The sequence below is a fragment of the Emys orbicularis genome, chromosome 3, assembly GCF_028017835.1.
Source record: "Emys orbicularis isolate rEmyOrb1 chromosome 3, rEmyOrb1.hap1, whole genome shotgun sequence".
NCBI classification, from domain to species: domain Eukaryota; kingdom Metazoa; phylum Chordata; order Testudines; family Emydidae; genus Emys; species Emys orbicularis.
In genome coordinates this window covers 163817352-163961530 of record NC_088685.1, presented here as the reverse complement: position 1 = coordinate 163961530, position 144179 = coordinate 163817352, and the positions used below count along the sequence as shown (strand labels likewise).

General features: G+C 44.4%; 3 protein-coding genes across 3 annotated transcripts in view; 1 reads left to right on the top strand and 2 right to left on the bottom strand.

The window, feature by feature from the left end:
• Window positions 1-47514, bottom strand: part of LOC135876118 (calpain-8-like) — a 50287-nt gene extending 2773 nt beyond the window's left edge. The window contains exons 1-20 of the mRNA XM_065401299.1: window positions 47498-47514; window positions 40325-40571; window positions 32898-32967; window positions 23387-23505; window positions 21895-22028; window positions 21405-21573; window positions 19850-19933; window positions 18986-19071; window positions 17494-17568; window positions 16522-16682; window positions 15251-15408; window positions 13253-13264; window positions 10811-11022; window positions 9153-9189; window positions 8396-8461; window positions 7417-7474; window positions 6416-6480; window positions 4738-4806; window positions 877-955; window positions 31-147 (exon numbers count right to left, since the gene is read on the bottom strand). Coding sequence (XP_065257371.1) covers window positions 31-147; window positions 877-955; window positions 4738-4806; window positions 6416-6480; window positions 7417-7474; window positions 8396-8461; window positions 9153-9189; window positions 10811-11022; window positions 13253-13264; window positions 15251-15408; window positions 16522-16682; window positions 17494-17568; window positions 18986-19071; window positions 19850-19933; window positions 21405-21573; window positions 21895-22028; window positions 23387-23505; window positions 32898-32967; window positions 40325-40571; window positions 47498-47514 — 2035 coding nt within the window. The remainder of the gene's footprint in view (window positions 1-30; window positions 148-876; window positions 956-4737; window positions 4807-6415; window positions 6481-7416; window positions 7475-8395; window positions 8462-9152; window positions 9190-10810; window positions 11023-13252; window positions 13265-15250; window positions 15409-16521; window positions 16683-17493; window positions 17569-18985; window positions 19072-19849; window positions 19934-21404; window positions 21574-21894; window positions 22029-23386; window positions 23506-32897; window positions 32968-40324; window positions 40572-47497) is intronic.
• An 11504-nt stretch (window positions 47515-59018) lies between these two features.
• Window positions 59019-108826, top strand: CAPN2 (calpain 2). Its single transcript, XM_065401351.1, has 21 exons — window positions 59019-59270; window positions 62762-62831; window positions 79011-79129; window positions 80631-80764; window positions 81658-81826; window positions 83952-84035; window positions 86888-86973; window positions 87903-87977; window positions 88403-88563; window positions 89303-89472; window positions 90996-91007; window positions 91881-92092; window positions 94444-94480; window positions 95776-95841; window positions 98015-98072; window positions 100350-100414; window positions 101678-101746; window positions 103226-103304; window positions 104900-105016; window positions 106521-106579; window positions 108803-108826. Exons 1-21 carry the CDS (start codon window positions 59034-59036, stop codon window positions 108824-108826), a joined length of 2103 nt encoding a protein of 700 aa, XP_065257423.1. The 5' UTR covers window positions 59019-59033.
• Window positions 108827-111741: 2915 nt separating this feature from the next.
• Window positions 111742-143102, bottom strand: TP53BP2 (tumor protein p53 binding protein 2). Its single transcript, XM_065400573.1, has 16 exons — window positions 143017-143102; window positions 140060-140139; window positions 138660-138761; window positions 135465-135639; window positions 133558-133739; window positions 133010-133174; window positions 132398-132635; window positions 129664-129792; window positions 129070-129218; window positions 127762-128251; window positions 126579-127351; window positions 124440-124577; window positions 123410-123543; window positions 122270-122436; window positions 117149-117348; window positions 111742-112610 (listed from the first exon to the last, which is right to left on the bottom strand). Exons 3-16 carry the CDS (start codon window positions 138744-138746, stop codon window positions 112569-112571), a joined length of 3069 nt encoding a protein of 1022 aa, XP_065256645.1. The 5' UTR covers window positions 138747-138761; window positions 140060-140139; window positions 143017-143102; the 3' UTR covers window positions 111742-112568.
• Between the last annotated feature and the right edge of the window lie 1077 nt (window positions 143103-144179).

Sequence of the window (144179 nt, the reverse complement as noted above, 5' to 3'; positions counted from 1 at the left end):
TGCTCAGGGGCTGCGAAAGAAGGAACTTACTGAAGAGGGTCTCTAGGCGGATCATGCAGGCCACAAAGCCGTCAAAGTCAATGGTCATCTTGCTGCAGGCATAGCGGTGAGCAATGATGTTTTGCACCTTATTGTTGAGAGTGAAACCTGAAAGCACAGAAATCACTCAAGCAGCAGTTACATACACTCTTTAACGCAGGTTGCACATGGAATTTTGCAGCTGCAGAAAGACGTGGCTGAAGGATTATGGGCTATTCCCCCTAGAAGGGTTGTTGGTCTCCATTATCTCTACTGTGTATTCTCCTTTCTATAGCCCATTATGCTATGGTGGAGACAGGCGTAATTCTCCTTCCCAAAGCCTTGACAAATTGCATATGTTCCACTTGTTCTGCAGAGTTCCTTAGCCCTATATTCCTGCGATAAGCACCTAATTAATAAGACTTACTGCACTCCTGGGGCCCCAGCCAAACAGCAGCAATTGCAGCAGAGTCCATTACCTACATAACACGCTGGCGTTGAGTTTTAGGGCTTGATTTAGGCTCATGTTAATGAGACGTCTGCTGGCCTAATCCAGAGCGCAGGGACCCAACCACAGAAAGTCCACCAAGAAAGAGTTTGCAGAGATACAAATCATCCACAGAAAAACTGCTCCTGCAGGGGTCCAGAGCTGGCCAGCACCACCCCAGAAGTGGCCAGTGTGGCCAGGGGATATATATATATGGGGATCAGGAGGAGAGAGGCGAGTCAATGATGTCACCATGATTATGAGGCTAGGAGGCAGGAGGGATAGTGGACTAGTCAGAATACCTTAATATTTTCATTTTTTAAAAATACGGAATAGCACATTAGGGCATCCTTTCTACACAGGATATTTACCTGCTTCCTTGAGGGCATTTCGCATCTCATGAGCATCTATGGTACCAGAATAGTCAGTATCCACTTTCTTATAGATCTCCTGCAGCAGAAGAAAGAGGAAGTATGGAGTCTGCCTTTAGCCTGGTAGGAGCCCTATCTGACTGACTGGGAGATGCATTGCTACTGCCAGCCAATGCATCTTTTCTCTGAAAGTGTTAATGACTGAAGGAAAAATTTCAATTAGCTAATGGCAAACTGTGCCCTGGGAAACCATTCCCAGTGGTCTGGCAGCTTGCCTGTCCATATGTTGTGCTGTGGCAAATAGGCCCTTGAGGAATATCCCTCTCATTTAGCAAACACTGTAATATGCAACTTCCATTTGGGTTAGCACTTCAAAAGAAACAACAGGCCGTTCTCACAGCCAATTGATCCGCTAGCCGGCTCTCGCTGAGTAATTAGAAACTATTCTGGCCTGCAGCTCAGAGGGGAAACTGCGCTTGGGGCATGTTTTCATTTACACAGGCCATCTAATCATTGCATGCCAGTGATCAGCATGTATCCAACCTGTGAGGATCTGAGCACCTCCTCCTTGGCTTCAGTGGGAAAGGAGGGAGCTGTGCCCTTCACAGGAGCAGGCCTGTAATGGGACCATCCCAAAAGCTTATCTTCAAGGGGCATTGTCAAGTAGATTAGGTTCAAACTTTGGCCTTCTTTAAATGAACTCTGCAGAAAATCCTCCGGATATTAAATTCTCTATAAGAAAAAAAAATGCACTTTCATGGAGACTGTGACACTGCACCCCATATTCGTCATAGTAATATTATTATGATATAATTATGATGCATTTTGTACAAGATAAGTCATGTGAGGTGTGATTGGAAAAGTTATGATTTGCTGAATAATATTATCCTATATGTATGCATGTATCATTTTTGTATCTGAAGTTATGAATACAGTAACTCCTCACTTAAAGTCGGCTTGGTTAACAAAGTTTCGTTGTTATGTTGCTGATCAATTACAGAACATGCTCGTTTAAAGATGCGCAATGCTCCCTTATAACGTCGTTTGGCAGCAGCCTGCTTTGTCCACTGCTTGCAGAAAGAGCAACCCATTGGAGCTAGCTGGTGGGGGCTTGGAACCAGGGTGGACCGGCAGCCCCCCCCCCATCAGCTCCCCGCTCCCCTAAGTTCCCTGTGCAGTAACTGCCTAGCAGGCTATCAATTGCCGGGCAGTTCAGCTGTCCCTCCGCCCACTGCCATGTGCTGCTCCTGCCCTCTGCCTTGGAGCTGTTCCCAGAGACTCCTGCTTGCTGTGCGGGGGGGGGGGGGGGAAAGAGGGGTGCTAATGTCAGGGTGTCCCCCTCCCCCCGCTCCTGCCTCCCCCAGCTCTACCTCATCTCCACAAAGCAGGGGGGACACACGACAGGGCTCAGGAGGGAGGGAGCTTGCTGGCAGCAGCTGCTGTTTCAACTTGCTGATCTACTTTAAAAGGCAGTGTACTTAGGCCTGGTCCACACTAACCCCCCACTTCGAACTAAGGTACGCAAACTCAGCTACGTTAATAACGTAGCTGAATTCGAAGTACCTTAGTTCGAACTTACCGCGGGTCCAGACGCGGCAGGCAGGCTCCCCCGTCGATGCCGCGTACTCCTCTCGCCGAGCTGGAGTACCGGCGTCGACGGCGAGCACTTCCGGGATCGATCCGGGATCGATTTATCACGTCTAGACAAGACGCGATAAATCGATCCCAGAAGATCGATTGCTTACCGCCGGACCCAGAGGTAAGTGTAGACCTACCCTTAGAGTGGGTCAGCATACTTAAAGGGGCAATGCGCGTCTCTCTCTCTCACACACAGGGTGTGTGTCTCTGTCTCTCTCTTCCATGCTGTCTCCCCTCCCTCCATTCATGCTGCCTTGTAGAGTGTTAGGCTACCTTAACAACGTGTTAACCCTTGAGGGCTCAACCAAGTGCTAGCTCATCATTTAGCAATAAGGCATTCCCTGGAAAATATCCCACCCTCTGTCTTCACCACCTCAACCAAGCTTCACAATCATCATTGCTATGTACAGTATTAAATTGTCTGTTTAAAACTTATACTGTGTATATGTGTGTGTGTGTGTGTGTGTATATATATAAAATATAGTCTTTTGTCTGGAGAAAATTTTTTCTCTGGAACCTAACCTAATTCTTATGGGGAAATTGGATTTGCTTAACATCGTTTCGCTTAAAATAGCATTTTTCAGGAACATAACTACAACGTTAAGCGAGGAGTTACTGTATTGACTATGTATCTGTATTTCAAATGTAGTTACACCAGGGTGACACCCAATAGGCAAGATGCTTTCAGTCTAGATAGTGGGTGGGGAAGGGCCTATTCAGGTAATGGGCCATTAGGAAAAAACAATAAGCCTTAGGAAAAGCTTATCCATTACCTGGTGAGCCTCCCTGAGAACGCTCCAGACAGCCTGTAAGTAATGGTTGCTATGACTCAGCAAGGTATGCAAGGGCCTGTGACCAGGCCATGTGACTCTGGACTCCAGCTTGGAATGTCCGTGTTTTTCCACAAACTGGTCTGGGAACCAAGCTTTGAAACAAAGGGTTCCCGCCATATGCTAAAGCTATATAAGGCAGGGAGTGACATCATCATTGTTCTTCACTCCCCACACAAGAGGACTCCTGGAAACACCTGGGGAACAAAGACTGAACTGGGGGAAGTGCTGGATCCAGGCTAAAGGGATTTCTAGCCTGTGTATGGAAACCTGAGAAACCCAAGCTGCAAAGCAAATGCAGCTTGTACCTTGAGAATCTGCCAGACTGCTGGTATCATCAGTCAGGGTGAGAAACTGCTAATTCATAGTCAATCTAACTAGTGTGTTAAACTTAGTTTGCTTTTTTGTTTATTTGCTAGGTAATCCGCTTTGATCTGTTTGCTATCCCTTATAACCACTTAAAATCCATCTTTTGTAGTTAATACATTTATTTTATGTTTTAATCTAAACCAGTGAGTTTGGCGTGAAGTGCGTGGGAATCTTTGCTCAGAGGGGCTGTTGCATTTCCTCTCCACATTGAGGGGGAGGCAAACAGGAAAATACATTCATACTGGTTGGGGTTTGGACCAGGGCAGGATGGTACAGCTCTGGTCTCCTAGGCTGGGAAGCTGGTGGATATTTTGGCTGTAGCCTCTCTATTGTTGGTTCATGCAGTGGCTGGTCAGAGAGCCTGCCTGTAACTGCAGCTGGGTGTGTCCATACCTGTGAATATGCTGGTGGAAGTGTAAGACCGGGAACATGTCTGCAGCTTGTCACAGCAGCACAGTGTGAGAGGGAGCCCAGGCTGGTGGGTCAGAGGGCTCAGTGGTACCCCAGATCCAGGGTGAACCCTTCACAGAGACATTTACAAAAAAACCCAAACAATACCTATTTTGGTCAGCCCTGCAAAAATAGAAGTGCCTTGTATTCTGCTGCAGCAGTTAACTAACAAACTCTATTCCAAAGAAGGTATTAGAGACCTTGGTGCACAAGTAATTATGTTACATAGCAAAACAACAGAGCCATGTTAATTTCAGCTGTATTAAAATATAAGAGGTGGGGATAAATCCATGTTTGCCTAGCAGGTAGGAATGAAATCACCAAGCAAAGGGAGTTGTTCAAGCTTCTGAGAAAGTGTTATAAAATATAGAGTGGTGGGCTGAGTTGGAAGAGGAATTGACTGTCTCTTTCTTTAAATCAGAAATGCATCTGAACTAGAGCCCTGATCAAAACTCCAAACATAAGGGGAAATTGGGACCTGTTTCTGACCTTGGTGGCTTGGACCCATCTCTGTTTAAATCTGTATTTCACAGAGCTAGCTGGGGGCAGGGAAACAATGAAATATGTTAGTTACCAAATATTTTTGAATCTTCAGCCAAAGTATCTTGAATTCTACAAGTCCCAAGGTGCCAGTCCCGTCGGTCTGGGTATGTTAAGGCCCGGTTCAAATTCAGAATGGATCAGTTTCTACTCATATCAAAGAGGAAGAGTAACCAGCACTGATACAAATAAATGACCCATTGCAATGTAGTGTACTATTCATAGTAGTTTTCATTTGTAATCCACCCATTGGAGAGACACTTGCAGTTTTAAGTTTGCTTAGCTAAGGGTGTGCCAAGAATTCCTGGGCTATCTGCAGTACTGTATTGGATTGTTAAAAGGTACTACACCTATTAGATTACACTCCCATTTCATACACAGAGGAGCAACCCAATACTTAAAGCTCTTTTTTAATAGACAAAGTGATTGACCTTACATTGGACACTCAGAGGCTGCCCTGGTCTATGCTGATTACACCTGTGCTGAGCCAAGGTCATGATGGGTTCAGCTAACATGAACACCCAGTATGATGCTATGGCCAAAAGAGCTTACAAGATTGTGGGTTGCATAAACAGGGGACTTTCCAGTTGGAGTAAAGAGGTTATTTTACCTCTGTATTTGGCACTGGTATGACCCCTGCTGGAATATTTTGTCCAGTTCTGGCCCCCATAATTCAAGAAGGATGTTGGTAAATTGGAGAGGATTCAGAGAAGAGCCATGAGAATGATTAAAGGATTAGAAAACCTGCTTTCTAGCAATAGACTCAAGTTGCTCAATCTGTTTATCTTAACAAAGTGAAGGTTAAAGGGTAACTTGATTACAGTCTACTTGGCTCTTCAATCTAGCAGAGAAAGGTATAACACAATCCAATGGCTGGAAGTTGAAGCCAGACAAATTCAGACTGGAAATAAGTCATACATTTTTAACAGTGACAGTAATTAACCATTGGAACAATTTACCAAGTGTTGTGGTGGATTCTCCATCACTGAACATTTTTAAATCAATTTTTTAAATCTTGCAGCTCCCATTGGCCGGGAATGGCGAACCGCGGCCACTGGGAGCTGCGGGTGGCCGTGCCTGCGAACGGGTCAATGTAAACAAACCGTCTCGCGGCCCGCCAGCAGATTACCCTGACGGGCCGCGTGTGGGCCGCAGGTTGCCCACCACTGTCCTAACCCTAGTCCTCTGGCCATGTGAGGTTCATCTCCCACAGGAGGCATGCAATGGGACATGGGTATACAAAGCCTTTCCCCATCGCATAGTTCCTCTGATCTTTCTCTGCACCTTTAGGGCTACACTGTGTAAAGGGAGAAGATGATATGGCCCTGCGGAAGGAAGTTCCCATTGTGTATAACAACCATCGCACAGCTACCAAGCACACTGGGTGTGTCTACCCTGAGCTCCCATTGCTGCACTAGGTGTATTCAGGCAGAATGCCCTTGCTGTGCTGCAGAGCAGACAAGCTATGTCTAAAGAAAACATTAACAGATGAGAGCCGCAAAGCAGGGGTGGTGAAGGTCTGGCCACGTAAGGGTTAACGTCTGTGCCACACTGTGCTGACAGAGCTACTTTTCTGAGTTTTATGCCTACAGCAAGAGAAGACAGATGCACTGGGAAAATGGGAAGTGTAAATCTAGCCTTATCTAGTCAAAATTCTTCGCCAGGGAGATCTAGGAACTTCAGAGAACAGTGAAGTGACATTTAAAGGATACATCTAAGAGACTGATCATCTCTCTGCAGGTGTTTATGTTGAATCCATCACTTTTAATGTCTGCCCCTGAACAAAAAACAGTCAAATACTTTAGACAAATATTTTCTGCAGCCCACAGAAATACAGTCCACCCACAGTCAGCATCTGCTATTAGGGCAAATACACTTTCATTGCTACTAACATTTCTCCCAACTTATTTAAAAAACAAAGTGAATATTTAGTACAGGCAAAAGGGTTTGGATTAAAAATACCGGAGAGGAAAGGCCCGTTTATCCACAGAACATATACAGTATGGGCAGTTGCAGTACAAGCTTTTCCCAGACTGCCCTGCCAAGGATCTATGCTGCATCCATTTAAAGAAAGAGAGAGCTTCTGTGTTTGCACTGAACAAAACCGATCCTTTTGTAATCAATGTAGATTACACAGAATACACTATAGTGAACTGGGTAGGGTGTATGTGCAGATGCCCTCTCCTGGTAGAATTGGAGTTGCACATTCTGTCATAAATTCTGTACTGCTAATAGAGATTCTCCTTAGCTCATGTGGTAGAGGATTGTGCTTTTGGAGCAGGAGGAGCTGAGTTACATCTTTGTTGTCAATACAGGGTTCCAGGAGGCCATGCTGTGCCACACAGCAACACCTCTGGAGTGCTCCTTAGGCATGGATTTCAGACAAGTACCTGTACAGTTTGTTAGGCTGGATCCAAATGTAGAAACACACAGTGAGTGAGACCCAGTCACTTCTCCCAGGGTGAGCCCTGACCTCTCTATTCGAACTCCACATTCCAGTCCCATTATTTTGAAGTGACAGTTATCTTACAGAAACATTCATTACCCCGAACTGATCCCAGCAGTTTTCCTTTAACATTATTACTTGTTCACGTGCTATCAGAAATGGCCATGGCACAGAAATTCATTGTGAACCAAAGAGAGATCCTGTATGTCTTACTTGCAGCATCTGCCTACCAGCCTTGCTCAGTGTGAAACTTCTAACATCACTTACTCTTTGTTAACACCCTATTCAGAACAGTTTGAAGTTCATTTGCAGTCATTTCACAGTCCTGGAAACAGAAAACAAACGTATTTCAGGTGATAACATGATAAACGTTTGGAACAAACCAACTGTGCATTCATTCACTGCAATACCCCTACAGACAACTCCACTTCTAATCCTTATCTTAAGGCATGGGACTCTAATGCTTGGTCTACACTACAGACCTTACAGCAACACAGCTGTACCGCTGTAGCTGCGCCACTATAAGGTATCTCAGGTACCACAGTGTGAGAACCCACTAAATGCGACGTGTCTACCAGCAACCACGGTCTCAGTTCCTCAACTAAAGAGATTCAGAAATGCATCCAGACTTATGGAAACTGAAAGGGAAGCAGCTGAAATTCACCCATCACAACTCAAACAAGCTTCTGTGGCTAAAAATGATGCTTTTGCACTTCAAATTGGCCCCAGGTATTTGCTCCTTAAGAGCAAATCCAATGTGACAGCTACAAGCTAGTTTATGCAGCAGAATCCTGCAGAGGCTAAGGTCTCCTATGCAGTAATTAGGAGAGAGTGCAATACTACCCTCCAGCTAACAGATTCCTGAGTCCAGCAACTTCTAACCAACAAGGAATATAGTGCTAATAGCCATTAGTACAACACTCCAAATTATGCACCAGCACCAAGTAGCTGACTCCCCAGATAATTTATATCACCACATAGTAACATCACTCACTTCCACCATTCTTAAAGGGATGCTACACCTTGAGAGAATCACATTCTGCACCAATAAGAGGAATAACGTAGTACAGCTGTTCTGTTGTAAGGTACATTAAATTGGACCAAAATGGTAGCTGTGAGTTAATAAAAGGGGAAATCCATTCTATTCTTCGGAAGACTAGATAAACAAGAGAATTGGTACTCAAGATAGTTTTCTAACTCTGTACTAAGATTTCACTGTCTTTTTCTCTCTCTTTAAACCACTCACCTCTCCAGAAAGCTTCTGAAACAGGCTCTTGAACTCCTTATCTATGCCCTTGTCATCAACATGAGGCTAAAGGGAAGAGATAACCAATAATGTGGTTTATTATACTAGACACAGGTGCCAGGAAATAGGTGGGTGTGTTTGAAATTGCCAAACAAAATAATTTCCTAAATAAATGGTTTAATTCCATTTGGAAGACGAGGAGGGTTCCAGAGCTCGGGTTCAAGCCCAAGCCTGAATGTCTACACAGCAATTTTATAGCCCCACAGCCTGACCTAAGTCAGCTGACTTGAGCCAGCTGCAGATGTTTAACTGCTGTGTAGTAAGACTCTGATTGGAAAGGACTCTTGTGTTATCAAATTAAGATCACAAAATAGATGTGGAGAAAATTGTGTTGAGACTGTCTATAGCAATTATACAGTTCCTTGGAGGTCTGCTTTTGAGATGTATTTTGAGATTATTCTTCTTTATGGAAAGGATCACACTATACCATGGTATTATATTGTCCTTGCATATATGTATTCTGAACTGATACACTATGGCTCAGTTACAGAATTGCATGGGCAAACTTTTGCACCAAAAATGCACATGGAACCTGTAAGCCAGATTGATAGGAAAAGGAGGTTTTCAATTACAGGGCTTCTTTACACGAGTATGGTTAAATACTCTGATATCAGCTCAAGCCAACAGCAACAAAATCCCAAATCAAATGTCTGCTTGCCCAAGAACCTGTTCATTTAGACCTAACTATGGCATTTACCTCATATGGTTTTGCAGCCACTACATCACCAATTTCCCTGAGGAAAAAAAATAAAGAAATGACCAGTCTAGCATTGGCCTATAAAATACTTTACAAAGCAATGGATTCTTGTATAGCACTGCGGTCTCTAACATGATAACTTGAGCTTTTCTGTCTGCAATAATCCTACCTCAGCACACATAACACGACTACATTTTTAAATCCAGCACTGCTTCCATGTACACCAGATGACCTGTTCTCTTGCCGTGTATTCAGCCTCTCCAGCCTTTTCCTTCTATTGGCCACTTTGTATGATATTTACGCTTGAAGACCATCTCCTCCCCCACACTTCTGATCCTTTCTCTGAAAACATCTGCTCAATGTGCAATGGCAGTCAAAAAAGCTAACAGAATATTAGGAACCATTAAGAAAGGGATAGATAATAAAACAGAAAATATCATAATGCCACTATCTAAATCCATGGTATCCCCACACCTTGAATACTGTGTGTAGTTCTTATCACCGCATCTCAAAAAAGATATATTGGAATTGGAACAGGTGGAGAAGGGCAACAAAAATAATTAAGGGTATGGAACAGCTTCTGTATAAAGAAAGATTAAAAAGACTGGGACTTTTCAGCTTGGAAAAGAGACAACTAATCGGGGATATGATAGAGGTCTATAAAATTGTTATTTACTTTCTCCACACCACTCATGAAGTGTTATTTACTCCTTCACATAACACAAAAACCAGGGTTACCCAATGAAATTAATAGGCAGCAGGTTTAAAACAAACAAAAGGAAGTACTTCTTCACACAACACACACTCAACCTGTGGAACTCCTTGCCACAGGATGTTGTGAAGGTCAAGACTATAATAGGGCTCAAAAAAGAATAAGTTCATGGAGGATAGGTCCATCAATGGCTATTAGCCAAGATGGTCAGGGATGCAACTCCATGCTCTGAGTGTCCCTAACCTCTGATTGCCAGAAGCTGGGAGTAGACGACAGGGGCTGGATCACTCGATAATTGCCTACTCTGTTCATTCCCTCTGGGGCACCTGGCATTGGCCACTGTCGGAAGACAGGATACTGCAGTAGATGGACCTTTGATCTGACACAATATAGCTGTTCTTATGTTTCCCAGGGCACTTTTTGACAAAGAACTTTTACTCTGTAGACCGCAGGTGGTGTTCAGATACTACAGTAGTGGGTGCACTAGAACATAGTTGATAACCCATTGCTCTATAAATGTGGGCTGGAGCACCCACAGAAAAAAAATAGTGGGTGCTCAGCACCCACTGGTGGGCCCTGCCAATCAGCTCCTTCCCCTCCCCCCCCCCAACACCTCCTACCCACTGCGGATCAGCTGTTCAGCGGCAGGCAGGAGGCGCTGGGGGAGGGGGTGGAACAGGGTGGGAAGAAGCAGGGTGGGGTGGGACCTTGGGGGAGGGGGTGCAGTGGGGGTCAGGCCTGGGGCAGAGTGGGAGTCGAGCATCCCCAGAGAAATGAGAAAGTCGGCGCCTGTGTGTGGATGTATTGACTTTGTGACACAAGTAGCCCTTGAGTTGGGGGCCTTCATGGTTCAACTCTCAAGACTTCCATGTAGTGTGGAACATTCCACCTTGTTCCTTGCATGCCTCACCTTGAGCAGAGAGAGAATTATGAAGAAGATACATACTGAGCTTTAGCCGGTTTCTCAGAGAAAACTCGAAGGCAGAACTCTCCATCTTTGAAAGGCTCGAATGTGGATGGCACAATGAGGTACTCTCCTTGGGGCAGTTTGAGACGGCCGGAGACTTCGCGCAGGTTAACGTAGGTGTCAGACCGGGCTACTGGTCGCTGGGTTGTGAAGAAATCTCGACTCAGATGGATATCTGTGTGATTTTGCAGCTGGCAACAATAATATTCTATTAAAAATCAACTGGATAAAGTCACCAGAAAGCCTAATTTCCCTGGTTCTATTTCATTGTTTAAAAGCCATCCCCAGAACTTTATGCTAGCTGGAAGCAATATAACCTCTGAGTGTGGGTGAGGGAGACAAGCACAAACATTCTGCCATATCAATATAATAAACAAACCCAGCACAACAGGCTGAACAACAGAAAAGGGACGGTGCTTAACTCTAGCAGGATCAAACTTTTTATATGCCTCTATAAGGTCTGTGAGACAATAGCAAATAGTACCATGTTAATGTGGACTCAGAGCTGGACAAATTATTTATTGTGAATAAGTTGTTCCATTAATTTAGCACTTTTTCTTTTCATGAATTGTTCGTGAAACTACTTTGATTTTTACAAATTTATTCAGCCTATGGGGTGTTTGCGAACTGTTCACTTTGACTATTCATGACATGTGATTGGTCACCTAAGTCATATAGGGCTGGAGACAAAACCCCAGCCATGAGAGTGTTCATGTATAGCAACAAGGGACACAAATATGAACAAACCAAATGGCCATTCAGAATTCACACAGATGTTTGTTAGCATTGCAGCTCTAGCAGCCATGTAGCGTGGCTAACTCTCCGATTTCTTCAGTCACCTGTTTCACCAGCCTCACAGCCCTATCGTCTATTCCTTGCTTCTGACAGTATCCATAATCCAAAACTGTGAATGGATGCAGGCTGTCCTTCAGCAACACTACAAACAGAATATTCTTTTTATTGGCTATGTTATGTGAGCTATGAGCTGCTGCAATGGAAACTTCAAGCACCTTCTAACTCTAACGGTAGGCATAAGGATAACATGGCTTGAGGTTTTCAAAGCCAATGAGGGGATTTAGCCACACAACTCCCATTAATTTCAATGGGAAATGTGTGGCTAATCCCCTAGTTGTTTTGAAAATCCCACTCAACATTTCCATGACTGATAATCTGGTTACACTTTACATAGTTTATTAAGCAAATTAGCCACTCATACCTGAACATCAGAATTAAAATAAGATCCCAGTGCTAAATACACCTTTAGAAAAGCCATTCAACTTACCTTTACTCCACAAACTTTTCCTTCAAAATGTGTGACTCATCAAGGCAATGATACAAGAAAGGTGGAGAATGTTTGACAGGGGGTGTGCAGAATGCTTTACTGATAGTGTTTCTGGCTTGATTATAAAGCCAGGTCACAGAGTAAATGTGCTGTACTCATTTGGAAGGGTGATCAGTTGTAACTTCTTATATAAAAAATACTATATTTAACAAAAATAACCCTAAACACTACAGTATCTCTGTTGAAAACTGTAGAATAATGTGGTGCCTTTTCTCTTTTTTAAAGTAAGGATTGGATTTTGGTATAATCAACAATTCAAACAACTAGATCATTTCTCCCTACCCAGTCTGAAGCTAAGCTACACTGCAATGAAAAATTAAGAAATCAGATTCAGCATTTTTTCAATGTACATGTTCCATTTCCCTTTGTGTCTGAAGCTGTAAACAGAGAGCAGATAATTGGTACATAGCTGCACTTTATGTTATTGGGCAAGAACAAAGGGGATGAAAAACACAGCAAAATTGGCAGCACAGAATGATACAGTCTAGTAACGAATATGACTCTGTCTAGCTCCAAACACCCCTTTGTGGTCCTAATTTTAGAAATGGAAAGTCTCTTTATCTTAACATTGACACTTGATAGAGGACTGGGGAGGTAGAGTTGGATAAATTGATGACATTGTGCCCTTGCCCAGCAAAGAGAGAGGGACCCACAGAGTTTGTTATTTCTTTAAATAATGTAAGCTGGGTTTTCCTCTAAGCAGGAAAGGAAAATACAGTATGGACCCTGTTCTGCCATAATCTTTACTAGACACATAGATCCAATTCTGATCTTAGTTATCCTAAGATCAGTGGAAGTCAATGGAGTCACTCCATATTTAGACTAGTGTAAATGAGATCAAAATCTGACTGGGATGAAACCTCATCCTACAATTCCTTTAAAATGGCTATTCAGAAGGTGCAGTGTTTGTCTTCAAATATCAATTTAGTGATTAAAAAAAACACCCCAGTCACAGGTCTCCTGAAGGTTTGTGGTCAGTTTAGAAGGCACCATGCTTTAAGCAGCAGTTGTATTAAATTCTCAACCCTAACAGGTGGTGGTCATCTGGAGGATGGAAGTCTCCAATAGAATGTACATACCTCTTTAGGGACCTGCAAAAGAGATAAGTTAATGAAAGGAGGCTGCTTAGTATCTTCTGTAGTCAGTTGGATGAAATGTTAACTAATGCCACATTTTATAGACTCAGATAGTTTGTCTTTCATTCCTATTTACAACCATTTAATGCAATTCTAGTCCATGCACAAAGTTCCTACTTGTGCTAGAACTGTTCCAAAGGAAAATTAGCCAAATCCTGAAATTCTTACTCAGAGTCAAAGAGAGCTTAGCTCAAAATTGTTTTGAAAATTTATGAGAACAGGCATAAAATCCATTTGCCCGCCATTACCATGATACTGATGAAAAATGTAATCATACTTTAATTACAAGTCAAAACAGATATTTTCCAGAAGGCAAATAGAGTTTTGCAAAGCAGTTTTAATCTGTGTAATTTAGCCCTTGATGAGTTAATAAAATAGGTACAAAGCACTGCTGTAATTTGCACTTATGAATATAGGACATGATTTTCAAAAGCACCCAAGTGATTTGAGAGCACAGATTTCAATGGGACTTGTGCTCCCAAGTCACTTAAGTGCTTTGGAAAAATTCACACATAGCCTCTTATAGAATGTCTTTTATGTATAGTTTAGATAGGAGTGCACTGGTTGGAGACTCATACCATATAAGAGTATACGCCTGTGCACTCAGTTGTAGGAGTTATTACTACTGTAATTGTCTTTCAGTTAGCTTCAGTGACATGACTTATATAAGATTTTACCAGGCAGGTAAGCTTCAGTATGCACATTCTCTTTTCTTGTTATACACATATCCGCTCAGTGTTTTCCTGACTAGAGTAGGTCTTCCTTGGCCATAGTCTCAGCTGGAATAATATCCATCCATAGGCGAAAGAGCCAATGGCAGCTTGTATCATGGATGAGTGTCAAGGTTAGAGGATTTAGCAGCCCTTCCTTTCAAGATATAGAGTTCATTTGTTAAGAGTTACTAAATCTACCCTAACAAGTCAAAGATTATGAAGTGGGCAGGTGAGTGAGATATCTCCCAAGATAGGAATACACTAAGGCAGAAAGATTGTGTTTTGGTCTGACTGTGCTGATAGATAAGTATAGACAGCCATTCTTTAAATTCGCAAATTCTAGAATGCAAATGGATTGGGTTGCCTGGCATCAAACAGATGGCATGGCAAACACTGAGAGCTAGCTGTGTGCACAGACACTTTGGCACCAGGGAAAACCCTTGCTAGTTTTGTACCATTGCCACATTTTCAGCCCTGAAGAAAAACTATCCCACACATGCAGGAGATAAGGGAAGCAAAACGCAGAAGCTACATTAGCAAAAGTTAGTCATTCCCATTAATGACCTTTGCCCATGGGAGTCTACACTACACTTCATGACATCATATCTGCAGAAAAGCAATGAATGATGGTATCAGTTGGAATTTCAGATTTTTTGTTTTGTTTCCATGGCATCACAGAAGTTATAGATGGAAAAGTCCTAGTCCCATCTCCTGCCTCTGCAGGATTGTTCCCTACAGTATATTATCCAACTGTTTACACAGACAGTGGTGACACAAGTGTTATATAAAACCAGAAACTGACAGAACAATACTATGGTAGGTAGTGAAGCTAACACAATTTGCATATTCAAGGAAAAATAATTCAAGCGAACAGCATGAACTAGTGATGGGCCTAAAACGGAACCATTTATCTGGAATCGCCTTCCATTATGAACAAGCACTGTTTAGGCTTTGCAAGAGAAAAGACCTGAATGAGATTTTTGCTAAATTAGCCACCTCCACTTTTGCAATGCTCTCTGTTAGAAATGGAATGGTACAAACCGTGAACCATTTTTCTGAACACTCCCATGCTATGGGGGTCAGATCGAATGAGAGAAGGATTTGAACCATTTCACAAAACCAAAACCTGAATGAGGTGATGCTGAAAAGTCAAAAGCCTCCGTGAGCATTGCCCATCTCTTGAGGAGAGCACAGCATTGAGTAACCCCTTAAAAGGAACTTACTTTACCTGATAGAGAGAATAGCCAATACTGAGTAGAGCTTCCCCCATCTTCCTTTCTCTCCTGCGATTCTTCTGCATCAGGCCCACCAGCACAGTGCTTCCTTCATCATCATCATCTGGCTCATCCAGCTTGATTTTAAACTGAGGATTGGTCCAGTACGTCACTAAAAAAATCCCAAAGGAAAATGAAAGGAAAGAGTGTTTGCTTTCACTGCAGCTGAGGTCATTCTAATGAGAGGTACAGAAATAGCACTTTGGAGAGACCTTCTTTGGGGTTCAGTCAAACCTTTCCATTATATTATATGGTTCCATGTTTTCCCAGCTGTGCTGTATATTTATTTATGCAATAACAAATTACAAAGACATCTCCTGGGGAGTAATGACCAGCTGGGAGGAGCCGATGCCGTTAACACCAACCCGTCATTTAGGCCCAGAAAATGTCCTCTGCTGATACTGTTGTTGTTATAGGGCCAAATCCCAGAGGGCTTCTCTTCAGGTTTGACTTGAAAATGCATACCAAATTACAATACTCTTTGTCTCTGCAGTGTTGAATAGTGACTGTATTGTGGTTTCCACAATCCACTGGAGATTAGTCCAGTCAGAAGCATGAGTAGTACAGGCAGGGAAGGTGCATAAAGAAAAGAGACTGTGCAGTGACTTAACTGCTCAAGTGAGGAAAGAAACCCTGATGAGAAAATGAGTCTGAATCAGGTTTTGATTTAGACCACATAGGTTTGGGTTAATATCAACATGTGTAGAAAATAGGTAAAAAAAAAAAAAACCTAGAGAAGGAACTTCAGATCCAAACCCTTCTGGCTCTTAACTCATTTCTAAGCTTCTGTTTCCAAATTAGAGAGAAAAGGAGACGTGACCTATTTTCTGAATCAGACACTGATGCAGCCCAAGATGGCAGAAATCTCATGAAAATGACTGATCTCACAAGATTCCCAACCAGTCCTGATAATGGAAATCTCTTAATACCAGCTGATCTCATGAGATTTCTGCCATTTTTGGCTGAAATCTCATGAGAGCACTTGCAAGATTTCAACTTCATCAAACCCAAACAGACAGCCCTGATTCAGCCTTGAGCCTAGACCCTGGACTAAACCAATCCAGATCTTTGCTTCACCTCTTTGATCCAACTATAAAAACAGCAGAACAACACCCCATGAAACAACCCACATTGATGCTGCAACAGTGATACAACATGGAACCTGTGTTGGAAGAAATTGTATCTATTTCTTCACCACGCATACAAGTTTCACCTGGGTCTTTACCTGGATAGTTCTGGCAGCCACCAGCGGTAGAACCCCGTCTCCACTGACCACTGAATAAGGTCAGACCCCATTTATGGACCTTGTCACTCGTCAGGGTATCAGGAGTCAAGTTGCAGATCTCAAGCCGTGTAAACTGTCTTTGAAAATCTGAGAATGCCATCCTGACATCAAAGAACGCAAAGAGTCCACGGTGAATTCATGAACTTGGAACACGGCCAGACCCACTGTGAATTGACCCCTTTTCTAATGAGGCAGCAAATGGCAGAACCACAGGAGAATTACCTGAAATTCAGTCTAATTGAACTTTGAAACTAAAGTTGGCTTCTAGGAACCCCAACCACCCCTTTAAGGCAACAGTTCTCAATGACTAATATTCATTAAGGGCTCAATTGTGCCACCTTTGCTCATGCTGAGTCATACCTTAGTACCCAAATAATTTCACTGAAATCAGCTATGTGCAGCTATGTGGGGAATGAGATACTACTCAGTGTAAGGGTAACACAATAGGGCCCTGTGAAAGAGCCATACATCCAAATAGTCCCAGAGATTTTTTTAAAAATTGGCTATTGGATGGTGGTTGAGAAAATACCACTATCCAAAGGGTTACTAACACAGCTGTGATGTGTGAGAGTTATTATCCCGTCTCCTAGAACTGGAAGGGACCTCTGCAGGATTTTTCCCTACAGCATATTATCCAACTGTTTACACAGACAGTGGTGACACAAGTGTTATATAAAACCAGATCTGGGGCAAAATCAGTACTTGGTCCTGCTAGTGAAGGCAGGAGGCTGGACTCGATGACCTTTCAAGGTCCCTTCCAGTTCTAGGAGACGGGATAATAACTCACACATCATGGCGGTGTTAGTAACCCTTTGGATAGTGGTATTTTCTCAACCACCATCCAAAGCAATGCTTACCAGGACATCTCCAAGTACAGTTTCCAAAGGATTAATCCCACTAAATGATTCTTACCAAAACTCTCCATCATCTGCTTGCTTATCCAGAGCCTGTTTTTGTTTGGGATCAATATAATTCCATTCTGGAGCACTGCAGGCAAAACACAAAAGGCAATAAGTATAGTAGTTACATTTTACTTTATAACAACTTCAGGGAGTTGGAATCTTTCTATAGTTACAGCTGATAAAAGTACATATTTCCTTCAATGACTGGATCCTTTACTCATCCCAAGGGCTGTGCAAAATGCAAATTGACTCTATATACAGTTGGAAATTATTTAGACAAGCTGGTCAAAGAATCAGGCTTTACATTTAACTGTATTTGCAGCAAATGAACCTTAAATTTAATCATAACTACAAGATGCAAGAATGCACAGATATGACTAGGACTAACTGGATGAAATTAAGAAAAGACTATCAGGAAATGTTTCTCAGTGTGAGATCTATTCTAATGTCTAATAGTCTCCCAAGCAGAGTGGTGAAACCTCCATTATTTGGGACATTTTAAAACAAGAATGGAGAAAGAGAGACTAGAAAATATACTGCAGGGAACAATCCTGCACTGCTCACATGGAAGGACTAGGTATCCAATGCTTCTATTCAATCTCTATCATACTATTGTATAGTGGGCCAGATTCTGATCTGATCCCAAAAAAATCTGGAGTAATTCCATTGATTTCAGTGGAGATGATCCACATTAAAACAGGTATAACTGCGATCAGAATATGGCCCTGTAAATTTATATGAAGCATACTACTTTTTGGGTGAGCAAACCAGATCCAATGAAAACAAGATTCACCCAAAAGCTTTGCTCAAGTTGCACACAAACTCAATGCTATAATTTCAGCCCGCCGGGATAAGAAGCAGATATATCAAAATACTGCGTGAGAAATTATTTTCATGGTATTTCCAAACTGACCAAACCCAAGAAAATCTTAGAAACGTTGTGACCATAGTTCTCATGAGATTCCAAGCCCAGCTTCCAGCCCAGAGCGGTTCAGATGGGTATTCAAACGTGTGGGTGCTTAGTTGAACCCAATCATAGCCTTTCAAGCTTCTCCAGCAGCAGTCAAACATTGCCCTTTCTTAGGCCTTGTAGTCCCATCAATGTCGATGGAGTTGCACAGCAATTTGGCTGTATTAGGTTTTCTAGCCATGGAAATTGATGGTATCTCACCAGCATCAGTAGGATACAGGCATGAGGAGAGTCACCTTGCGGAATGACATGGGTCTGACTTCCTTGGCCCTGTTCACAGCAAGAACTACAGACTACTCTCTACAAATAGAGAGCCCTGCCTGGGGTGAGGAGGTAAATCCCATGATGAGAACAGATCAATAGCCAGCACTGCTAATTTATTAATAATGCTTTATTTCTGACTAGTATCAATTGATTTAACACTTTTTCCAAATGTGCTGTGTGGCTTATTAACGGCAGATATTACCAATTTAATTTTAAAAGATTTTGGAACACAGTTATGAGAGGGATGCCACAGTATATAACAACCTACTTATCACTCCAGGCTCCGGTCCACTCCACTTCACCCCAGGGATTTCTAATCCTGACTAGCTTCTCTGGGCGCCCACGGTAGTTTACCTGTAGGATCCACAACAAGCAGAGTCTGAGCATTTTGTTAATTTACTCATTATCCTGTAGTATTTGCTTTTACATCTAGAGAAAAACAATTTGCACTCTTGTGGGATGGTCAGAGATAAAAAAACCACTAAATGTCTCCCACTCCCACCATCATTTTATTCTCCCCTTCACCACCAACCCAGCGCTACAAAAATACCATTAGGCCTGTAAGTAATGCTGAGTCATACAATAGATGGGTAACATGCAAGGATGAGCATCAGCTACAACACAGCACAAGAGCTGCATTCTCCACAGCATGTGGCATTTCAGAAGATAGTGCAGCAGCATAAATGGTACAAAGTTATTTAGCAGAATCATCTCTATAATCACAATAGCTTGTGATATGTAGGGAAAGCTTGTGAAATGTAAGGTTCAAGTGAGTTTATAATATAGTCTGTTAGTACAATGTAGGTTGCAGGCTATGTTAATTCGCTGAGGAAAACTGGTTGGAATAAAGTCTCTGAGAGGTTATCACCAAGGGGAGAGATATCAAGCTAAAGAACTTTTACAGTCAATCTCTGTCTCTGTGGCTGTGAAGATGTTAGCAATATTTTCATATGGGTCACACATGGAGAGTCATCAGCAAGTTGTCAAAGACAGTGTAGTATCGCAAACCCAAAATTATGTTGTGTGTTACACTGGTAAATCATTCTGTGTGATGGTAAGTTTCATCAACACTGTATAGGGCAGGTTTACCCATAGGAAACCTAATAGGTTTAGCCATTATGTATGAGCTTACCTCTTCTGCTCCAGTGAGAGAGTAAGCATGTCCCTTTACCAATTTCTTACTTGTGATAGCCTCAGTTTCAGCTGCACTCGTGATCTAGGACAATAAAAATGCTGTTATATATTGCACGCGCACATAGTTTTAAAGACCAAATTAATACAGTTGCAGATATCTAAATGGTATCATAAAGTATAAAAAATTCAACAATACAAACTGTGTTAAACAGAAATGGACCCAAACCCTGGAGCTCAACTTTGTATCTCCAGAACACCCCAGTTCCAAACACATCTGTGACTTGGGGTGAGGGAGGGGCTGAAATCTGAATCCAAATCCAAACTTTCCCAACTTCAAATATTCAGGTCCAGTCCATTATAGAGAGAAGTTTCAGTTACTAACTTTTATGTGAACTCAGATCCAGAGCTCAGATCTGTTGTTTTGGTCAGAATCCAATAAGTCAATAATAAACTCAGCCTCTGGTGAATATAAAGGGCTCAGTATGCCAAGATTCAGATATACAACACTGACCTTTTTTACCGTGCAACTTACAAAAAAAAAAAAAAAAAGTTGAGGGGCAAGAGGAAGAAACGAATTTGAAAGATGTGGGCTTCTTTTAACCTATCTAATGTTTTCTATAACTGCTGAGACTGCCTATTACAGATGTCAGTGATTTATAGGATTGAGAAATGGAGCCAACTCCAGGTTGTGTCTGGGGAAAAGGGCGAGTGTGGGTCTCAAATGACTGACCTAGAGTACCTCATAATAAAGCATACTTGAAAGGCACCACAGAGTGAATGTAAGACATTCTCAAAGAGTTTGTGTCTGTCTCCTTCTCCCTATTTGGGTGTCTGGGGCTGTAGGCAGGCAGCATTTGAATCCTAACAGTAGTTAGAATTGCATTTTAGAAGCTGGATGACCCAGGCAAATTACTCGTTTCTTTTCCAGTGTCAAAGGAATGTGGTCAGAGAGGAAATATTGTGGAGGAGTCTGAGCTGACACGCAGTCACTAGGTAAATCAGACTTGGGGCAGACTGCCACAACTCTATGAGGGACTCATGCCATCACCAGTACATGAGAGACCGTGTCAGACATCAGGGCTAAATAGATAGTCAAGGAGTCAACATTAACCTAATATTTTTCAAGAAGTTTGTACTGATAATAGCACTTTATACATCTCTAGCTCTTTTAATCCAAGGATCTCAATAGCCCCAAATTAATAAAACCTCACACAATTCCTGTGAGATAGGTTAGCACTGCTATGCCTATTTTACAGATGAGTAAAATGAAGTGGCAATCAGAGGCAAAGTCAGGAATAGAACCCGGCAATATGATTCCTAGTTCCCAGCTCTAATTATTAGGCTCTTTCCTGAGAAGGGAGACACGGTGGGTGGTTGCCCATATAGGACCTGAACCAAAGCCCACTGAAATCAGTAGAAAGTTTCCACTGACTTCAGTGGGTGTTGAAACAGGCCCTTCCATAGTAACAATGCCTGCTGCTGACCTGAGCTTTCCCCTACTACACAGATCAGAGCTCTGATGGTGAAAGAGTAAAATACTGGCAGTATCTCACATCAATGGAGCAGCCAAGCAATGACCCAGCTTGCAGGGCCTTCTGGATGATCTGATATAGGTTTGGTGGGGCCTTCCTCAGATCGTAAGACTCAGAGATGCCACCCGTGAAATCCTCAAACCCTTCTGTAGTGGAGCCTCCTGTGAGAGCCTCATATGAGCCATTCAATCTATGGGGAAGAAAATAAGATAACAGACATGCAATAAGGAATATCCGGCCAGTTTCCACACATACGTCACAGTTGCATTACAGAAATAACAGTTTCACAGGTGTTACTTGTGAAACTAGCAGATAAAACATTTTGAGGCAGAAGTTTGGCAGTGCTCCCTGAAGTGTTTGTGGGAAACAAGAAATGGTGTGGAGAGAGGAAGGAAGAGGAATAAGACACTGACACTAGGGCAGAATGTGTTTGGGCCTGGCACTGGCATGGGTTGAGACAGTCACATTCCTCGCACTTATTATGGCCTCCCTCAGAATTAGCCCCACTTACTTAGCGTAGGCCTTCTCCAGCAGAGCGCTCCAGAACTCATTGCCTTCCTCTGAGTGAAGGAAGAGCAGCTGCCCGTTTTTGGTGGGCAGCCTGTCATCAACAACAACATCCACCCACTCCCCAAACTGCCAGAACTAAGGAAAGAAAGAAAGGGTGGTTAGAGCTGTGTGCTACAGTTACCTCCCTGCTAAAAATCCTCCTGCCACTCTCTGCTTCTCACTGCCCCTTGTGCTATGGAACAGTCTCCCACTTCTTGTTGGCCATTCATCTTCTCTTCTCCATCTTCACATCCCTCATGAAAACCCACTTTGAGGAATCCTAACTACACTGGACTCCTCCCCATTGATTTCTCCTCAGTCTCCCATATGTGAACTGTTGTCTGCATTTTGTCCCATCCATATTACGCTGCACATCATTTGAGACAGAGACCAATGTTTTTTCTGTTCTCTGCTTTACTATATTCTGTAAGGCTTTGGTACATTTACAAGCACTATGTGAAGATTTATTAATAAATAATATTAATGCTGCCTTGGATGGAACATCTAGAACATTCTCATAGTGTGGTCCATGGAGTACTTTTGGTGTCCACAAAGAGCTGGCTGGCAGCTGGGATGCATTAAGACCTAAATTTTCAAAAGTACTTTAGGGTGCCCAACTTGAGGCACCCTGAAAAGGCTTCATTTTCAGAAAGTGCTGTGCACCCACCCACAGAAAAAATAAGGCCCCCTTAAAAAGTACTTCAAGTTAGGGCACCCAAAAACACTAGTCACTTTTGGAAATGTAAGCCTGTGTACTTAGCTAATATTAATTCTCTGAGTAAGCAACTGCTGGAGTTGCCACCAGGATGTTATGTGGTCACAAATGAGAGGGGAGATGGACAACCTGACAAAGATTGGGAGGCAGGCAAATCCACAGGACAGTCTCCCTGCTGAGATGAAATGTGGCCTACACTGTGAAAAAGTTGGAACCTGATCTAGAACATTCTGCTCTACATCACAGTGGTATTAATCTGGCTATTAATGGCTATTAGCCACGATGGGTAAGGAATGGTGTCCCTAGACTCTGTTTGTCAGAGGGTGGAGATGGATGGCAGGAGCGAGATCACTTGATCATTACTCTGTTAGGTTCACTCCCTCTGGGGTACCTGGCATTGGCCACTGTTGGTAGACAGGATACGGGGCTTAGATGGACCTTTGGTCTGACCCAGTACGGCCATTCTTATGTTCTTATGAGTGACTTTCTTGCCACCATTGGCGCAGCACTGGGTTTACACAGGTGTAAGAGAGCAGAATTCTAGCCCACTGAGTATGTATAATTGCATTTTGTTATAGTCTCCTCTATTCTCCCCCTCCCTGTCTATCTCACTTGCACACCTTAATTGCTGAATATCTAACTTGTCATCAGCAATGAGACAAGCTACATTTACTTAAATATTGGATCTTTCTTTTGTTCCTCACATCTTGATCCTGTTTGATAGATTAGCAAGAGTTACCTGGAAATGAAAGATCCCAGCGTAGTTCTTCTGGAAGCTCTGATCTTTGGGAACAATTCGATTCAGGATTTCTTGATCCAAGGTAAGAGATGCAATGGCTGCTAGGAGCCAGCAGTCACCTGGGAACATGCAAGTTTCAAGATAGAAATGTGCATCAATAAAATAGGGCCTTGCAGTTTCCTCATTTCGCCCTACACCACTACTTGAAATACCCTTTGAATAAAATGCCAAAGTACAGTGTCCCGTGAGATCCTATTGGAAGTCTAGTTGCTGGGTTGTTTTGTTTGTTTGTTTTTAAATATATCTGTTCTGCTTATTTTTCCGGGGGGGGGGGGGGGGGAGGGGGCAGATTCTGGCTTTTGTATTTTTAATACAATTACACCCAAATCTTGATTCAAATTCTGCCAAAGTTTCCAGGGCTGATGACAGTGGTGGATTTGGTGTTCCATTTCAAGTTTTATTTGTGTTTAGACCATATTTTTACGTGCTTTTTAATGCCTTCAGGGAGCAATTTATGTGGCTGAAGCAATGCAAGATCTGGGCTTCCCACAACATTTTAATTTCTGGATGATGGAAATACCATGGGGGGGGGGGGGAACAGACTTCATGTTCTTTCATGGCCCCAAATGGCTCCCTGAGGCATTAGAAAAAGATCAGGTTAACAAATACTACTTCTGAGATATTTGGGTTTAACCCAGCCTTTGTTTCTTCATGTGGACACACATAGCAATATCATCAGTTGGTGTAAATCAGCAGTTGAGGATCTGGCCCAAATAGTCTAAACTGGCGTGTGCTTTAACATCGGAGGGCAGCAGTTAACTTCTTAAAAATTAGATAAGTGTATTCACTGTAGCAGAAGATCCAACCCAGTCCTGTGAGATGCTGGGAGCTGCATGCCCTCAACTGTCACTAGCTTGAGGTTAACCTGGAATGGGAATGAAGGTGCCCAGCACCTCATAGTATCAGAAGCCTAATTAGGAAACTGCTGATGGTTAAACTGCCCCCCAGAAAATTCTGAGACCTGTTTGTATCAGTTCCCATAGAAGTGCCCATCGTTTAGCGAAGTGTAACTCTCAAACTAAAACATGCATAGCTCTCCCAGCATTGTAGTTCGTGTTTTAAGGCCTGGCTCTTTAAAAAAAAAAAAAAAAAAAGCTGACATGAGAGGAGATGAGAAAGATAGTCCCCCTCCCCCCCACACACAATGCTGGTCCAAAGGGTAAGGAAATGCCATACTGGTGTCACCATGTTTCCAGGATACCAGCACGCAGCATGAGCGTATTTCAGTACCGCTTTGCATACATGCAGGGTCCATACATGTTGCTAGCACTGAGCTCTAGTATCACACATGTTTTGCCCCACATGAGCACTGTTGAAGAAGCAGAATTAATCATAGTCCTTATGGTAGCAGGGGGATGTGGTAGAGGAGGGGCTTCTGATGTGGAGAGGAAAACAACAGCTTTTGAAGTGGGGATTTAAATCCTCATCTTTCTATGTATCCCTGCTACTGGCTCCCCTGCCTCCCAGTTCGTCAGCTGCTGCCGGCCTGCTCCGAAGTACACAGTGCTATCTTTGAGGAGATGGTGGAGCAGCTCTTCTGGTATTCCTGCTATAACAGCATCCAGCAGAGAACAGACACAGCCAATTGGTAAGGAGGAGGTAGAGTTCTCCCCATATGTGATATCTGGAAATGCCTCCTCTGTGTTACAGCCCAGGCTGTTGTAACGATTGAAATAGAGCCTGCCCCATTAACTACTGAGTGTCAGCAGCTGGGATTTGCTTAACCTCAAGGATGGCCACCTTGGGAATGTTTAGTCAGCACAAAACTATATAGACTCTTCAATTAAATGAGAAGCCTTCCCTGTGTTAATTCTGAGTCTTACTATAGTAATGTAAGGTCCTGTTCTCCTAGGACAGTGCGCGTGCCCACAAAGTGAAGTCCTTCACAAGAATTCCCCATGGGAAATTTCTCTCTGTCCTAGCATTTAGGCAAATGCCAGCAAATTCCATCACTCAATCATTTCTACTTCCTTCAAAAGAGGCTGGATCAGAAAAATATGGGATCTTGCATGTTGTTCCAGTTAGGAGGAAAATTTGATGATGGAGTCAGGGACCTTTTAATGCATCTTGTTTATTTACAAGGAGTGTTCGAAGTCCTGTTTCTCTGAACAGAGGAGGAACCAAACAATAGTTTCCTTGCTCACAGCACTAACCCTCTTTTAGCCAGTGCCAGACCCATAACCCCTCTTTCTAGGCTTCTCTCAGGGCCACACATCATTCTTGTCCAGATTGTGTATGGAGCTTCATTCTCTGTTTGTATGTGTGCTTTTCTGCTTCTCACAACAATATCAGCAAAGCCCTCTGCCCACATAGTACAAATTCCTGAGTAGCCTTTGGTGAGCCTTTTGTTTTAAGCAGTGCCATGTGCCTGTGCTTTGATTTAGAGACCACTATTCCTTTATAACAAAATTTAACGTAACTGTTTCTACTACCTTAAATGAAGGGCAGCAGTTACACCCACCAGCATGCGTCATGAGCTTTAATCCAAACTATAACTATATTTTAGATAGACATTAAGGGCTGGCATATCCACCCACAACTCCCACCAAAAGAACTACATTGCTTTTAAGTGGTACCATTTCTTATTTTGGCGCAAGTCTATATGTGGATATTCTTATTTCAGAATAGAACTGTCCTATTTAAAATGAAACTGTATGATAGCCATGCACAGCCTGGCACTGAAATAACAAAAATGTGAATAAATCCCATTTCGTTATTTTGGCGCAAGTTTGTGGATAGATCAGCCCTCAGTCAGGTATTCTCAAATAAGGAATCATGGTTCAACACTGACCTCAATGCTGCACGTCAGACCCTTCTCACCGCGCAGGACCCTGTAGACTTGAATGTGGCTCAATGAGGGTGCTGGAATTAGCGATGTCAAATCATTTTCAGGATTGGGCCTAAGTTACTTAGATCAAAGAGCTAGGCTTACTTACAAGGTAAGCTTTGGGGGCAGGGACCATCTCTGTTTGTACAGTGCCTACACAATAGAGCCCTGGTCCTGACTGGGGCTGTTACGCATCACTGCAATAACAATAACAATAACAATACATGGATAGTTATCAAAATCTCACTAATTAAAATGTGAGTGTTCTGTTTTTAGAGAGGCTGACAAAGCCATTTTTCTAATCCTACTCGATGGCAATTTTCACAGCTTTCTGTTGCTCCTACCAGTGTGTGCCTATGGTATAGTTCAGAGCTCAGACACCTCTCTTTGAAACCTAAACAAATACCTATGCAGCACCACCAAAGCCTGCCAAGGCAAGGTGTACAAGGATAGTGTTGCTGATTAGAAATCAGCTTTCAAATACTGAGGGAAATTTGGCTTCAGTTTCCTAGAAAGTGAATTTAGTAAATCCAAAGAGAAAAAAGGACTCATCGAGAACACATACTTAACTGAAATACATTTGAAGTGCAGTCGTAGTCAGAAAAGTGCCTGTGTTAAAATTATCTGTATAAAGCCTATCTGCTCACCATGTGCCTTCAGGTCATATCTGTTTAGTTTACAGATGCAAGAAAGTTTTCACTACTGTGAGCCTCACAGAGCTAACCCAGCTATGGCAGCATGAGCTGGATTCTCTCTGTCTCATACATCCCAAACATGCCCTTGTGGCCTGAGGTCACTCTGCAAGCACCCTGCCTCAGTTTCCCCTACACTCAGGCTTCTCAATAACTCCACAAAGGCCAATAACAATGCCCCTTCGTGGGGTCTGGTTTATTAACATAAAATAAACTCAAAATAAAATCTCTTCCCCCACCCAGTCTCACACTGGGCACTGCCCCTCCTCCCTGAGGTTTGTCTATCTTTAAGTTTGTAAGTTGGAGCTTTTTGACCCACCCCAGTATCTGCTCAGTCTCTCCCCTCAGCCTACTCTGGGATCCTTTAAACACTCCCTGCTCTTTGCTGAGCCTTCCTACCTGGAGTCTTCTCACAGCAGCTCTTCCCAGGCTTCTCTTCTGGTTTGGGCTCTCAGCCCTTCCTAGCTTGACCTTCTTCCTGGTCAAGGGTCTCCTGCAGGACCCTCCTGCTCACTGCTGTTCTGCTCTAGCCTCTGCCCATACTTCCTCTTCCCTTCTGGCTCTTTACAGAGACCAGTTGCCCTCTATCCACAAGGACAAGTGCCAGTACAGGACCTTTACTACTGGCGATAAATGCGCCCGAAAGATTTCAGCTTGACTCTCAGATCCTAGGTTGAGTTTGTGATGCAGGCAATATGCAATTTTTTTTTACTTGTGAAGTGAGCAAATTGATCTGGAGTTTGTGAGAAGAAATAAACATGAAATCCCACAATGTCACTTTTAGAATTACTTTATTGACTATCCCCTACATTTAAATCAAATTGTTCCTTCTTCACAACTGTACCGTGCTAACTGATGTTCTCTTAGAGCAAAGCTGTCAGCTTCCTGATTTGATAAAATAATCTCATTGAATGCTACACCTGTGGTAATCTTGGAACTCTGACTCAGAGTCCTGTATAATTATATGATATTTGCTGTACTGCACTCATGGTGACTATAAAATAAAATCCACACAGAGGCTTCTTTCACTAATGCTAAAAGTGTCTAAACTGGTAAGAATTTAATTCTCTAGTCAATGATCTAGTCAAGCAGAGATGGACCCAAACTGAAAGCCCAGACTGGGGGGGGGATTGAGAGAGAGAGAGAAAAGAAACTCCCCACATTTAGAGTTTTTGAAACCCAGATCTGAATTTTGCGGCTCAGAGGCATCTCTGTATTAAACATTTCCTGCTATTTCAGCAAGCCCTTAAGCTCAGAATAGATCCCAGGCAAAATGCTCTCACTCTCTTAGTTCCCAGCCTGTGATCCTTTCCTTCAACATCTGCCCTCTACCCAGACTTGACTCTCAGTTCTACCCTTCACTGCCAGCACTTGCCACAGAGCTCACAGCCCACAGACTAGACTACCCGACTTCTGCAGTGCAGTGGATTACAATACATTAGGTCAACAAGTTTACTACTTTTAAAGGAGGCCTGTTGAAGTTTTGTACTAAAATGAGTTAAACTCTACAATTGTGCATTAAATGCTGCAAACAGAAGCGGTGCAAAGGGACATTCAACAAAGAAATAAGCTTTTACGTTCCTCAAAGACTATCTAGTTGGCCTCAGATCCCCTGATCCCCAGAATGCATCAGTCTGTGATATAGCAGCTATCAGAAACCCCACAGCCTATGGAGATGGGCTTTATGAGGGTAAACATATTATACAATGAAACCTGTCACAGAAACCACTAGTATTAAACATACTCCTGTGTTAAGAGGCCAAAAAGAATCCCCAAATATCTGAGTACAGTTCAGATCCACCTTTACTAGAAGACATCTCTCACAGCTAGGTTTTTGCCTGAATGGGCACTTTAGCTATGCATATATAATTGTCACACAGAGAGAGAGTGTGTATGGGACAGATCTTCAACTGGTGTAAACAGGCATAGCTCTATTGGCTTCGATGAGACTACACCCGTGTACACTGGCAGAGGATCTGGCCCTCTGTTTCTAAAGTGTGTACAGCGCTTCAGGAGCCTTCAAGATGAACAGCACTTTATAAATGCAAATGGCATGGATCTGGAAAGCTACTTTAAGTGTATTTTTATCCCAGTGGATGTAAAATAATATTTATTTTTAAAAAATAAATCTCTGCCACTTGCTATTTGAGGCCTTCACCAAATAATTTTGGGGTTAACTTATTTGGATTGCTGTAAGGAAACTTCACAGGTCACCTTTAAATAATAGAGTGTGTGTGACTCTGCATTTTAAGTTGTAACGAGGCCATCAAAAAGCAATGGTTCAAAGAGTGCATTTAAAATATTTCCAGTCTTTCAAGTTCCCATCAAACTCGCCACGCTGATATTCATCTAACTTACGCTGTTGTCAAAGAAATAAAGTTTAATGGAGTGAGACTGTAACTCTGGATTTCCTGCTTTTGTTCCTACAAGCCCAGACTTGTAGTGTTCTTTTTAAAAGCAAAACATGTCACAAAGAAGTATAAAAAAATTGGGTTTATTCCCCTAAGGGACTAGTCAGTGGGTCACACAGTTGACTTATGTAAATATGTAACCAGGGTTTGTTTCAATAAAAGCGTTTTACATACAGGGCTTACTAATCAGCACTTTGATATTCAAGCTATTAGATTAAATAATAAAGAGGCCCACTGTAGCCTCAGCAGTGTTAAGCAACTACCACCTGAACATTAAAAGATATGCTCCCTGGTTATGCTCCGAACTCAAGTCGATTTTATTTACAGTAACTCCTCACTTAACGGTGTAGTTATGTTCCTGAAAAATGCAACTTTAAGTGAAACGATGTTAAGCGAATCCAATTTCCCCATAAGAATTAATGTAAATAGGGGGGGTTAGGTTCCAGGGAAAATTTTTTTTGCCTGACAAAAAGCATTATATACATTTTAAATAATTTTAAACAAGCAATTTCATACAGGTATAAGTTTTAAACAATGTTAAAGAAACAATTTAATTCTACAATTATCACTGCTGAGTATGAAGCTTGGGGTGGTGGAGTCAGAGTGGAAGAGGTTGGATTGTCCGGCTGCTCCTCTTGCTGTTCTTGCAAGCACAGGCACTGACTTTGCCGGGGGCAGGGGGCTCAACCCTCGGCCCATCCACTCTACTCCTTCCCCCAAGCCCCCACCCTTGACCCGCCTCTTCTCCTCCACCCCCTCCTCCCCCTTTACTTCTCACGCTGCGTCCTCGCTCCTCCCCCCTCCCTTCTGAACGCCGCAAGCCAGCTGATTGCCGCGGGCAGGAGGCAGGGGAGGGAAGCGGGAGGCGCGCCGAGTCCTCGCTCCTCCCTTCTCCCTGCTGCCTGGGGCAATCAGCTGGCTTGCAGCATTTAGGAGGCAGGAGGGAGGGGGAGGAGTGAGGACTTGACACGCAGGCTCTCCCCCTTCCCCTCCCCCGCCTCCTGCCTGGGGCAATCAGCTGGTTTGCGGTGTTCAGGAGGCAGAGGAGGGTGGGGGAGCCTGCGCGCCATGTCCTCGCTCCTCCCCCCTCCCTCCTGAACACCGCAAGCCAGCTGATTGCCGCGGGCAGGAGGGGGGAGGGAAGACGCTGATCTGCGGGGTCTGCCAGTGGGCGGGGGGCGCTGTGGGGGGGCACAGCGTAGGGAGGCTGCCAGCTGTGGAGAAAGCAGGCAGCCAAACAACGTAAGAGTGGAGCATTGCACAACTTTAAATGAGCATGTTCCCTAATTGATCAGCAACGTAACAACGTTAACTGGGACGACTTTAAGTGAGGAGTTACTGTATGTATGTATGTATGTATTTTTACAAAGGGACAGAGTACTGTGGAGCTGATAGAAGCGATTCTATACAGAGATGCAAGCCGGCCATCATTATATTATCAGCCTGATTTTCTACTCTTCCCACAAGCCAAAAAGGATTGTTTTGAGAGATGGGCTCAAGCCAGACAATTTTGATTCCGATTTCAAGAACCTCCCCAAAAGTTATGGAGTGATCAGCTCCACGGCTTTGGGGTTCTGCCCACAGGACTCTGTTAGGAAATCTCAGAAACATGCCCCACTCCCTAGTTCAGAGGAGGGGGATTAGTTTTGGCCCATCTTTATTATTCCTGCTATATGATTTACTTTGGCATTAGTCCACGGTGAAAGTCTCTGTTTGCAAAATGCCACAAGGCTGTCAGACTTCCACGCGGGGGCGGAAATGAAGAAGGTAAAGAAGGAGCTGGAACAACTGGCCCTGAGGGAGCCTGATTCATCATTAACTAAAACGATGTTTGTATGTCAGACCAGACAAGGCTGGAAGTATGCTCCAGTCCCTTAGCTTGTAAGCTGCCATGGAAAAGAGGTTTGTATTCTGGGCATGTAAAAAAATCCACATCCATTACAGAAACTTCATAGACTGTGATGCTGACAAGAAATGGAGCCTTTACTATTCTTACTGAACAACCCTCTGAAAATGCAGTAAGTGATCTCCTATGCCCTGATCCAGCGTTAACTGAGTAAATATTCTGGCGCAAGTATATGATTGTGCCTCTTATTTTTAGCAATTGGAACACACACACTGAGGGATTTTCTAGCAATTGCTTTAATGAAGCTGTGTTTACTGGGGCAGCACTTGTGTCATTTACTGTCAATGACTTGCAGAAATGGCATGAATCTTATTTGCACAATTGATGAGACTGAGGTATGGTTAGAACTACTGCAGTAAGCACCTTGGAGGGGAGGGAGCTCAGACGCAATGTAACTAATCTATCAAGTTCTTATTACAGGGCTTTCAGAATTTTAGGCTGTGTGTGTTGGCAGGAAAGCTTGTAATGCTGCTGCTGCTGTTTTGCAATGATGGATCTTACCAGTTGGGTAGCAAAGAAAGAAGGCATGTGTTGGGTTAGAATAAGGCCTTAAAAAGGAATAAAAAAAAAAAACAGTTAAAGCCCCTATTAAAGTTCTATGTAAAGCAGCATTCGAAAAGCAGGTAAGGAAGCGTCAGCTTTGCTATGATGGATGATAAAACGTCTTCCAAACATTAATCAATGTTGCTCTGCAATTCAAGGAGAAATGTTTGGTGCCACCTTGCCCTGCTATATTTAAACTGTGCGCCTGGTGTATGGTCTCCCCTTTCTTTCTCCATTATTTGCTCACTGTTCTGCACCAAATGCTGTAGAAATAGAATGTTCAACATGAAATTGGAACAAATTACTTGTTAAGGAGGACCCTGCTGAGCTGATGTGCTCTGTTAATTTCTGAACGATGTGGTCAGCATTCCTAACTCATGGCCACGACCAGATGGATTGTCCTGCCCGTATGTTGATATGGCAGATAATGGCACTGACCACTGTTGTTGAGGTTGTAAAACAATTTCCATTTTAACCCCTTGTTCTCATACACTCAGACTTTCGGAAATATTGAGCTTCTGAGATGAAATTGTCCATGCTCATTACCTGCTCTAAGGTGAAATTATTTGGAAAGTCTGAATAAAATCCCCCAATTATTTTAAAGATATGACAGGGTTTTTAAAAAAACCCAAACACATTTTTATTGTAAAGTTATGACGGGGTTAAAAAAATCCCACAAGCACATATTTTTCCCTAGTATAAAAATTTCTTACTTTTTAAAGTGATAACTCAAAAATAACTGAACTTCAAACTTGGTATGTAAATAGGAATGAATGAGCATTATGTGTGCTGTTATGTGCATATATGTGTGAGTTTGGGAGGAAATGATATAAAAACCCCTTCTGTGGATCATCAGCAGGGTTTGAACCTGTGACCTTCAGCACAGATTTCAATTATTTGATCTAAAAGAGTAATTCCATTAGCTGGTAGAAGTAGTAGGTTCTTGCCTTTTTGCTTCTGTGTAGTGCAGAATGGAATAAACTTAGGTAGTGTGTTACATGGCTTTTCAAATAACAAAAGGTATTTTCCTGTCTCTAAAACAAGCAAAATTCTGCTCAATTACTCTACTCACCCAAGATCCCTTGGCGAATGTCTGTCCGAGTGGCTCCTCCAACTATAAACTGAGGATTGGTACATAACTCCTGAAAATAATGTTGTTAAATTCATGTTATTCTTGGCGGTCTGACAAAAGCTGCAGTTTGTTTCTGACCCATATTATTTCAATTCAAAATCCAGAAAAAGAAAAATATGTAAACATTTCCAATATATTTAAAAGATCAAGATTAAAAAAAACAAAACATTGGAAAAGTGTTCTTTGCCTGTGTTATTAGCAACATCTCAGGTTATGAAAACTCAGCTGAACTTTAAATTCTAATGTACTTTACACCCTTTGAGCCAAATCAATGCCCTTACTCAGTCATTTCTGCCATTGACATCAATGAGAGTTTTGCCTGAATAGGGAGTGAGTAAAAACTGAGAAGGAACTTCAGGGTTTGGTCATTTTTGTTTACTTTGCAGTTCATTGAGCTCAATCAATTGAAGTAGGTTGGTCAGTTTCACTTTCTGGTACTCAGGCACTAACATCCTGCTGTTATTTGGGCTACTGTTTGAACTTCCCACACCTATTTTCAATGCAGTGAAAGAATACATATGCAAACATTTCTATTGCTATTAGCTTTTGTAATTCTCCCACTTTTTCAGAATCTTCTTTTGGGGCCATCCAGGGATTTTAAGTTAGAATGTCTTTTCTCTCCACTGCAAGTCTGAATAGCCCTCAAGTTACAATTAGGAATGAAATTGTCCATACCCACTACTTGCTCAAAGGTGCAATTGTTTGAAAAGTCTGAATAAAATCCTCCAATTATTTTAAAGCTAGGACATGGTTTAAAGTCTCCCCATTCTCTCCAAGGACAAAAGTCTTCACTTGCTCTGAGCACTTCACGTGAGTTTCTAAATGAAGGTGATAAGCAGGGCCGGCTCTGGCTTTTTGGCCGCCCCAAGCAACAACAACAAAACAAAACAAAAACGGGGCGGCCAGAACGGCAAAGCAAAAAAAAACAAAAACAAAACCTGCGGTGCAGCCGGAGCGCGGGTGCAGGGGGACCGGCTCGGGGGGGGCGGGGAGGGAGGGAGCGGGCGGGAGAGAGAGAGAAGGGGGGGGCCAGGGCTACAGCAGGGGCGCTGCCACGCGGCCCCTCCCGCTGCGCCGCCTCCTGCCGCCTGCCGCGAGGGCTCCGCTCCGGTCGGCGGGGAGGGAAGGAAGAGGACTGCCCTGCAGGGCGCTCTGGTTCTCCGTGCCGCCGCCCCCTACAGGGCGGCCAGAGCGGAACAACAACAAAAAAAAAGCGGCCGTGCCGCCCTAGGATTGGGCAGAATGCCGCCTCGAACAATCTGCCGCCCCAAGCACCAGCTTGCTCAACTGGTGCCTGGAGCCGGCCCTGGTGATAAGCAGGGCTGGCCTTACCAGGAGGCGAACTGAGGCGGCCGCCTCAGGTGCCAGACTGTGGTGGTGGGGCGCCACTAGGACCTAGAGTGTAGAAAATTGTGTCGTTGCTGGTGCATATGTATTCTCTCTGCTCTAGATGCACAGAGATGGTGGAGTGCTGTGCTGGAGGAAGGAGGGCACAAGAGACATAACAGGCAGGCAGGAGAAACGGTGAGAGGGAATAACAGAAAGCAGCAGGAGCTGCAGGGAGAGAGGAGGAGGAGGAGCCTCTTATGTACCTCTCTAGCATCCCCAGGAGCCTGGACTGATTAACACCAGCTTCTCAGGGAGCTTCCTGTTTCCTGCTGCCTCCCTGAACCCACTTGAGGAGAGCAGGCAGTCAACTGAAGTAGTAGGAGCCAGTTAGGCCCATAAAATGCTGATATCTTCCCTCACTCAGGCCCTGCTACCAGCCTGCTTATTTGTCCCCTTCAATTGAGTGTTGAGAGCCACTCTAGCTGGCACAGAACAGCAGTCATGAGTGAAAGAAGAAAACGCCCCTCTGGGGCAGCATTCAGAAAAAGAAAGAAAGGAAAGGAAGCTTTTCTATCTAAGCAGGAAGGAGCTCTCATGAGATACATAGACACAAATGTTCACGGTGAGCCTTCCGGCCCCAGTGAGGATGTGAGTGGTGAGGAGATGCCTGATCTTCCAATTAGTCAGAGTGCAGGTGACCTGGTAGCTACTGCAGCATCCATATCTCCATCTCAAATGGATGTAACCATGCACATTCCTGAAGAAAAATGTAGATCAGAGACGAGCATGGTGGAAGCGCAAGAAACAGCTGCTGCTGAGTTTAGTTCCTTAAGTCTAGATGATCCAGGACTGTGGACCCACTTGAGCAATAGCCTGAGGGACTTCCTTGTACTGCATGGGCCACAGCAAGTAAAAAACGTCATGTTCCCCAAAAACAATGAAAATAGAAGTTTCCATCCAACACATTACTGGCATGAAATCCCCAATGGTGACAAAGTGGAGAGGCTATGGCTTATGTACTCAAAAACCCAGAATGCTGCATACTGTTTTTGTTGCAAACTCTTCTAGTCTAATGTTCCAGCCACATTGGGTTCTACAGGAACAAAGGACTGGAAAAATCTGGCTAGAAATCTGGCATACCATGAGAAGGCAGCAAATCACCAGAGAGCATTCCATAGGTGGAAAGAGCTTGAGATGAGACTAAGGTTAAAGGCCACCATAGATGATCAGCATCAAGAGAAGATTCCATCAGAGTCTCTTTACTGGCAAAATGTTTTGAAAAGGCTCACTGCCATTGTGAGAATGCTTGCTACCCAAAACCTAGCACTGCGTAGCACTTCAGATCAGCTGTATGTGCCAAACAATGGAAACTTCCTTAAAATTGTGAAGCTGATGGCTGAGTTTGATGCTGTACTCCAGGAGCATCTAAGAAGAGTCACCACCCAAGAAATGTACACACACCACTACCTTGGAAAAACAATTCAAAATGAGATCACACAGTTACTGGCAACAAAAGTCAAACAGAAGATTGTGGCAGATCGAAGTCAGCAAGATATTACTCTGTTATTCTGGACTGCACACCTGACATCAGCCATACAGAACAAACGACTTTAATGGTGTGTTTTGTAACAACAACAGAACCTAGTGAAAATGTCCCTGCAATGGTGACTGTCAGAGAGCATTTTCTAGAATTTATTGACATTGTTGATACTACAGGAGCTGGTGTGACAAATGTGCTTCTTAAAAAGCTGGAAGATAAGGGAATTGCGATAGCTGACATGAGAGGTCAGGGCTTATGATAATGTTGCCAACATGAGAGGAAAGAACAGAGGAGTGCAGACATGGATCCGAGAGTTAAACCCTCGAGCTTTTTTTGTCCCATGCAGTTCTCATTCATTGAACTTGGTGGTCAGTGATGTGGCATCAGCTTCTAGTGAGGCTGCTGAATTTTTTAATGTAATTCAAAGCATCTATGTATTTTTCTCTGCATCAACTCATCGATGGCAAATTTTGAAGCAACATCTGGGAACATCCTCTTTGACACTGAAACCACTGAGTGCCACACGATGGGAAAGTCGAGTGGAGGCGACTATCAAAGCCTATCAAACACCAAATTGGGAAGATAGATGATGCCATAGTTGCCATTATGGAGGATAATGCTATGACAGGAACTATCTGTGGGAGAACAGTGGCAGAGGGAAATTGACTCACCAGAAACATACATAACTTCAAATTTCTGTGTGGCTTAGTGTTGTGGCATGACATACTGTTTGAAATAAATGTTGTAAGCAAGAGACTCCAAGGTGTTGACCTTGATATATCTGGAACAATGGAACAACTGGACAAAGCAAAGTCATACCTACAGTCTTACCTGTCAGATGAGGGATTTCAAAACGTTCTGAAGAGTGCACAGAAGTTGGCAGAGGAACTTCACACTGAAGCTATTTTCCCACCCATTCAAGAATACAAGAGTCACCGAAGAAGATGACATTTTGATTCTGAGGCACGGGATAATCCCATAAGAGACCCCAAACAACAATTCAAAGTTGAATTCTTTAACCAGGTGCTAGATTGTGCAATACAGTCAGTTGAAGAACGTTTCATGCAGCTCAAGGAACACAGCAGTATATTTGGGATGTTGTATGATATTCCAAAACACCTCACTATCCCTGAAGAAGACCTACACCAGCAAAGCAGGGCACTAGAGACAGTGTTGACACACGATGACATGCGCGATATTGATGCGAGTGATTTAGGTGATGAACTGAAAGCCCTTTCAAGATACATTTCAGCAGGATCAACTCCAAAGGCTGTTCTGGACTATATGTGCACAAATAAGATGACCACCCTCTTTCTAAATGCTTTTTTTGCTCTGCGCATAATTCTAACACTTCCTGTAACAACTGCCAGTGGACAATGCAGCTTCTCCAAGCTGAAGTTAATAAAAACACATCTACACTCCACAATGACACAGGAGAGGCTGGTTGGCCTTGCAACCATCTCAATAGAGTATGAGCTGGCCCCGACTATGGACCTTCAGGAAGCAGTTCAAATCTTTGCAACCAAGAAGGCACCGAAAGCACCACTTTGATTATTCAAACGGATAATAATGCCAGTGTTTACTATGCAGACAAGAAAAGTTACATTTGCTGTTCAGGCGTTTTAAAGTTAAGTGTTACTTAAAATTTTTGAACAAGGCATTTCAAGTTGTTAGTTCTCCTTTATTGGAGTAGGTAGCAGAGCAGTACCATGAGAGGAGTGGAACAGGAAGAAGGCAGAATTGAGACCTTTCAAAGTTTTGGCCCAAGCGAGAAGGCATGGGGACGTCATTTGAGCTCCCTGCCTCAGGTGCCAAAATGTTGTGGGCCGGCCCTGGTGATAAGCAGCATACAGAAGAGTTATTGGGATGTAGGTGTTAAGAGAGAAGCTGAGATTCTTTCCCAGTGGGAGCTGGGCCCTGTTGCCAGACAGCTTGCTTCAGAATACACATCTTTGGATGGTGGGGGAGCCAGGGTGGGCCTTATGATTTATGCTGCCCTAACAAGAGAGGTTCCCGCAAGGCCTGAGAGGAGAACTAGTCCATGAGCTGGCTCTCCCTTTAATCCCGCTGCTGGAGAGGAAGGTGGGTCAGCTTGTGAGTCTAAGCTTGCATGAGATAAAGCTCTCTGAGGTGCTGCCCGCTTTGCTTATGCCTGCTTTTGGCCCATTGTCGAGCAACCTTCCCCGCCCTCCCCCCCCACAGTATCCTGTTCTCTGGGTGGGTAGGGTGTAGGAAGGGGGCTGGGGCACTGAGCAGCCCCCTCCCAACAGCCCATGTACTGCAGATCTCTGCTGCAGCAGCACCTGGTGGCAAAAGAGCCCAGCGTGACTCATTTACAGTTAGGGTACGTCTACACTGCAATTAAAAACCCACGGAGGCCGGTGCCAGCTGACTTGGGCTCGCAGGGCTCAGCTAAGGGGCTGTTTAATTGCGGTGAGGATGTTCAGGCTTGGGCTGGAGCCTGGGCTCTGCAAGGGGGGCAGGCCACAGGGCTCAGCCTCCAGCCTGAGCATCTACCCTACACCACAATTAAACAGCCCCTTAGCTGAGCCCTGCGAGCCCGTCAGCTGGCACCAGCCTCAGCGGGTTTTTAATTGCAGTGTAGACATACGCTGCAATACCTGTCATTTCTGAATCTATGCCAAGTGATTAGACGGTAAATGTCTTCCTAGGCATTGTCTACTTTCCTCCAATCAGTTTTATACAAACCTAGTGACAAAGCACAGAAAAAAGGCCTGTGATGGAAGGATATCTGTCCATAAAACGGAGATGCACTATGCACCGGGAGCAGGGGTGCATTTAGCACTGAGTGTTTGTTTCATGACTGGCCATTTTCCCAGCAGGAACTTACAGACTCTGAGTCACCACCACCCAGTTCAGACAAAATCAGGTGAAGGGTAATTCCATTCCCCCAGAATCCAGGGCAGAGCTTACAGCAAAAAAAGCCCCCTGCAGAATGGAGAATCCAGGGGGGGAATGAGCAGGACCTTTAAGCATGTTACTTCTCACGGAAGATTTCCATTCCTTTCAAAAGTCAGAGTCAGATCCTGGTCCCTTCTCAGGGGAACGAATAAATGGAGGGTTAGGATCCTTCGCCACAACTTGGGGCGGGGCACAGAGCACTCAAGCTGCCCTTGTGGTTGCTATAGCATCCTTGAGGCTGCAGTAGTGTTCTACACAGCATCTCTGCACAGGGCATAGTCCAGCAGAGCTTTGTAGATCGTCTATGACTCTGTCCCTCCCCCAGGTTCCCTTCCACCACTTTGCTGCAACGTGCAGGGGATACAGAGTTCCTGCCCCTGCCCCGGCTGGCTTTGCACCATTCAGGGCTGGAGGATTTAGCCCTTCTATTAATCTTCAGTGTTAACCCTAAGGTAGTCCATGACCAGCTAACATGTTGGTCATCGTGACTCTGTCTACGCTAGGCAGTGAGTGGTGTTTAACAACATGTTAATTCAAACATGTGAGTTAAAATGTTTTCTCATCCAATGCCAAATGTGGACATATACAAGATGTGTTTCCCTAGCACCCACGCACAAAGTATTCAAGTGCCAAATTAGGAGGCTGTCAAAAAATAAGGGGGGTAGGGTGGAGAATTGTAATAAAAAAATGTTATTTTAATGCAGTAAGTTTCAATTTTTCATTCATTTGAAAATTTTTGAAACACTTTTTATTTTGAAATTTTTCTTTTTGAATTTTTTCATCTTGGAGGAGGTGTGTGTTCAGTTTTACAGTTTCACCACCCCCCCTCCACACATACACATTCTTTTTTCCTTTTTACCAATTTTTCCTTTTATCACTGAAGGAAAAAAGGAGAGGGAAAGGGAGAGAAACAAGGGAAAAAAGGAAACCCAATAAACAAAAAACAAACAAAAAAAGCCCAAACCCCTACATTTTTCATTTTCATCGACAACACTAATTTTTTCATGAAAAAGCCCATTTTTTAAAATTAAAATAAATTTCATTCAGAACATTTCAACCAGCTCTTCAAATTATGGTATTTTGAGGGTTGGAATTTTTAAAACTTTTATTTTAGTACAAGCCTAATTTTCCTGGAGTAATACTGGGAAACACATGACGCCAGTAATAAGCTTTAACTGGTGACAAGTAATTCCCAGGAGGTTTGAAGGTTCCATTTGGATAAGCATCAAAAGTTCAGATGCTTTTCTCAATCGTACTGAAACCTCTCATATCTGCAGAGTGGTGCTGGAAATCTTATGAGAACAAGCTCTCCCTCAACATTTCTGGGGCTTCTCACATCCCAAAGGGCTTGAAGTTGGACAGCAGCCTTTTTTATGATACTCCATTACTTTCGCTTCTGGTTAGAACCGGGAGATGAGGAAAGGTGGCAAAGAATGAAAGGAAAGGATAATCTATGCCTTTTCTAGACTTCAAGAAAGTTCCAGCTCAGATTCAGTTTGGATTTTGGAGTGAAAGTTCAGGTTGAATCTTATTTGATCTGAATCTAGTAAAATATGTAATGATGAAGCTGTCTTACCGTGGGTCGCTTCCAGACAATACCCTGTGTTTTAGGGGAATACGGCCCCAAGTCCCTATAGCCCAGGGCAGAAGGACCAGCTGGGAATTCTTCATCCTTAAACAGAGTGCCAGACTGCAAGCACTGCTGCCTCAGAGCCTCATAATCCTGATTTAAATACTTCACTGCCTTCCCATTGGAGCCAAGCCCTTCTAATACAGCTCTCTCTTTGGACAACTTAGCTGCGACTCCTGCCATCACCGTTTGCCTCCAGCGGGTTGTTGTGTCAGGACAGGACAGCTCCTACCTTGTGAACAAGAGGGGATGAATATAAGTGAGTGACCAGGTGGGGTGGAGCGAGTGAACACATTACACAGTCCAGCACCTTTGGAGGGAGGAGGCACAATGCAAGTGCAAATATGTACTCAAGACAAAAGGAAGGAGAAGCTGGGAGGAGACAAAGAACCTGGTTTCATGACTCACTGTAGATTCTGGCTCTCATCTTCTCTATTTGTATAACAGCCTGGGAGTTCCCTCTCTCTATATATTTTAGCAGAGGGCAGGGAATAAGGGGGAAAGTGTTTTAATACTAAAGATGGCTCCGAGCCATATAATTCAGATCAGTTCTGAGCCTTCATGGGTGCTTGGATCCAGGGGTTTTGTTCAGCCTGTTATAGAGGACAGACCAGGATCACAGTTAGGATTCTGATACCCTGCTCCTCCTCCAAGGTCAGGGATGTTCAGCTCAGGGGAACATTATTAGAGAGATGGGGGCTAACCACAAAATCCAAGTCTGGATTTCCACCATCACCAAAGGATTGGGGTGCTCAGACCCAGGGTCTCACTGAGGATTACAGTGTTTTACATTCAGAGAAATCTGCCTTAAGTGACATTTCAGGTTAGTTTGACCCAAGTTGAAACATTGTGGCTTGTTGAACTGAACCAAAAGATTTTATTTCGAGTCAGTTCAACTGCATCCCTCTAGATACTGCAGTGCTCCACGGCCCAATTCTCTGCTCTGGGGTGGGTTCCTTAGCCAAACTACATCTGCCATGATGCACTGTAGTCAGCTCTCTGACCAAGACATCTGATGCACCATGGGAATCCATGACTGCAGGTGCATCATGGGAAATGCAGTCTGGCTGGGGAGTCCAGACTGTAGGACAGAATGAGGGCAAGAGCTATCCAAACTACAACTCCATTAAGGCACCACAGCACCAGGTGCAGGTGCAGTTTAATGTCAAAATGATTCCAAGTGAATTGCTTTGATTTGGCTCAACAGATTGAAATGAAATATTTCAGTTCAGAAATGTTGAAACATTTTGCTTTGAATGAAAATTCAATCAACATATTTTGGAACTTTCCATTCTGTGAGGAATGTCAATATTTCTTTTTTCATCCTGAATCGGGGCAAAAACAGATGCTGAAATATCAGAAATTCTGATTTTCACTCAGCGCTAACTCTAAGGGTAGGTCTACACTTACCCGGTAGTTCGGCGGCTGGCGATCGAACTTCTGGGTTCGACTTATCGCGTCTTGTCTGGACGCGATAAGTCGAACCCGGAAGTGCTCACCGTCGACTGCGGTACTCCTGCTTGGCGAGAGGACTACTGCGGAGTCGACGGGGGAGCCTGCCTGCCGCGTGTGGACCGAGGTAAGTTCGAACTAAGGTACTTCAGTTGCGTACCTTAGTTCGAATTGGGGGGTTAGTGTAGACCTGGCCTAAGAGAGCTCACTGTTAAATACTCTTCCTGATAATCAACATCAGATTTCCTTTGTTGCTTTCATCCCATTTCTCCTAATTGTGCCGTTCCAAATCATTCTGCTCCCTCCTTTGTGTTTACACCCACCAAATATTTGTAGACAAACAACCTGACTAGCTTTTAACAGGTTCCCTTATCTCAAAAAAGGTTTCCTCCCCTAGGAAAAATTCTTTGCCTTTTCAACCCTGCTGCCTAAACTTACTCATCTCTTCTGTAAACAGAGCCATTATTTACACAGGCCTGGACTGGTTACAAAGCAAACGGTGCTTGGGAAAGCCTGATCAATCAAAGAGAAGGCAGGAGGGTGAAGTTATATCCAGTGAGGACTAGCCTCCAAAAAGTTGCAGACATTGTACAGAGAGGAAGCTGTGCATAGGTCAGCTCCAATTGTACTGGAGGAACCAGAGCTGCTACTTTCAAGCTCCAATCTCTGATTTAAAGGGAGACTGCCAAGCCAGGGATATTTGTTCATAAAGGCACTAATATTTTGCATGTATAAAGCGTCTTATTTCCAAGGATCTCCAAAGCATCATACAAATGTTGGTTGACTACACTTCACAACAACCCTGTCAGATAAGTAAATGCTGTTATCCCTGGTTTACAGGTGGGGAAACTGAGGCACATAGCACTTAAGTGATTTTCCCAGGTCACACAGTGAGTCAGTGGCAGAGCAGGGACAGAACCCTGGAGTACTCATTACTGGTCTGTCTTAGATTTGACCAGTAAGCACAAGACGCTGCCTCCCAAGACTCTCATTAATCTGTAGCTTGCTGTTTGTAACATGTAGGTAAGCGTATTTTACTGTGCCATACCTCCCAATATTTCCAATGGCTAAAGCATGCTGCAGCACCACTCAGGTTTGGCCTGTCGTCCCTCTGTCTGGAGGAGTAGAGGGGCCAAACCTGAAGTGTCGTTGCAACCCTGTGTAGCAGGTCATAATGCCACTCGGTTTGGGGGCCCTCTCAAATAGGGGGCCCAGGGCAAACTGCACTTCAACCAGGACAGGAGGCTTTGGAGGGTCAAAGTGGGACAGTTCCATAAAACCTGGGACTGCTGGGAGGTCTGCTGTGCTGGGTATATCACTGCCCTGACTGGACAGAATGTCAAAGGACATTAGTCTCCACACTTTCAGGGCACACCTTCTATTGGCACTAAATTAATTCACAAATGTGTTTCTAAAAAAAAAATAAAAAAATCACTGAATCTCATTAGAGCAACCCCGCTAAAAGCCGGAGACTGTGTTATCATAATTAGAGATGGGCGCAAATTAAATAGCAGTTCCCCATGCCCTTAAGCTCTGGGGGAAGGAGGGGCTGGGGTCTGATTCTCAGTTTGCAGGTGGCCTTTCTCTGTGTAATGGATCACATCAAAACCCTGGCTCAGACACTTCAAAACGTGAAGGTGTTGAGAGTCCCAGCTCTGGTCACAGTGCATGTCTTTCCTTCCCCTTTCCTTGGTATGCTGTGGGTATGTCTACACAGGACTCGTGCTGTGGTGCTAAAAACAACTGTGTAGGTGTTCCAGGTCAGGCTCTGAAGACTAGGGTGGGGGTAGGCTGCAGAGCCCAAGCTACAGCCCGAGCTGCAACACCTACACAGCAGTTTTTAGTGCTGTAGTGCAAGCCTGAGGCTGTTGACCCGGGGTCTGAGACTCGCTGTTGTGGGCTGTGTGGACATAGCCTATGGTTCCCAAGCTGAGAACTTCCTCATACCCATTGTCTAAAGGCTATATAGATTCTCGTCTTACGTTCAGTTTTTGGGGGGTATTGGCAGCTCCTTGGTAGCTCCAGGCTACAAATCTCAACTGCACTGTTCATTAAAATGCAGTGTTCTCTGGGATGTGTGAATCATCATTTAGGTTGAGAGACTGTCACTTCCTATATGTTCTTTGGCGAGCAGGCAGCTCCACATATATTAACGTATGTCACTTATATTACGCCCTGTCTACATTGTAACTCCTACCAAGGTGGGGCACTCAGTTGTAAAGCCACAGCATGATTAAAAGATAGTTTGTTCCCACCTGCACTGCATGACTGAACTGTATTTTCCCCATCTCAGTGCATTACCATGTTGCAGTAGGTCCACCAATATCATTGTTTTTACCAGGTAGACAGGACCTTAAAGATGATCAGTTGCATGTTGCAAGCTCAAAAAGCAGAGCATTTTCCTCTGCTCCCTCCTCTGATCGAAGTGCTTGTTGTGATGTTATCTGCTCTTAAAGGGAAACACAGAATCCTGAACCCAGGAGCAGCAGGGCAGGTACATTTTCCAATTTTGTTTTTAAAAAGTATTGTAACAAACCCCTGGGATTTCCTGGTTGTGTGACCATACTGCACACGAATGATCCCTTAGAACTTCATGGAGGCAGCAGGGATAGAACGCAGATCGTCCTACAGCCAAAAGCCCTCCCCCTACTGCTTCAACAAAAGGAGAATCTCTACAATCAATTATTAGTAGGGGTCTATGATACAGTTGAGCAGTTTGCATTCTGTTCAGTGGAGGAAAGTGATGCACATGCCCTCTAGCCAGTTCATTATGGTAAATATCCTAGAGTAATACCAGACTATACATGTAGATTTATAATTATAATTCAAAAAATAATCTACAGTATAAATCATTGAAACTTTTAATAGGAGAAAGAGCAACCTGACCATAGAGACACGATTTCCTATACCCAGTGCAGTGCTTTATGCAATTCTGACCGTACCATGAGCATGCTAAGAGATGCTTTGGGCATGAACTGTTAGATTTCCTCACCTTTGCAGCAAATTATGAAGTTCATGATCTTACGCTCGCTGAAAAAATTCCTCATTGTGACACATTAACTGTATGTGAAATACAAACCACCACACTGAATTCTCATTGCCGGTCTAGGTTTAATGGACAGAAGATGGGAAATGTAAAGCTGAGACTGATGTTACACCTTGCCTCATGGCACTGCAGCAAGAAAGGGAACTGTAGTGTGACCTAAGCAGGGTGAGTTATTAACCATACATTTTCTCGTTGGTATCCCTTTGGTGTCCCTTTATTGCTTGGAATGATCAATTACTTTGTCCCAGACACAAACTTCCTGCACTTTCCACAATAACTGATTAGCAGAGAAACTGGTCAGGGGCTGGTTAAATGTGCCTGTCTCAACAAGCCAAATGGAAACACATTTGCAGGGGCCACTTGCCATCCTCTGAGGATTGCAGGATCAGGATTCCTCTGTTGCCTGCCCTCTTAGCCTTCAGGTCAGGGTCAGGCCAAAGGCTAAGTTCCATTGCCTGTTTCCCCTTTAACTCCCACTGCAGATCCCCCTGCAGACCCTGGTGATCTAAGGGGGATTGGGTCAGTGGGAATCAGGGGCTTCCCAAACCAGGACACCTCTCTAACTATTGTGCCCAAGGTCTGAGCACTTCTGCCATTGGGCACCTTCCGATTCAGTAAAGATGGGTCAGCTGATGTGGGCTATGTGGGGAAGAGGAATTGGTTATGGTTGTACCCGGAGTCACAGGATGAAATTAAGCAATAGTTAACTGAGCTGTATTTCAGGAAAACTTCCCACAGAGGAGATCTATAAGATAAGAATATAGTTTCCCAGGGAAGTGGTAAAAGCCTCACACCTATCTACCGTATGGAATAATCCTTCATTGGCAGGGACCTAACTGACATGGGCGACCTAACTGTTTTGTTTCCTCAGGCTTCTGATTCTAGTAATAAATCCTAAATTTTGCACTTCTCCCTTTGCTGGATTGATCAGTGTCCGCACTGTCTACTGCCAGAGTAACATATGGAAAATGAAACACAAGCACCACCTAGAGGCAACAAAGAGGATTAAAAAGAGATGATTACTTATTCCCATTCAGCAATGAACAAATCAAGTCAGTTACATCTCAGAGGGGACGGGGTTTTCAGTGACCATCAGCATGCATAGAGCTGTCATAGGAACGGATTCCAGTGCGAGTTGCTGACTACCCTGGAGAAGAAGAGGCTGGCAGCTCAACCATTGTGTCCTCTGTTTAAATGGAAATTAATAGGTGTTCAGTCCCATTGTCAGAAACCCAGACACCTGGCAACCCTGAAATGATAGGGGGCAGTGATAGGCACTCTCTGGAGGCAGTGATTACACGGGAGCTGTTTTCACAATCTTGTGGGGCTCTGAGGGCTCATGGCCTCATGCCAGCCCTGTACATTCAGTGGTTGCTAGTGAGCTAATTCTTTACTCTTTGGGGATGTGTTTTGCTGGTTTTCACATGTGGCCAGATTAATCCCTGGGGTAACCCCGGTGACTCTCCCCCACAAAAACCTACTAGATAAGAGTGCTACAAAGTCAAAAGAAACTGAAGATGGATTGCAAGACTCATCATTAAACCCTGAGGGGGAAATTTTCAGAAGCCCCAAAGACATTTAGGAGCACAAAACACATTGACTTTCAATTGGACTTAGGCACCTAAATACCTTCTGTGCTTTCAAAAGCCCCCCCCCCCCCCCCCATCCCCAGCCTTGTGGGAAAACTAGTCTTACAAAATACTTAATCGCTGGTCTCCAGATATCATCACATGGAAAAATGACATACAGATTGAGAGCAATAGTAATATCAATTTAATAATGGATATATCTAGAGCTGGTCAAAACATTTTCACTAAAAATGGCTTTTAAGATGTGGGGGGAAATGCAATGATTTTTGCGTAATCGTTTTATATCACTCAAAATTGTGCAGTTTTTCATCAAAGTAAAAAAAAATTGCTTTGAATCAGTTTTGTAGGGATTTTTTTCTTTTTTGTCCCTCCTCTTTTTCGGGGGGTGGGTGGGTGGGGGGGAAGGGAGAGAAAGGAGGGAATAAACTATACCAGGAAACAAAAATAATGGTTTCAGCCAACATTTTAAAAACTCTATGAGCCATTTAGAATGAAATTAAAATTGTTTAATTTTCTTTGTAATTTTTTTTAATTAATTGCCATTTTTCAACCAGTTCTAGATACATCCTTTACATGGGAGATTTAATTGCAGCAAAATTGCTAGTGTGTAACACTGCTCTCTACTGGAGGAAATCAGAGCAGCTTAGCTGTGGTGTTGGCCCTATAGTGAAAAGAAATTCTTTTATTTTGACCAGTAGGGACCAGGAAAACATGAGATCTATCTCACTATTACTGCAGAGTTCTGAGTGGCCCATACTAAGCAGCACAGGAAGAACCATGAAGTTCCTAAATAGTCCCGGGTATGGCTCTGAAAGTTTTTCCCCATTGCAATCTATGATGATCCAATATATTTTCCATAGCGAGGTATGAGGGAGTGTACCTGAAGATGCCATTGAACCAGTGAGGTTTTATTCCATGGAAATCCAAAAAAATGGTGTCCATTTCTTAGACCTGGCTGGGGAGGAAGATGGCTCACTTGCACCAGTAGCACTCATCTCCTGGTTGCAATTATGTGACAGGCTGAAGTTCCACACCACATCTTGGCTCATACCCAATACTGACAGTACAATGGCATTACAATGCAGTAGTGAAGTGCGAAGAAGGGCTGCACTTTTAAAGATGACATACCTAATGCTGCCAACTCTTGCAATTTTGTTGCTAGTCTTGCAGTTTTGGCCAATATCTGCATCCGCGCATATGTGTTTGAGAGACTGAGGGGCTGACTGCCTTGTAGTGATCAAAACACTTTCTCCCCCAGTAAAACTGATCCTAACGTCGAGAGGTGTTTGTAAACTGAGTACAAAATGGCTGCCATGTGCCCCAATACTGCTGTCTAAAGGGCTTTAGGGGGCTGTAGAAGATGGTTGAACAGGCTGTATGTAGAATTCTATGTGCCACAGCTGCCGAATGGAATCAGAAAGGTCTACACAAAACTCAGTTCCATTTCATCGTTGCCTTTTTGCTGAAAATCACACAGTGCTGATTTGTGGCAGCTATACACAGCTTTACCACTAAGCGGAGCCACACAAATATTTTTAAAAGCAGTCATAACAATTACATCCTACGTTGCAGATGAGCCACGTTACAGCGTAGTTAAATTCTAGGCTAGCAGGAGGTCATCTCATCTTACCGTCCTCATTAAGCAGATGAACTTCTTGCCCCAGTGATTGATTATTTAAATAGGCCTAGTCTTTCACAAGCTAGTTGTTCAAATAGTTCAGTGCTGCCTAGTGAACAAGTTTGTGGACCTAAACGTGCCTTTAATACTGTGCCATGTACCTGTGATGTCTCACTGGACCGAGTGTGTACTTATGCAGCTGTCAACATGGAATTGAATATTGTCATTTAAGAACACGGCAGCATATGGCTGGCCCTATGTTTTGTGAGACCTTATGCAAATTAACATTAGCAGATCCTCTTCCAGTACCCCCATCATGTCTGTCTCGTTTCTCCCACACCTCAGCATCCTGTTTAAAATACAGTGACCCTCCTAATTGTGAGGCTCTGTGGCTTCTAGTCACCTCCTGGGAAACCAGGAGAGAAAGCTGAACCTTTTGAAGCTAAGTCGGGAAGGAGAGTTAAGAAATTCAGTAAGTGGCCTGACAGAGTCAGCTGAGATCACAGAAAAGAAATCAGGAGGCTGACCAGCTGGATACAAGCTCAGGACCCTGAGAGAGAAGGTCTCTTGTGTGGCCACATAGGTCATAAAGACCTACAGTTGCTTCTGCTGCAGTGGCATGTGACTTCAAGGAATTTGAATTTGCTGTTTGATAGAATATGTTCAGATGCAAAGAAGGTTTGTTCCTTCATCGGGTCAATTTTTCTACAGCATTTAACTGTGCTTGCCACAAAACAACAGCAAATGCCACTGGAGAACCCAGCAGTGAGCCTCTTTAGGATTTTGGCTCAGGTGCTGTCCTCATATTTGACTGAATACACACACATACTTTGAGTCAAAGGCAAGCCAGCCACATTCTGGTGTCTGACTTATAACAAAGGTTCTGAAGGCTTCCTCTGATATAAAGTGTTTAATGAATGCATAATGTATGCCACATTTTCCCATTTGGTAGTAGTTACGGCTTACATTGTCTTAAGTGAAGGATAAATGTATATGGAGTATACTTCTTAGTATAGTAGAGACATTTGAATTCTAGAAGATACAAAGCATCACCAGATGCACAGAGTGATGCCCTAGGGCCACAATATTAAAAATAAACTTTTTCTCATATTTTTCAAGAAAACCACCCTGCAATATTTCATTAGTAGTATAAATGAGGTATTTTATGATCCTTTGCATCATTACTGCTTGAAAATATTTTTTATCTGATCAGATAGTTCTGAATAGGTCCTTAGTAGATACATGTCTTGCGATGCTAAGTTTTAAAGAAAGCCCATCTCTTCAAATATAAGCCAGATGATCACTGAACACAGAACATGGATGCAACACAGAATGTTAAAGTGCGTTCAGTGCACAAAATATTAATACTCTTCACTGGAAAGTGAACTGTGATTGGCTTCAAATAATCCCTGACTCAGACAGAAAAATATGTAACAAATGGTTTTAATTTCCCCTCAAGACAAAACAATATTACATTGGCAGCAATTGGCATATTAGCATGCAGCTCAAATGAAGAAACTGCCTAAATATGTGTCAACTACTTATGCTAAACAATCTGTTCCATCTTGTATTTAGCTGTGACACTGAGTAAGTTTCCCAGACCTGAAGAAGAGCTCTGTGTAGCTCGAAAGCTTGTCTTTGTCACCAACAGAAGTTGGTCCAATAAAAGATATTACCTTACCCACCTTCTCTTGCTAGTACAGGTACAGTCATAGCATGTGTTTGGCAGGGAATTAGCAGCATGCAGGTTAGAAGCACAAAGGAGAATGGATAGATAGATTAATAAAAACAATCACAGTGGTAGATCTTGTTCAGCCACCAAGAGCAACTTCAGCCATGAGAGTAATTTATAGCTGTAGCCATACTAGAAAAGGCCAAAGGGGAGGGAGGGTGGTGCCTGCAGGCGAGAGTCACGTGAAGTCGCTTGCGCGCCTCTGCCTAGGAGCCAGACCTGCTGCTGGCCGCTTCCGGGGTGCAGCGCAGTCTGCGGTGCCAGGACACGTGGGAAGCCTGCCTCTGCACCCCGGCTGTGCCGTTGACTGGGAGCCACCAGAGGTAAGTCTGCGCCCTAAACCTGGAACCCCTCCCTGCACCCCAAACCCCTCATCCCCGAGCCTGCACCCCCAGCCCAGAGCCCTGACCCCCTCCTGCACCTGAATCCCCTACCCCAGCCCTGAGCCCCCCCAAACCCAGAACCCCTTCCTGCACTTCAAACCCCTCATCCCCAGCCCCAAGCCTGCACCCGCAGCCCAGAGCCCTGCCCCATCCTTGAGCCCCCCATAGGATCATAGAATATCAGGGTTGGAAGGGACCTCAGGAGGTCATCTAGTCCAACCCCCTGCTCAAAGCAGGACCAATCCCCAGACAGATTTTTACCCCAGTTTCCTAAATGGCCCCCTCAAGGATTGAACTCACAACCCTGGATTTAGCAGGCTAATGCTTACACCACTGAGCTATCCCTCCCCCCCCGCACCCCAAACTGCTCATCTCTGGCCCCAGCCCAGAGCCCTGACCCCCTCCCGCACACCAACCCTCTGCCCCAGCCCAGAGCCCCCTCCCACACCCTGAACCCCTCATTCCTGGCCCTACCCTGCAGCCCTCACCCCTGCACCCCAAACCTCTGTCCCAGTCTTGAGCCCCTCCCACACCCCAAACCCCTCATCCCCAGCTCCGTTGGGTCATGGTCATCAACAATTTTCTTCAACTAGGTCCCCAGAAAAAAAGTTTGAAAACCACTGTTACATAGAGTAGTGAACTGGCTACTGTGTATGTATATTGCTGCTCTCTGCTGGATGGAATCAGAATTGCTCAACTGTTTGTCATAGGTAAGGCTATGATTTAATCATGGGCATTTTTAGTAAAAAGTCATGGACAGGTCATGGGCAAGAAACAAAAAAATCACGGCCGGTGACCTCTCCGTAACTTATACCATAAGTACCCCTGATTGAATCTTAGCAGGGGAGCCTCGCTGGGGGGAAGGCAGCTGCTCTGGTGGTCCCGGGGGCCAGCTGCCCAGGGACACCAGAGCAGCAGCCGGTGCGGCTGGCCCAGGAGCCAGGGCCAGTCCAGTAGCGGCAGGTGAGGCTGGCTGCTGGGCCCCCAGAGCGGCTGGCTTCAGAGCTGCTCCAGCAGCGGCCAGTGCGGCTGTCCCCAGGGCTGCCTGAGCAGCTGACCCCAGGGTCAGTTGCTTGGGTGGCCCTGGAGTCAGTCAGACTGGCCTTGCAGAAGTCATGGAGGTCACAGAAAGTCACAGAATCCATGACTTCCACAACCTCCGTGACATACATGGAGCCTTAGTCATAGGTATATCTATGCTTTCAGCCACATATAGAAAACTGACACCACACACCCAGCTAGCACAGGCATAAATAGCAGTGTAGATATAGTGAGGCACTGCGTAGGTGAGTAGAGTACAGACACACAACAACCTTAGGGTATGTACTCTACATGATTCTCTACATGCCCAAGCAGCGCCTCTCCATCTATACCGGGGTCTCAAACATGCGGACGTGGCCTGCAGAGTTATTTGCTGTGGCCTGCCAAGCTCCCCGCGCCCCCCCCAGAGTTATTTCCTGCGGCCACCAAGTTCCCCTCCCCACAGCACACCTCGTCCCCGCTCCTCTGCCTACCTCCAGGGGCTTCCCGCCGCCAAACAGCTGTTTGGCGGCACTTAGTGCTTTCCAGGAGGGAGGGGGGAAGAGCAGGGAGCCGTGCGCTCAGGGGAGGAGGCGGAGAAGAGGTGGGGCAGGGGCAGGGATTTGGGGAAGGGGTTGGAATAGGGGCAGGGAGGGGGCGGAGTTGGGGTGGGGACTTTGGGGAAGGGGTGGGAAGAGGCGGGGCAGGGCCCCATGGAAGGGGTGGTGTGGGAGCTGGGCCGGGGGCAGTGGAGGGGGGGAAGGGGCTTTTGTACATTTATATGAAAAGGTGTCAGTGATGCAGCCCTCAGGCCAATGTACTAGTCCTCATGTGGCCCTCCTGGTGATTTGAGTTTGAGATCCCTGATCTACACTGTTATTTTTAGCACTGTAATGTCCCGCTGCTGGAGCCTTTCCCCATTGCCTCCACCCTACCAGTGCCTTTCACTGCCACATGTATCTGCACACCGCAGCGTGGATGGAGCCTGCTTTTCACTGCGGCATGTAGCTATACATGCCCTACACGCCATTGCAAGTGCAGACAAGGCCAAAGGCCCTATAATGCTACCAGCTACAGAAAATTCTCTAGAGAGGAAGCGGTAGAAGCCTGTAACTTTGGAACAGGTGGATGTGAGTTATCTTCCTGCTGCTGCTGCTGCTGACTATCCCTGTGGCTGTGGTGTGCAGTGTAGTGACAACCAGGCAGTCCATCCAAGGGTTTGTTACAACACGAGTATGCCCCTCCATTATGTTGGGCAAGATCTCCTATTCCAGTCTGGCCAGTATACTTTTATTCCCCTTTAATGAACTGTTATTTACTTTTCCTTTGGTTTAATTGTATATCTTTTGTCCTTAGGGTTAATGGCAATTATCAGCTGTGACCCCTTTTGCCTAAAGGTTGTTGTTCCTTCTGCATGGGAAGTGGAAGTGCTCACTTCCTCTTCTGGTAAGCAAGACTTTTACTTGTCCCTGTGTGACACATCAGTTGAGCCGAACACACTTGAAGAACCACCCATAGGCTTTGGATTTAAATACATCAAGAGGAAAGCGCTTCTCACAGGCCGAGTTTCAAAGGCAAAGGCTTCTCTAAGCTAGAGCTTCCCCCTCATCTGCAGGGTGCAGGGGAGAGACCGAGACCTACCTCCTAGAAACCATGCCCCTCCAGACAGAGATTCTTAAGAGCTTACTCTACACAAAGTCCCTCTGGAAGGAGAAATTCACTTAACTGAGCTTATATGGGGGCTTTGTGATCATCACTATACGACAGAAATTGTAAGCTATTCTCTCTCTGAACTTTCACTGGACTCAGCAGCAACAGAGTTGGGAACCAGACTCCAGGAGATACAACGGACCCTCTACTGGAAGATGAGGCAGTTAGTACGGTGCATTACAGATGCAGCACATAAGAGAACGCTACCCTTCCCCAACAGACACACACCAGCAGACTGAGCCTAACAGCAGCAGTGGTGTGGCTCTGGTCCAACTGCCCCTCGCCCAGCACAACTTTTGTGGGGAAGGGGCCTGCCCCTTTAATGGCGTAGTCTCCCCCCACCTCACACACACTCCAGAAATAGCAGCAGGGAGTCAGCACGAGTAGTGCAGCTCTGGCCTAGCAGCCCATCCTCATCCCCAGGAACAGTGCTAGGGTTGCCAGGTGTCTGGTTTTCAACTGGAAAGTCTGGTCAGAAAGGGGACCTGACAGGAGTCAGTACTACTGACCGGTCACCAAAAGTTTGGTTACCTGACTGTCCACAATCGGCTTCCGTTCCACCGCCGGGAGGGCGGGAAGAGCAGCTGCTGGCGGAGCTGGTGGAGCATTCAGAAACTTCCTGGGGCCAGAGAGAGGTACCAGCAGCTGGCTCCTGGAGGGAGGGATACTGAAGCGTGCGGCATTTGAGGAGCAGGGCCGGTGAGCGGGCTCATTGTCCAGGCCTCCTTGCCCCTGCCCCGCCTTTAGGGTGCTGCCCCCCGTCCTGCCCCACTCACCCCTCCCCCCCAGAGTGCGGCTCTCCCCCCCCCCCGCATCCTGCCCTAGTCACCCCTCCACCCCCGGAGTGCGACTCTCCCCCCCCCCTGCCCAAGTCACACCTCCACCCCTGGAGCACAGCTCTCCCCCCGTCCTGCCCCAGTCACCCTTCCACCCCAGAGTGAAGCCCCCCCATCCTGCCCTAGTCACCTCTCCACCCCTGGAGTGCGGCTCTCCCCCCACCATCCTGCCCTAGTCACCCCTCCACCCCCGGAGTGCGACTCCCCCCCCCCCCCCCCAGTCACACCTCCACCCCTGGAGCACCGCTCTCCCCCGTCCTGCCCCAGTCACCCTTCCACCCCTAGAGCACAACTCTTCCCCCATCCTGCCCTAGTCATCCCTCCACCCCCGGAGCATGGCTCCCCCCTCCATCCTGCCCCAGTCACCCCTCCACCTCTAGAGCCCTGCTCAGCTGGTGGAGGGAGGAGGTGGAGAGAGCAAGAGTGAGGGGGGGAGGGAGAAGAGGAACAGGGGATGGGGCCTCGAGGGAAGAGGCAAAACAGGGGCGGGGTCTTGAGGGAAGAAGCAGAGCCGGGGTGGGGCCTCAGTGGAAAGAGGCAAGGTAGGGCAGGGAGTGGGGGAGGTTCTGGCCCTCAATGTCCAGTTTTCACAAATTAGAAAATTGGCTACCCTAAATAGTACCGGGGTGGCTCCAGCCCGGGAAGGCCTGGCACAGCTATCCTGCTGCACCAACAGCAGCCAGGAGCCACAACCATCGTCATAGGACACCTTTCAGAGGGGGGTACCTACACCGCTAAATGTCTAGCACCAGCCCTGTGGGCAGCTAGGAGTTGAGACTCCCTGCAATCTCACTCCATTGCTTTCTCTCTCACTCTACAAATAAAAATCCACTTTAGTACTGGCTTCCCATGCCTTGATTACACTGTAATCATTATAGACTAACAACGGTTTCCTTCAGCAAGCAGCAAGTTCCCTCTCTGTTTGTGGAAAGTTGGCAATTCAAATGGCCAGCAGTGGTGCAATCACATGGAAAAAGTGAAGCCGTGCAACCTCATGAGTAAGGAAAACAACTCTGGAATTCAGTCACCCCTCCCTTCCCTTCTATGTGTCAGCTCAGCTCCCATCACCAGCAGCCATGGGCACAAAGCTTTGGGCTCCACCTCACCAGCTGCAGGGCTGGTTATTGTTAGCTCCTTTGCAAAGCAGTGGATGGACTTTGCAAGCATACAAATGACTGACACAAACGACAAACCGGATTAATGCTGATTTGAGAGCAGGGACTAATATGGAATTTCAAAGCAGTTAAAGTTCATTAACTCTGCCACTCTCCAAATGCTTGAATCATTCACATAAAGAATCCAACTCATCCTAAAAGGCTTGTATTACTTCGAGCGTTGGGCTGTCTATGGGCTGTCTGTATTGTAACTGCGGACAGTGTAGGACAATGCTGTAATCTTTCTTATGCAAAACTTCCTTTCATCCCAACAAGAGTTTGGCCTGAGCCAGGACTGTAGCACTGGACCCAGCGTGCAGGCTGGTGTCGGTGAGGGTTTAGGTTCAGCAGTGAGAGAGTGGGCGAAGGCAGCTCAGAGAGCTGGCTTTGGGAGATTTCTAAATGGGGAAAGGCTAGATGAAGCATTTAGGATTTTGTTTTTCCTATTCCTGAAAGACAAACAAGCATTTGAAAAAACAAAACAAAAAAGTCACGGTTTTATTTTAGTGCCCTGAATGCGAACACATCAAAGCAGCTCTTGCTCTAAATAGAACCTTATGATTCCTCCACCCAAACCGGGATTATGCTTGTGGTTCAGGCTGCAGGAGTAAACAAAACAGTCCTAGCAAGGTGGAGCTGCTTAGAGACAGGTGTGGCTTGGTGTCTTTTATCACTCTTCAGTAGGAGAAATCTGTGTGGATTTATGGCATATGCAACCTCAGCTGTCACTGGGACTGCACAGGCTGCATTGATATCATCAGCAAGTTGGCCTAAAGAACTGGTAAGGGGTGCTGTGATGGGGTGTTCACCCCAACCACCCCTGAAAGGGTCACACGAGGCTATTTGACAGGATGGGCTGCACTGGGTGAGGTGTAAGCTGGCTATACGGCCTTAACTGAACCTGACCCAGCTGGGCAGGAGGAGGCGGGGCTCCTATAAAGCCAGAGAGAGGCGAGCCCAAAGAGGCTGCTGCAGGGGGAGAGACTCAGCAGCAGTTATTCCGGGTTGAGAGAAAGGAGTAGGAAGAAGCCTAGGGGAAAATAGGCACAAGCATGAGACTGCATAGTCCTTAGCTACTGATTTGTGGTCCCTGGGTTTCTTCCTACTCCTTTCTTGCAACCCTGAGAGTAACTGCTGACTCTCTTCCCCCTGCAACAGCCTTCTTGTGCTCTCCTCTTTCTGGCTTTATAGGAGGCCAGCTGGGTCAGGTTCAGTATAGCCAGCCTACACCTCACCCAGGTGCAGCCCCTCCTGTCAAAAAGCCTCTTAAATGACTGCATCTGAAGAAGTGAGGTTTTTACCCACGAAAGCTTATGCCCAAATAAATCTGTTAGTCTTTAAGGTGCCACCAGACTCCTTGTTGTTTTTGTAGATACAGACTAACACGGCTACCCCCTGATACTTGATCATTGCCTGTTAGGTTCACTCCCTCTGGGGCACCTGGCATTGGCCACTGTGGGTAGACAGGATACTGGGCTAGATGGACCTGTGGTCTGACCCGGTACGGCCTTTCTTATGTTCTTATGTTGTAAGCCATTTTAACCCTTTCAGGGGTGATGTGGGATGAGTTCAGTCCATTGTCCATTCAGCTGTTCAGAAAAGGACAGTACCCACAAAACCCACTGTGCAGAGCATCTTCTTTGTGCTGGTTTTATACTGTTCCATAAAGCAGGCTGTGCCTGCTTCTGACTCAGGGCTTGTCTACACTTACAGCACTGCAGACAGTGGCACAGCTGCACCACTGTAGCACTTAGTGAAGACACTAGCTATGCTGAGGGGAGAGCTTCTCCCTGAGAGGTGGTAGCTACGTTGCTGGGGGTTAGGTTGGTATAACTACCTTGCTCAGAGGGGTGGATTTTCAGCTAATGTCCCATGTCAGGTGGCACCACTAGCAGCCACTGTCTTGAGAGTCAGAGTAGCTGAAGCCCTTCACTTATAACCACACTATATAGGGGACTAATAGTGTGTGGAAGGATGGACTGGGGTTAAAACACTGTACAGAGATTCAGGCGAGCTGGGTTCAATTCCTGGCTCTGCCACAGACTTTCTGTGTGATCTTGGGCAAATTACTTAGTTGCCCTGTGCCTCCATCTATAAAATGGGTGTAATAACACTTCCTTTCTCTGTTTAGACCAGCATTTCTCACATGCAGCCACCAGGGGCTTTTCTTGCTGCCACAGCCTTCTGGGTGGTTATTGGGGTGGGGGGGCAAAGCAGTGGCCCCTCTCTGGAGACACAAAAGCTGGAGGAGCAGGTAGCCAGTGAGTTCCCCACCTTCCCAGGGGTGGTGGGTCAGGCTTCATCCCTGGGGTGGCAGGTGGCAGACTCCAGCCCCAGGGCTTTGGGCTCCGTTCCCTGAGTTCATCACTTCTAGCCCCCACTGCTTCCCCTAGTGCCCCACTGCCCCTGGCTCCCACTGTCTCCATACCCACCTCCCTATCCAGGGCTCAATTTGTCCCTGGGATTGCCAGGGCTGAATAAGTCTGCCGTGAAAAGTGATATTTGTGTGTTTGTTAATATCACTTTTCACAGCAGACTTAGTAGCTAGCAAGTCTAAAAAAAAAAAAAAAAAAAAAAAAAAAAAAAAAGCAACCAAAAAAAGCAAAAGTAAAAAGACAAGAACGTGCAAAGCACCTTATTTGTGTTTCTATTCTGTTTAGGTCCAGTAGTAATAGAGACAACTGTACATTATTTTTATTATTGAGTCTGCTAAAAAAAAAACCCTACATAAATAAATGACAATGATTTGGACATGGATATGTGCATATTCATTTGTTTTTCCTAAAGTTAATTGAGTATTTTAGGAAAAATTGTCAGAGCAGCCACCAGCAAGAGCTGGTGGTTGCACTCTGAGGCCACCAAAAAATTTGTTGTGAGAACCCCTGGTTTAGACTGTAGGCTCTTCGGGGCAAGGACTGTGCCTGGCACAATGGGGCATCTGTTGGGATCTCGAGGTGACACTGTAATATAAATAATTAACAGTAACAGAGGTAATTGTAGATATTTCTTACTACTTGGAACTCCAGGAAAGGCAACAGAACAATGCAATGGGGAAAGGCCCGTGCTTGCCATTTGTACAGCTAATGTTCAGTTTGCTCCTTTTCCTGGGTATTTTGTACAGCATCAATAGAAAGTGTTTCAATATTTAAGGATCCCCTCAAAATGTAGTTTGTCAAAGGGAAAGGTGATAATAATCCTCCAGAGCCTTAAATTCCAGAGATTCCCAAAGCATGTTACAAAATATAAACATTGCGTCACCCATTACTTTCAAATACAGCCAGTTTTGGAGTGGAGGAACTAAAGAGGAAATGCAGTAAAGAGAAGTTTTACATTCAGTACAGGCTGTACATTTATCCCCTTCAGTTTACAGGGTAGAGGCCTGGGCTTTGGTGCCCAAAGATTTGAGTTTTATTCCGTCTGACAGCCCAGGCCAGAGATCATGAGAAAGTGATGGGTATGGGACTTTTACTCCTGCAGACCTCAGATACTCAGAAGAAGCTCCCCCTGACAGTGGGAGTGTATAACACACTGGCTAGGTGGGTCATGTCCCCTTCCAATGGCTGATCCACACAGTGGTTAAGAGCTGATTCCTACCTGCTAAGAGGTCACCCCTTTAGTTCAAATGGCAGCGGTCTGTGCTTTGGAACAAAAAGGTCCCAGATTCTGTTCCCATGCTGGGAGCCAGTTTTTGCAGACTTCTGATCAAGGGAGGAGGCTGTTAAAAAACAAAAACAAAGAAAAGGACATCTGCTTAAGGGGGATAACAGGCACTGGACAGGCACATCCCAGTTAGGAGGAGTCCACCTTACCAAACAGGCAAGAATGGAACTATCAGTAACACTAGTTGACAGATGCTAACATCCAGGCACCGTGCATCACTGCCCACACTAGAGGGAAGCTGCAGCTTTAAGCACGAGCCACACCCAGCTTTTGCTGCAGATTTCCCCCCCCCCTCTGATGATGATTCACCAGCTGTTCTGGCTCCCAATACTGCTGGTGCTGTTTACTTCAGGTTTCCTACGTCTCTGCTAAGCAGCTAGAAGGTTTGCATTTTTATGTTACCCACAGGAAAGCAGACGGCAGCAAAACCCCAGCAGCAGCGGGAGGAGGCAAACATGTCTGGGATTGCAGCTAAATTAGCTAAGGAGAGGGAAACAGCCAGGGGCTTAGGCTCCAACGCAAAGGCGTTTAAGTACCTCAGTCAGGACTTTGAGACGCTGAGGAACGAGTGCCTTCAGGCTGGGAAACTCTTCCAGGATCCATCCTTCCCTGCGATTGCCTCTTCTCTGGGGTACAAGGAACTGGGACCAAACTCACACAAAACTCAGGGCATCACGTGGAAGAGACCAACGGTAAGAGACCTGCGTGATGGGCCCCATGGGCAGCAGGGAGGAGGGAGAGAGAAGGGGGCCAATGTAAAGGACAGGGCAAAGCCATGCCATTGTCAGGAATAGCTGTGCTGGCTTGGCTGGTGGGGGGTGGCTGCAGTGGTAAGGATGGGCTTCCCTCTCGCCCCCATATCCAGGAGAAATCCGGGGGGGAGGAAGATATTTCTAAATGAAAGAATCAAAGGATACTTTCTATAAAAAGCTAAGCTGGATTTTTCAGTGCATTATGACAGCATGAGAACTGCAGATGGGCCCAACCCCCGATCTTAACCTCCAATCTCTGAATTTTAGGGAGGGAGGGAGAGACCTGCTCTGAATTTTGCATTAGGTCCTTCTCTTTACTAATGAGCCAAACCCAATCCCTGGGATGTGACTACCCTAAAGTGGTTGGGGATTTGGATCAGGATCTACATTTATTGGCTTGAGCCCATCTCTAGCAGGAAGAGAGATTAAATTACACCTGACTGGGTTATAGAAACTGTTACTCTTAAAGGGAGAGGGGGAAGTCACATGGATTGGAGGTCCCTGGCTAAGCAGGACTACCTGACAGCTGCTTAGCCAGGGAGGATGAATGCACTCTTTCCAAGCTCAGCACACACAGCAGTGAAAGCCTGTCTGTTGATTGAAAACCTTTCCCCTATCCCATAGAGAAGAAAACACATTACTGGTTCCCAGAGTAGCAGCACGCTGCTAATGGACCAAGGGGGGCACCTCCGAGCTGCATGGTGCTGTCACGCAGCCAAGACATGAGGGAGCAGATGCAGGAAGTTAATGGTTCAGCGATGTGTAACAGGCAAAGCTAAAAAGTTCCAGCGGTTCAGTTTGGATTTATTCAAACCTCTTTGGTCTAGAAAACTAGCTGGAAGGTTTGTGGGAACTGTGGGAATTTCTGGGCTTGAAATGCTGAGGCACAAAAATGAACAGGAAGGTTAAGTGAAACTCTGAACGTCAAAGAGATTCAGTCCAGTTCAAGGGCCAGAGTCACCTGGTGTAAGGCCGGAGTAACTCCAGGGGAGTCAGGGGAGCTATATTGACACAAACTTGGGCCCTGATCTTCCTCTAACATCGATTTCATAATTCTGCCAGATATCTTGCTTATCTTGAGTTCGATACAGGAAATATTTTTACTTTTAAGACAGGAGCCAGTATTTAAGCCAGCCAGAGCCATGGCTGGTTTTCAGTGCAAAACTCCATGAAGGGCAAGACACGTAAGAATCCGCATTCACATTCCATTGCCCTCCCACTATGTTTTTCAGTTGAAGACAGCTTTTTTTTTTTACATGTAATAGTGCCAGTGGGCTGTTATCAGCTGTTAGTTGACTTGTTTGTTTGCATTCCCAATCTACCTAACTAATTCAGCATGGTTCGTTCATATCAAACAGGTGTAAACAGGCATGAATTCATGTCCCAACTCTCACACCATCCCCACCCTGAGATCCACAGCCTACAGCTACACAGGTCTCTTGTGAAATATACCTGTCAAGTTTTGGAGTTGTTACAATGGATTTTGTCCCCATCACTACCTATTTCTTTTCCTTCTCTTCATCCTACTAATGTTGCTTGCTTCAGTCTTAATTTTCCAAATCACGTGATACTTTCCCACTTTAATGTCCCTATTTACACCCCTTTCCTCTCCAGATATCCTTTCCTCTACCCTGACTGATACAGGAAGGTTATATTTTCCTGCCAGCTTTCTAGCATCCCTTACCACTTAGGCACTAAACAATCTTTTGTAGATGTACAGCTGAATAAAGCTAGTCAAAGCTTCACTCTGAATTCTGCACCCTTTGCAATTTGCAAAGAGCTACATTCATCCTTGGTGTAGTAGGAACTCCTTAGGGAGGAATTTGGCTCAAAGTGGCCCCAAGAAACATTGAAACAGCTCCAAAAACAAATGGAAAAATCCTTCAGGGGTAAGAGCCAAACAACTAGAGCCCAATCAATATGCTATTTTATGAAGGAGCTGGTCGCCAAGCCTCTGTTTACTCAGGGAACCCGCTGTGGGGTGGCTGACACTGTACAAAGTTTTCTCTGCTGCTTATGTTTTGCCTTAGAGCCTACATCACCTCTGCAGACAAGCATGTTTGCTTTGGGTACCATTTTGATCTGTCACCACAGAAAGCTGCTTTTCTTAGCACAGGGATGAGTTGTCCAAGACATGGAGGCTGTTCTATACAACATGCCACTCGGCCTTCATCCCTGGCAACGTAAAGCAGCTGGCACTTACTCCGCAATTGCCAAGCACCCATTCAGATCCCAGCAGAGTCCTCTCAGCTGTTAATCCTTCCAAGGTAGATAGGAGTTCTCCGCAGTTAACTGTCTCAAGGTCCTTCAAAGATTAGGCATTAAAATCTTGTATGTATAGGCCTCAAATTGTGCCTGTTGTAAAAACAGATATTTGCCCAGGTTTTCCTTGGCCATGATTTCCCTTCCCCATTGTTGTGCTGTGTTGGTACACCGGCCCCCTTGCCCCGCTCCGCTCCATTCTTGACATGGTGGTATCCTCTCTATGTAATGGTTTTGATATGCTTTGCAATGGAGGGGGCAATCATAACTAAGGGTAGGTTTTAGTCCTGGGTATTCTTAGTAAAAGTCATGGACAGATTATGGGCAGTAAATGAAAATTCATGGCCTGTGACCTGTCCATGACTTTTACTAAAAATACCCCTAACTAAAACTTGGGCCAGGGAATGTGGGTACTCTGGGGGGGCAGGCTGCAGGTGCTGAGGGGGCGGTGGGTGGCAGCGCATGGCCCAGAACCCCCACTGGTGCTGGGGGGAGGGTTGGCGGAGCTGGCAGCCTCCCTATACAGCTCTGACCGGCATGTCCCTGCAGCTCCTAGGGGGAGGGGCAGCCAGGGGGGCTCCGCGCACTGCTCCTGTCACAGTGCTGGCTCTGCAGCTCTCATTGGCTGGAACTGCAGCCAATGGGAGCTGTGTGGGCAGCACCTACAGGCGCAGGCGGCGTGCTGAGCCCTCCTGGCTGCTCCGCCTAGGAGCCAGGACCGTCTCCAGGTTTTTTGCTGCCCCAGGCACACACCAAAAAAAAAAAGAAAGGGCCAGAGTGCCGCCCCAAGCACATGCTTGGGACGCTGGTGCCTAGAGCCGGCCCTGCTAGGAGCTGCAGGGACATGACAGTGGGAGCCTCCCCCCCCCCCCCAGGTAAGCACCACCATGCACCCCAACCCCCTGCACACACCCAAACTGCTGCTGCTTACATGTACCCAAACTGCTGCTGATGGCTGCTGCAGAAGTCACGGAGGTCACGGAAAGTCACGGAATCCGTGACTTCTGTGACCTCCATGACAGACACGCAGCCTTAATCATAACACACCATGGCCGCAAACATACAGAAACTAAAGTTGTCGGTAAGGACCAGACTTGGGATCTCTAGCATCTTAAGTACACTGCCTATCCCATGTCTATTTATTAAGTACTTTATGTATTTCATTCCAGGAGCTGTGTTCTAATCCCCAGTTTATTGTTGGAGGTGCCACCCGCACAGATATCTGCCAAGGAGCCTTGGGTAAGACAGAGATCACCTGTTTGATTTTCAGTTGTGGCACCTGTTAGTGTTTCATGATAGACTCTTAAATAACTGTTTAATTCTCTCTCCGGTTTCCACCTCCTTGCCTTTTGCCATCTCCCCTTGTATTGTTGATGATCATGTTTTATCTGACCTTCGTTGAAAGCTCCTCCAGATTGGATTTGGTTTTCTTTGTCCATTGTATGCAGCACCACTGTCTGAATTAATAATGATATGTGACAAGTGCCCAACGCTATTATGGTGGGTCCCATGTTTCTCCTTTGTGTGATGGGTCAGGGCGCTGCCTCTTGCCTCTATTCTTGGGTGTCAACAGCTCCGCTAGTGCCCTGGTGGGGAAGGGAAGGGGAGCAGTGAAGGGACCCAGGCCCACCCTCTACTCCGGGTCCCAGCCCAAAGGGCCCTATGGACAGCAGCTGAGCACTTGGAGCTGCAATTCTTTCCCCTAGGTTACCTCCCGTTCTGCCCCTTCAGTTTCTTCTCTGGCTTCTTACTCTCCCTCCCCTTGGGCAGGGTTTCTCTCGGTCCTCTGTGCCTGGGGAGTCCCTCTGCTCTGCTTGAGCAGTGTTTCCCTCCCCTGGTACTCTGATCCTCTGGTCAACAACACTGCTTCTCCAAACTACAATCAGCTCTCCTTCCCTCCTCCTATCTGCCTGAAGCAGGGGTTTTTATTAGGTCTCTGGCAGGGCCTTAATTGGCTCCAGGTGCTCTAATTAACCTGTAGTAACCTCTCCTCAGTCCACAGACTCTGATCATCCTGGGGCTTATATACTTCCCATCAATGACTCTCCTGCTGCCATCTGGCCCCACTGTATAACATACTACAGTTAATTTTCTGTTCTATATAGGTTCTAATACTACGCTCATCACTGTAGTGTCTGAGCACCTTTCAGTAGTGCCTTAAGTGATGTGACTAATAGCTGCTGTGTGTGTGGTTTGTTCTCTTGTCCTCTCTGCAATGTGCAGTGGGCTGTTTTGTTTTGTTTTTTAATTGACAACTGTGCAGAGTGGATCTACTAGTCCTGCAGTTTTTAAAAAAAAATTCAGTGAGGAAGGAAATGTTATATGCAATTTCATGGGTACAGGAGCATTTCTGAACATTCCCTTGGGAACTACTTCATAAGGGACCTTCTAGTGTATTGACCCATTTTGATTTTAAAACACTATCAGATTGGGGCTCAGGGGACGTGGTGGCCTAGTATGGTCTCATCGTGACATTTCTTCCGCCGCAATCTGTCTAAAATCCATCCTTTTCTTTCTGTCCAAAGAGTCAACACTCTCATCCAGCATCGCAACACCAGTCGTGACTGCTGTTGTTTATTATGTGTATTGCCAGAGCACCTAGCAGCCCCAGTTATTGACCAGGTTCCCGGTGTGCTAAGCACTGTAAAAACACAGAACAAAAAGATGATCCTTGCCCTGGAAAGCTTAATTCCTTCCGTTTGGCTGCCCTAACACCTGCATCACCTCCATGCTGCCAAGATCACCTTTTTTGTTTGTTGTGATGATCACATCACTCTCACACACATTCATCTGAGACCCTCCTCTAGCTCCCTGTTGCACTGCATAAAGTTCAAGCTTCTTGTCCTCACCCTCTAGGCCCCTTAACTCTGCTCCTCCTTCTCCACTCTTGTCTCCTATTACATCATCCCTTGCCACCTCTGCTTCAATCAACCCTGGCACTAACTGTTGTGGTCTCATCCCTCGAGCACACTGTGCAGTCTGCCATGACTGGCATGTCCTTTGTGCTTCAGAGCAAATACTGAGAGATTCAAAGCAGCCTTGCCCATGCATGCCTGGCTGGACAGTATCTCATTTTAAAGATCTTGGCCTCTCTTTCCTTTGGTCACTTGTTTGGAATCGTCATATTTTTTTCAGTCTGAATGACTGACTAATTTTAAAACAACAAGGAGTCTGGTGGCACCTTAAAGACTAACAGATTTATTTACTCCTTGTTGTTGTCCAGACTCCTTGTTGTTTTTGTAGATACAGACTAACACGGCTACCCCCTGATACTTGACTAATTTTAAGTTAAAGGAGAACAACAAAACAAGAAAGAACAAAAGTCAGATCTCAAAATGGCAGCTGGCCCTGCACACAGGCAGGCTCCTGAGAAATTTAGACCTGTGCAGTACAGAGAAAACAAAGCCATGAGCACATATACCATATCTCTGAACAAGCTTGTGTGAAGCTAAAACTAACACAAGGGAATGTATATCCATCCCTCCTGCTGTATATGTCTATTACTGGCTCATTCCTGAGCTGCCTGCCACTGAGTTTATGCAACTGCAGTTCCAACTGGTTCCAGGAGTAAAAAGTTCAAGATGAACCACGGAGCAAGGTGAAAGTCTAGGGAGTGCCTATTCCAGGGAGGGGATCTAAATCCTGCAGTGAAAAATCTCAGTAATCTACTCCAGCCCCCAGGCAGTTAGCACTGCTAGGGCTGAACTCCCCAGAGGAGAGCTTCTAGGCCAGACTGCAGTACTGTGCTGGCTTGTGGTGTCAGGCAGGTGCTAGCGGGGGAAGAATGCCCATATCCACAATGCTGCAGGAGAAAGAAACTGGTTAATGAGGAAGTAGATGATGAGGTTATGGGGTGTAATGTAGTCCTGATTTTTTTTATTTTATTTTTTTTAGTGCAGGAACTCTGCCCTGACTGGTGTGATCCCTTCCCCCCAGCCCCTGGTGTGTTTCTGTAGAAAAGGCGCCCTCCATGTAGCGTGACCTCGCAAGTCCAGTGCATGTGAGGTCAGAAGTGCAGGAACACCTTTCCCACTGGTTCCCACCCCACTACTTTACTCAGCTGTAATACACTTCTCTATAGAGAACACTTTTTTGATTTCAGTTTAAAGTGATAAAATGCAACTAACTGAAGGGAAGACTCTGAGAATCATTGTTTAGTACAAAATACAAAGGGACGGACGTTCCCAATATTTGCTGTTGTGTTTTCGCTATTGTTTTTTCAGTTAGAATTGGCAAGCAATTAAAGGCCAAAAGCATTAAAGATCGCTTTTCATCGGAACGACGTGGAGGCAAGACTCCCCTTCATTGTTCATTTCAGATCCTACTGCTGCTGTTCTCAATTTATGGTTACAATTTTTGCACTAATGAGGAAACTGGGTTTTGGTTCATTTCAGAAAGGAAACCATTATACGTGGCAATCAGAGCGACTTCCTGCTAATAAAAAGTAAGGCACAATTTCTGTAAAGAGTCCTGAAAATCAGAAACCCTAGTTACATTGTGACAAACCTCTGGCCACCTATGGTGTCACAGTTATGATGACCATTCAGAAAGTCACCATTACAGCAGGGATAGAGAACTCCAAAACCACAAGATCCTAACTCTTAAACTGAAGGAGCATCTCTCTTATTTGCTCACAGTATGGAATGTGTTGTTGAATAGTTCTAATTTTATCCAGTAAAGGGCAGTGACACACACAGTAGCCATTCATTACAATGTAAAATGTATAATACATTAGGTTCTCAAAAGCACCAAATATCTCCCCTTTAGGGTTAGTTTGTTTTTTCAGGAAAGGTGATTTTATTATTATTATTATTACACAATTCTTACAGTTCTGGTGACAATTGTATTTAGTTCAGCAACATAAAGGGGAGGGATAGCTCAGTGGTTTGAGCATTGGCCTGCTAAACCCAGGGTTGTGAGTTCAATCCTTGAGGGGGCCATTTAGGGATCTGGGGCAAAAATCTGTCTGGGGCTTGGTCCTGCTTTGAGCAGGGGGCTGGACTAGATGACCTCCTGAGGTCCCTTCCAACCCAAATAGTCTATGTTCAGCTTGAACATTACTCAGCTATGGTATTTGGCTAAAAAAAACCCATCAAATGGGATGTAGTGACTCATTGTGGCAGAAGAGAGGAAACAATGGCCATTGCATAGAGGATGCTTATTCATTCTTTACAATTTTTTCAAAAGGAAGTCACCATGGTATCACAACACTGGAGCATACACAGCACGGTATCTCTCATCTGTGTTTAGACACAAATGGCTCCTCCCTAGAAAAAAAGTTTGAAAAGTATAACAAAAATCAGATAGGGCAAAGTCACAAAATTAGATGTGTGTTTCCCTATGATGGGATTACTCTGTGTGTGTGTGTGTGTGTGTAACCCATCCATTCCCCTCACTCAAACAAATTAAAATCTGGAAATTGTAATGCCTTATCAAAAAATCAGTCACTGTACTCCAAGTAATGATCATGTCTGCTAGATGCTTCTGATGGGAAGCCCATCTAGGAGAAGAGGAGTATAACAGTGGACATCATAATGCAGTTTACCACTGTGACTATAAAGTGTGTCATGTGGCGGCTACAAGTGTGTGGACTATCTTCACTTGATCAGCTGCGTCCTGAGCTGGCTTGGTTGGTTGGTTGGTTTTTGACCCTAGCATGGGATGGGAAGTTCGTGGAATTATCCCATTTGCCACGGTGTATCCCATCCTGCAACTCCTGGTCTGCTGCATGCCAGTATGTTCAGGAGCATACGTGCTAGGTGCGGCGAGTATTGGGGGTAAATCCAAAGGTCACATACACCAGGATTCAGAATGCTCAAACTTGTGTATGGACCCATCAGCCAATATTTTAAAAGGGCTTAGTGAATTCACAATTTGCAGCAACAGTCCTTCTCAGTGACTAATTAAGGTGCCTTGTTTGAACCAAGTGCAGAGGGTTCACACCAGGCACCTTAATTAAGTGTTCTGTGGGGGTGGGGTTATGGAGGGGTGCAGTGGCCAATAGGGTGCATATAGAGTACACAAGGAGCAACAGCCGCTGTTCCAATCTATAGGCTGGAAGAATGACCAAGAAAGGACTACATCACAGCCCTGTGACGACCTCAAGTGTGTTGGAGGGACAGCCCTTGGAGTAAGTTAGAGCAGGCCCAGTGGCCTGTGGGCTGCTCCACAGACCAGAATAGCTAGAGCACAAAGCCCTTTGGCCATTTCTCTTCCCATGCTCTTGGTCCACCCCCTCCCCTGTTCCTATGCCAGGAGCTGCAGGGAGGTAGGCTAGGACTGTGTATGCTCTGATGATGGGGAATCTCTTACCTAGAGGGACCATTAATCTCTTCATAGCAGAAAAGCAACATAAAGGAGCTATAGTGGGGGCCAGAATTTGGCCCTTGTCTTCATTTGTTTCTGTAAGGCCCATAAAACGTCTTTGGGTGCTCAGCATTAATAGCTTTATAATAATATTTGTGAGGGATCTCGGAGCACCCAGGACTGTGAGTCACCTTGTTACCCCCTGCCTGCAACGTGAGGGAGTCTTGCTGGTGGTAGCTGGGTGTCGACTGCCTACCACTACCACCCTTTCAGGCACTCTCCTCTGGACTATGCCAGGCCTGTCCATGCCTTCAGGTTAACAGTAGGTGCACTCCAGTCCCTGAGCCCCTTGAAGAATTCCCCTGTGATGTCCAGTCCCTGATACCGGTACTCAGAGAAATTCCAGATCCTCTGCCCCCAAAGGAGCGGTGTGCCTCAGTTTACCAGTTTTACCTTAAAGCTCTGTCCCTGTAAAATGTACAGCACTTAAATAACCCTCCTCTTGTTTTACTACAAGGAAGAATAGAGATAGCAGAGAGTGGCAGAAACAAATGGTTACACTACAAAACAAAAATCAGAAAATGCAAACTAGGGCCTACACTTATTAATAGTTACCTTTCCTCTCTAATAAAGTAGTTTTCCCCTGCAAAGTTCAGTCTGTTGCAGAACTGGCTGGCTTCACAGAAGCCAGAATCCAGACTTTCACAAAAAACATCCCCGCTCCACAAGCTTCATCAGTGAATGGATACAGCGTGCCTCTCCCCGACTTCTGTTATGCTTAAAAATATTTTGTTTCTATTCATAGACAGGGTGATCCCCTGTCTGTTCTTGTAATGTTCCTCTTTTACCTCCAAGTAGTTTCCATTGTTTGCAGTTGACTCTGATGGTTTTCCATTGTTAGTCTTGGAATGCAGCAATGCTAGACAATTAAGCCTTGTATTATATCATTGGCTAACCGGGAAGGGGTGTCAACTCCGTCCTGCTGGAATTATCCCATGGCCTCATTTTTACTCCAAGACCATAAAGCATACTTTCAATATAGTTGCATGTACAGATAATATTTAAGGAATAATGTATCTCACAATGATTGAGTCTCGATACATTGTGAGCTTCCTGTAGATACCTTACATGTTACCCCTTATGGATAAATACGCTACAAGACATGTATTTGGTGTAGTGAGTTTGTCAGACCTCAGATGAAAGGAGTTTGCAAAGAAAATGGGGACCCTCTGCCAAAGGGCCTCTCTGTCACAATAACTTCACCCTCTGCTAACAGTAATCCTACCTTGTGTGTCTTTTTGGTCTGAGTCTCTTGCACACAGACACAATTTCTTACAAGCTTGGGCTCGAAATCACAAAGGCACTAGCAGCCTTCACATTCGCTCTGAGCCATTAGCATTACAGAGGCATGTGCCAGGCCATAGGTGTCGACTTCCCTCTGCCCCGTGGGTGCTCAACCCTGTCCCGCCCCTGCATCGCCCTCACCTTGCCCCAATTCTACCCCTTCCCCCAAGTCCCCACCTCTTCTCCGCCTCCTTCCCTGAGCATGCTGTGTCCCTGCTCCTCCCCCTCCCTCCTGGAAAATCCGATGTGCAGCCAAACAGCTGTTAGGCGGGGGGGGGGGGGGGAAGCGCTGGGAGGGAGGGAGGGAGAGGGAGGAACGGGGATGCGGCACGCTGAGGAGTGGGGAGAAGGCGGCGAGGAGGGGGGAGCTTGGCTGCCGGTGGGTGCAGAGCACCCACTAATTTTTCCCCATGGGTGCTCCAGCCCCAGAGCACCCATGGAGTCTGCACCTATGTGCCAGGCTGTTGGGCAGCGGGCCCTCACCCTTATCCCTGGTGTACAGAGTGAAGACATTTCAGATGATAGGATTAAGTCAGTCAGAAGCCACATGCTATTGCAACAGTAGGGCTTCCTGACTACCGGTGCCAGGTACCAGCACTGCCCCACCTAGTACTCCTCTGTCTGCATCTTTGTTTATCCAAGAAATGCTCCCAGTCCAGGCTTTTTGAGATCTCATGGTAGATAATTAGCAGTGGATTGTCACAGCTGCTTCCTTCTAGCCAAAACCAGCTGTGACGGCTTATTTGCATTTCCTTAGAGCAGGGGTTCCCGCAGCTCTCATTGGCCAGGAACAGCGAACCACGGTCACTGGGAGCTGCGAGTGGCCGTACCTGCAGACGCTCAGGTAAACAAAGTGTCTCACAGCCCGCCAGGGGCTTACCTTGAACAAGTGGTGAACCAAGTTTGGGAACCCCTGCCGTAGAGGGTAGTTTAAATACATACTTCCACTGAACCTCTGCAAATGATTCATGGGGGAGTGCTGACCCCATCATCTCTCTATTTAATGGAAGAGTAGCTAAACTCTTAGAAATATTAATATACCTCACTTGTGACTGATTATTCATTAATATTTCTAACACTTATGACTATAATCCAAGTTAACGCACCAAGAGATAGGTAAAGATAGGATGAGGAACACTATATACAGGAAACACAATGACAAAAATAATGGGTGCCTCATACTTATCTAAGAGGAAGCTCCATGCAGAGCATGCCTAGACAGATGCCCGGTCTCCCACTGCTCCACCAGCACTTTCTGAGATGATCTGGATATACCAGCGTTTGTTCCTCGGGTAGGCTTGCTCTGCTGGCCTTTGCTGTGGGGTTAATTCTGGTGGAATCACAGCAGGATTTCTGTAACCTGCCACTCCTTTCCTAGAGGTTTATTAGACAGTCTGTTCTTCCCACACAAAGTCTCTGCCACCTCCTTGGGCTTGGCTTTCCTGTCTCTGCCCAAGGACAGTCTCTATCCAAATCTGTCAGATAGCTAAGCTTGTAAAAGATGCCAGTCCCTGGATTCCAAGGGTGATGGAGCAGTATTTCCCCCCTCTTCCCTGTGTTTCCTCACACATGACTAAAATTCCATATTCCATCACCAGGCTCTTTACTTGTACAGCCTTCAATTTACTATGACTTACTGGGCCAAATTTCCAGTAACCACTGGAGTAGGGGGCCTGAACAGTAACAATCTTCTACTCAAGGTGGTCCCAGTTCTCACATCCCTTCCACACATGGAAACGTCAAAGGCTCGCTGCTACCCTTCACTTCCTAGGCTTTGGGAAGGGAAAAGGGAGAATGTCGTGTGCCTGGTATACGCCCCTGGAGCCTGAGAAGCTCCCGTAGAGAGGATCCATGGGTACAGGCTCCAAGTTATGTCAGATCCAACCCCCCACAAGCCCAGGGAAGAAGGCAGCATAAGTTACAGCAGACTCGGAGAAGTTTCCAGTATTGTTACGGTTAGAGTGAGCTCACCCCCAGGCTGTTGTATTTGCACCGGGGGTTACATTTCAGGTTGAGCAATCAAGAGGAAAAAATGCCTCCTGACCTGAACCTCCGTAGAACCTGCCTCCAGCTGTCCCACCCAGCCCACAGAGCACAGGCAAGGGAACCAACTGTAGCTCTGCCCCATGTCTCCTTGTACTCCACTCTCAGAGACAGGCAGCTTTATCTAGCTCCCCCCACCAGGCACTACACACACCCCTGGCAGCCCCTGCTGATCTCACTCTTGGCACATGGCCATTAGCTGTGAACCAAGTCTGGTAAAAGGTGTCTGGAGGCTGAAATCCTCTCTGCTTGCAGCTCCCACACATAAACCTTAACCCTGAGCAGGAGGTGGCTGAGTCTCCAGGCTGGGCCCAGTTAATGTAACGGTGGGTTTGTGCGATTTGCAGGTCAGTCCACAGGAATGAAACAATCAGTGCAGTTCCCGCTGGCTGTCAGCCAGGCATTGCCCTTCAGTCACTGCCAAAACAGGACAGATTGCACTGGGCACCGCGAGGTGAAAGCTCTGAGTTCCACAAGGGTGGGATGTTTGCTTTGTCTAAGTGCTGCTTTCAGTGCTTTGCACTACAACCAAGGCGGGGAAGCCACTGCATACTGCAGTGACGATGACCCATCCCAGCATGAGGGAACAACGGAGCCAAAGCCTAAAAACAAGGAAGGGAATTAAAACACACGACTTGACAAAAAAAAAGCAAAGCAAAAAAAAAAGCTCAGTAGTCAATGTTTCCACATTCAGAAGGGGAGTGTCAGTTGGGGCTATTCCTTCCTGTGTCTCCAAATGCACATGGAGGAGGAGGTGGTGGGGTGGCCGGATCAGAGAGCACTCTATTGATTCAAAATGTGCTCAGAACTCTCTGCAGTACAGCTCCGCTGTAATGAACCCACATCACATACAAACGTATACCATAGCCATTAGCAGGGATGGAACCCAGGACGTACCTTCAGTGCCGAAAGCAAAAGACCCTAAAGGAGTAAAGCTGTTAGCTGGGCATATGCATCAGGTTCTTAATTTTGCTGGGCCATGTCCATCGAGAGAGATGATCTCATCCACCCCCGCCCCACCAGGCCCGCCGACAGCAATTCTGGGTCCCAGGGCAGAATAGTCAATGGGCCTGCGCGGATGCGGGCCACCTGACATTTGGGTGGTGCTGCGCCTGGGCTGGCTGGTGCCCAGCGAGCTGTCGGCTGCGCTGCTAGGCGCGCTCTTCTGGCACACCTAGGGCTTTCACATGCCCGCCCGGTAGGGCTGCCAATTGCCTAATCGCTCAAACCCAAAGACCCATGCCCTGCCCTGCCCCGCCCCTTCCCTGAGACCATGCCCCCTGCTCACTCCATCCCCCCATCTCTGTCGCTCGCTCTCCCCCTCCCTCACTTTCACCAGGCTGGGGTAGGGGGTTGGGGTGTGGGGTGCAGGCTTTGGGAGGGAGTTTGGGTGTGGGAGGGGTGCAGGGTTGGGTTCTGGGAGGGAGTTTGGATGTGGGCTCTAGGTTGGGGCTGGGGGTTGGGGTGCCAGGAGGGGGTCAGGGGGTTGGTGCTTACCTTGGGCGGCTCCTGAAAGCGACCGGCACACCCCTCTGGCAGTGGCTCCTAGCCAGGGGGCCCAGGGGGACTCCGCTTGCCACTGCCCGCAGGAACCGCCCCCACAGCTCCCATTGGCCGCAGTTCCCGTCCACTTCTGGGAGCAGTGCGGAATGAGGGTGGGCAGGAGGCCTGCCTTAGCTCCGCTGCACTGCCGGCGGCGGCAGCCAGGGACTCCTGCGGGCCCCTGGGCCCTTTTAAATCACCCAGACCCCTGGGAAATTGCCCCTTTTGTCCCCCCCCATCGGCGGGCCTGCCCACCACCACCACATCCCACTAGCATACTTGTGCTCGCAGCCTTCGTTATTATTTTTATGGCTAATAGGAAACTATTTATCACTCTTTATTGTGTACGATAATGATGTGGGGTGAAGCATCTTAGCCAAAATACCAGTCCAATCTATACCTGTCAATGGCTCCAGGATTTTAGGAAGAGCTCTGATCTTCCTTAAACCTCCTTTCCCGTTCCTCTGGGCCAATAACTTCTTTAATTGTCCCTGGTGGAGACAGAGTGAGCCAGTGACCAAAACCCTCTCAGTTTAAGGATTAAGAAAGAAGAACTTGTGTAAAAATAAGATCCTCAATGTGGAAGGAATTTCTGGGCATTCTTTTCCAAGTGCATCTGAACCCGAGCGGAGTGCGTGACTGTTTGTTTGGGGATTCCTTGGTAGAAAAACAGAGGCACAATAGCACTTCTGTGCTGGCAGGCTGTGTAGGGGAGAGCATGAGGCCACTGCACTCATTAGCCTAGAGGGCTTGTTGCAAGGGGCCCTGCAACCTTTCCCTCCACAAATAGGATCATTGTGAGGCTCTGAATAACCCATGCAGCAGGGGACAGAGGTGTTTGTAACTAATTGCAAACTCATCCAAGGCCAGAAAGGACCGTTGTGATCATCTAGTCTGACCTCCTGCTTAGCACAGGCCAGAGAACTTCCTCAAAATGATTCCTAGAGCAGAGCTTTTAGAAAAGCATCCAAGCTTGATTTAAAAATTGTCAGTGATAGAGAATCCACCATGACCCTTGTTAAATTGTTCCAATGCTTAATTATTCTCACCATTAAAAGATTACACCTTATTTCCAGTCTGAATTTGTCTAGCTTCAACTTCCAGCCATTGGATCATGTTATACCTTTCTCGTCTAGATTGAAGAGCTCATTATTAAATATTTGCTCCCCATATAGGTACTTATAGACCAGGGGTGGGCCAACTTTTTGGCCCAAGGGCCACATCGGGGAATAGAAATTGTATGGAGGGCCATGAATGCTCACAAAATTTGGTTGGGGTGCGGGCTCTGGGGATGAGGAGTTTGGGGTGTAGGAGGCTGCTCTGGGCTGGGACCGAGGGGTTCGGAGGGCAGGAGGGGGATCAGGGCTGGGGCAGTGGTGTGGGAAGGGGTGCAGGTTCTGGCTGGGGGTGTGGGCCCCGGGGTCAGGGCTGGGGATGAGAGGTTTGGGGTGAAGGAGGGTGCTCTGGGCTGAGATCGAGGGGTTTGGAGAGTGGGAGGGGGATCAGGGGATTGGGGCATGGGGGCAGGGTCCAAGCGGTGTTTACCTTAAGTGGCTCGCGGAAGCAGTGGCATGTCCCCTGTCTGGCTTCTGCGTGAAGGCGCGGCCAGGCGACTCTGCGCGCTGCCCCGTCCGCAGGCACCACCCCTGCAGCTCCCATTGGAACGCGTAAGAGCCGGAGCGGGGCTATGCCGCGGCTTCTGAGAGCTGCATGGTATGGCCCCGACCCTGCACCCGAGCCGGAGCGGGACCGAGCCAGTGCCCTGGCCGGAGCAGGGGCAAGCTGCATGGTGCGGCTTGTGGGCCACCTTAAAACACCTTGCAGGCCATAGTTTCCCACCCCTGTTATAGACGGTAATGAAGTCACCCCTTAGCCTTCTCTTTGTTAAGCTAAATGGATTGAGCTCTTTGAGTCTATCACTATAAGACGTGTAAATAGCCTGTTAAGAATGTATTTCACACCCCCAATGCTTTGTGTCCATATCCTCTGCCCATTTCCTGAGCACTGTGGCGTTCCAAAATGGACCTAGAGTGCGTGGAGCTCTGTTCCTATTATGACTTCCCCTATTCTTCATCTTTACATATTTAAGGAGTCTGCAAGGGCAGTTGCCATTTTGTGAGGCAGAACTGATGAAGCGTCTTACAGAGGAGACATGCACACTGTGCTCTCTCATGGGAAATTGACTTCTGCTCTCTGTCATTGTACTTTAATCTACAGCTAGAGTCATTCCAACTGGAAGTGTGTGTTTGTTCAGTGGTCCTTTCCTGGAAAAATAACATCCCAGCTAGCAAGGACTCCTCTACAGCAACAGAGCTGGCCATTGGAGCTCGGCTAAGGGGTGGGTTTTAAGGTTTATTTACGTTTCATGCCATTTAGTATAGGAAATGAGAAAAAGAAGAGCGACTCAGGTCTGCAAATTATTTTAAAAATTCACCCCTTCCAGCTCTTCCTTGAGATGTACTGAGGGATAAATCCAGCCACCGGGATCTTGACAGAGAAAAACTGCAAAACAGAGGGGGTGCAAGGAAGTTACAAGATCCCCGTACTTCTCAAAAGAATGGTGTTTGTGCTGCAGCAGTTAAGCTTGTGGCAGCACTTGAAGGTGGATTAAGGCTAAATGACCCCACCCCAGACTTCCTCCCAGACACCCATATGAACCCTTCTCTTGCTCCCATTCACAAGACTTTGATCTTTTTTCCAGTGGTGACAGCTGGCCATCTGACAGCCATCGGTTAACTGCTGCTCCATTCAGCCCCTTCTTGCCGTGAGTCTTGGACCCCACAATCCCCAACAGCCCTTTTGTTCTCCAATGCCTCATCTCAAGGCTCTCTTCTATATTTGGGGTGCACAGGGAGATGAGGAGCACTACTTATTTTAGAGATGGGGGAAACTGAGGCATAGACCTTGTCTTACCCAAAGTCATACAGCAAGGCAATGTCAGAAAGGGGAATGGAATCCAGGAGTCCTAACTCTTAGCTTCCTGCTCTAATCAGCGGAGCCTTCCCTTATATGCTACAGGAGAAAAAAATCAGTTGGAAAAGTGCAGTCAAAGGAGCATACCCTGGAACTCAGCTCTTTGGGATCGTGAGGTTCTTTAAAAGCACTGGTCATCTCATTAACAGGCTGCTCAAAGGGTCTGTCATTGCACATAAAGGTGATCTTTCACTATTGAACTCATGTTTATTATTTCCAAGAATAACTACAAAAATAGATAAATTGCTATTTGTATGGAGTCAGTCTCCTCTCCCTCCCCTTCGCGAAAGCATGTTTTTCTGTCTGTCTGTAGGAAAAGTACATCATCGCTGGTACTGAATGTGAGGCTCCAGCCTACAGCCAGAGTGTATGTTGGCTTTGTCCCAGAGAGGGCAGAAGGGCATACCGCACTAAGAAACAGGGCTGTCCTTCAGACCTTTTCTGACTCATGGATGGCAAGTCCCAGAAGTTGGAACTTTGGGCTGGATCAGAAGGGCTTCAGTGAATTTCCACAGAGACAAATAAGAAAGGTTGGGAGATTGAAGGACCTTGGTTTATAAAGATCATTTAGGAGGATGCTGTACATGGGAATTCGTGAGAGCTTCAGTCCCTAGGGTACGTCTGCAAGAGCAAATCTGCAGTTGCTCATGAACTGGAGAGGAGTATGTGGGGGGAAAACACGTCCTGTGCTTGCCTAGGCAAGTACTGGCCCTACGAAGAGAGGAACACGCTTGGAGCTGCTGTACGTGCCTAGAGCCACCACGTTTTCTTCCTCCCGTGCTGCTCCGTTCCCTAATTTGAGATAAGCACAGAACTGCTCATTTTCTTTAAAATACATAAAATGCATTTACGTGGTGGAGCTTGTTGTATCTTTTGCCTTTTACAGAACAAACAAAGAAAAAGAAATCTGGGCAAAGGTGAGTCCCTGAAAACAGAGTCTAGTAAATACCCACAAACAGAAGGCAGCGAGCCCCACAACAGGGTTCACAAAAAACTAATCAAAGGGATACAGAGCTAATATTCAACTACTTTCAAACTAATTGAGCCCACGCTGGGGTTCTGCATTTCTTCCAGGAACAGCTGAGAAGGCGTCCGTGGCCCATTGTAGACAACAGTGTTAAGGAATCACAAACGGCCCATTTCTACCTCTTCTTGGATACAATGCAGCATTTGCATAGAAATGGCCTACAATTATGCCTATTTGTCAGTTATGCCTGGAGTCAAAAGTGATGGCTTAGAACAGGGAAGGAGGCTCTACATTCCTGAATAGGTCAGGCAGCTAATGTCCTGAAAGGAGAGTGAGCCCTGCAGGCCTGGAGAAGCCAAGGAATCGTCCTGCTGACTCAGCAAGGTTAACTGGCATTATCTTTGCAGTGGAAGGACGCAGGGCGGTAGTGATCCCAGTCCTAACTGCATCTTCTTTTTAAATGCACATACTGAAGCCGGTTTCATTCATCGCTAATGTTTGTTTGATGGGCCAAGCCACACCAAACTTGTGTAATGTACGGCTGGGTGCTGTTTAAAGGCCGCCCACAACTGAAACTCAGCAGACAGGCATTGAATTGACTGGGCCATTGACTGTAAATTACCTGCCACCCCCACCTCTAGAAGGCATGTCTCCAGATCAGGATTGAGGCACATTGGCAGGGCAGTGTATGCAGAAATTTCCAGTGCTGCTACCTGTGCTGTGGTTTGACAGAGGACTTCACTCACCAGGGCTGGCAATCCAGCACCTTTCATCAGAATCAACGTCACTTCATGTTTTGTAAAGGCTGCTGTCTTCTACTGCAGTGGTGATTGGTGTCACGCTATCTGGAGTCGTTCATGACTGTGGGTGCCAACCTCGAGGAAGACTGTCAAAAAGCAGGGCAGACACCCCAAACTGGTGGTATGTTCTCTAATTAGACTTCACCAACCCAGTAACAAATATGAACTCCTGAAGCACTATAACAGCGTTACTATGGAGTCACGGACATTCCAGTCTATCTTGTCACCCAGGCAAGCTGGACTTAGTGATAGTTGGTTGCTATCCATCAAAGATCACAAAAGATTCAAGTTGCTTCCAGTCCCAAGAGACCAGTCACTTACCTCAGGTCAACTGGTACCTCCGATCTCACACCAAAGATAACGCTTGTAGCCAATCCTATAGTAAACTAATTAAGAATTTATTAACTAGGAAAAAGAAATTGAGAGTTATTTACAGGTTAAAGCAGGCAAACATATGCAAAAATGAGTTACAGTCTATGGTTCCAAAAGGTGACAGAGTTGTAGTAATCTGTCAGCACTGAATGTCTCTTAGGGCTAACCCAGGTTGATACCGGGGATCTCTGCTTTTGTTTCCTAGCTCCAGCCCTGTGAGAGTCCAACAGCAGGAGATTACAGATTTTCTTGTTCGCTATCTCACTTTCCTTCTTCCAGAATTCAAGCTGATGGGATGAGCCCTTTTGCACGTAGCATCTTCATGGCTGTGTAGGGGCAATTAACAAAGTCTTTGTATTGCGATGTCTCAGAATGGCTCATTTAGTTTTGGTAGAAGGGATCAGCTCTTGTCCATCAGGCAGGACCGACAGGCTGACCGTTTCAGAGAAAACATTTTTTACAGTTATAAAGCAAAAACTTAAATATTATCTTATAGCATGTGATAGAGATAGTACAAGTGAGATTACGAAATGCTTGTAAATTGCTGCATGCATTAAAATCTAAACACTAAACGCGTTGTTATAAGTTCAATATCCATCTGAACCATACTTACACACAGGTGTGAAAGATTGGTTTCCAGCAATAAATTTGTCAGTGCTTGGCTGAGACCTAAAGCCTTGGCAAGAGCTAGCACCTGGTTTGCCAGCGTCACAGCTGCATTTCAGTGATGGGTCAAGTGATGCTAGTGCAGAAAGTTTGCAATTATTTGTAAAGTTTGTCAAGCGCATTGAGAGGGGCCATGCATGTTGGTTATTTATCACCACCACCATTACTATAGCAATGCTTCCATTCATTAAGAAACAAAACAAGATTTTCTGTCAGACCCAGGACTTGACCACCTGGTTATAGGCTTGAAGGTCTGATGAGTTATGTCAAGTCGCTGAGCTCCCAGAAAAGTAGAAGCATAGAATGAAGCAGAGGTGAAATCCTTCCCTGACCCTATGCTCAGGCATACAGAAATTCCTTCACAGTACGAAAACTAAGGGCTAATACTTTCTGGTGTATTCACAGGTGACTGCTGGCTGCTGGCAGCCATTGCATCTCTTACCCTGAATGAAGAGATTCTGGCCAGAGTTGTTCCCAAAGATCAGAGCTTCCAGGACAAATATGCAGGAATCTTCCACTTCCAGGTACCTGGCTTCTGCCTTTTGCTAAAGAGTCATATAGTGACAAAATGTGAGGAACATGGTGGGCTGGATCACCTCATGTAAATTGGTATAGTTCCATTGAAGTTAATGGAGCTGCACCAATTTACACCAGCCGAAGAACTGAAACGGCATATTTTGGTTATTGTGTCTCTCAAAGATCAGTGGTGGTCTGTCAGACTGGAGTGTGGGTTTCATTCCAGTCCTGTAGTGTTTGTTGTCCAGATCCACTGTGTAGTCTCCACAAAGGGCCATTCCCTCCACTCTCAGTCCAGAACGGAGAAGTGAAGCATCTCAGAATAAGGCAGGATTCTGCCAAAGACCCCCTGCCGGACTGAATACTGGATACGGAAACCATTATCTGTCTGGGGAGTTAAACAGAAGGAGGTACTTCCAGCCAAGATCATTAGCATTAGTTGACCAGCTAGAGAGTTGCAGAAAAATTTAGATTTCCTCACACTGGGGGTAAAGGCCTTAGCAGACCTGGCTTCTTATGGGAAGTTTCCCAAGCAACATTGTGATAAGGGATGGAATGCTGACTGAGTCAGTACCATGGTTCTAAGCAGGTGCTTCTAAATATTCCGCCATCAGCCCTCTTACTGCTTATCATAACCCAAGCAGTAATACAACCTGGGTTAACACTGTCTGTGGTAACCAAGGTATCGTCTGATGTCTATGGCAGAGAACCACAAACTTCAAAAGATCAAAGCAAGTCAGTTGTTCACAAGACTGAAAGCTCATGCTTACCCGAACCCTGAAATTTCCAAACTCCTTGGGCCTTATTCTTCTCTCTCCTACACTGATGTAAATCTGGAGTAACTCCAGGGAAGTCAATGGAATCTCACTGGTGTAAAACTGGAGTTAGGGGCCCTTCAGTTTGCAATGAATCTGCTGCTAATCTGATAAGAACAAACTTTCCAGAACTTCCTCCTATCAATGGATCCAGAAATACCAGGAGAGCAGTTTCTTGTACACTGTTTTGGCACTGACACTTTTTTTCCTGAGAGCGCCCAGTTGTGTGAGTTATCCAGATCTTTTTGAACTTCAGAAAAGTCCCATCGTGGTTCAGGTTGAGGTTCGAATGAAGGATCTGCTTGACTCTTAAATGTATCCAAACTAGTTTATCCATCTCTGCAGCAAACTAAGCAAGGAAAGCTAATCAAATAACCCTAAAGCTCACAGAACAGCTGCAGTTACATCACATGCTTGTGCCATATAGTTAGCCACATAACAATACATACTTTACATGTTCAAAGCACAAAAATCCATGCAAGATTATTACAATGAACTAAAAGCTGAAGAAAAATGTTTAATGAGTAGCCAGGCAGAGAACAGGGAGACAAAACCAAGGAGAATAGAAGAGAATGCAAGAGAGGACATGCACTGACATGAGACTCAACTGTGAAGGTTCTGTCCAGGGCATGGCTTTGTAACCCATGCACGTGGCAATCGTCAGCAACCAGGTCCTTTTCATTCTCTCTTTCAGTTCTGGCAGTATGGGGAGTGGGTAGATGTTGTTGTTGACGACAAGCTCCCCACCAAAAACGGAGAGCTGCTCTTCGTTCACTCAGCAGAGGGGAGCGAGTTTTGGAGTGCTCTGCTGGAGAAGGCCTATGCCAAGTAAGTAAAGGGCCAATTTTTAAAAACAAATGAGACTTCTTCCTTTCTGCTTCACCTTTTGACCTCCTCATGCCTAAGCTAATATCTGGTGGAGTATCTGTCCTATATCTGGAACTATATGGAGGTAGAGTCAGTCTAATTAGTCTTCTAAATCTTCTAGGATACCGATCACTGACTGCTTCAGCTGATTGTATAACGTGGGTTTGTGACAGGTGCTACAGGCTGTAGCTGAAAACGCTAATGTTTGTGGTTTCTTTTGGGGCCAAACCTTTTCTCTGTACTTTATCTCTGGTAGTCCAGGTTATGGAAGAAACATTACACGTGTCGCAAGCAGGTCATGACAGAATACCAGTCACACTGCCTTGCTAGCCAGCTGACCTCTGGGGAGCTCATGGTATTCCAGTCCAGTGTGTACAAACCTCTGATTCATAGTGAGGACACCCAAGTCTGATGTTCCAGTCTCAGGAAGGAATTCTTGCATCTAGTAGTGGGAACCTTATTCTGAATGTACAGATCCTTGACTTCAGTGGAACTGTGCTGACTTATACCAGCTGAGGTATAAAGGAGTCTGAGGTCTAGTTGCTGTATCGAACCTGGGGGCAGAGGGGGGCATGTGCTTGGTTACATACAGTCTTGAGCATTTGTCATTGCATGTTTGGGCATACAAACCCACATTCCTGACGTACAGCATGTTAGTTCCTACGTTTGGCTTTTCTGCCATGAAGGGGTAGGAAAAACATAGATGGAGAGGCTAGATCCTCAGCTGGTATAAATTGTCATAGCTAAATTGAAATCAGTGGAGCTCCATTGACTTCATCTTAGCTATGACAATTTATACTAGGTGAGGAGCTGCCTCAGAGAGAAGGTTGAAACAGTAAATGTCATTTGTGCAGGGTGAATGGGTCATACGAGGCTCTCTCTGGAGGATCCACCACTGAAGGCTTTGAGGATTTCACCGGCGGAATTGCAGAGTGGTATGAGCTGCAGAAGGCACCACCTGACCTGTTCAAAATCATCCAGAAAGCTCTTCTAAAAGGTTCCCTCCTCGGATGCTCTATTGACGTAAGTCAGTCCAGCTCTCTACCAGACTGTCGATATCCCTTGCAGCAGGAGTAGATAGGGAGCAATCAGCATATTGCTGTGCTCAGTTACCACACAACCCTTGGAATTTTCTACTAAGGCTGCTAGCTCAGAGAGGCCAGCTGTCCTCTATTTCATGGTTAGAGAATTTGGTACAGGAGTATCAGGGGCAACATAATCCTCCGGGGGGTCAAATCACAGAATATGGAAAACTCAGCCATTACTGATCAGCGATTTAGTGGCATGTAAGAGCCAGAGATCTTTTTTCTCTGGAGCTAGAAGGATAATTTATTAACTCTTCTGATATGCCCAGATTACGTGGGAGTTGGATTTAACTGCATTGTGTACCACACCCTTGCTTTCCACTGTGCATCAGAGTCTGAAAGGGTTAAATAAATCCCACTGGTTTGGGAGGAAGTTATTCCTGGCCCTGGATTTTGGGAAAGAAGGAATCTCAGAATATTTAGGCAGGGATCCCAGCATATTGCTGCTAACAAGGATTTCTGCAGAGTTGGGACTGCAGGCCACTAGCATTGCAGAAATCTCTTTACCTTATTGCTGCAGAAATTGTTCCCAAGGGTTGCATGAAATCCAGGCTGAAACAGGGAAGCTAGATACATTGGCAGGCTTTTAAATGGCTTTAACAGAATACGTCCACTGCCAAAATCTCAGTCATTATAGTGTGTACTTTATCTGTATATAAACAAACAAAAAAGGAGCTTAGTACTGCCTAAAACATTTGAACATACCCCCATAATTAACACAAAGCAAAGAATGTCTAAAGGAAATAGACCAGGAAAAGAAAAAGGCCTAAAGACAGGCGCTTTAAGTCAAAAATTAGTACCATAGATTGAAGTTTAGATGATATTAAGCACTGTATGCCTGCTAAGTATTGTCAGTATGGGGTAGTCAACTCTCCTAGGGATCATGGATCTTAGTTTTTTTTAGTTGGGAGGGTAAGTAGTTTTAAAAACGTCCATTCACAACATAAACCCAAATTTTTCCTCCAAATTTTAGTTAAATCCAAGAGCTATAAGAGAGAGGAACTTCACAATGGGAAAAATAGTTTGCTAAGCACAGTACACTTTCCTACTCAGGATTTTCTTGCATTTTCTAGGTCCTGTTTTTCTAGCGTGCAGTTTGATAAGAATCTGACATCTGGGTTTCTACCCCAGAATGATCCAGGTTTTCAAATCTCCTAGCTGGGAAAAGAGAATAAATACACTGAGCTCCTTTGTTGAAAGGTGTTAGAGAAGCACAAAATGGTTTTATAAATATTTTAATTAGTTCAACCTCAGAACACCCCTGCAAGGTAGGGAAGTTTTATCCGCATTTTACAGAGGGGAAAACTGATGCTAAACAATATGCCCAAGATTACCAGCAAATTGGTGGCAGAGCATGGATCAGAACCCAGGAGTCCTGATTTCATGGCTCTTTGGTGCACACTAGATAACATACCTTAAAAATAAAAAATGGCGGATTTGCAGCCAGCTCTTTTTAAGACCATACAGCTCATATGCAGATTTAGACAGCTGTTGAGTGAGGATGAATGTTCAATGTGCAGCAAGATGCACAATGGGCAAGCTCTTGTCTCCTTGGTTCTTCTAGCTCTGCCATCTCAATGAGCAGGGGTCCAAATGCTACTCCTAAAAACCTGAGCTACCCACACAGCATTGCACCAAAATGTGTATCTGTGATATTCATGCTGCTTACCATGAATTGTGATACTGCAGTGTAGCAAGTCAGTGGCCACTTAGGCCTTTATGTGTGTCCTATGCACACCTGTGGCCACTGGGAACTTCATGGGCCCATCAGGAAGTAAACTCATATCCTGCTACAAAAGCAGAAGCTCTTCCAGAGCTCAAGGAGAATGTCCGTTAGATGCCAGCTGTATGGCACAGAGCTGAGTTTAGATTGCAGCCACTACTAGAGCACCCTGGGACACATGGACACTGGCTAGTTTTAAAGCTCCTGTTCAAACACCCAATTGATCCTCCCAGTACCCCTGTGCAGCAGCTAAACTCTTGCTCTTAGGGAGCTTTATAAAAGCTGTAGTTAGTTGTATCCTCAGACTAATAAGCACCACTGAATTGCTCTGTGTTTCCAGATCACAAGCGCAGCTGAGACCGAGGCAGTCACTTCTCAGAAGCTGGTCAAAGGCCATGCATACTCCGTTACAGGAGCCGAAGAGGTAACCTCTCTCGCGTTGTCCACAGATTGTATTTGCCTGGTGTCCCGCTTGCTTGCGTCACAGTCACATTTCACTGTTGTTGTTTTTTTTAAAACCTTTTGGGTAGGTTGAACATTTTCTGTCAAACTAGTTTGACAGAAAATTGGGTTTTGATTTGTGACAATTTTCACAAACGTGTCTGCTCTCCATGGCAACTTTCAGCTTTTTGTTGAAAAAAATCAAAAGGTTTTCAGCTGAAAACAAAACTTTTTGGGTTTGGCAAGAAACATTTTACACCCCCTCCCTCCCTTTTTCTGACCATCTCTACCTTTGCAGTGAGAGCCTATATACCGTAAAGTGTTGAGTCCAACTGCCCTCTTGTGGTTAAATTACCTCACAAACATTTACAGTATGCAAAACTTTTAACATCACTTATTTATTGAATGCTCTTTTTTATTTAAAAAAAACTAAAACAATGTGCATAAAATTGGGTGGCGAGAGTAACGTTCTGAGTTCTCTCCACGTTTGGAGCGGTTGAACACTGGAACGATGCAGAGTGGCTCTCTGTGGATTGGGCGTCGCTGAGGCAATACACAGAGCCTCAGTGTGTGCTGGGTTAATGTGACTCTCCCTTCTTCTACAAACAGCTGGGTCATTTTCCAATCAAGGTCAACAGGCTTGGGGGAAGAGAGACACTTTCCCCATGTCGCCCAGGAGAATGTTCCCTCACACACTTTCCCTGTGTTTTAGGCTCACTGGGCCAGGGCCAGTGCAACCATTCAGGCGACCTAGGCGGTCGCCTAGGGCGCTAGGATTTGGGGGGCGCCATTTTCTTTGGCAGCGACCGCGGCAGCCAGATCTTCGGCCGCCCCGGTCGCTGCCGGCATTTAGGCGGAGGGAGCTGGGGCAGTGGAGCGCGGGGAGGGCTGCCTGCAGCAAGGGGGGGGGGCGGCACGCAGGGGAACTCCCCGCCCCAGCTCACCCCTGCCCCGCCTCCTCCCCGAGCACGTCGTGGCTGCTTCACTTCTCCCGCCTCCCAGGCTTGCGGGGCCTAAGCTGATTGGTGCCGCAAGCCTGGGAGGCGGGAGAAGTGAAGCAGCGACGGTGTGCTTGGGGAGGAGGCGGGGCAGGGGTGAGCTGGGGCAGGGGGGGTGCTTCGGGGTGGGGAGCTGCCGCAGGGGGGGCGCCTCAGGGCAGAGGGGGGGAGCTGCCGCGGGGGGGGGCGCCTTAGGGCGGGGGCTCAGGGACGGGGGGGGGGGGGGGCGCAAGGTGGAAGTTTCGCCTAGGGCGCGAAACATCCTTCCACCGGCCCTGCACTGGGCCTCAGCCTTTGGAGTTTTATGTTTTGAAAATGGCATCGTCCTAGACTGTCCTGTTACCACTTTATAATCTTGGCGCGTGATACTGTAAATTGTCCATGCACAGAGCTCCCAGTGGGAAATCCAAGCCCAGCACACTGTACTGTGAGTGATTATTACTCTACTCTGAGTAATGAGGCAGTTCAGAGAACAGCAGGATGCACATATGAGAGAGAGGAATGCATACCCAGGGGAACGACATATTCATCTCCTGGAATAGCTGCCCAGCAGCTCCACTGGGAGGGACTGATGATCTCACTGTGTGAAAGACGTTGAATTGCCTGGCTCGGTAAAGGAAAGATGGGAGAGGATAGAAGGGAAGCAGACGGATTATGGAAACATAGGGGGCCTTTCCATTGATTTTTCAATGGTCTTTGGATCAGGCCCCTATTCATTACTCCTGAAATGTCCCTGCCTCTCAAATGAAAGTGGTGTCAGTCCCTGGCGTGCTGCATCCAGGCTGATGAAGCTAAATGGGAATTGACAGCATGCAGGATTGCAGCTAGCCTTTGATTGTTGGCTCTCCCCCTCCCAGTGACAGCAGTCAGTGGGGAGTTCTTCTGTTACTGACTCAGACATACCCAAGGCTGGGCCAGGCTTTACTCTTTTGAAATCTCTGCAGGCTCTTCCTAGTGGCTGTTTCATTTCAGACCCCCATTAACCTTCTCAGACCTCAGGCCCACCAGTAAGCCCCACAGGCTTCTCTGTGCTGTTTCAGCTACTGCATGCACCATAGTGCACCAGTGCTCACGAGAAAGCATATCTATTTTCTTGGCTTCAAGCTCACAGCCACTGTGCAATTCCCTACTTCAAATGAATCCGGTGTCTTCCCCCAAATAACACTGATTTCTGGTTGGGATTTTTAAAGTTCAGATGGGTCCTAACCCTGATGTGTGTATAGGGATCAGTCACTGGCAAACCAAAGCCTCAGTGGGGTGCTAGGAGGCACTGCAGTGTTGGGGTTGGCACCGCCGAGATCCAGAGTGTTTGTGGTGAGGAAAGAGCCTGTGGCAGTCTTTACAAGAACAGGGGCAGTCACCCCAGTGTCCTGTATGTACTCAGTTGCTGGTATGACTCTCAATACATGTGGGGGACAGATTGGTTGAGTAGGAAGGTACCATTTTTACTCCGGCGCTTTGTAGAGTAAAACCACACTGTAAGAATTACAGTGGTGCTGTGAATAACCTCACATTCCCTCCGCAGCTCCGCTCTTTATTATTAAACCCTCTTAGACATGTCATTCTTCCCGCACAAGAATGATTTTGGCTGCCCCCAAGCATACAGATATTTGATTTGCACACAATCTAAATTTCCTGTCTGCATGCATTAGGTAATCAGAGCTTATCCAAAGCCAATGTGGCTTTCTGCCTCTCCAACTAAATAACCAGGTACAAAATGACATAAATAGCTAAGGAATGGGGTGCAAGTATTTCAACCACTGTGCTTTCTTCTGTCTTTATTACAACACAGGCTCCCTGTGTAACTCAGTCCCTTCTGCACTTCTAATCCCATCAGGTGAATTGCCGAGGAAGCATGCAAAAGCTGATCAGAATCCGAAATCCCTGGGGGGAAGTGGAGTGGACTGGAAAATGGAATGATAAGTGAGTTAAAGGTCTAGAGGGTGTTCATCCCCAGTGGCATGCCTAAATTTCCACTGGGAATTGCATTCTCCCTACCTGAAATTCCCCCTGAAGTTACAGTTGGACCCAGCATTCTGCATTTTTTATCCTAAACTGGTGTGTTGCTTTGTGCTGTTTAAAAGGACCATAGCTTTCCCCACAGAGACTTTACAGTATGCTCTGCCCTCTTTATAAACCCTATTGTAACACACACTCATGTAAGTTACAGTATTTTGGCTACAGTATAGGGTTACTGTAAATCCTTGAGTCATTTCCACCTTACATGACTCTCTAAAGACTTGGCTCCCAGTATGGTTTTCTATAGAAAAGACGTCGTATATTCAGGAGAAACCATCTTTGTAAAGTTATACAATTCTTGACAAAGAACTTAATATTTGCTGCTACACTGAAAACATAGATCTGCTCTCTTCAGTGGCCGGAGATCATCGGTCCCAGTTCCTCCTTTTCCAGAAGGAGTTATCCTACTGATTGACAGTTCATTTAAGCAGTCATTTCTTAAAGGCACAATGCCTAACTTTTCAAAAGTGTCAGTGCCTCCATTTTAGAGTGTTCAACCTGAGACACCAGGCAGGAGCCTGATTTGCAGGGGAGAGGCAGGTGCTCCGCACTTACTGGAATTCAGGCACCTTTAAAGCATCTTGAGCTGGGCCGCCGTATAGTGAGGCACCCAAAAATCATTAGGCACTTGTGAAAATTTGTACGTGTCTTAATGATCTAAATTGCTATCACACTCCACTGAGTTTGGGAGTTCTGCTGAGCTGGGCACAGTAGCATATTGCAATCACATGGAGCCACAGGAGAGCAAAGTGACCCCATCAAAGTCACTGCATTAGGGATGGACTTTGAGCTATCATTTGACAATTAAGCAAACTCCCATCTTTATGTTCTAGCTGCTCAAACTGGAACAGCGTCGCTCCTGAAGTGAGAGAGCGACTGACCAGGAGACATGAAGATGGAGAATTTTGGTGAGAAGCTCTGGGTTTTTGAATAGCAGGGGAGATTGATTGTTTTCCTCCATTTTTGAACATAAATACCCTGGGCCAACAAACTGCGACTCAGATAAATAGGCCTGGGGATAATATGGAAGCGCACAGCTATCTGCGAACCTGAGCAGAGACGTTGTAGCCTATCCCATTGGATGTGGGGTCCAGGATCCGGATCACCAGAAATTTGATGGATCGGTGTAGTGGTCCTGTAATCAATGTAGGAGGGATTTCAATCGCGTAATACCCAAGGTCCCCACAATGGCTGGATAAAGCACCTCATCACCCTGGCCAACAACTGTAGTGTCAGGTCGTAGCTAGAGTTATTAGAGGGAGGATTAGGAAAAGTGGCATGTGGGAAGTCTCCCCTTCTAAGCAGGATTTGTGTGTGGCATTGCTTCTCACAGGATGTCATTCAGTGATTTCCTGAGACATTACTCCCGCCTTGAGATCTGCAACCTGACTCCAGACACGCTGGCAAACGAAAAATACAAGAAGTGGAGCCTGACCAAGCTAGATGGGAACTGGAGGCGTGGCTCCACTGCTGGGGGTTGCAGGAATTACCCAAGTAAGACTTCCCAAGTGCTACTTCTGCATTCACAGAAAACACACATGGACTTATTCTAGCTAGAATTCCTTAGGGCACATGGAGTTCTATAAAATCCCCCTCAGTCGGGGTGGCTCATCCTTCAGTGTAGCTTCCACTAAACTCCTATTTATTCTTTCCCTGACGATTTTAAAAAAAATCTAGATAGTTGCCCTTGGCTTAATCCACTACTTGTTTAAAACTCTCACACAGCCCCTGCCAAACACCAGTTGGATACGTCTTTCTCCTGGGCTGTGTCTAGACAGAGAGCTATGAACTAGTGGTCTAAGCATGGGACTGGCCCCCGGGAGCTTGGGGAGTCTAATCCTGGTTCTCACGTTGACTTCTTCTGCGGCCTTGGGCAAGTCCCTTAGGCCAGCGTTTTCCACCAACTATGGGTGCCTCCGTGATCAGGTGCTCATTTTGAGACACCTAGAACCTGATTTTCAGGGGTACTAAGTCCCCACAACTCCCATTGACTTCACGGGAAATTGGTTTCAATGGGAGCTGCAGGTGATCATCGTCTCTGAAAAAAATCAGACCACTTGCATAGGGACATAAATCTGGACATTGTTGCTGTTCTTTATGCACCCCAGTTTGAAAGTTTAGGTCTATATCTTTAAGGACACGTCCAAGCTACAGGGGCTGCTGAGAAATTTCAGCATGGGCTGGTTTCAGAGAAGGCTCTGAGGGGTTTGTGTCACAAACTCTGTTTTCTCAGATACCTTCTGGATGAATCCGCAGTATTCGATTAAGCTGGAGGAAGAAGATGAGGATCCCAATGATCCTGAGAAGGGCTGCACCTTCTTGGTTGGCCTGATTCAGAAGCACCGCAGGAGGCAGCGGAAGATGGGGGAGGATATGCACACCATTGGCTTTGGGATCTACGAGGCAAGTAGAGCAATGCACATACACATGCAAATTCCTTGAGGAGAAGAAAATACAGAAAGTCCCCAGAACTTCAAAAAGGGTGAGGGGTCATCACTGAATGACTCGTCTGCTTCCCTGCTGCCTAACGCTTCAGGAACAAGACAAAGTCATATGCAGCAATGCCTGTCCAGCACCTGGTATGTCTAGCCACCCTGAGTGCCAGCTGCTGAACACCTCTGGTGTACAGGGGCAGGGTAGGGGTTAAACAATGAAAAGTCAGAAATGCATTCTGGGTTCCACTCATCTCAGCCTTCTTCAGTTGATCAAATCATGGGGAGTGGCGACAGCATGGGAGTGATTCTGGCAGGGGATAGGATGCTAGTTGGGGATCAGTGCGAGTGTGAAAAAGATCAGCCCAGGAGCAGAGCCAGTGAAAGCATGTGTAAGACTGGCTGGGATAAAGGACTCTATACAAAGGGGCTGGCATTGGTGTGTGCATCTAAACCAGCTCCACCTCTATTTCCTAATAAACACACACAGGCTCACTGGTACTTCCTTTAAGCGTAGTGTCGTCTAGGGCTTAATTCTCCAAGTTCTATTCCCAGTTGTATCACAAAGTTGTGTATGAGCTTGGGCAGGTTACTTAATGGCGTTCTACCTCAATTTCCAACGCTGGAAAATAGATGTTACAGCACCTGCTCCACCTGGGCATTGTGAGGCTTAAAGCAAGTTTGAATTTTCTGAAGAAAGTTGCTAGACAAGTGCAAGACTATATTAATTATTGTAATGCCAGTTAATGAACCGCCTGGTCCCTCTTGTGATTTTTTTGGTGGGGGAGAGGGACAACAAGCAGCCCATTCTACAGAAGATTTGCATGCAAATCCCAAAGGAAAAACACTGAACTGGGTGCTGCTTGAAACCTCCTGTTTGGAATTGTTAAATCCTTGGCAGTTTCATGCCAAGGCAAGTGAGCCAGAAACCAGCAGTATTCCTGATTCCTTTCAGTGGGATGGAATGACCTAGGTTTGATGTTCAAACTGAATGTGTCCAATGGAGAGTTACAATGGAGCCCACAGTTTCTCATCTTTGATTTAGTGGGTCAGTTTGCAGAGACTACAGTGCCCACCATGAAGTAAGAGGTCTTCCACTCAGATCATGACAGAGCATTGCATGATGGGATCTGTAGTTTCCAAAGGCCATATTGCCGTTTTGAAGAAGGAGATGGCTACTAATGGCTCCATTTTATACAGGTTAGGTGTAGCCCTCAGAGTCCTGACAAGTTGACACATGGCCGTTAGTTGGATAAAGCTTGAGTGCCCTGCTTTAATACAAGATGCCAGAGAATATACCTCAGCTAGCAGTATTGAGTATAGTCATATCTATTACAGTGTATTTCACTAGATATGTATCAGAGAGGTGCAGAGTGAAATATCAGCAGAAAAATGTCATGACCTTGAATAATAGTAATAATTATCTAACCTATCTGCTAGTTTCCTTTCAATGAACAAATGAATAACTTGTGTCCCTTTCCGCTTTTTTTGCAGCTGCCCTCGCAGGTATGTAATGTGCATTTTCTCTTTCCTCCATTCTCAGTGGTTAATGTTCATAGACGGGGTTTAATGGCACGGATAAAGAGAGACCACTCCACTGGATGGACAATGCTGACCTTGCTAAGTCTATAAGTAGATATTCCAGGCCGGAAGCTATTTGTTTTTGTTGTATTGTTGCTCTGCACATGGGTAGGATTCTTTGCTGCACAAACCCAGCAAACCTCCCTAGGTAGCCTGTTTTCTCAGGCTTGCACAGGGTCCAAATTTGGCACAAAATGAATATTCCAAATGACGATTTTTTATTGTCCCTTTTGGTCTCTATTGTCAATTGCATCTAGTTAATACAAGCCTAGGCTTTTGTATACTATGACTGTGTTTGAGGGCAATTGCAATAAGATAGGAGCTGTTTGATTCCCTGAACACTAAGATTATGCTCTATTGTCCTAAACCAGTATACCCTGACTTGTATCAAGTATAATATTAACATACACACACCACATTAGCAGAGAGACAGACCCTTAGACATCCCTGGCTTTCCAGGTCGGTGGGATGTGAAGGATGACACCCAGCACATGTCTTTAAAATCCTAAATATTTTGCCAAATTCCTCCCAAACTGTGTAATGTATCTAGAATTTGACAGTCCAGCGTAAAGGTTTTATTGACCCTCATTTGGGATGACCTGCGTAACATGCACTAGCCCTCAAACTCACAAGTAAGGTGACCATCGCAAACTCGTGCCAATGAAACCTATATACCATGCCATTACTTATTCTCTCTCATAATTCTGTTGCATTGATCTTTACGCAAGAAAGATAACATTTTACTGTACTGTCTTCAGCTTCTCTCTGAACTGAAATAACTCTCTTTGTTTGAATAAGTTTTCTGGCCAGACAAACGTTCATCTGAGCAAAAACTTCTTCCTGACGAACAGAGCCAGAGAAAAATCAAACAACTTCATCAACCTCCGAGAGGTACTAAACCGATTCAAACTGCCTCCAGGAGAATATGTCATTGTGCCATCCACTTTTGAACCCAACAAGGATGGGGATTTCTGCCTCCGAGTCTTCTCTGAAAAGAATGCAGATTCACAGTACGTAGCCAATGCACCCTCTCTCTCCTCCTCATGGTAATCCAGAAATATTATCCAGATAAATCTGATGTCTCTGAGGGACTGGATGGCCCTGAGAATTGCTAATGGGATCCCCTTAGCTCACTGGTTTAAATGTAGAATGATCAAAAATTGCTACTATGAGATAATGCCACTCTGGCCCATGTGAAAGGAGTTTGTGGTTTCATTCCATTTCCCTGTGGACAGGTATCTGCATTAAAGGAAAACCCCACAACAATTGGCATCTTCGTTGAGAGCCTCATCTGAGAGGCCAATGATCAAAGGCACCAAGGCATCTGAATTACCCTCTGATCTCTAGTGGTGGTCTCTTCCAGTGAGGGTTTAGGACTGTTTATCCTATTTGCAGGGAAGTGTGGAGAAGTTTCTTGTTATTGTTAATCACATTTATTGCAGTAGTGTCCAGGGTCCAACTAAGATCAGTCCCACTGTGCTAGGCACTATAAAAACACAAAGTAGTAGACAGCTTTGCCCCCAGATAAACAAGACAGACAATATGTAGGGGAAAGGGATGTAGCAAACAAGCAGAGTGATCAATGTGACTGTGGCCCATGTCATGTTAGTTCCACAGTTTGCAAAGGCAAGTTAGTTAGGAGGGGATTAGCTCAATGGAAAGACAGAGAAAGGGAGTGTGGTGAGGGGGACAGAGCTGGTGAGAAGAGGGAGGGAGGTGAGGAAGAAAGGTGCAAGGGGCAGATGTGGAGTGATGCTGAAGTGAAGTTTGCATCGATTCGCCCTCTTATACTGGGTGAAGGACTTCAGTTTCCAGGGCTGTCAGTGCCGCATCTTTAAACTCACTCAGAATCAGACAATGTCTTACTGAAACCTACAGGGCCCAGCTAATGCAAGATTAGCTCTGTCCTTCACTCACACTGTGTACTTAGTAATCCAGGGTGAGCATCTAGGAGGACAGAGCATCAGCCTGAATTTCAATTTCCTCTTTAATACGGGATTGAATCCAACCCATTATCAACTTCTTCATTGCTTCTGAGCACCAGTGAGGAGAGTTCTAATTAAACGCAGCAGAAGGTGATGGACAGATTTCGTATTGATTCTGGCAGCGTAGGCGCTGATTATTTGAGCAGTAACCAATTGAGTCTTAAGTGTTAAAGAAAGCACCAGATAATAGCAAGCTGGGCTCTCTGATTCGTGGAAATGTTAACTCTCACAATGAGATGTACATGATTTCCTATTGCCTCTAAAGCCCAATTGTAGGACTAGAGCCCACAATTAGTCATAAGAAGTGAGCTCACACCTTTGAAATCTTGCTGGGAAAAGGCCCAGGGAACTAGCCCAGCTGAATGTCTTCCTTGATTAAAAATGTGAAATGTTAAACACGACTGATTCTAAACTGCACCGTTTGGGAAGTACACAGAATAATCATGATTATTCCGTGAAGAGAAGAATTTCAAAACTGTCACAGTGTGAGGAAGGGATGGCTCAGGGGATTGGAAATGTGTTAGGAAGCTTTTCATCTCTAGGTCCCTAGTACAAATCCTACATACAAACACAAAAGGCCACTTACTCTAGGCCTGCATGTTACACGGCCTCCTGTGAAAACTGGGTCTCCTGCCACATTGTTTATTTTCAGCCTTCAAGTAGCTATTCAGTTTTAGTTCTGCCCTCAACCATAACTCACCAACGCTCCTTCCCCAGGTGATAGATCCACACAAGTAGCAGCACATGAGCTGAATAGAACTTTTCTCCTCCTTTGGTTTGCTGCATCTTGTGTACTAACAGAATGGGATGGTCTAGTAATCTCAATGGAGGAGTAGGAGCCAGTTCTAATTCCAGCTCTGACTCGGATTACTTCTGAAGCCTTGGATAAATTACTGAAATGCTCTATGCCTATTTCCTTCCCTCTGAAATAGGGAAGTTAATAGATATGGGTTTGATGCAGGCGTTAGTGGGTGAAAAATAATCTATGTAGGAGGTCAGACTAGATGATCATACTGGTTCATTCTGGCCTTAAAATGAATCTTCTCTGAATCTGTAATGCTTACCTGCCTCATAGGAGTGTTGCATGGTTTGTAAAAGTAAAGTGCTTTGAGGGTGAAATGAACTAAAAATTATGTTGTCATAATTGGAATAATGTTAATGGCACTGGTTTGCTTGAAAGTCAGTTTCTGTGGGCAGTCATCCTCAAAAATTATTATTAACAACTTGATTTTCAATTAATATTTAAATGGATTTTTTTAGTATTTTCTAATGCTATATTACAGGAGTTAAAAGAACCAGTATTGAAGTAAAACTTCTGCTTAAGCTCGTTTATTTTTTATTCGTTTGTTTTAACATCAATCCTTTTATCTTTCTAGGATTGTAGATGATGAAATTGAGGCCAATATTGAAGAGGTATATCTTCTTTCCCCCCACCTTAATATTGCTTATTGAAGCGATCCTATCACAGACAGAAAGGTGATAGTTAAGGATACGATTCTATCATGGAGGTCACGGATTCCGTGACTTGCCGGGATCTCCGTGACTTCTTCTGGGGCAGGGCTGGAGCACCTGTCAACCCAGGGACCGCTGGAGCAGCAGCCCCCGGTTGAAGCCATGCCTGGGGTTAGGTCAGCGCCCTTGGGGCAGGAGCAGCGGTGGGGCTGGAGAAGCTGCCAGCGGTCAGCTCTGGGGGCTGCTGATGCAGAAGCAGCGGCCCCCAGGCCCACCAGAGCAGCAGCTGGGGTTGGGTTAGCCCCCCTGGCAGCACTCTATTTCTCCTCTGCCATCCCCCACCTCCCTCCTGGTATTTTTAGTAAAAGTCAAGGACAGGTCGTGGGCTTCTGTGAACTTTTGTTTATTGCCTGCGATTTGTCCCTGACTTTTACTAAAAATGCCTTTGACAGAATCTTAACCTCATTGATAGATCACGCCTTTTTTCCATTTATCTGAATGTGCATTTCTGACTCCCCCGTTTCTCGAGCAGTACAAAACATGCACAGTATTGTAGTCTTTTTCTGTTAGTCCATAATCCGTCAAGAACTCCTATTTCATCCTGAAGCCAGATTCTTGGATGTACATACGTGGCTCCCAGTGAAGTCAATGAAAACATCAGAAGCAGCTTTGAAAATAGATTTCAGCCTTTACCTGCAGCAACAAAACTCAGCCTGCTCAGATACCAGATCAGATACTGTTCATTGAAATGATTCACGCCTAGGCAAAGAGGCTTCAGTTTTCAGATGTAGACATTAATCCATATTTGAGTATAGGGACCCAATCCAGCAATACGTAGTTGTTAGTAGTCCCACTGACATTATGAAATGGCTTGTGAAAGGGATGCAGGATTATATGTATAGTTTTGTTAGCGAGAGCTTGTCCTAGTAGTTAAAGCAGGAGATTACTTAATTAGCATGTATGTAAATCTTTGCAGGAGTGGGATCTTAATGTTTTACTTTTGTTTCTTTAAACAGACACTCTCGGGTTCAGTTTAGTCCAATATTTGGTTTTGTTAAAAAAAAACATACCAAAAATAGAATCAATAGTAAAAATTAGATTTTAAAAATTCTTTCCAATGCAATAATCGGCAGTGTTACTTGTACCATAGCTAAGGAAATGCATTCGTTTAAATAGGATTGCTAATGAAACAGCATCTCCGACACAATGTCCCTCCTTATAACAGGTTGATTTTTACCATTCAAACCCTTTTCTAGAACGACATCAGTGAAGAGAACATTGAACCCAGTTTCAAAAAACTTTTTGCGCAGTTGGCTGGAGCGGTGGGTATTTCTCTTACATATTCTTATCCATTATTATTAGTGTACATGGTTCTCCACAAATCTTCTTTGTCTTCTGTTCCAATGAGCAGTTTAACTCACATGTGCTGGCCAGATTTGCAAAACATACATACATCATTGTGCAAGCCAAAATGTCCACAGGTGTGTGCCTAATTACCAAAGGCAATGGGTTGTGTAACTTACCACTCCGGCGCCTCCTTGTGGCTGAAATGGGAATTAGCTCTGGTAGCCAGTGCATCTTCCTCTGGTGGTGCCTCGCCGCCATCACTTTTGTTCCCGGACCCACACCACCCCCAGGACTGCGGCATTCTCTTCATAGACACTGCTCTCCGGCTGTGTCACACTCTGTGTTCCCCCCTTCCAGGGGACAATATCATAGTCCATTAATGCAGCCACTTCCTCAGTGGTGAGTGGGGGTGGGGGGAACCCAGGCCCACCCATTACTCTGGGTCCCAGCCCAGGAACCCTCTAGATGGCTGCCACTTGCTGTGTCCACTCTGACTCCTCAGTTCATTTCCCTGGGCCACTATCCTATGGCCTCCAGCACCTTCTTCCCCTTACCTCAGTACTTCAGCCTGCCAGTCTTAGCAGCTAGCCAGGAGTTCTCTCTAGCTTCCCAGGTCCCTGCTGGCAGCACTGCTTTGTCCAGGGTGCTAGCACGCCTTCCTCCTGCTAAGAGCCTGATCTTCCCTCCTCAAGCTCCAGGCAGCTACTGCCTCTGCTCTGCAACTCTTCTTATATAGGCCTGCCCGACCCTGATTGGCTGCTCCTCACAGCCCCTCTCCTATTGGCTGCTTTCTGCACAGCCTCCCTAGGGCTCCAGTAACCCCTTACAGGCCAGTGTGGGGTGGATGTCCCATCACAGTCTCATATAGCCCCCAGCTAAAGAACTTAGCTCTTCGGGTCAAGCTCTTTAGATTCATGCCTTTAGCTCTGGAAGTTCCTGGTTCAGCTCATCCAGCAATCACAGCAATTATACACGCAAAATATGCAAGTTGCACATGTACTTTTATGCACGCTGCTGAGCACATGCCCTTCTGAAAAATCTGGCTTATGGAGTAACCAGGTATGACAAGATACAGGGGCAATATCTGGTCCCCAGAGAAAAAGGCTCAGCTGAGCTTCCCCTTTGCCTCTTGCATGGGTGCTCAGAGGAAAGAGCTTCCTGGCTATACACCCAGGGCTCCAGTGAGTGGAGCGAACCCCAGGCAGGGAGAGTTACTATTACTCTTTTTGTGATACATTATCTTGTTTAGACTTACTCTGGTTAAGCCCTCTGCTGATTGCACCTGCGGTTGTTTCTGCTGAGTCAGTCTCCTAGCTCAGTGGTTCTCAACCTGGGGTATGCATACCCCTGGGGTTACGCAGAGGTCTTCCGGGGGTACATCAACTTATCTAGAGATTTGCCTAGTTTTGCAACAGGCTACATAAAAAGCACCAGCGAAGTCAGTACAGACCAAAATTTCATACGGACAATCACTTGTTTATATTGCTCTATATACTATACACTGAAATGTAAGTACAATATTTATATTCCAATCAATTTATTTTATAATTATATGGTAAAAATGAGAAAGTTAGCACTGTTTCAGTAATAGTGTGCTGTGACACTTTTGTATTTTGTAAGCAAGGAGTTTAAGTGAGGTGAAACATGGGGGTCCACAAGACAAATCAGACTCCTGAAAGAGGCACAGTAGTGTGAAAAGGTTGAGAGCCACTGCCCTGGCTCACATCTAGAAAGCAGTGCGGAAGCAATGGAATCCAGACCTGGCCAGTGAGATCAGCACAGGAAGGTTTCACAGAAGGAGTGGGTTTTATGGAAGGATTTGAAGTCCAAGACAGAGTGTGCTTGGAGCACGAGAGGTGATGGGAAATTTCAAGAGTAAAAGCTAGACCTGGCAAACTCATCAGAAGGAGTCCTGAGCATGCCCAGTATCTGCTGTTAGCATGAGAGGTGCTAGCCAGATTAGAAAATGCAGACAGTTTAAAACATTGCAGAGCTTTTGATTTCATTTGTGCAAATTTTATTCAGTCCGGGTAAATGCAATAGATCTTCTAGCTAACCCTCTCATGCCCTTCCCCGTTACATAGATTCCACATCTGGCTTGGCTTACTATGAATATTTTGTTACAACTGTTCTGTTACATTTCCACAGGATGCAGAGATCTCTGCTTTTGAATTATGTAATATCCTGAGAAAAATCATGGCTAAACGTAAGTGTCTTCCTCTCCTCTGAGAACACATTGTCTCTGGTGGCCAGTAGTAGGTTAGAGAGACGGAGCACCCACAACTCCCAGAGAAGTCAAAGGTGCAGACATCCATCCCAGTCCTGTGCTTCACAGAGATCTCAGCCCCTGATTGCTGAGACTAAACACTCCAGAGCTGCAGGGAAAACTCTTGGCAGTCTGAGCTCAGGACTGCTCAACACCACACCTGCTTGAATGAGGAATACTCCTTGTGCACAAGTGTGTGTATAGGTGTTATTGGGTCTGGCTAGTCAGATAGAAGCATGTTGAACTGGTTAGCTCAAGGGACTGGTAATGGACAAGAGTGTCCCTACCCTCTAGTGGTTTGAATCCAACCTAGGTTGATATTGATGCAAAATAATCAGATTATGTGATCACCCTACTCAAACCTATGGGCAGACATGCTGCTGTATTCTGAACAAGATGCAAGCAACACCAAGAAGCACTGCAGAAGCCTTACTATGAGGGAATTACAATGATCAGGGTTGGTGTCCGGTGTCACAAAAGCATAAACTACTCTTACAAGTGCCTCGTGAAATAATTGAGGTCAGGACCTGCACAATTGAAAAACTTACAGCTCCTCTTTCTGGTTTAGAGAGGGGGTAACTTACACAGTCAGCTGCCTATTTTAAGCCTCCAAGGTCAGTGACAGCACAGCCAACTGTCTAGGGCTTCTCTCAGTGATATGGAGGGGGGGGGGTTAATCTTGTTTTTCTTGCACAAAGGGACTCAGGACTTGTTGTTACTGGTTTAGTCTCCCCTTGGACACTGATCAAGTTCAGGGAGATAAAAGCCCCACTGATTTTTACAGACATCAGCCAAACAGACGGGGAGTTCCATGCTGTGCTCTCTCTCCCTGGATGCACCAGCATGGTATTGATTGTCTTTCCTGTGTAATTGAGCTCAGGCTCCTTCCCCTTTCCTTCAGTCCCCACCGGAGCACCTGTGTTTACTGGCAAAGGACAGGACCAGAGAGACTCGATCTCTGCAGCTCACATACAAACCAATTTCTGAGTGGAGGTTCTGCTGGGAAAATCTCCCAGCAGCTTTTACGCTTAGGACTCATGGTCAATTGCAGCGAAGTGCTGAGGATGCTGATCATGGTCACTTTGCCCACCCCCTTGATTCTAGTCATGTGCCCCACCATTGTGCAAAATGAGAACTTTCCTGCAACCCTTCGGAGAGAGTCCTTGTCCCACAGTCCCTGGCCTGCCTGTAGACAGCCTGCTGTTTAGCATGAAGCCACTCTGTATTCCATGCCAACAAGTCTTGCCCCCCACCCACCTCCCAGCATCTACTGTAGGCACATGCTGTGTCCTTCGTTGAGGGAGAGCAGGATTCAGCAGCCGAGAAGGCAGCTTTCACTAAGAGGGCCTGCAAGAGGAGACAAGAAGGTTTCCATCAAGCAGGTGGGAGATGATAGGATTCTCTGGAGGCAGGAGTCCTGCCCTAGGCTCTCCTCCCAGCACCCACAGACTCTCCCTACTGGTTTGACACCAGTCACGTAAAAATTAACCAGTTCCCTGGCAATGTCCAGCTGAGAACTAGCCAGTTTCCTAAGGATTAAAATTACATTTGGTAGGAGCCGAAAGCAGCTCCTAGACTAGTGGGTAGCACCACCTGCATCTTACTATATGGATTGGCTGTGAGCATATGTATGATCTTGCCCTCTAGTAGCTGCTCCACCGAAAAGATAAGGGTCTTGCTAACAGCAGCTAAAGGAATTTCACTTTAGTCCAAACAAGAGAGCCTTGTATTTTTGGAGCTGAAGGCCCAGGGTTGTTAATGGCTGCGTGCCTACGTGTGTGTGCCAGTGGTAGTAACATTACCGCCCAGCACAAAGCATAGAATGACGGTAGCCTAGAATCAAACTAGAGACTGCTCATTGCCCCATCAAAGACCAAAGGAAGGGTTCAGGTACAGACACAATTACTGGTTATTGAACAGCGGACGTAGTAGAAGAGGTGCTATAGAACTGAGCTTTCTAGGCATGAGTAATTGCTCTACACAGCATTAAAAACACCCAGACAGTTGGGTTCCGAAGCACTCTTCACTATCTATATATACAAACCTACAAAGTCTAGCTCCGTATCTGCACTGCTGTACTTGTTAGGCTCTGATGGATTCTGCAGTTGAAGACAGGGAGGCCCACTAGAGGTCTCCCAAAGTATTTAAAGGGTTACTATCCAATTTCTATATCCTTCCACATGTAACTAACCTGCCTTTTGTCCTCTTTCCTTACAGGACAAGATATTAAATCAGATGGCTTCAGTATTGAGACGTGTAAAATAATGGTTGATCTGTTAGATGTATCCTTCAATTGTATTAGCTAGACTGTGTTCCTCTATCCGTGCTGAAATAGATCCAGTGGGGGAGCGGGGATGTCCCTATCAATCCATCCCATCCTTTCCGCAACCCCTGCAGGAGGGAAGGCCAGATCTGCTTGTGACTGCCACCCTTTAATGACTCTCCTGCATAGAGACTCTAGATGTTAATAGTACTGCCAGTTAATGCTGAATCTACAGTATCTCTAGCAGTGGGAACCTGTATTTTTAGAGCAGAAGGTCCTGTCCGAATTCCAGCCTTGATGCTACACGTGTGGTCTGGCTGGCAACAGCCTAGGAAAATTGGCTCCCGACATGGCATCAGTAGCATGGGCTCATTTAGAGGACCTAAACATGCCTATTAGAAGTGAGGAAATCAGTACATTCAATCCTGTGGTATTCAGATCCTACCATGTCAGATTTGGCCAGAACATAGTAAGAATCACAAAGATTTCACTGTTAAAAACAAGGGAAACAAACTAGAAGCATAGTCCCAGAACTTCTCCCCAGACAATACATTGTTTTTCTGAGCCCAATGCCCTAGGAAGAAATCTACTGTGATAGCCATGCTCCGTTTCACTGGGGGGGAGAGGAGGGAGATTTTTTGATCTTTTAAACCTTTACAGGTTTGAGAATAATGTGGTTAGAAAAAGAAAAATACCAAACAAAATGAAGCTCTCTTGTAATTTGTTGTAAAATATGGCAGAGCCCAGGATTCCACAGTTGTAGTTACAGTAAGAGAGACAGACAGTGACTGACAGACAGACAGTGATGTTGGGATTCTTTTGTTAGGGGTTTTCTGAAGAACTACAAATTCTGTAAACAGCAGCTCTTGCTTTTGGTTATGTCTCTGTTTAGAATCCAAACAGAGTATGACTCAGATTTCCATCAATAGCTGAACCCCCACTGCGGGACAGAATGGCATCCTCTCGGTACACGTGCTGAATAGTTAGAGATTACCTGTGGGAGGCAGTGAAAAGGCTTGGGGAAATATTCAGAGGTTCAGATTTAATTCATCCAAACAGTTGATTTAGAAACTTAAAACACAACCTGAAGAAACAGAGGAAGAGTCCCTATATCCTGCAGGATGAGCCAGACTAAGCCATGCATCACAAGATGATTTGAATCCTTCTCTAAATTGGACATCAGAAAAGCAGTGCTGAGGTTATATTACAGCAAACCTAATGTAGTGGAGGGAAAACATTTCTTTCCTGCCATCCAAAGAGGTTCCCTTAACTCTTCCTGCAGTTGGATGGAAGCGGTAAACTGGGACTGAAGGAGTTCTACATACTCTGGACAAAGATACAGAAATATCAAGTAAGATATGATCTCTGTATAAGGGAGCATACAGTATACTACTCATGTGGATGTAGCCTGGTCTGTTCAATGGCTGTTGGAGCACTGTGGGTGTAACTCTGTATGTATATTGTGGGTACAGTATATTTATCTATATGGGCAGTTCTGAGCACTCTTGTTAAACGGAAAGGTTGTGTTCTTCAGTAGAAACCTGCTTCCCTGCCCAGTTCTGTAAGGCACTGAACTGCCTCCACTCCCACTAAGTCAGTGGGAGCTGGGGACGCTCAGCTCGTCACAAGAGGGACACAGCATCTTGCAGGATGGGGCTCAATGGGACTAGAGTGGCCTAGAGCAGCACAAGGCCAGTGGCACACACAGACCACAAATGCAGAACATAAAGGCAGGGCTGTTTCTGTCCTACCCTTTCCTCACTGGGAATTCCTGCCCGTATTTGCACATCAGCTTCGCCAGCTGCTCAAATTTTAAAAACTTATTTTTATAAAAATAATAGGCCACCAGAATGGCCACATGTAAGCAACAGTAAATAAAAGAACCAAAGTATTAGACGTCTCTTATCAGCTAACTCCACATTCTACAGCTGAGGACCACACTGATGGCAACATGATGGCAACACCAAACACAGGGACCTGGGACCTTCAGGCTGGTTCACTCTTGGTGACCAGTTTAAAACAGGGGGGGCGGATCCTCAGCTGGTTTAAGACAATTTACACAAGCTGAGGATCTGACCCCTGGGATTTTAAGCTTTAAAGCCCTAGAGACAAGTCAGTTGCTCTTTTGAATTCTAGGGTGAAGAGGAGAAGGTGGAGCCACCTCTGCTCCTGTGACTGCTCCTCACATTAGCTCCACCTCCCTCCCCCATCCTTAGCCTTCCACTTACAGGTCTGATAATTTTACCACAGGACTGAGTGCTAGACAGTGCCTGCTTTGTCAGTGGTTCTGCAGTCCCACATTGTATCTACCCTGCGATCACCGCCCTTTCAGGTGACTTCCTGGTGTCTCCTCCCTACTGTATGCTGCACTGAAAGAATTAGCTATGACTCCATCTAAGGCCAGGTCTACACGACAGACCTATATCGGTATCACTATGTCACTCGGGGGTGAAAAAGTGATGTAGTTATACTGACAGCCCCCCATGTACACAGCACTATATCGGCGGGAGAGCTTCTCCCGACGACATAGCTACCGCCTCTTGGGGAGATGGAGTATCTACGCCAACGGGGGAAGCTCTCCTGTAGCAACGTCTTCACTAAAGCACCTTCCCCAGTGCAGCTGCTGTAGTGCTGTACGTGAAGACAAGAACTAGGAGCAGCTGTATGACTGACTGACGCTAATTAAATCAATCCAAAATCCATTTTAGGTTCCGTTTCTCAGGAAAGCAGAGACTGCTTTCCACAGGCATTTATCTGACTTCTGGCTGAAGCCAAAATAACCAGCTCTTAATTATTGATGAGCTCCAACACTGGGTTTTGTGTTTTACAGAAAATCTATAGGGAAATAGATGTCGATCGCTCTGGTACCATGAACTCCTACGAGATGCGGAGAGCATTAGAAGAAGCAGGTACTTCTATTCCGCTATAGCTGTATGACCCAACATTTATCTGCCTGTATATAGGGTTATGCCACTTCAAGTCCCTTATCTAGACCAATAATCAAAGTCAATAGGTGCTGGTGTAAATACAGTGTCACCATTTCAGTGATCTTTACCAGTGACACTGGCTTATTGTGTACACTCATCTTTCTCTCTGGTGGTTGGCCATGGTATCTGTCTATACACAGCAATATAGGCACATTAAAAATGGCCCAGATGAGCGGCTTCCTGTTTGGGGCTACTCTTACTTAGGACCTGGCCCAGTAGGATCATGAGTAGGCCCTTAACAACCAGGATCCACAGGCTGACATCCTTTAGTGATAGAGTTGGCCAGGTTGCCCATGAAGAGGAGGCAATCAATGCAAGCACCTCTGATGAATCACCATTAAATAATAATACTAAGCTCTACTGATGAAAAGTTCTATAGAAGATCTCAAAATGCTTTACAAAAGATGTCAATATCATTATCCCCATTTTACAGAGGGGGAAACAGGCATAGAAAGGGAAAGTGACTTGCCCAAGGTCACCCAGCAAGTCAGTGGCAGAGCTGGGAATAGAGGCCAGGTCTCCTAAGACCCAGTCCAGTGCTCTGTGCACTGGATTCTTATGACCACTGCACAATGACTACAAGGGGAATAAAATAAATACACAAGCCCAGAATGAACTGGCACCTGGATAAAGCTCCTCATAAAAGCACAACATCCACTGAAGTTCTCCATACCACAGCTGGGTGCTGGAAACCAACATCAGCACAGCACTGTAATTACACTGTAAACAGCTTCAACAGAGTGAAAGTACATGTTCAGCTATGGATGGGCTAGTCTCAAGAGTCGGAGTTTGAATGCTCATCTAAACTGTTAGAGAGCTTCACAAGGCTGCAAAGCCACGGGTCCTGACAACAATCCCACCGGAACCCTCCTAGAACAACCCCGATCATCCCCACCTGCTGCTGTTTTTGTGTGGGTAAGGCCAGATATCTCTGTTTGGCTTCCTTGGTGGAAAGACTGCTTTCCCTCTGGGGGTCTTGGGACCAGTAGGCAGCAGTTCTATGCCCCTCAAATTCTGGGTGGTCTTTGGGTAAGACACAGCCCCCACTTACTACAGTACAGAGCTGCTCTTTACCATCAACCATTTTTCTCTGACTGGTCCACAGAAGACAGCCACTCCCTCTAAGACAGTGAATCAAAATGGGTTCTGCTAGCCCTCCTGAGTACATGGAGTAGCGAATCAATCAGCACTAATACCAAACAACTTAGAAATGCCCACAGATGAACAAAGTAAAAACGTGTTATGACCCTTCATAACCAACCAGCTCAATAGTTAAAAAAGCAATTTGAAAACTAGACACAGAAATGTGACCAAGTAGCCAATATAGATATGAACATTTTCCAACATTGCTCCCAGTTCGCAAACACTTTGTGATCTTAAAAAAAAAATAAAAAATAAAAAAAGTTGTTTTAACAAAAATATACACATTACTCCTGCTATTTTGCCAATACCTGATTGCATTATTAGCTGGCCAAATGTTTTCAAAATACATAAATACCTTTTATTTTGCCGTGTAGGGTTCAAGCTGACTTGCCAGCTGCACCAAGTCATTGTGGCTCGTTTTGCAGATGACCAGCTTATCATTGACTTCGATAATTTTGTCAGGTGCTTGATTCGGCTGGAAACTTTGTTCAGTGAGTATGTTCTTAGTAAATCTTTACATTGTGAGCAGCCCCTCGCCTCGCTGCATTGTATAAGGTCCAGACTTATTCTAACACAAGGCTCTCTGATTTGCACTAGAATATTGAGACAAGCTGAGACTCCAATCCTACACTCTGATCTGCGCAGAAAGACAGCTGTACTTTCCGCAAGGGTCTGTCTGCATAGATCAGACTTCAGGATTGAGCTTAAAACATTTGTTACAGTCTTTAGTTACAGCCCACAGCCAAAAGCTAGATTCATAAGGGGGATTTAGGCATTAAACTGTTTAACATCTAGCTGTCCCGCTGCCTAGTGGAATCCACAACCCCAAGTGAGTTGCCCAGGCTTCCCATACAATGCAGGGGGAGAATTAGGTGCCTAAAATAGGATTTGCAGAAGCCAGCATGCTGAGTGGGGGCGGGGTCTATCAGTCTCACCTGTTGAAATTGTTCCACTTGTTTTGAAATACTTAGTCATTGGGCCAGAGAGCATGAGAATTACTCTTTAGTCAGTGGTTGCAGCTGGTAGGGGGAAGACCAGGGTTTAAATCCCAGCCATGAACCCACCAGAGTGAAAATTTGAACCCTGGTCTCCACTCTTGGATGAATGCTTTAACCACTTAGCTTTTGTGTAGGGGGGAGGCATCACCGCCGCTGTGTTTTGTGCGGGACTCAATCCAGTAGGCGTGCTCTTAGGTGCCAGTGTGAGCATGCCTACCGAATCAGGTCCTGCAGGCAAGACAGGCGTGAGAATACCTAGCTTGTGAATTCTTATGGGGCTTAAGCCTGAGTTAGGCACCCAGCTGCTCAGTGGTGTCAGGACTTACCTGGTTTGGCACATGCTCACCAGCAGCAATTTAGGCGCCATAGGAACTTACCACTTAGACAGCATGGGACTTTAGGAGCCTCCAGGGTTAAGCGGCAGCTGAGCTCTGGTTTTCTGAATGCCAGTGGTGGTTAAATGTTGGCCTTATGTGGCCTAAAGTGGCAGTTGGGTACCTACGTCCCCCTTGTGAATGGCACCTCCAGTGCTAATGTGACAAAAATAGAAAGCACTTCAGTTTGCAATAACAGCTTTAAAAGAATACTTATTTTCACAGACAACTCTCCTTACCAGTGTTCTAAACGTACAATGGACTATTAAAAGAATTTTTCAAACGAACGATTTAACATTACAGTCTTTATGTTGCTTGTTTACTTTTTTCATGTCACTCAGCTTGAACTAAGCAGCCACTAGTTTTCATGCACTAGGACAAAGCTGCAATGTTTTTGCTGTAACTAGTGGAATATTTAAAAAAAAAAAAAAAAAAAAAAAAAGGAAGCAGCTTTGATGAGATTTCTCTTGGTTTGGTTTTCTAAAAGGTTGTTTTCATAAACCCTAAATTTGTCCCTTTAAATCTGAGACAAACGTTCATAGTCGAGACATAGTCAAGATTCAGCTTCCGGTTCCCACTGCTTTCTTCCTACACACATCTTATTTCTCTCTCCTCTTTGACAGAAATATTTAAGAAACTGGATGCTGAGAAAAGTGGAACGGTGGAGATGAACCTTAACACTGTAAGTTAATAAGTCTACTCGGGTTCAACAGCACAGATCTGTGGCTTGCTGAGATGGTTTTGGAGAAAAATGCTCATTCAGTTCTAAAAGCTGTTTCCCCTGGTAGCACTGGATCTATACATTTGGGATGGTTGATGCCCGCTGTAGTGTGCCAGTTTCACGCAGTGTTGGGAATCTAAGCACAAGTAACATTTTGGTATCTTCTGGGCCTAGAGTTCTTTGTGCATGTGATTAAAGAAGGTAAATCTCTCTCTAATCCATTTATATTACTCTCTATTTCCTCAGAATGGCCTCTTCCAGTCAGGGATGCTGGAACAATTTGTAGAGTGGAGGTGCTAAGAGCCATTGAACCAAACTGTAAACCCTGCATGTAATGGAAACCACTTCAAGCCAGGGAATGTGGCAGCACCCCTAGTTCCAGCACCTATACTTCTAGTTAGATAACCTTATATTTTACTGGGATGAATTTCAATTGCAGCCTGCCTAGTTTACTCCTGGGGCAATTCTGGGCCAAAAAAATTAAAATTCTGCAACAACAACAAAAAAAATTCTGTGCACAATATTTTACAAGTCTACAAAATTCTGCATATTTTGTCAAAATAACAATATAATCACACCAGTTTCAATTATTTTGTTTATTTCAAAATACCTGTTGTCTGTATTGTTACAGACATACTTGGTAACAACAAAAATTCAGAAAATGTTTTTTGACAAATAGATTCTTTACTAGGCATATTAATACAGAACTCTGAGTAATAATTCATTTAAACTACAATACAGAACCGTATTTCCCGCACCCCTCAGAAGCAGTGCAAAGGCTTGAGGGAGTCAGGGGTAATGGAGGAGCTGAGGGAGAGGGAAGTAAATTGCTGGGAAGGAGCCTGGGTGTGAACTTGGAGGGTTGTTGGGTATGGGTGGGAAAAGTATGGAACAGGTTTTTTTGAGGGTGGGGGAGGGATTGTTGGGAAGCTTCCCCCATGCAGACCCTGGCTGACCCCTAGCCTCTCCCATTCAGTCAGGCACATCTGCCCATCCCATGTGTCCTTTCACCCCCACTCAGACACCTCCTCTCCCCCATGCAGCTCTGTATCCCTGTCTGTGGGGGCACAGACATCCCCATGTGTCTGTGCCCCCACTCAGCCACCCTCTGTCCCTATGTAGCTCTGCACCCTCTCCCAATCACCATGTGCCCCTGTGTATCCACTCCCAGTCAGCTCCTGCCCCAGTTTGTCCTCCCCCCACTAGCCGTTATGAGCCCATCTGACTCCCCAGCAGCCCCACGCTGTCTGTCTCCCCATAGCCCCTGTCTCCTGACCTGGCTTGACAGGCACTGCGAAGAAGGCAGGCTCTCTCTCTTCCCTAGCTGGCTGGGAGCTGCTGCTTTGTTCTAGCGCCACAACACCTTCTGGTGGGCAAAAGGCAGAACTGCAGCAACGTTTTGGCAGAAGCTTTTTTCTGCACCAAAATATGTATATATATATATATATATATATGCACAGCTCATTAATTATGCATGTGTGCAGTAGGGCAGAATTCCCCCAGGAGTACTAATTCTCCTATTTCCTAGTTTTTCCATCAATAGTAGGTCGTTGTGTATTCCATCTTCCCATAAAGTCCTCCCCTACCCCCATCGCTATAATTTTATCCTCTACCACTTCTATTCTCCTTCAAAGGGGATTCAGCTAATGAAAGAGAGTGCACACGTGGGTTTAATTCACTTCACAGCTTTAGTTAATTCATCTTAATGTCCCTGCAGAGAAGTTCTCCGTGTATGAGATAAGCTAATGTTGCTCCCAGTAATTTGAATGATACTTGGAGTAGGGTTGTCATCTTCTGGTGACAATCAGGTTACATTACTACAAGAGAATAGCTGAAGTTGGTTAATTATAAAAGGGTGTTTACAATTCAGACCTTAAACTGTTACATGAACATTTCAGGCACTTCAGTGCATAAGATGCAACTGATAACATTTGTTCTACATTTCATATGCATTTGTAACCTAAACAAAAAGTCTACCGATGTAAGGTATTCAGGAAACATCCCCCAATGTCATCTCTAGGAATAGATTTTCCTTCTTTGCACTAAATACAATCTTGTCCAGACCCCATCATCTCAAGAACTTGTTGATATATAACATGTCATCTTGCTAAACTTGCATTGTGCTTTATGTCTTATGGTAGATGAGGACAGCCCTTAACTCCTGTTCTTCCTTCTCTCCACTAGTGGTTGTGTTTTACTAGTATTTGACGCAATACCGGACCTCAGCTGAAGACATCTCATGGAATCAAGATAATGCAAAAATGTTCATACAACTTGCAATAACACCCCGACCCCACAGTATCCCAACATCAACCTGTTCCTTATGTTTATAAATGGAGATGTTTAAACTAGTGTAGGAGGGGATGGGCAGACTATTTTGAAGTACCCGAAAGACCAAAACTCCAACAATACAAAAGCTTGCAGTCTCATTATCTATATAGACTGCATATATAACTACCTTTATAAGTTCAGTGTGAAAGCTCTAATTTTGTATATAATTCTTCAGTTCTATTTTTGACAACTTTGCTTAATTGATCTGTTTTACATTTAATCAGGAAGATATTTAAAGTGCAGTTAAATGTGACTCTTCTGAGGCAGAGCAATTTTCACTGTAAATTAGAAGGAAGTTTATTTTAAAGTGTCAAGTATCAGAGGGGTAGCCGTGTTAGTCTGAATCTGTAAAAAGCAACAGAGGGTCCTGTGGCACCTTTAAGACTAACAGAAGTATTGGGAGCATAAGCTCTTGCATCTGAAGAAGTGAGGTTCTTACCCACAAAAGCTTATGCTCCCAATACTTTTGTTAGTCTTAAAGGTGCCACAGGACCCTCTGTTGCTATTTTAAAGTGAAGTTTGTAGTTTGTTGCATTTTTAAGCTGCTTGGGAGTAGTGGCCATCTTCTTCAAAAAAATTAGAGATAAGTGGGAGGTCTGAATAGAGAAGGCAGAAGGGGCCCATTGCCCTTCAGTTTTTCACCTATTAGAAGTACTCTTCCTTTTGAAATTAGAGCAATATTCCCTTTTAAATAGGCAACACACTGAATAAGCTTCCTGTTGCAAGCTTGCTACCCCTTAAATGCATTGGTAATCCTGTTTCATACCTGCAAACCATAGCATTCTTTGGGTTAACTGTATTTTGAAGGATTGGATTAAGTAGTTCTATGCCAGTTTGACCAGCAGGAAACCATACACCTAAGAAGACAGTATCTTATTAGTCTGATATTTGATCCCCATGCAAGAGGATTGCTACCAGTGAGATCTGTGTCAGCAACCAAAGACTTCAAGAGGAAACAAATGCTGCCATGTATGGTAGGGAACGTCACTGGTTATGAATTATAAAAATAAAACCCCTTAAACCTTACAAAATGAATGTAATGTATTGAATGTAACATTATTTCTATTGTTGCCTTCACTTCTCCCAACTACTTATTTAAATAAAAACAGTTAGGCCTGGTCCAGCTGGAAGGTCTTTCTTTGTAATGGGGATCAGTTGGGTGCATAAAGCCCTGATTGTCAACAGAATAATATTGGGGGGGGAGGGGAGGAGGAAGCAGAGCGGAGAGAAAATGCACATAAGCTTAGATTAATTGCAATACGTTTTCTATATGCTGTGTATTTGTTGCATAATCATATGTTACATGTTCTTTAAAGTCTGCTGTAGAAAGCAATGCTGATAAGTGAGATTCAGGAATGGCTTCTATAAAATCAGAGAAATACTACACTGCATACCGAAGGCATGAAATTACCAAGTATCCAATACATGTACATGGCTCCCTACAGGGCCGGCTCCAGGGTTTTGGCCGCCCCAAGCAGCCCAAAAAAAAAAAAAAAAAAAAAAAAAAAAGTCGCGATCTGCGGCGGCAATTCGGCGGAAGGTCCTTCGCTCCGAGCCGGAGTGAGGGACCGTCCGCCGAATTGCCGCCGAATAGCTGGACGTGCCGCCCTTCTCCAAAGTGGCCGCCCCAAGCACCTGCTTGACAAGCTGGTGCCTGGAGCTGGCCCTGGCTCCCTATTAAAAGCGTAAGCATGAGATTCTGAACATTAACAGACTTCAATTTCATGACCAAGTCGCATTTACTATCATCTAAACTTGCTGAGGAATTGGGTGGCGGTAGAGTCTTTGCTTGTGTGTGTTTAGAGTCTTTGCTCCACTGCTGAGTGTGGCTTTCCTATTGAAAGCCCCCCATGTGTTGGTATGTCTTTTCAATTGGGCAATGGCACTCCTATTTATCCAGCAAGGGTCTGACAGCAGCAATCCATACCCAGATGATCAGCAGGTTCGATATTCTTGCCTACCAAGGATTCCAGCAGGGCTTCCTCTGTTGCTTACATCTTTTGTTCAGCATGCAGCCCGCATCTGCTCACTGGTTCGAGCAATTAAGCTCATTGCTCAAACTAGGTGAATGGTTACTATACATCATTGCCAACCTACATTGGTCCTAGAGGTGACAAGCACTTTTGCCCACTGCCAATCCCCTGAGCTATCCAGTTCCACATGCTCATGTTAGTCTGACAAACCTTTTCACCAGATCCAATGAAAGATATCACATTCACAAAGCCATCTACAGAACAATTCCCAAACCCTGAGCTGGAGTAGAAAGATCACAGTGTGGTCAGAGATTTTTTTCAGTTTGTAGTGATTGTCCATGCAGTTCATGGCCTCACATAGACTCCTTTCCTACAAGGGAAGGTTACTGAGTCTCAAGTTTTATTGACATGTCTTTAACAAAGCTATGACTAGGTACAGTAATATCTCCTATAAGATTATCCTGGTGGAAAAGGCTAGTTAAAAGTAATTCTTCTGCTATAAATCTTTCCATTTAAAATATATCTGTATAGAGTAATTCCATTAACTTAAGCAGATCTAGTAGTCACTTATAACTTCATGTTACTCCTAAAACTAATAATGGATATGGCTTGCATAGCAGGTTAGATGAAAGTTGTAAGTCAAAGAATGTTTTCCACACTGATATTGTAATAGTTGAATACTGGCATATTCTAGGATGTTACAGTGTATTGTGTTTATGTATCTGCATAGCAGGTTGAGATTTCTCAGTGACGTGCTAATGCAGATGATGTCTGGGATAGAGTTTGACATTAAGTGCCAAAGAATTAAATCTTCAGAGGAGACACCATTTTAATCATATCACAATTAACAAAAAATAAACACATATGGATTATAACAAAGTTTGTAAGTTTTAAAGGCTACAGAAAGTTTCTATGCTTAATTTTCAGTTACAAAAAAAGACAATAAATACAGGATTTTTTTTGTGTGTGTGTAAAAACAGATTCTAAAAACTACATTACCTCTGATATAGCACAAGTATTTCGAATACATGGAATTCCTTAGATGCTACAGCATTTTATAGTTATTGCTCAATGGACTGGTCAAAAGTTCTTCACTGTTAGACACCCTATTTTATCTTCATAACTTTAACTCAGCCATTTTAACAAATACTCTGCTTACAGAAATGTGCTTTCGGATACTATGTAGGTAGCTTGGATGACTAATTTCCTCCACTAGGAACAAAGCCAAAGACAGATTTGGAGAAAGCCAGTTGTGTGGAACATGAACTCCCGCACTGAGGAATTGCAAAGCTCATTGCATATCATGCAGGAAATTTAAAAAAAAAAAAAAAGTGAATTCTGTTTCTGTGTACGCATGTGCCATTTGGAAAAGCAGAGTGGGCACTAGTTGAACGTCAGGCTTGCTTAGGCCAGATGTAGCACAATGCCATTTGCTTGTAAGCAGCATTTCAGCGTATGGAATGCCCTCCTCCATTTGTGAATCCATTGATCCTTCATTTGTTTTCAAGCACATTCTTCATTGCTTTCAAGTTACATTGTTATTAAAATGAGTCTCATGAAATTGGAACTAACACAAAATGATTTCTTTTATAGAAGTGATAAATCACCCATGATTAGAACTTCATAACTCGGGATTCTGTGCAATTTCATGCCAAGCTTCTTTGCCTTGGTTTAATCCTTGGGTACAGCTGTGGGGGGAGGGGGGAAGGAGGAAAAAAAAGATTTTTAAAATGTTAGAGTATAATGGAGCAGAAATTCTTAAATTTAAAGAAAGTAAATGTAGACAAGTATTTCTATCATGAATACCAAGAGCCACCAGTGTCTAATTATATACACATCATCTTCGGTGACAAAGGAGTACTTACATAAAATTCCTACAGAGGCAACTTAAAAAAATAAAATAAATAAAAGTAGCAATTGCAAAGATTTTTTTAAAACTTTCTCCAGGCAAGCATAAAAATATCACAGGGATGTATCAATTGTGACAACGCAGTAGCAGAGTAATATGAATGTCAAAAGCAATACATTGAAAAGCAAGCAATTCTAAATTATCTAAGCCCTTAGGAACATTCAGCCCTATTCAGATAGGCTGTCGTGCAACAAGTGATCTCTACTACAGTGAGCTTTAGAAGGTATTTCTATTCTATTTTATAAACAAAAGAAGAGGTCAGGGTCTAAAGTCTATTGATTTCATTCATCTCAGTGCATATCAAACAGCTTTTGACAGGCAACAGATATATAGATAATCTGAAAAAAAAAAAAAAGGGTTATAGATACCTCTACCAATTGTCTGGTTCTGTGAGGACAGAGTCAGTATGAAATTTTCCCTGCTTTGATCACTGGATATTGGTCAACACCCCTTTAAATGCCAGGCCCCGAAACAGGTTTAATCCAAACCAATCACATATCCATATGTATCAAACAGTGGATCAGTGTTTGAATACAGGAAGTTCCTATCAGTCAGTAAATTGCTTCTGAAGAGAAGAACTGCAGACAGTTAGCCACCAGAACTCACAAATCCATTTGGTCATTTTTCACCATCAGCTGAGATGTGAAATCATAGATTAAAGCTACCAACAGATTGAGTCCATTAAAAAATTGACATTGCCCAAAGAGTTTCTGTTTTGCATAGACCTAGTCTGCATCTGTATTATAATTATGGTTTGAAGACTTGTAGCCACTATCTTGCCATTCACATAGGATTCAGCAGAGTTCTCACATAGCCTGGTAAGTTTCACTAACATGGCTGGCAAGAATAATCTTCCAGACAGAAAGTATTGAAGCAGATGATCATTGATCCTAGACTCACCAAATGCACTTAACCTCAAAAGGGGAAAGCAGCTGTGATATCATACAAAGGAGAAAGAATGTGTCAAACTACTGAATCTCTTTCTCTGGGCTAAACACCTGGGCCTGAGTTTCAGGCAATGCCATGGATGTATGCAGTGTCCAAGCACTTCCTTCTCAGTCTAACGAAGGATCATTTAGCTATGAATACTTAATCGATTGAAGACTGAATAGGCAGCTCCAAAACTTTAATGGCTAGCATGTTTAATTCTGTGTCTTCTAGTCCTTCCAGAGCAGGTGACAGGAATTCCACTGTGGTGAGGCTCAAAATAGCTAAGAAGCTTGCAAAGGTTTATTGCTTTACGGGTTTTAAATGATCACAGGAGAACAGAGGTTTCTCGTGTTCTCACACCTGTGCTCTTGCTCAGCCTTGGAGGGGAAAACAATCCCTGCAGTATCACCACAGGCACAGTGCTTCCACTGGAGGAGAAGAGACATTTAATTTCGGTTCCTGATCTTTTCTCCAAATGCCTCCAGAAGCAGTGGAGGCTTTTGCAGAGCTGCTTCTTCATGGAGTGCTCCCTCTCTGTCCCCACAGCTTGGCATGAACAATGTGCCCCTCTAGAAACTGATCAGGGTTGTCTCTTAATCCTGGTGCCCCTAGACCAGTGATACTCAGACCTCATTGGTTCCTGGAGCCAAATTAGCAATCAACATTATCCAAAGGAGCCACAGTACTGTGAATTCATTATTTCCTTTACTATTTTATATATAAATTCTCACAGCAAAATGACTGACCAAGTATTCTACAATTGGTTAATAACATCATAAAAGCATCCTGATAGGAATTAAATCACACAGTAATATCGTGCTGTAAAGAGCCACTTGCGACTCCTGAGCCTTGGTCGGAGTATCACTGCCCTAGACCAATGGGACAACCCTCTACATACACAGACCTTGCCTGGCTCTGCTGCCTTCTCTCTCTTTCCTTTTCCAGACCCAGGACTGTTCCTGAACTGTTGCTAATGCACATGGCTTCACAAGAAGCATTGGCTAGGGGTGGTAGAGTGAAAGTGAGACAATCCATTTCAGTTTCACTCTGGTTCTCCTGCTGAGGACACAGATCCTGAGGAAAGGATGGGTGCCATGCCTTCCTCCAGTCATCTCCTGAAGACAAATTAGGAAGAACGTATATGGGCACCAGACCAACCCTCTTTAGCTTGCTCTTTGGCTTTTGTAGAGGCTAGCGGAGATCCTTCCATATCCCACACCCACTCCCTTCAACCCCTCAAAAACACACCAGAAGAGTAAAATAAATTTAGAACAGATGAAGAAAAAACTAGTCTCTTTCCTTCCCCTCCCATTCACCAGTAGCTGAAATAAAATCCCCCTTTCCTTTAGCCCATTTTAAACACTGAACGGGATGGTAAGAAAGCAACACCACAACCAAGAAATTAAATCCCAAACTGTTTTGTTGAAACACTGTTTGGCAAAAGTGTGTTTTGCCAGGTGACTGTATAATACGAAGGGCCATTCCTATTGGTAAAAGAGCAAAGGGAAGTTGGATCAGCAACGTTCATTACCCTGTACTCCAGAACCATTACCTTTCGGAGGCTATGTCTTCAAAGTTAAGAGTCCATTTTTACATCGAGATAGCGATCTCTCTGTAAGATCCTAGTGGAGACATGGCAGTGTGTGTTTAACGTCAATGTAGTTAGTCAAAGCAAACCCCAGGTTGGATTAGCTACACTGAGGTAAAAAGCTTTTTATCCATTAAGATTTCCATCAAAATAGCTCTCAATGTAAAAAAACAACAAACCACCACCACCACCACCAAAAACACACACCACTTTTGGGGGGTGGAGGAGGGAAGAGGGACAATGAAGAGATAGCCTAACAGGAAATTCAGTAATAACCAGAGTTTTCCTTTATGGCTGTATACCACAAACACAGCCTTCAGATTCCAAGGCGTTAATGCTGTTTGAGAAAGGACTGGAAGCATGAAGAGATAGTCAAAAACCAAAAAAACCAAAAACACTACACCCAGCAGAAGGGGTATGTCAGGAAGACTTTAAAAAGTTATGAGTAGGCCTGTTCTGAAAGACATAGGAATCCAGTCTTCATTTCCATCCATTTGTGAAACTCTCTCTGGAAATCGTAGCCAGCTTGTGTGCATGGATTATCTGTATGAGGAAGGAGGTACAGCCTGTTTGAAGCATCAATGAGCTGAAATTCAGAGCAGTTAAGAGGTTCTGCCAACACTGAAGGATTATCTCCTGCAGCAGGGATACTGGACATGTATGAAAAGCTTAATGGGGAGAAGTTTTAAATAAAGAGACAGAAGTGTCCATTTGCTACAGTTTTCTGGGAATCTGGGTGTTTGGGGGAGAAGGGAGAGAGAGAGGAAAATGTGTTTCAAAGAGATCTGCCCCATTTCCCCATTAACAAGTGTTGTAAAAAATAGAACAGAGTGGGATGAAATCACCAGCACCACTCACTTTAGCATGGATTTCTGTGATATGCTTCAATTTATACAACAATTGCTGCACCAGCAGAGAATTATAAGAAGCATTTTTCCAGCCTCAAAATATACAATACATTTGGGGAAACGAGTTAACTTAGAAGACAGACCGATAAGAATGGAGGCACCTCTAACCCACAGGAGGCAAATGTGCGAATCACATCCCAGGACCGACATCTCAATCTCATCAACCTACCAATTTATTTCTAGAACAATACTTCTCAAATTGCATGCTGCAAGGCTTAAGTTGTCGTAATCCAGACATTATAAAATAATTTACTGAAGTTTCAGTGCATAGAGAATTGTCATTTGTTTTCTTCTGCTTCTAGAACAAGAGATTTCATGACAGCTGACACTAAATGAATAATACAAGGAGGACAATAAGAATCTTCACAGGTCTTGCTTTTTTGACAGCATGATCTTTCTCTTCCAAACTGGAACTATTTTAACTGTAGAATTTTGTGGCATGCCTCGTCCTATGAGATCGCTCCAGGGATAATTAGAGGGGAAGATGCAATATGCGCATCCAGAGTATAGGCAGGAGGGCTGGTGGCTCACCATAGTCATCTTCATGGGAGCAGAAGTAGACCACACCCTTAAACCAAGTGTCAGATTTGCAGCTGACTATGCGTAATAAAATGGCTGTATTTGAGATGCCTTTTTCCAGAAAGTATCACTATCTGGAAAAGAAAACACTAACTCCTGCTTTCCCCATAGCAACGGAAAAGCCTTTGGTCAAAATGGAGCTGTAGAAGTCACACATTCAGTTGCCAATTAGTAATTATCTTTTTTGAGATGGTAAGACAAGATTGCATGTGCATGTAGAATCAACACTGACATGTTGGTTATGTGACTGCTTTTCCATACATGTAGTTTGTACTTCAAAGGTCGTAGGACTAAGTATCAAGAGCAACTCACCCCCAGCAGGTTGCGTGGTATATATCCTTCTTTGTCATTTAGCCGTGCCCACCACCACTCAATTTCATCTTCATCTTCCCGGCGTAGTATTGTCATGCAGTCTCCTTCTTTCATGGACAACTCATCATCATTCTGTGCTTCATAATCCCAGAGTGCGTAGATCACCCCTTTGTTCATTATCCCCATTTTCTCCTGCACTCCTGGAACAAGACAGACAAAACAAAACAGCTCAACCTAAATTGGACCTCAATGTCATGGTCACTTGGGAATAACTGTTGTACCATATCTGACAGCCAAACAAGGGATGTGCACAAGAAAGTCATGACTTCTATCAAGTTAGCTACCTAGTTATCAGCAAACAAATAATGCATTCCTGAAAAAACTATTAAAGGATTAAGAGGCATTAGAAAACTTCAGACAATTTTCAAACACATGTAATCTCCTACGTACGTTATGCTCAAGAAGCATTTGCTAGATAGAAAAGTCCAAGAAATGGGCGTATTGTAAAGTCAACATAATAAGAAGACTAGTTCATTACTAAAGGTTTATTACTAAAGGTAAATGTTATTGTAGTTCCCTGGCTTCTTATTGAGTATGTGCAAGAAATGCAAGCTGCTGTTTTTAAAAGCATGATTAACAACTCTATTAGCAAGAAGGTGGTTTTTATTCAGCAACAGCAAAGTGAAAATGGTATTCAAGTAAGCACTACACCCCCATTTGAGAGAAAGGAAAATGAAGGTACTGAGAGATTAAGTGAGTTTCTACAATGTCACTTAAATTCAGAGATAAGGACAGACGGTCACCTGATTTTTAGACTCATGCTCTACCCTCTGCCTAAAGCATATATCTACCCCCCTCTGCTTTATCTTTAAGTAACTACTGGTTTTGTTTATATAAACACACACACATATCCCAGCAGTTCCTAAATTTGCACCACTAATTTTATCTAGATTTAGATAAAAATAAGTTAGTTAAATTGCTTCTTCACAGTATGTTGGACAAATCTGTGCTAATTACAGCTGTTATTTAGGATTTGCGTATCATCATCATGAGTTCGCATATTTAATTTTTAAGCTAGAGACATTTTTAAAAGCTCCCCCAGTATGCATTCCTCCACTTCCAGACTGGAAACCAAAAGCAGAATTTTAATTTGGAGTAAGCCAACTAAATACTGTATATACTGCCCTCCTCTTATTTATTCTACTTAAAAGGACAAATCCTAGCTCTCCCTTGTACAGAACTGTACTAGTTGATGTGGTGTGCACACCTCACCCTTACCAAAGGGAGGAATCCAAAGCATTTTTTGGTAATGCAGCAGCCTTAATATGCTGATAGATGAGCCAACATCTTCTAGTTTGACAAAACAGCTCAGGTGAAAGCTGTGGAATCCTGAAAGTATCACTTCATTCCCTGCTTCTATACATGCTTAATGTAAATGCTACTGTCTTTTTAACAAGACCAGTTCAAGAAAATCAGATTCCAGTCAGTCAAAAAACAAAGGGTGGAGGAGGAGATTAATTTTAACATTAAAAAACCAAACCAACAACAATAATCCAGATTATGTAGTTTCAGTCAACACTCTTCTAGTGTCCAGAGACAGGAAGTATAGTGCATGGAGAATACACAGCCATCCTCTTATTAGTGCTTATGTAAAGAGCCTTTGCTTCCTGCAATGTTTGAACAGGAGCAGCAGTGTGCCTGTTGAGACTGTTGGCCCTTGAAAAGATGGCATTCTGGTAGCAAAGTTCCCCTGGGTAGGAATGGTGAAGCAGCTGATGAGAGAGATCACATGACCTGGGAAGGGACATGTGACATGGGAATCAGGTACATAAGCTCTAGGCACATTTCAGAGAGCAGGGACTAGGAAAGAGCTGGCACGGGTCTCTCTGCAGCAATCTGCGGGACAGTTTGACTGGGGTAGAGCCAGGATGTCAGAGAAGGGCCAGCAGAGCTCCTGGCATAGAGGGAGCTGGGGCAGGACCTCAGGAGCAAGATTACACAGAAGCCCCGATAAAAAGTTGCGGGGAGCCTGAATACAAGGGTGAAGGGTTGAATTCCTTTTTAAAAACTTAATAAACCAGACGCCAGAGGGAGATTTTAATTTGGAACAACATTTGTGTGTGGTGCACAAGTACCTCTGGGGCACAGCAGGGGGGGCTGAGACATGGTGGTGCACCACAGCAGGACAGGAAGTGAAACCATGGCACAAGCCTCTCAAGTTGGACAAAAGGAGCCTGTCAGCAGGAGGTTAACCCCAGTAAATTACATAGGCCCAGCTCCCCTGTGCCAGAGCAGGCGCTCTGCTCCCATTTCCCAGTTACGAGGGTGGGGCAGCACTGGGGGGCTCTAAGGGATGCAGGAGGGACCCAGTGAAAGGAAGTCTATAAGAGAAGCCAGGAAAGAGTACCAGTGAGTCAGAGCAGACTAGTTTCATCAGGACGGGCAGGTGAGAGCTGCCAGGGACCAAGGGATCATGGAAGGTCCCAGAAGGAAGCCGGAGGCAGGGAGAGCACCCAAGAGGGTTTTGCTGGCTGACTTCCCCAAACCAGAGAGCCAGGGCCAAAGGGCTGAAGGCAGGAGGAGGAGCAGAGGGAGTTGCTTGCTGGCTCTAAGCTGCAGAGCTGGAACCAAGGGCTGATGGCAGGGGAGCAGTGGAGGAGTTTACCTGTTAACATCTCCAGGACCAGACAGCTGGTCCCAGAGGAACTGAGAGAGGGTCTTGGAGGAGTGAGGGATGCTGCTCTGGCAAGGAGGCTCCCAGCAGAGAGCTGAGGGGGTTCCTGATGGGAAGAGCAGGGATGCACTCCAGTGTGAAGGGCAGGGGCAGCTATCCTGGTACAAGGACAGGAGAGGACTGCACTGGAGAGAGCTAGGACATGGTGAGGGACACTGGGGCTGTATGTTGCATGTACTGTTTGGACTACGCTAGTGGAATTCTGCATTATAGGGGGATGGGACTTGTTTGGATTTATGTGCATGGGACTTTTGTAATAAATGACCCTTCTCCCTGCCCAAAGGCTATATTTATGCTTGGGAAGATGCTTTGGACTATGTCTGAAGAGCTGAGGGAAACTGAGGCAGGTGCAGCTGTCATGCTGTTGTCTGCCAGTGGAGGGCACTCTGGGCACGGCTGCCCTTCTTACACAGCTATAGGAGCATGCTTGAGGCAAGAACATTAATACATCTCAGTATCATGTGCATGTATTACTGACTCATCATTCCTTGTCAGAACTTTCAAATAGAACTCTACCAAACCCATTTCACCTTTCACAGGATTCCTTAACTCTGTCTGCTAAAGAAAGGTTTGTGTTCGGTCTAAGGCCCTCGTTTTCACCATCTACTTGACCTTGCAGTGAAGTGACCCCGTTGCATGTGGACCTTAGTTATGTACTGTAGCAACATGCAGGGATATTGAACACAGGATTAGGATCCCAAAGGATTTGGCAGAAAGGGAAGCTGGGTTGTGTGGGAAAAGAATTGTAAGTCAAAACACAAGAGCACTAGAGGCGAGAAACGTACAGGTAATGGACATGGGTTTGTTTAATTGCTTTCCCCCCCCCCCCCAGTTTATCCGTGTGTAGAAATTACTCTTAAAATGAAGATGGTAAAGCCAGCAAATCTCAATGGGAATAAGATTACAAGCATAAGTAATATCATAGTTCTGCTTTAAGCCTCTAGTCCTTCAGCCCGGATTGAATTAAATGTGGCTAGATGTGCTGAAGCAGCTTTACAAGTATTGTCATTTCTTTGCAGCTAAAAGGGATTAGGTGAATATTATTCAGGACTATATATTGACTGCTTCACTGCTGTCCAGTACACGAAGTACATCCATCCAGTTTATATGCGGCTCCTGTGCTCTGTCTACTGTGGCATCCAGAGGGTCAGATTTCAATTCAACATCCATTCTTTAAAATAGCAGCATATGAAAAGGCAAATGGAAGGAATATTCTGAACTCACTCCTTGGCACCAGGAATCAGATTTTCCCAGTCTATGAACATACTATCATTGTTGTAGATTACCAGAAACATCATATTAATAGGTTTTGAAGTCCAAAAATAACCAGACATCAAATACATAAGCAGTGTCCTACTGCTTGCTTAAAGATGCTAGTTTCAATCTGTAAAAACAGACAGTGACCTAAAATTTTACCACTATAGAACAGCCAATATGATGCCTATTTGAAAGGATCTCTGTGACCTCAGTTTAAATCCTACTTAGTTGGGTTTCCTACTTTCAAAAGAACACCTTTATATTTGAAACCAAGTGACTCCTTGGTTAGCAATCACAATCCAATGAGGACAGCTGAATAGATCTGGAACTTTGAGATAACTGATGAAGCAGCTTACAGAAGTTTGTACAAACTACTGCCTATGTTCCACTTGTTCTAGGGATAACTAAAAAGCTCTGTTTTTACTACTATCCTCCAGTCACACACACACACACACACACACACACACACCCCACTTCTAAAAAAAGATAGTCATCTCCTATCTACTGATCAGTTAGATAGTCAAGAGAAAATACATTTGAACTTTCAATACTAATGTGTTAAAAAAGCTTGGGATCCTCAATGATCAATACACTTCCCATATTGTGCAGAGTGCAGAAAAGACAAAGATGGCTGTACTTTTGAACAGCTACTCCCTCTAGCCTTACTATCTGAAGAGGACTTCAAAAAATCCTACATTGTAATTATGGGGTAACAGAATACAGGAAACAGTACGGAATCAAGTTTAGAGCACAAAACCTCTGACTGATCAGAAACTTGGCAAAAACTTCCTTACTTCCGATATTCATTTCTAATAAGTATAGCAGGTGAAAGGCACCACACAGGAGCCTTTCCGCAAACATTAACAACCCAAGTAGGAGAATTCTGTATCCACTTCAGTTAGCACATATTGGTTAATTCAGGCAGACTTTTCCCAGTGGTCTTTGGAGGGCTTTCCCATTGGGTTAACTCACTCAGCTTCTCCAATTAAATCAAAGTCTCCTCTGCTCAACAGGCTTTGCTCATTTCTGGCTAGCCACACTTCAGTAATTGAATTAAAAAAAAAAAAAAACATATTGAAAGGCCCCATGGAGCAGCTTGTATTCTTCAGAACTGAACTCTGAACACATACCGTACAGAAACTGAGAGCACTGGGTGTAGCCTTCTTCCATTTCTTCACATTTGTCTGCAGCTGTCTGCATGTCACTGTAGGTCATAGCAAACACAGCAGCACCTGATTCCACTAGGAATTTGCACACCTGGACGTTATTGCAAGATGCCGCGCAGTGTAAAGGGGTCCTACAAATTGGGGAGAGGAAGAGTGATTGTTAGGTTCAAGACATCTTTTCAGGTGTGTTACTGGCAGCAGTACTTATTGGGTATGTCTACACTGCATCCGGAAGTGAGCCACCCACCCTGGCAGACAGACTTGTGCTAGCAGGGCTCACACTAGGGTACGAAAAAATAGCTGTGGAGATGTAGCGGTTCAGGCTGGAAGATCATGTGAGACAGTATGAAAAGCTTTACTAAAGTCAAGACTGCATGTTAACATTGCAAGCTCATATGGATTCTCCTCGACAGTTGTGTCCACCCCAGCGGGGTTCAAATATTAATTTTCAAACAAAAAAGAAACAGGAACAAATTTTCTACACCAAGTATAGCATTATTATAGCTACTAACTGTAACCCAGAAGCATTATAGTCAGGGTCTTTTTGAGCCACCTCCTCTTCAACCTCAGGATTTTCTGTCCTTCGAACTTCCCCATTGTGGGTTACACCCTTCTTCCTCCTCTGTCCCACTCAAGGTGGTGGCCAAATTGGGTGAGGAAAACTCATCTAGCAGGGGTTCAGAAGCTTATGCTGCAGGCCTTCATCAACAGGCCATATTTTCACCCTGGCTATATCCTTACTTGACGCCTCACCAGGAATTGCTTCTGCCCAACCAGGTTCTCCAGCAGGAAAAGCATCACTAATTAGTTCTGTAATATCCCAGCGCACTTTGTTTAGACAGGAGTGAGTAATTCTCAAGCTCCATTCTCTTTCATTAAGACTTGTGCTGCAACAGTTGAAATCCCACCTGTCCAGAACTCAAGAGCTTCATGGAGGGAATGCTTCCAGCTCCCGTCTGCAGTGCAAAAAGTAGGGTGCAGAGTTGGAGAGTCAAACTCAGATGCCTCCCATCAGATTAATTCAGGGCAGCCCAAAAGGAGCTGTTCTTTGGCAATGAGTTTTCACACTAATACCACTTAAAGGAAACTGAAGACTGTCCTTACCATCCATCACTATCTGCAGCGTTAACATTCACACCAAACTGTACCAGAAACTTTACAATCTCGGTGTGACCAGCACACACGGCATTGTGAAGTGCTGTAATTCCTTCATCATTGGGCAGGCTGGGATCTTCAACCTACAGGGCACAGAAAAAGAAGCCATTCACATTCAAATGGTTCTCTCTACAGCACTACTGTCCAGATGGAACCATTTATAAAAATGGACAGACTGTCATCTTGTTTTGAAAGATTACTTAAGAGCGAAGTTTCTGTGATGGATATGGGCAATAAGCAGCAACTAAATCAGTGGTTCTCAAACTTTTGTATTGGTGACCCCTTTCACACAGCAAGCCTATGAGTGCAACACCTGTTATAAATTAAGAACACTTTTTAAATATTTAACACTATTATAAATACTGGAGGCGAAGCAGGGTTTGGGGTGGAGGCTGACAGCTCACGACCCCCCAAGTAATAACCTTGTGACCCCAAGGGGTCACGACACCCAGTTTGAGAAACCCTGAACTAAATGAATACAAACCCCCACCAAGTCTCACACGTACACTTAACTCAAATTCACTGTAGCAGTCAAACATTGAAAATGGTTTACAGGGAATATTTGCAGTGTCCAGATAATTTAGTAAAAAGCAGCATTACAGAATTGATCAGAGCTAATTTTAGAGAGGGATGGCACGGCAACTTTTTGGAATTGGGAGTCAGGATTCTTGAATATTTCACATTGAAACGTAAGCAAGGTAAGTGATTTGTACTTGTGTGTTATCAAGTCACTTGATATATTATAGATTACATATTGTCAGAAGAGATCAAGACATACTAAGGACAACATGGCAAAATTATTCCCTAAAAAGACTTAACACTGAATATCCAGAACCAACACTGTGGATATGTTGCCATCTGAACTGGCCCCTCAGTGGGACCATCTCTTACAGACCTGATACCATCTTCTCAACATTTAGTGGCAAAAAGTTTCTAATGTAAACTTCAATTTTAATCCCGTCCCTTATAATATTTTTACCTCATAAATGATTCTCTGCACAAGGTCAAATTCTCCCTCCAAAGATGAATCTAAAAGCAATGCAAGGGGGTTGAATTTCACTCTCATTCCATGGGCAATCCTCTCTGAGCCAGTTTTACGTAAGTTCGTCCTCTTCCCCTGGGGGAAAAAAAAAAATACAGGTTATAGGAATTCTTGATACATTGAGAACAATGGTAGAACTTATGATTGAGGTCGTATATGAAATCTAGACTCAAGATGTCCCCAAACCACCACTCTTCCTGCACAACACTGTACAGATAGCTAGATACATAATGGGAGATTTTTGCCTCCCTCTGAAGGCTCAGATAAGGGCCACTGCTGGAGATTAGATACTAGACTGATGGTCCAGTCTAATATAGCAATTCCCATGGTCCTAACATAGAAAAATCATTAAACCAAAAGTCAACTAAAAATACTAACAAGGCAAAATATTATTGAATGAGTGCATTTTTGTATTCACAGCATTTTATCATTCATCTGTCAAAAGCTATCACACTAACTAGAAGGAAGATATTTTTAAAACACTGGTATAAATTATAGTCCTTCTGGATTTCAACAAATTATTAAAAACTCATTAGTAGGAATAGGGTTTATAGAAGCAAGTCACCTGGCTACATTAAGGAAAATTTTAGAGGGATTCTGTAGAACCATATTTAGATCTAAGTTAACATTTTTACAGCTGTGTTGGAAACAATTTTGACTTTACAAATACTTATTTTAAGCCCAACACTCTATTGTTGAGAATGAGTATATGTTAAAAACGGCGATATCCCCAGCTGCCTGTGCAACAGCAATAAACACTATTCATAGGGCTATGCAAATTCCTACTGACAGATGTCAGGGCAAAAGAGGTCAACAGAAGTGAGTCATGTTGGCTTCTGTTCATTTAAAAACACAGGAAGAAACAAAACATTTAGCAGATGAAGAGAACCAATCTATGATCTGCAAGTGAATTGACACGACTTTGAGATTTCCAGAAAAATTAACTACAAAAAGCCAGGGTTTTCCAACAAACAGCCTGTCAAGAAACCCAAATATCCTAGTGTGGGCTCAACTTCTTGACTCGTTTCTTCACATCAGTCTAGAATCAGTATTGCAGAGAAAAGCTTCCAGAACACGTTCAAAATGGCCTCAAAGGTGATCAACTGAATTGAGTTCTTGGGATTTGGGAAATCCTGATTGTTCAAATTCTTCACACCTGCAAGTTTGTTTGTTTGTTTTTTGGAGGGGGGGGGGGATGGTGGAAGTGGGAGCGGGAGGGGAAGGTAACTGGTATTCCATGCAACATCAGAAGACTGAAAGTGAACTTGATTGACAGCTATTAGCTCCTCTGCTTTCCAGTTGACTTGGTAGAATCCCACTTTTGTACACCAGCCTATTGTGTGTGTTTATAGTGTGTGAGGAACTGAAAACATTTAACATTTCTGTTCTAAACCAGTGGTTGTGCGGCATGTTTTGTCATCTCACTTTTCTTACTGTTTATTTTAGTAGCTCGTAAGTGGCACCATCTTCATGTAACCTCCACTAATGGATGCTAATTAGTTGGAATTGTAGAGAATCATAAAAACGACTAAATTTCGGTCAAATGGATGCAAGTAGCTGGTGCCAATTTTAGAACGAAAGTTAACTCTAGCCTTTAGCACCAACAAATTGTTTACCTAGTACACTTCCAGTCTACAACCTGGTCCAGGACTAAGCATATTAGGCTCCACCAAGTATCAATAATAACGTGAATACAGATTTCAAAAAGCATTTACCATTTCAAAACCACAATTTTATTACCTCTAAAATGGAATTAGCTTTGAGTGAAATGGAGATTTATGCCGAGAGCACCGTTTTCACAAACCCTAAGAGAAACTCTAGGTTTGTTCTGTGTGGAGTACTATTTGAAATTTTTAACCAGAATAAATACTTTTGGAGAAAACAGGATATCAATACAGCTAGACTGGACACTGACAGAGGGGGACCTACAGCCTGCTAAGGTGACTATTCTCCCACATGCTGGTAGGAAATCTCTACAACCTACTACATAGTGCAATGCACAGGTTCTATTGGTGAAACCTAAAATGATCTATGAAGTACTCAAATCTTAGGCTAACTAGAGGTGCTGGTACTTACAGGAGGTAAGGAAAACTCTCCAGTGACTTCAGGGGGTCGCATACTGAAGGAGTCCTCTCCCAGTCCCTCTGGTTCTCCTGATGGGTAAGGTGGTGGTGGGTATGGAGGATATTCCTCCATGTAAACTTCCAGTGGTTCTGATGACTCTAGACTTGGTTCTTCCATTTCAGACTGCATGAGTGCATCACTGTCTGATGTTACCTCAGGCACGCTATCTAGCCCTGCTGAAGGTAGAGGCACTTCATTCTGATCTATGCTTGTGTTTTCTGCTTCCTCGGTGATGGCTGGTTCAGATGTGGAAGGAACCACTTCTTTCTCGGATTCTGTGCTTAGATAAGGGTTCTGGATTTCTGTTGGGCTTTCAGGACTGGCAGACGTGGAGGTTTGTTTAGATGGATATGATGGGGTTGAGATGGTCTCCATGGCAGCCAGAGTGGTTCTCTGATACAAAAGCTTCTGAATATTAGGCCCATTCGGACCTTCTGGCTCAGTAATAGAACTACGCTTCTTCAGTGGCCTTGGTGCATTAGACAGCTTCTTCCTTAGGGCCTCCAAATCGGCATCACTCTGATTTCGGTAAGGGTTGGATAAGAAAGGCAACAGTTTGGTAGGGCTGAGCGGGCGAGGAATTCTTTCAGTTTCATGATTCTCATGGGCAGAAGCTATTGTCTCCATTTCGGGCTCCGGACTGCCGTGGCTATTTGAGTAGACGTTCTCCGTCTGCTGTGACTGATTTTGTGCGCCGGTTCCAGCAATCACGGGCTTGCCATACACTGATGAGCAATTCAGAAAGAGAAAACTAAGTATTTGACCAACAAAAAGAACTATCTAGTACAGTGAGAAGGTAGAATAATCGTATCTTTTTGAACCTGCTAGAAGCCAGCCTTATCCTACAGATATTAAAATAAACACCTCCCCAGTGTTGGAAGAAAGGTATTGTTTTAGAGACCAGGGTAACAGGACAGATACAGGTAATCATATTTTACACAAGCATCTTGGGGGGGGGGGGGGCGGAAGTTGATACTGTGCACTTCACTACTGTTCTCTCTGCTACAAACACTGACCTTTAGTAGCTAACGATTTATAGCTTCCATATCCCTCTTGGTTCCCCAAGAAAGTGATATACACATTACAGTTCCCATGTAACTTTACAAATGAAAGTGAAAGACATCCACATCCTTACTGCTTGGGAAGTGTGGGCCTCTGGTCTGTGCCCTTGTCAGAGCACTCTGCACTGCCTGCTGAAAATTCTTCCCAGGAGTCTGCTGCTGTGTGTACATGCTGTATATTGAACTCGCAGCCACGGTCTGTGGCTTTCGAAATGATGGAAGTGGACTTTCTTTGGATGGCTGAGGAGTGAAAGGTCTCACAGCTGCTGCAGGTGGACTCTCTTGTTTGGATGAGGAAAGAACTTGGTCCTGGATAGTGGAGGGACCACTGGGAGGCACAGAGATTCGTTGTTGGATCTGCTGGGAAGTATGGGGTGGCTGCTGGGCTGCTGACTTCTGTTTGTTCCCCATAGTTACAATAGCCAAAGGCAGCTTCTGTGGATTTCCATCAAGCTTAGTTTCAGAAGAAGGTAGCTGACTGGCTTGACCAAAATAAGGTAAGTTTATCTGTTTTGGTTTAGTGGGAACTGGCGGTGGTACTTTCGTCACATTTTTATTGGCAATCTGCAAGACAAAAACATAGCTGAATTAATGAAAGTCTAATCTAGCACTGTGTTAAAAAGGGTGTTCTAGCAGATCTGGTGGGAAAGACACTGGGTAGACAGCACAATAGCTACAGATGTGATTATTTCTGCAGTGGTATTTATGGTCTCTATTGTTATTCATAAGAATGCATGAAATACCAAGATTTGAATTATAATCACAGCTGTTGTACACAATCCCTGGATTGGCCACAGAAGATCTTAAATATCTGGCAGTTGAAAGGGTCTGTTAAAGTGATAAATTATGGAAGAATCACAGTAGTTCTGTAAGGCTAGCTAGGGTATTTACTACAATGATACATACATAAGTTTATTCTAACTTCTGTATCCTCTCTATTTTCACATGTAGCACCTGAATTTTTAGTCACAGATTACTGAATTCTGTTGTGATTTATTTAAGATCTGAGGGATGCTACCAAATTGTGTTAATAGATTATAAACAGATACTCAAACCTAAACAGTTTGTTTTAAAGCACAGGTTCTGTATAGCATCTTAGCAAGGAAATATTGATTGCATGCAAGCAAATGTGAATAGCACAACTATTTGCACATGATAAATATTCAGAGTAGGTAGACTGAGGGTGATTTTGAGAGCTACGTACTCACCTTAGAAGCCTACAATTCCCTTCTAGTATTCCCTTAAAAGAACCAGAGCCCTTTCAATTTTATTAAGGCCGTGTTTGTGAAGCTGTGCAGCAATCATTAATAGAAGGATTTCCTGGAATGCAGGAAAATGAGATAAGTGCAAAACTAGACAAGGACTATGCATTTTCTGCATACCTGACCATCTCGCAGGAGGTCTTCACTGCTCTGGTTTTTTCTCAGCAAGCCCAGTGCTGGCCCTCCAGTGGACTGATCCACAGAATCAAACATTGAGAAAGGACGCACTTTCTTCTCTTTCTCTCGTAGTGGAGTCTCTCCATCACCACCTGAAGGAGAGGAAAGGCAGAATTAAGGCAAAGATCTGGAATCCATTTGCAACAATAAGAGGTCCATTTCACTCTTCTGTCACTGTATGGACTTGTATAGGGAAGCTTATATATAATCCTACTCCCCCATGCCATACTCTAAAGACCCCAAGAAAAGTTGTACATTATAAGATGCAAACCAAACCAGACCAGATCTGCAGGCAATATTCTCTACTGTAATAACACCATACAAAATTAGGGGCGTTAAAAACAAACACCAACAACCAGTAGATTGTTAGTAGGTTTGCTACAGTAACCTGCAAAAACAACGGTCTTCAATTCTATTACTAAAATGAATTATACACATCAACTTGTAAATGTTTGTCATTAACTGGTTTCTCACCAGTGTATAGATTAGCAAATATGAATAAAACATAACTTTTGTACAAGATGAATAAGAACTCACCTTGCCCTTCATTAGTCACATTTCCTTTTGCTGAAGAAGAGACTGGTCCTTGGCTAATGAAGTTGTCTGCATTTGAATTACACCATTCAGGGACAGCCGGTGGAGGTTTTGAACCTGGGATTGTAGGGCCTAGTGTGTAGACGGAAGAAAGAAAAACAGTTTTAACTAAAACCATTTTCATTTATTGACCTCTGTTCATTAGCCTCTTCATTAAATGAGATTCCTCCATCACATAATTTAAGATAAATATCACTCTAGATTTCTCAGCTTTTTTAAGAATCCTTTGCACGGCTTGGACACATTTTGCCTCTAATTACAACATAAAAAATTAACACAACTTTTATATTTCCCAGAGCAGTGAAGCTCACTAATGTCAGCATTTGCCTGCATTTTGGGATTGTAACTTTTTTAGGCAAAATCTAGACTGATGTTTTCACTGGCATGCTCCTGGTTGGTATGCAAGCTTTCCTTGGCTAATAAAATATAGTCTGTAAAACGAGAAATGGTGTGTAGGGGGGGGAGAGAAGAGACATTTAATGCAAACTAAAGAAAAATATGATGCATCAAAGCAGTAGTAAATCCAGCTAGTGACATCCAAAAAAGCAGAAAAATCATCCATATATTCAATGTGCACACAGACACAATTAGAGAGGGATGATCTTTAAATTCACTGGAGCAGATATAAAATCTGCTTCAAAAACAAACAAACAAGCTGTTGCATGGATCTTGTTCTTAGTTTCAATACTGTAGAAGTAAAGAGTTTCACTATATATTTGCAAAATAACACCCTTCTAATGCAGTAGAAATGGACAAACTGTTAAGACAAATTTTGTCCTGAACTAAAGGATCAGAAGTTGTACGTCTTGGTAACCAGTGACTATGACCATGCTAGAGATAAGATATAACTAGAGTTTGAGTCAATCTCATGCAGAAGCAGCAGAGAACTACACATAGCAAGGTTTCACTACAGAAAGCAAGGCTAGCAGCCTATTTGATATCTAAAACTAAAAGCCCACTCCTCTTCAATCAAGGAGCCATGGAACTAGGGATCAGCTGATTCCCAGGGACAACAAATGAGAAAACGGGCTGGAGCAAGGTCATAGGTTCAAGAGAAGGGAATCAAAGGGGGATACAGGACAGAGAACCCTGGTGATTAAAATTTAGGTTTCATTACAGCCAAGTGTGATGCTGTGTACCAGATCCTTCGTGGCCTCCTGCTGGAGGCCCCATGGTCCTACTACACGTAACCCCAGGAATGGAGCAACCAAGGTGGGTCCTCCAGGGTTGCCTAGAGAGACTGCATAGAAGCAGCCAATCAATCAGAGCCCAGTAGGCTCAGATAAATGGGAGTTGCGGGGCTTTGCCTTAGTGGGTCAGTTCCCTGCTGGGACCAGAGAGACACGGCAGGGTGCTCCTCTCCGGCCACAGGAACTTGAGGGACTACCAGAATTTGGTTCTGTCTGCATTTGCTTAAGCTGGGAATGAGAGGTCCTGAGAACTTTAACCCTAAGATAGGAGGTGAAGATAAACGGGCCAGGTGGGAAGAGGCCCAGGGAAGTAGCAGCAACAAATTGAAGTGAGCAGTATGTGGCTGCTGTTTTAGGGTTCCGGGGTTGGAGGCCAGAGTAGTGGGCAGGCCCAGGTTCCCCCACTGGTGAAGTGGTGTAAACCCTCAGAAGGGGACAAGGCTTGTTTGGAAAGCCAAGTAAAGAGCTGCATTTAAAGGGCCCAGAGCTAGGGCTGAAGACCCTGGTGAGGGTAGATAACAGCATTGTTGAAACCTTTCAGGGGTAACAAGTCCATTTTGGATTGTGAGCTGGCCGGAGGGCCGAGGCACTGTAGACCCCTCAAAGTGAGGTTGCCAACCTTAACGGGTCACAGGAGAGGGGGGGAAAAGGACTGCAGTTCTACACATAGCAGCAGGAGGCACTCAAGAGGTGAGTGTCCCTATTACACCAAGGCTTGAGTTCCACTCCAACAATTTTAGTCTCTACTTCCAAAATATTTACCGAGTAGTGAAGGACATGTGCATCATTTCTGGGCAATGACTATTTCTTAAATAATAGTGATGGGGAAGGAAGGAAGGAAGGAAGAAGAGGAGCAATGAGTACTGCACAATTCAACCTTTTCCCCCCTTTTGTGATATGTTGGGTTTCTCTTATGCATTTCTCTCTCAGAGGTCTTGTGTCCCTGTGCAAGCATGAAGGATGTTTTTACATCTCTCAAATTTTCCACATTGCTTTACCTCTAACCAGTCAAACATCATCTCATGGCAAGAATTGCACAGAAAGAACATGCCAAGCCCACTAGCACTCCTTTTACACCAGCAGGAGAAACAAGACCAGAAATCAAACTCTGGCTCCCTACATAGCAATTTGCCATCAAAGGTCAGCCCATTTCCCCTCGACCCCACCAATGACTGAACATTTATAGTAAAGCATCAGCCAGTGTTACAGGTTTTATTCCCCAAATGCATGATAAAAGGATCTTGGATTGCTTCGTGACTGAGTTTAACATCTGCAGGATTCCAACCAATCTGCCAGGATACAGAGATGCTGCATTGGTCTCCTTCTCTGTAATGACAGTAAAATCGCTAACCAGCAGAGTCATTTTAATCTTTAATCTTGTAATACTGTTTGGGATACTAATGTAAAGACATTAGAGAGAGTAGAAGTAGTTTTAAAAAAGCTTTTGTGGAAGGAATTTAATAGAAACTGAGAATTAGATAAATTACCAGCAGGAGCTTTAGCTTGAGAAACACCCGTAGCTCTCATATTCGGCAGAGTTTGTGTTTTCAGAGGACCATCGGGTGCCTGCAAAGTTGGGGTTCCCTCTGGAAATGCAGGTTTCACTAGAAGTTCAGGCCTGGAGGCAACACGTGGCATGGTGGAGGACTGGATATAAGGACCTACCGCTGCCACTCGACTTGGGGCAGATACCACTTGCTGGGGTAGATTCCCATCTGAAGAAATCTAAATAAAGAATGCAAGTACAAATAATTGAATATGGCAATACACACCAGAGACCACTACAGGAGTCAGGAAAAAAGGCATAAAAAACAGTAGCATTCTCTTATTAAAAGTAAAGTTTCTTTACAGTCCAAGTAAATATACCAGCTCTGCAAAAAACAAGGCTATCTGAAAAATCTAACAGCAGCACAAAGAGAGCTCTTGCCTATGAACACTAAGTAGGTTAACACCGATGCAGCATGAAAAGCACTTTAATAATACAAGACTATCACCACCAAGGGATAGAGAAGAACAACCTTCCCCACAAGCAGGGTCTTGACTTAATATTGTTTGGGCAGCAAACTAAACAGGATTATCAACAGCTATCCAGTCCTTACCGGTACATTCTCCTTCTGTTGCAGTGCTGCCTTCTTCTTCCACAGTCGATCTCTCAGCTCATTAACACGCTTATCCATAACTGCCACCTCTGAGTTGCGCTTGTTTAAACACTCCCTCTGTTGCTGCAGCTTGGCATTCTGCTCCTGGTTCAGTTTGTTCCTCAACTGAATACATTCAAAAGGGGGAAAACAAACCAGGAACAAAAAACAGATCAGCGTTCAGGATGAAGACCAGGAGACACTTGAGGAAATAAACAGAATTCTAAAAGGTAAAGTCACACACACAAATTGGGGTTACTTTTTCCTTCTTTTCATAACAGTCTGTTGATTAGTCAATTTTGCTTTAACAATATATACAACCTGTTCAGTACAGTATATTCCACCTGTTATCTTGAATATGATAGATATGCTGCCCTCACAATACATCTCATGCAGCTCTATGGCAGTTGGAGGAATGAAAACGTGCTGTATTTCTAAGACAAGACGTGGACCTACCAACTTTTAGCCATTATTGGAAGTTCTCATTTGCAAAGCAGATTTGCCATTACCTGCAGCTCCTTGTACAGTCGGTCAAGCTCAGCTACAGCAGACTGGTTGTCATGGTAACCATCAATCCGGCCATTCTTCAGCATCTCCAGTTGTCTGGTAAGTTCCTCTACTTTTGACACAGCCAGTACCAGCTCTCGCTGCTTTTGCTGGAACAAACTGTTCATCTGTTCAATTTCCTCCACTAGAAAGGAAGAAAGCACAATAGCTGCAGCTGAGAAAGAACCAAGTGTGGGTTGCATCCAAGGCAGCAGTTAAGGGAACAGAGAACGCCCTGCAGTTCTTCAGAACAGTGCTGGAGCCAGGTCTACAACAGGCAGTTACAAATGAATTGGACACAAAAATCCCTTGTAGGTGCTTCTTACACTAAAGTTAATTTGTTTTCTGGGTCTTTACAAAATATACAGCAAGGAAAGTTAGTTCCGGTAAATCCCAAATTTAACATTAATTCTGTGCATCAAATGCGTTGGTGAGAAACAACCAAAATAAATATTGCTTTGATCATTTGAAGTACAAACTTATCAGGCAGAGTTACCAGGAGGAAGCTAAATCCAGCATCATGCAGGAACTGCTCATGGAAATTAACCCTATAATACTCAGGTAGGTGCTTTTACGCTATGCAGAGTCTTAACGTTAAATAGCATGAATGACTGAGTATATATACACAAGTTATTCAATAGGTCATCAAATCTCTTGGGATCTCTGAATGGACTTACAAGCTTATCACAAATAGCATCCTATCGAGACACTCCAAATCAGGAATTTCTACTGTCTGAACCCATTATGTTAAACTTTAAATAATATTGTATGTCTTATAAGTAGCTAATGAGACATGACAATTAAAATGACTGCCAAGTATCAGAGGGATAGCCATGTTAGTCTGTATCCACAAAAACAAGGAGTCCGCTGGCACCTTAAAGACTAACAGATTTATTTGGGCATAAGCTTTCGTAGGTAAAAAGCCTCACTTCTTCAGATGCATGGAGTGTAAATTACAGATGCGGGCATAAATATACGGTCACCTATAACATATATTCTCCCAGCACTTTCCCAACTTTGCTTATTTTGTCGACCCATTACTGCCTTCCACTCATTATCTGATGTCTGCTCATTGCGTTCTCTTTGAGTTATACGATAAGCTGCTCAGGCCTGGGGCCTTGCTTTAATTTATATCTGTAAAGCACCAGGTGTGTTTTTGACATGAATAAGACTATTTTTCTTTAAACTTTGCTGTAAAAAAGTCTCACTGCACAATACTATATATAGAAGGGGAAAGAAAATATTTGAACTGATATGAAATTTGAAATAAGCATGTGACACTATGATCGACTGACCAAGATGTGACACCCTAAAAAATTATTTGGTGGCAAGATAGACTCTAGTTTATTTTTTTTACAATACCACTTTTGCGACTCAGAAGCCAGCTCCTGTTCTAAAGGCAGCATGGATAGTATGTCATGCAGAGCTTTTTTCAGTGATGACTAAAGAAGGAGGATGTAACAGCCTAAATATTTAAAGGATATGGAAAAATGGATGGAAAAAATATTTAATGTGATTCAAAGGGGGTATAATAAGGAAGTTAAAGAAAATATACTAGGCTGAAGAATATAGTTTCCCAGGGATGTGGTGGAAACATTGTTTGGACATTTAAAATTGAATTGGACAAAAAAGATAGAAAATTTACTTTAAGCATCAACCCACCATTTGCAGGGAGATCAAAGGGATCATCTAACAGATATTTTAAAAATATTTTTCAGATTTTTAAAACATTCAGTTGATTGACTCTGCACAGGAACATTTTAACTGAAAAGCTTTAAAAATTTTAAAATGAAAGTTCCACAGTCCAAGAATGTTTTATGAGCTATTTCAGACAACCACCTCCCAATATGACCTCTCTAGAGCTGCTCACCGAGTTTTCCATTGCTGAGTCTTTTCTGCTCCACATGGCCTTTGAGCGCCCTCACTTTCTTCAACTTGGCTTCCTGATTCTCAGCAATTTCCTTTAGTCGCTTAAGTTTTTCCTTTTCAGCAGCTTGCTGTTGCTGTCGCTGATCCTGCTGTTTCAGGAATTTCAAACGCTGCTCCTGCAGGTAGAGACAGGAAGCAATTTAGCAATTATAATTTTGAATAGGTTATATGCTTGATCAAGGTAATGTATTGATGGATATAATCTCAGATGTAGTAGTCTTAAGCGATAAAGTAGCAGGTCATGTATTGCATATTAAGGTTCTATCCCATAATCAGATATCAGACCTCTCAGATCAGGAAAGTAATGATCACAGCTACTACAACAAAATTGATGCTGCACTAGAAAAGCATCTCCATATCTTAAAATGTATGAACAATTGGGTTAAAGGCAGAGGGATCATTATATCATCTAGTCTGATCTCCTGTATATGACAGGCTAAGAGATTTCACCCAGTTACCCCTATATTGAGCCCAATAGCTTGTGTTTGACTAAATCCTTCCAGAAAGGCATCCAGTCTTGATATACAGACTTCAACACATGGATACGCCACTGCTTCCCTTGGTAGTTTGTTCCTGCGGTTAATGGAGAATAGTTACCAAGGGTTATTCAAGCACCCCATCAAAATATCATGGCCCAGATTTTCAAAGATGACCAGTGTTTTGGGGTGGGTCCTCAGCACTTTTAAAAACTAACTAACTAACTAACTAACTAAATAAATAAGGCCCCTTTAAGGCATCTCAAATTGGGCAGAATTTGAGGCATCCAAAATCACTAGTCGTGTTTGAAAATATTGGCCTTTAATGATCACGAAGAAAAAAGGGCGACATGGGTCACTTTCATAGTTAACCCAAGTAGCACCTGCAGTATCCTAGGCTGCATCAGTTTGGTGTTTCCCCCCTTGCCCCCCATGTGCTCGGGAATACAAGCTAGTAACATCACAGCCTCACTCTAGAACAGTGGTTTTCAACCTTTTTTCATTTGCGGACCCCTTAAAAAGTTTCAAATGGCAGTATGGACCCCTTTAGAAATCTCAGACAGTCTGCAGACCCCAAGTTGAAAATCACTGCTCTAGAAAGCAAACATTGGTTTTTTTTCTTCAGAGATGATCTGACAGGATTCAGCTGGAAGGTGGCCTTGAGCATAAATGAAAGGAGTAACTCAGCAGGAATGGTGAAAAGACTGGGTGTGCGAACAACTTGGACTTCCTAATAATCCTCCAGGAAAGAGAGGCATCCCAGTTGAAACAAACTCTTCTGTAGGACATCCAATAGACAACTTATTTACAAGATGCAGGCCACAGAGCAAATCTGCCTGATGGATGGTCATCCAGATTATTTGTGCAGATGCTGGAAGACAACCACAGTGCAAATTGAGAAACTGTGTACATCCAGTTTTTCCTGTGTGATTTCCTTTGGAATAAGTATTTTCTATTTTTGTTTTTACAGATGTTGTGCTGATTTAGATTTATTGCTATTTCTAACACTAGTGGCTATTCCCCATTATTTTTTGGCTGGTTATTCATAGTTGTTAAGTGTTATATAACCAGGTGAGTTTGGCCTAACAGTGATTCATTCTTGATAGCACATGACACTCATCTCTAATCTTTAGGGATTAGGGACACAAAGCTTTGCCCTGGACTAATTTACCCAGGCAAAGTAGGTGTTTGTTGGCAGTGTTAACTTCAAGAGAAAAACCCCAGTCACTTGTTAGAGTTAGATTCAGCTAGGAGCTGACCATGAAATATGTTAATATGAGAATGCTTCCAGTCACTATATCCCTGATGTGTGCTTACATGTGATATTCCACACCACCTTGTACTGCCAAATGCAAACAAATTCAGACTAAGTCTCAGTGGATATTTTTGAAAAAGGGGAAGGATTTGGTATTAAAAGCTATTATACCACTTTGCATTTGCTATAGTCAAGTTATGAAACTGGCTTCCAGCACCCAACTGAGTAAGACTTACTGACATTCCAATAACCTTACAATTGGTATGGAGAACCAAGAGTTTCAATACCCCATATTTAAACTTTTCATGCATTAACCCGTAGACTTCTACAAACCAGTCTGCTGATTCAGATAATGAAATGAGGGATGTAAGCCAAGGAAACTCTGCCCTCCCACCCTCCCTGCCTATTGTCATAGTCCACTCTTTATTCCCTCTCCCAGAAGCATCCCACTCTCCACCCACCTAACCTCCCAATCTAGCCCTGTAGGCACAAAGCTGCTCTCTGTTCCATGCTGGTCCTACTCCGATCACAGCCGTGGCAGACAAAGACAGGCCAGTGGTGGGACCTGGCAGCAGAGTGAGGCACGGTTACCAGCAGAGAAAGAATGGTGGGATGAGACTGAATCAGCCCAGGAGCACCAATACAGCCCTGCTTCTCCAGTACAGCACACTCCAAAGAACAGGAAACTGGCCAAACCTGATATCAGGAAACATGTCAGGATAGGCCAGCAGATAATGGGTTCACAGACAACTGCTCATCAACTGATGGTGACATTCCCAAGAGCAGTATGTATTTGATTCAGGGATCGTGAATACAAAGTCTGCACCCTGATTTTGCAGAGGAGTGTTCAGAATTATTTTTGTTGATTCACTAGTTCCCCTTGTTCCATCACTAGTTTTGTTGAACAGGAACTGAGGACTTATTCTGTAAAGACTTTTTAAATTCCTTTTTACCAGCTACAGCCCATCTTTTCCAGATGGCTGCCCTAGGAAGCCAGACATGTTGAACTCTATAATGAAAAAGCAAGATCGTTACAGGAGAGTATTACACCAAGAGACAAAAGCATTGTTCACTGATGAAATCCAGTGAATAGCTGGTGAATATACAGAGCAAAATGGGGTTGGCTGAGCCACTACAATGAATGACAACATTGGTGTTATGCTCTATCATCTGAACAAGCTGTGCGATTGATTTAATCAGCATTAAAACTGTTGGCTATTTAAAATGTTGCAGATAAACCTCTTATCAGAACATACTGCTAGGAACTCAACACTTATTGAGATTAACGTCCAAATGTACAAAAGAGAGCCAAAGTACTGAGAGTACTCAAAGGGGGGGGGGGAGGGGGAAGGGACTCTTCTGATCTTTTGTTCCTGGACTGTAAACAAACATATTTCAAGTTTACCTTGTTAGCCAACATTTGTTGTTGAGCCTCAATTTGTTGCTGTTGGCGTGATGCCATTTCCTGCAGTTCAGCCAGAGTCATATCCATTCTGGGAACACTGATCTGCAGATGAAAATCCAAAGTATGTTAAATTCGAAGACTTTGAAAATGTGTATTCTGTTCAGTTATTACAAAAGAATAAAGGCCTTTAAAAAGAATATATTGAGTCAAATTTATCTACCAGCGTCCTGTATTTACAATTAGTCCCAGAGGATACCTTTAAAAAAATTATATAAAGCTTTTTAATTTTATTTTTAATAAAAATAAATGCCACTGTGGATCTATTATGAAATACGTGGCCTGTTTGGTCATCTTTCAGTAGAGCATATAAAGCAGCAGTTCTCAACTAGTGGCCCGCTTGCAGCTCAATCAGCACACAGCTGCGGCCCATGTGACAGCCTCAGGGCCATACAAGTAGTATATATATTGTGTGGATGAGGCCCACATAACACATAAAGAGCTGCATATGTGGCCCGCAATGGTAAATAAGTTGAGAACCACTGGTATAAAGGCACTGTAGGAGCTTGTAAGGTACTGAGCCCCAACCCAGCAAAGCACTGGGTGAGTAGCCCATTGAAATCAAAATAGCACAATGTGTATGTATAAAAAATATTTTATAAGAACCCCTCTGGATTAAGATCAGCATGAATTAAGTGTTTTGATGGATGCACAGCACCTTGCAGGATGGATCCCTGAGCATAGAGAAGTCATCCTACAAAGCAGTCCAAGATCAATTTGTTTTCTGGAATCAGAGTTTAAGTCACAATTCGAAGTTGGCCCAGTCATCACATTATGTAACTGGCAAACACTAAACCTGGATTTGGAAACTTGCAGTTAAGATGGCAGTGGTTTCAACTCTTAAGAAACTGATCAACTGAGCTCAACTAGAAATATAGAACCAAGATGAACAATATCTTTGGCAATATTTGGGGAAAATAAGCAATAAGCTAACAGAAAGGGTAAATGAAACTATCATTCTGCAGATCTAATGCTGATGACAGGAATCTGATTGACAGCACTGAGACTGAAGTGCTCTGCTTGGCCACAGAACAGGTGCACACTAGCACAAGCTTCCTCAGACTGCCTTTGCCACTGCATTTCAACCCAGTGGGGATGATAGGCAGGAACTGGGTAGTTCAGTCTATTCCTTTCCAGTTCTTAGCATCTCTGCAGAGACTGCCAACAAGGGTGTCAATTGCGATAGTGTTTTTGTGGAGTGGGCTGAACGCATATTTCCAGAGCAGCCACCAAAGATCCGTCAAACTTTCTACCTTTGTTTGCCAGGTTTGGATTTGCACCAATGACTCAGAACGAAAGGCTCTGCTTAACTGCATTAGAGAGACATTAAACTGAATGCTTACCCCATTCTCTAGTCGTCGATCACCAGGCACTTTTACACCATTTCTCTTTAAGCTCGGATCCTGTGGCCTCTGTCCACTCCCTAGATTAACACACACAACATTCAAGGAGAATGTAACACTTGAAATATTTGTGCTGCTCCCTTGACACACAACGTTCTTTGTAAAGGAGAGGGAATGCATTGTCTTTCTGTTTAGATTCTGTGTGACATTCTGGTTTTCGCCCTACCTTTAGCAATACTAAAATAAACGTAACTGCAGACCATGGATGTTTTACTAAACAGGCTGTTACAAGGTTATTCCCACCATTGGTGATATGGAGAGCCCTACAACACATGCCTTACTTCTCTCTTCATGGAAATTAAAGCAGTCAAATGCTAAATGAAAATTAAATTGAGCACTAGGCCAGGAAAATCTACTGCATGAACTCACTCTCCTTATCTCATAAGCAAAGGGGTTGACTGTTTCAACAGTAAAAGAGGACACTTCATTCTCATTACTGGACATCTGTACTTCACATGGGCAGACAGATAAGAATTTGAAAATGGAGCCCAGACAGCCAAAACAATAACAGAGAGAGTTTATTCTCTACTCTGGTGCAGGGATGATATGTAGACCTGGTGGTTTGTCTTGGCAAATTTGGGGGAGGAGGGCGAGGAAGAAGGCACAAGGTTACATTATTGTGAATGAGAAATCATCTACATGCTATTAAAAAAAAAAAAGTTATTTAAGATTATTCAATAACCCAAGTCACTCTTCTGAACAGAGAGGCATTTATTTTTTTAAACAAGAATTCAAGTAGAAGTCTCACTCTGTAGCACACTAACCAGGGTGATAAATGTGGTGAAATCCTGCCCCCATTTAAGTCAATGGCCAACACCTGCCGCCCACCCCACCCCCCACCCCCATCACTTCACTGTGACAAGGATTTCACCCCATGACTTTGTGAAAAAACAAAAACATGTGATGGGGGAGTATTTTGATACGACTAACAAAAGTTTTAGTGATGTGGGTTATTTTCATCTCTAATCACAAAGGTTTTTTTTTTATTATGGTGACTTAATGTCAACATTTATTTTTGAAAGGCAAGATGGTTTTAAATGGTTGTATACTACAAGAACTCAAGCCCTTAGAAGACCCAAATAAGTAGGTTCAATATTTTCTCCCTCCGTCAGCAAACATCTTAGGCAATTGTCCCTATATACTTAAAGTCAAGGGTTCACATACCATATACTATTCTGCTAACCTGAATGAATATGACAAACTCCAGGAGATGAAACCTGAAGTAGCCTGGCCCATACACAGGTAATATTTGTATAGGGTATGATCTGGACCAAAATGCAGTGAACCAAAGCATTTTGGAATGTTATTTGGATGTTGCTTTTAAATTAGTGTCACTGGGAATTGCCTAAAACATTAATACTTACCATTTGAATCTTTGGCTGGATACTTACACTTTTAGGGGAAAATACTTATTTTACACAGGATGTGTCTCCAGGTTTAATTCAATCCAGTACATTTACTACCACAAGAATTATCAGGAAGCATCTTTACCTAAAAACTATAATCTTGTTCAAATCTACGGAAATGTTTACATACTAAAGATACTGAGAGGCCAAGTGCCAATATCATAACTCACCCTATGCCCCCTGTATGCTGCAGGAAGAAGTCATCTTTATGCAGCATTTTGCAAACTAACATTATGCCCACTGTGAGAGCATGGTACTGGAAGACTTATTAAATGTGGCAGTGTTCTTGCTTCTATGTGGATACAGCATCTGGCCAAGTTAAGGCAAACTAAAGTCAGACAGACACACCCCTCCTCTGTTCTGAATCCTGATTAGTTTGGATTAACAACAACTATGCCCAGCCACCTAAATTGTAGAGGAAGGGTCTTATTAGATAAATGTGGTCTAGAATAAGCTTTTCATTCTCCTTATTCCATCATCAATATGAAATTTCTTGAGCTTCAAGATTTGCTTACCTAGTTTATATCATACTGACTTTAATGTACATAAAACACTTTTAGCGAAAGAAATATGAAGACCAAATGGCAAAAAAAAAAACACCCCCAAACCATCACTTCACATTCATTTAAAAGTAAAAATCTTAAAGGTGCTCCAGGAGAGATATATGCTTTTATATGCTTGATCAATTAGAATCACAAAGCAATTTTATTAATTATCACATTCCAAGAATGTGAAAGACAAGTGCATTGCATTTGAACACCAAAACACATACAGGTTTATAAACAGCTGGAAAGGGTAAAATATTACATCTTTTAAATTTGCCAAATAATATTTACTGATTCTGCAACACAGCAGTAAAATATTCTCCAGGTAAAACCCACAGAAGACAGATTATAAACAAATGGAGGCAGAAATGGGCAATTGTCACAGTAACTATAATATAGCAGAAAAAACAGCAGATACTTCTTGGGGGAATATTGAAGTCCTGTAGAGACTTCGCTACTGCCAATCTATTTAACACAGAATGAGCTCATATACCATGGTGATGGATAGCTGAATAAAACCCATAGAGATAGAAAGTAGTTTGGCAAATATGGGTTTCTGTAGATAATACAAGAATTGGGGGGGCTAGAGGGGGGAGAACAAATTAAACCATCCCAATTCTGCTTGAAACTTAATAGAAGTCATATTTAGTGTACGTAGTGAGCCTAAGTTTTTTGGCAGTAGCATTCTCTTGCAGGCAAAATGATGGTCAGACCAAACAGTGCCCCCGAGGATCCCCGACTCTTTGTCAGAGAGACTGTAGCCATCATAATACATGCAACAGTTAACCTAGCCTTAAGAATGCCTGAAATTAGTTTCAGAGTAGCAGCCGTGTTAGTCTGTATCCGCAAAAAGAACAGGAATACTCTACGGTGCCACAAGTACTCCTTTTTTTAAAATTAGTTTGTTCTTTTAAATCAGATTTGAGCAATTCAGATCACTACATACCTGTTTCCCGGCTAGGGGGACGTTCATGGCGAAGGAAGAAACGAACCTCGTTTCTCTGGACACCAAAGTGCTGCAGAATATCCAACATCCGCTCATTATCAGCTACAGGGCGCTCTGAAAAAGCATAACACCAATACAGTAAGACCTCTTTCACATCCCTCTAATGCTTTTCATGCCTCACATAAACACTCCCCATAAACACTGTGGAGTGAGTGGGAGAAAAATCCCCAAAATTTTATTAACTGACACAATAACATGTAAACATAGGAGTTATACAGAGTGCATTCCTGAAAATGCATATACACCTCTAAAAACAAGGAAGTAACCCACAAAAATCTGGTGCTATGAAAGAGGAGTGTGCAAACTGGCCTCCCAGGCAATGCTGCAACTCAAGTGGTTGCCAGCAGATAGTCTATGGCTTTGGTCTATAGCAGGCTAGTGCTATATTTTGAAATCATTTGAGCTTTTTAACATTTCAAGGAACCAATTTTAAAGTTGCTTTTCCTCCAATTCCGTGGTACCTCAGATAAGACTATTTCTCCATGCCTTTAAAATGGCAACCAAAGGACTGGCAGGAGGCCAATCTTATGGAGACGCTTTCGCTACCAATACCACTGTGAATTAGGGTCAGTGGCCAAAAAAAGAAAGCGTGGCCAAAGAAAGGATTCTTCTTCCCTTAATTATACCAACAGATGGTAACTCACTGCTTGACTGCAGCTTTAGGCACTCAAGCTCAGGTAAAGACTTTTGGGTTAAGTATTCAAGTACTATTTTTTAGGATATCAATAACTCGGGTCAAAATATGCAAGCTTGTATGTTTGACACTATCTGTCTCCATAATTAAAACACCATTCAACCCTTAAGAGTTTATAACAATAAGAGAAAGTTTCTGAACCCCTTTAATATATTAAAATCTTCCTATAACCTTTGAATTTTAAAGGCACACATGACACAAAACTCACAATACATATATATTATTGGACACTAATAATGTCTCTTCTATGCCCTGTCTGGGTGGAAAGGATCCTACAACAAAAGCAGTATGGACAAAGAAAAGGCTCTACTGTGGTGACCAGTTCATCCATCTTTTCCTGATGTGCCCCAAGCTACTCATGCTCACTGGTAAAAGTTGTTGGGCCTAATCTTCAGACAGCGTACGTCAG

What these genes read in the sequence shown, in the direction of transcription:
- CAPN2 (XM_065401351.1), top strand. Translation starts at nt 59,034, where the DNA reads ATGTCTGGGATTGCAGCTAAATTAGCTAAGGAGAGGGAAACAGCCAGG. An exon ending in GAAAAGAATGCAGATTCACA is followed by an intron (nt 92,093 to 94,443) that starts GTACGTAGCCAA and finishes TTATCTTTCTAG; the next exon opens with GATTGTAGATGATGAAATTG. An exon ending in TCGGCTGGAAACTTTGTTCA is followed by an intron (nt 105,017 to 106,520) that starts GTGAGTATGTTC and finishes CCTCTTTGACAG; the next exon opens with AAATATTTAAGAAACTGGAT.
- TP53BP2 (XM_065400573.1), bottom strand. Translation starts at nt 138,746, where the DNA reads ATGGATATGACTCTGGCTGAACTGCAGGAAATGGCATCACGCCAACAG. An exon ending in ACCTCCTGCGAGATGGTCAG is followed by an intron (nt 128,252 to 129,069) that starts GTATGCAGAAAA and finishes TTTGTCTTGCAG; the next exon opens with ATTGCCAATAAAAATGTGAC. An exon ending in GAGAGTTTTCCTTACCTCCT is followed by an intron (nt 124,578 to 126,578) that starts GTAAGTACCAGC and finishes TTTTTCCCCCAG; the next exon opens with GGGAAGAGGACGAACTTACG.